The sequence below is a fragment of the Vulpes vulpes genome, chromosome 7, assembly GCF_048418805.1.
Source record: "Vulpes vulpes isolate BD-2025 chromosome 7, VulVul3, whole genome shotgun sequence".
Lineage (NCBI taxonomy): Eukaryota > Metazoa > Chordata > Mammalia > Carnivora > Canidae > Vulpes > Vulpes vulpes.
The window spans coordinates 28,460,424-28,604,602 of record NC_132786.1 but is presented as its reverse complement, the minus strand read 5'-3'; the positions used below and the strand labels follow the sequence as shown (position 1 = coordinate 28,604,602).

Genomic DNA, 144,179 nt, shown 5'->3' with positions numbered 1-144,179 from the left:
CTTGCCTCTGTGTGTGTGTGTGTGTGTGTGTGTGTGTGTGTGTGTGTGTGTGTGTCTCATGGGTAAATAAATAAATCTTTAAAAAAAAGAATGACTAATAAACTTAATCCAATGCCTTTTTGGTATTTAGCATTATGTTCAGATGGTTTTTCTCTCTTTTAATTCACTGGTGAGTTTATTTGCTGTTCTTTTTTTGTTAGTTTTCTGTTTCAATACCTCTACTTTCCTTTTTTCTAGATAGTAATTTCTTGTTAACTATCCTCTTGGATTCTGATGTTATCTAAGACTGTATTTCTTATTTACAAGTAGTTAAGACTTGTTATTCCCCTTTTTATGGTTTATTTCTAATTTCATTGGCTCATGACTAATGAATGTGTCCTATAAAAGCTCTATTGTTTTTATTTTGGTCAATATTTATGAAGACTTTTGCCACCTAGCCAGTGCTTTAACTGCGTCTTCAAAAGGCTATTATTGTTCTAACAAGCCAGCTGTTTCTGGATTGTGGGGAATATGGTAAGACCAGTGAATTCCATATGCATGAGTCTATTGCGATACTTTATTTGCTGTGAATTGAGTTCCTTGGTCAGAAGCCATGCTGTGTGGAATACTATGACAGTGGATAAGCATTCTGTAAGTCCATGAATGATAAAGTTGGCAGAAGCATTTTATGCAGGGAAGGCAGATTCATCCAGATTAAGTGACTACTCTGGTAAGAATAAAATTCTGCCCCTTTCATGATAGAAGCAGTCCAATGGAATCAACCTGCCCAGATAGCAGCTGATCACCCCAGGGAATAGTGCCATATTATGGGCTCAGTTTTGGTCTCTGCTGCTGGCAGATTGGGCACTCAGCAGTTCCATAGTCAGGTCAGCCTCAGCAAGCACAAGGCCATGTTGCTGAGTATATGCATAACTTCCATCATTGCCACCAAGGCCACTTTGTTCATGAACCCATTAGGAATGATAGGAGTGGCTGGGGAAAAGCTGGCTGATATCCACTTGATTGTTAAAACTGTCCTCCAACGAGGTCACCTTTCAGTAAGCAGTCACATGGTATACAAATATCTTCATGTTTTTGCCCATTTAGATAGGTCTATTCACATACCTATTCCCAAAATTTCCCTATCACCAATTTTCCAATCATGTTCCTTAATTACCTCAGATGAGGGTGAAGAGGCCACCTCTACTGGGAGTGGAGAAGCTGCTTCCACTGGTAAAGAAAACTTACTAGAGTTTAAGTGCTCAATATCCCCAGCTTCATCAGGGTCTTTCCATACATCTCCATTCCAAATTTTAGGATCCCATTCCTTCCCTATCAATACCATCACTTTAACAGTAAATAATCTGCAAGCCTAGCCGTTCAATTTTCCTTATAATTCAGTCAGTTGCAAGATGAGATTCTGATTTCACTTTCAGCAATTTCAGCCCTGTAGCTACAGAAGATAAATGTCTCCTTCTGGGTATACACATGGAAGCTTTCAGGTAACTTATGTGGCACATGAGCTGAGCTTCAAATTCCTGAGCTCATCCTTTTCTTTCCCCACTCTGCCCAGTGACAATAGGAGCAACTAGCCAATTTCATTATATTCATTAGTTTGGCAAAAATGTTTGAAAGTATCACATACACAATCACCCAGATTCTTATTTATTGTAAGTGAGTGATTAGGAGTAGGAGCTATTTTGTGTATTTCAATTGCCAGATCATACCATGGACTATGCTATGGTCCCTTTACTGCTAGAAATAGAATCACTAGCATCTTTAAATCTAATCATATTAGAGAGCCAATTCCATAGACCCCAGAACCAATTAAGACAACTAATTCTTAATATTCTATTCCTCTAGAACCACTTTCAGCATCAAAGTCTTAGGGCTCTTCACAGAAACAAAACCTGTGAGTGTCCATTGTAAATAATTTTTTTATTATAAAGTATCTACAGTTTATTAGCGTCTGCTCACTGCAATTCTTGTGCATTGTAGTGAAATATGCATCTCTGCCTAACAAATATCAAAATGTAGCTTCATTTATAATTATAAAAAGTCAACAATTAATAAAGAGAACAAAATTATTTGGTGGTGATTTCTTTTGTTGGATCCAAGAAACATTCTATGTTATTAAGACTGCTACAAAAAATAAAAAAAAAAAAAACTTCTATAAATGACAAGTTTAGAAAACCAAGAATTTGATGTTGGAGGAGACACTTCTGTATCTTTTAAATTGAGAACATTTTCATGTGAGTGATCTAAGGGGAAGCCTGAGATTCTGATGAACTTGTTCTTTCTGCCTTAAGTTTTTGTGTCACATACTCTTCCTTATCGTCTTTCCAACTGCTTTGCATTTCTCCATCATCTGGATTGCGTGAAAAAAGCTGATGTGTGTTTGCAATACTCACAGATAACTTGAAAATAAAGACATATTTTCTAGAATTTTTAAAAATTGAAAAATTGGACCAATCTGTTCACAAAAGCTTATTGACAAAATGAAAAATAAGCTTCAGGGAAGAGAAACTATTGATGTTGATACCTAAGAAAAGAGATATATTAGACAAAACTTGTCAAATATTAAGCTCAATAATATAGAGGAAAGATTTACAAGATAGCTTCTCTTTTTTTCAATCCCCTTTTTGAATATGAAAGCTTTCTCAATGTACTTGACATTGAGAAATGCTAAAATCCCCAAAGTATAACAACTATTTTTGCAATCTTTAGGAAAACTTTTTTTAATAGGAAACTTTATTTTAACAGGTTATTACTATTTTTATTATCAACTTCTACATTTTTTTCTCTAAGTCTTCAAAATGCAGTTTATCATTTCAAGTTTGCAAACAATAAGAAAAAATAATTTAAACAATTTTTAGTGAGTCTTTGAAAGGCATGTTATTTCAACATGGAAATAACATCAATATATCACTGTTAAATTTACATTCTTTCTTACTAAGTCTTTAAAATGCAGTCTGTTTTTATTTTGACAAGGAAACACTATTCACAAAGTAGTAATTATTTTCCATTTATCTTTTGTTACAAAGTCATTGAAATTCAGTGTTATCACTGCAACATATAAGTGACGAGAATAAACAATTTTACATTCTTTATCCTCAAAAAGTCTTTGAAATGCAATGTTTTATCATTTTGACATGTAAATATATAACAAATCCTTAACAGTTTTTCTTACCAAGTCTTTGTGGGGTTTTTTGTGTTTTGTTTGTTTGTTTGTTTGTTTTTATTGAAGTTCAATTTGCCAACATATTAACACCCAGTGCTCATCCCATCAAGTGCCCTCCTCAGTGCCCATCACCCAGTTACCCCACACCCCCACCCACCTCCCCTTCTGCAACCCTCTGTTCGTTTCCCATAGTTATAAAAAATATATATCCGTATTATTTAAAATAAAAAATAAACAAGAAAGTCCAGCTTATTTAAAGATTAGTAAACTGTAATTCCATTGGTGATAAAAATTTTAAATATTAGAAAGATGATTAACCTAAAATTTGTGACTTCTGAACAAACTGTGGTTTTGAAATTTATATAGTCACAGTGGTAATTCTGAGCATAACAACTTATACACAATACATTTTATATTTTAAACTAACAAAGTGACTTCAGAAATATGGAGGACATTTTTAAAAGAATTACTTAAAATGGGGCACCTGGGTGGCTCAGCCAGTTAGGCATCTGCCTTCACCTCAGGTCATGATCTCAGTGTCCTGGGATTGAGCCCTGCATCAGGTTCCCTGCTCAGTCGGAAGTCTGCTTCTCCCTCTTACTCTGCCCCTTCTCCTGCTCATGTTCTCTCTTTCTCTCTCTCTCAAAGAAAATATTTCTTAAAAAAGAACTACTTATATTTTAATCTTCACAAGTTTTCCATTTTGTTTCCATAGCTTCCACTTTTCCTGAAAACTTTCCCTCCTTAGAAATCACAGTAAAAAGGGATGGGGCTGGAAGTAGAGCCCCCAGTATCCTAACTCCAGTGAATTTCTCATTTCCCTACAAAGTCTTCAAGCTCCATGTAAACTAACTAACAAACTAATTTTTTATGGGATAGTTGATCTATTCCTCTGTGTGTATGTGTGTCTCAACATTTTGATTACTTAACTGTTAATAATGTCAGTTATTCACATTACAACACACTGGCCTTTGCCTTCAGAGCTTGAGTGTCCTGAGGGCTCGGCATGTCACCCAAACACAAAGCCAACTGGTACTGAAATGTAGGTAGACATCAATATCTTGAAACTATTTGTCTTTTGCTGAATCACAGCCACTCATCTGGATAAGAAATGAAAGAGATTTCTCCAGTAATTTCATAGCTTTCTTGATAAGGCAAGAGAAATAGAAGGGTTCTCTAGCTCCGACAGAATTATTCTAGGTCCATCCTCTCTTATGCATCTATCATGCTGGCTCCAGCACTGGCCATGGGCACATGACGGACAAGATGTCTCACATACCCAAGCTCTTGATGTCCCTAGAGAAACCTCTAGTTATCCAGCTTTCCCTTTACCTAGGGACCAATTCCAGGCCTGCTCTCTGGTGGGACCCCATGCTCTAGATAGAGGTTCTCAAAATTACGGATCTTACCAGTACATTTTTAAAGGATAAGTAAAAACAAAAAGACAGGCTTGGAATTGCCAAATTTCCATCTTATCATATAAAAAACTTTTTTTTAAAAAACTCTACTATTTAGTTACATCATTTTCTCTTTCAAAACAGACATGTCTATCCCAAAATAGTTAAGGATGTGATCTCAAGATGAGTGCACTTCTTTTAAATTGTTCATTTTTCACTTCACAAATAACTCACTCCATTGCCCTTATTTTTCTCATTTTCCTAGGATAAGTGAAAACATTTTCACAGTCTGGTCCCAATCTGCCCAATCATGCTTGGAAGCCACTGTTCTTGATGTATCTTGTTCTCCTTCCCTATATACTCAAACATTCCTACTGAATGTTGACTCTATTATAACCTATAGCAACCATTGTAAATCTAGTGATAGAAACTTCAGCCTTTTGAAAGTTAGGAGAAGGCCAGTGCAAAATAGTCAACATATTATCTTGCACATACAAAGAATTAAAATGAGGAAGGAGGAAAAGGAGGGACAAGGTGACAAAAAGGGCACCTCTTGTGCCCTTACAACCTCTTGACCCACTTCCATCCCCAGTCTTTCACCTTCACACATGGTTAATCCACTGAAATTCTTATCCTCATTTTCTGCCCTCACGTCTCCGAGCTATGCTTGAGATGTCTGTGGAAACCCACAGTGCATGCGTATAAACATGCAAAGGCAGGGAGATAACATCATGGAGGGCGATCCTTAACCAGCAGGGATTCAGGAGCTGGTAGGTAAGTGCTCCTCTTTCTGCTTCTTAGGAGGATAATTCTGAGGCATGTTTGCAGAGTTCATCAATGGCTGGCAGCAGTACGAGGTCCCAGTTGTCCACAGAGGTGACAGTTGACAGTATACTCTTATATTGGCTTTCTCTCCTCCTCCAAGACCCCCAATTCTACTCCCTGACATCACTTTCTAAAACAAACAACCTGAATGCAAACTCTTGTCTCAGGCTGACAGCTGATACCTAACGTGGGGCGAGTAATGCCTGGCAGACGGTAACATCACAATAACTAACACGTTCACCAGCAGTGGACTGAAAGGAAACACAGATGAGAGGGACACTTTGGCACAGGCAGAAACCATCATTTTTTAACCATATGGGGACACTGGTTGGTACTCAAAATGGTTGCAGAGTTGGCTGTTACAAACAGTTTCAGAAGTCTTGAAAAAAATGTTAGGTTCAGGTTAGCCCACTATCAACTCAAGGCGTCTTGGAAAAGTCATATAGCAGCCCTGGAAGTGTTCAAAGATATCCTCATCTTCCGTAGCTACAGGACAAACCACAAGCCCAGGTTTTCATGGGCAAGGTAACAGAGTTACACAAAAGACCAAAGCACAAACTTAACAGGTCTCCTGTATCAAAGTAGATCTCCAAAGAGGAAAAGGGTGGGACCCTGAAACCAACTAAGTATATTTAGATAGATGATCCCAGATACTCCAGAACTCTCCAGGCCAGTAGAAACAGCTCTCTCTTCCTTACTAGAAAGTAGCTTCTCTCGACCTGCTTATCCTTTTTTAGGAGACCCTTAAAAGGTTACCTCCCAGCCCTCCTGCTGACTCCCAACCCATAACCAAAGTCAAGTTGCAACACTATCCTAGTAAAGAATACAGTTCCTCCTCTGGGAAGAATAGTGTTTACACAGAAAGTTTTGCAGAACCTAAGACGTACTGGCAAAAAAGAAAACAGCACTGATGGGAATGAATCTTAAGATACTTGAACCAGGAAGAGCACGTGGGTGGCTCAATCAGTTCAAGTGTCTCACCCTTGGTTTCAGTTCAAGTCATGATCTCAGGGTTGTGGGGGGTGTCAAGCCCCACCTTGGGGAGTGTGCTTATCTCCCTCGCCCTCTCCCACTGCCCCTCCTCCTGCTTGTTCTCTCTCAAATAAATAAATAAACAAACAAACAAATAAATAAATAGATATTTTTAAAAAGGTCTTTGAACCAGGAAGGTAGAATACAAAATGTTTAAGGGAAAACATACTGACTTAGGAGAAGTCATCCATGCATAGAAGTTTAACAACCTAGTGAAGATATCTGGAGCTGGTCCTACTATGTTATCGCAATGGCTCCGTAAAGTTTAGACAAGACTGTAGTAAACACAGCAGAGGTGCTGGAACTGCCTTGACAGAATATTGAGGAAGGAGTCAGAAGGTTAATGGATATGGGCATATTAGAATGGATTTCTTATATTACACCAAAGAATTTACCACTTGCCTGTGGTCTCCAGGAAGACCTACAGGATGCTTTCTTTCAACAAAAACTTTGCATCAAACGTTTCTTCAGTTAAAAAAAAAAATCACTGGTGAGAGAACAATAGCCTTTTTTGTAAACTGTAAATAATGCCACAATGGGGCTAATAAAATAGAGATGGTAATTTTCTGGAATGACAGAGGGCACATGTTGGGCATAATGGTGGGTGGGTAAGTTTGCAGTGACAACCAAGTGGCTTAACCCACAGGAATCTATGGCAGTAGGAAATAGACAATGGTATTTTGGGGGCAAAAAAAATATGAGTAGCCAACTTGAGTGTCTCCTGACTTATAAAACAAAAAACAAACAAAATCCCTAAGAGTTACCAGCTGACACAGGGTAAAATTTCAGTCCCATACCAGTTTCCATATCTATGCCATTTAGTTGATACAGAAACCATTGAGTCAAGAAAGTACCTTGCCATGACAATTCAAGCATATATGATATACATTTCCCCAACCTTTCTCCCATAAGACCTATGGCCGCTTATCAGAGTATCTGGGAATTGAGAAAAGGAAAGTAACCAGATTTTTGGAAGGCAACTAAATATAGCATCTGAGCCAACATGAAGACCAGAGACCCAAAATACCATTATGGCCTCCCATTCAGAGTGGGAGCTTATCAAGGTCAGATATTTGTAGCCCTTACCAGTTCTCAAGGAATTTATGGTTAGTTTGGTCACTGAGTGCATAAATGTGATGAATATATTCAAAATTAACAAGTGCCCCATGTTGCTTTCCTGTCCAGTGAAGTAAGAGACACTTTGTTAAGAAGGATCAAGTAGAAGTTTCTGAAACTGCTCCCATTCTGACCAAGAATGTAAATCAGAGGCAAAACTTTATGTCAGGAGGAATTACAGAGATTGACACCACCATCAAAGACATAAAGGATGCAAAGAGGTGGTTGTCCCCATATCCTTATGTAATTTACTTATATGGCCCCTATAGAAATCAAATGGATTAAAGCAGATGACAATACATTGCTTTAAATTTAAACAACTAGTAGACTCAATTAAGCTACTGGTGATATCTTCACTGGAGCAGATTAATACAGCCTCTGGTACTTGATTTAATAAATGCAATCTTTTAGACGCTAGCAGTAAAGAAGATCAAAAGCAATTTGCTTTTATGCAAGGACAACAGCAACACACACACACTGTCATCCCCCAGAGCATCATTAGCTCTTGGGTGTTCTGTCACAGTAATATTGCAAGACAAGACAGCATGAACCTCAAAATAAGGCAATAATTTCTCTCAAGCACTTTTCCCTCAGAAAAAACGAAAGTTGCCTTCATTCAACTTCTTATGAAGTTCCTCATATTACCTGGTATTCTCTCAGTGACTTTATTTTAAATAACAAAGTACTGCTTAGAGAAGACACACAAGACAGAAAAGATCCAATTAATGCTGCTGGTTTGAGATGGCTACAAGTCAATTGATAGGATAAGCTTAAAAAGAAGTAAAAAAAAAAAAAAGTAGCACCCTTTTAATAATTATAATATATAATACTTATACACATATGTTTGGCCTGTCATTTTTCACTAGGATGTAAGCTCCAAGAAAAGAAGAACTTTGTTCACCTACATATTTCTGCACCTAGAATAGTGCCTGGCACATAGATAAGGAATATTTGATGAATGAATAAATAAATTCTTGGAGTCATGAACTCAAAATTGCAAATGTTAGAAGTTGATGACCTTCTAAAATCATTAAAAACAAAAGAAACGATGGGGCGCTGGGTGGCTCAGTCAGTTAAACATCCAACTGCTGATTTCTGCTCAGGTCATGATCTGATGGTCGTGAGATTGAGCCCTGCATCAGGCTCCACTTACACTCAGTGGAGAGTCTGCTTCTCTCTCTCCTTACCTCTCCCTCTGCTCCTCCCCTGGCACACAAGCTCTTTCTCTCCTTCTCTAAAATAAATGAATACAGCTTTTTAAAAAATAAAAATAAAAATAAAATTTGTTTTAGGGAAAACTTGTTTGTGAATGTTCATAGCAGATTTATTTGTAAAAGCTAAATTTTGGAAACAACCCAGATATCCTTCAATGGGTAAATGGTTAAATAAACTGTGATAAATCCATACTATACAATATGACTCAGCAGTAAAAAGGAATAAACAACTAATACAGACAATAATTTTGATGTATCTCAAGGGAATTTGCTGAGTGAAAAAAACCAACCACAAGAGTTATATATGTATGATTCCATTTATGTAACATTCTTTTTTTTTAATTTTTATTTATTTATAATAGTCACAGAGAGAGAGAGAGAGAGGCAGAGACACAGGCAGAGGGAGAAGCAGGCTCCATGCACCGGGAGCCCGATGTGGGATTCGATCCCAGGTCTCCAGGACCGCGCCCTGGGCCAAAGGCAGGCGCTAACATTCTTGAAGTAACAAACTTATGGAAATAGATTTTTGGTTGCAAGAGGTTAGGAATAAGGGATGGGTGATGGGAGGTGGGTGTGGCTATAAAAGAACAACCAGAAGGATTCTTGTGGTGACAGAGCTGTCCTGTAGCTTGACTATGATGGTAGACACACAAATTTATATATGAAATAAAATTATACACTGATAAATACACATATATACATGAGTACATGCAAAACTGGGGAGATCTGAATAAGCTCAATAGATTGTATCAGTGTTAATTTTCTGATTGTAATGTTATACTAGTTTTGCAAAATGGTACCATTTTCGAGGAAACTGAGTAAAAGGACATAGGATCCTTCTGTAGCATTTCTTAAAACTGTGTGCAACTGTACAATTATCTCAAAATGAAAGAGGACTTCAACTACTGCATTCTGACCTCAGTCTGTACTTTCTAACTGATTAAGTTCTTCTTTCCAGCTTATCTCTTAACTCAGCCAAAGCATCCCAGTGATGGAAACCAAACTGCTGCCTCAAGCAATAAGGACTGCCCAGAGCCAGGAGGACTCCGAGTGATTGACCCCAAGACAATGACCCATCTGACCTGCACTGCCCACCTGCACGTCCCCACCAACCTTTGCCCCACATTTTCCTTATGTAAGCCTGGAAGGATTTTCAGCACTTGGAGACAGTCTTTGAGACATCAGTCTGCTATCTTCCCAGTGTTGTCCTCACTAAAATAAATTCCTTTCTGGTTTCACCACCACTCATCTCTGCCTTTGGATTTTGTCAGACACAAGTGGCCAAACCTGGTCTGTTTGGGGCCCCCAGAACCAGGTGCTCTTACACTCTTGGGCCCTACCTACAAACATTTTTTAAAAAATTAATAGAAAACAATATAACAAGTAGTTAGATGGTGGAAATCATAAATGTGTGAAGGACCATCACCCATATCAGTATGTGAATGAGAAACTAGCCTGGATAAAATTTCCAAGGACAGCTTTACACTCAAGATTCAAAGGTACTATACCTCAAACAACATCGTGAAAATAAGATTATGTGCTCCTGAAAACTGTATTAGATAACTCAAAAAACGACTCTAGTTGATGACTAGATATGCAGCTTATAAAAACTTTGAATAAAATTATTTCTTAAAGTGTAAGATTGAATAAAATACTACTTTTGAATTAATGTATCTAACATGAGATTTAAAATGGCTAAAACTACAACTGATGAATTATTGTACTCTATATCTGAAACTACTGATATACTTTATGTTGACTAATTGAATTTAAATTAAAAATAAATAAATAAAATGTCTAAAATCAAACTATTACAGGTAGACATTTGGCTATTTCATTTACTTTCCTAAAAACATACTCATTTTTAGAAATCTTTTTATTAGTAAAATGAGAAAATCACCTTATATTCCAGATGGCCTATATAGTTAAATGTGTAGAATATTTTTATGTGAAAAATTAAAAAAAAATTGTGTGAATGTTTATTACCACAAAGTAATAAAGTGGCAGAGCCAGGATTAGAACCCAGATCAGCTTGATTCTAGACATGGAAGGTTTCTTTTTTTCTTTTTTTTTTTTTTTACATGGAAGGATTCTTATGAGCCTTTAAGTTCTCAACCTCTAAAACTTGATCATGACATTCTATAAATCATCCCTCAATGACAACCCAAGCTCACTTCCTCCTATCCATCTGTTGAGCAGCAAAGCAGCCTGATTTCAATCCCCTTAGTGTATTATGTGAGCTTTTAAGCTGCTTGTCCATAGCATTATCCATGTTTCCCATGCATACCTTGTTTTGAGCTACATAACCCTTGAATATAGGTTTAGAAGTTTTGAAATATGTGTAAATTGTACATAAAATCATTAGTGTCTGATATGATGCAAACCAAACCAAACCTAACCGAAGACCCTCCTCAATGTCTCCCTCTGGAGGGCCAATAAAGAATTTGATTTTTTGGCTTCATTAAAAGTAAAGACAATTGTGTGGTGGAGAAAAAGAGTCCACAATTTGTCTGTGTATGGCCAGATAGCAAATATTTTAGGATTTGTGGGCCATACAATCTCTGTTGCAATTACTCATCCCAGCCATTGTGACACAAAAGCTGCCATAGACAACACATAAATGAATGAGTATGGCTGTGATCAAATAAGACTTATTTAAGGATGTTGAAATTTGAATTCCATATACTTTTTTACATGTATGAAATCTTATTCTTTTAAAAAGTTTTTCAATATTTAAAAATAGAAATATCATTTTTTAGCTCACAGACCATGTAGTGAAGGATAGTCAGAAGAAAGGGAGGCAAGGGCAAGGGCTGCATTCTAAGACGAAACTACTCTCAGGAAAAAGACCCCATCCTGTTTGTTATTCTATACTACCCCGAAAGGAGCCCTCCACGCTTTCCCACATAAACAACTACCTGATAGGAAGAATGAGCATGTGGACCAAAACCTGACTGTGTGACAGGTGTGAGGAGGGTTAATCCGATTAAAGCAGTCTGCCAACAATCTCATAAAAACCCTAGATTTAAGGGCAGCCCGGGTCAGCGGTTTAGCGCCACCTTCAGCCCAGGGCCTGATCCCGGGGACCTGGGATCGAGTCCCACGTCAGGCTTCCTGCATGGAGCCTGCTTCCCCCTCTGCCTGTGTCTCTGCCTCTCTCTCTCTCTCTCTCTCTCTCTCTCTCTGTCTCTCATGAATGAATAAATAAATAAAATCTTAAAAAAAAAACCTAGACTTAGAAACTCCAATAGCAATGCTCTCCAGTCCTCTTCCCTCTGAGCACTATCACTCAATAAACTTTGCTTTACTGCCCAACATTCTTCATCTGGTCTACCTCTTCATTATTTGAAGCAGCATGACTAAGAACTATGGGCACTAAACGAAAAAAAAATCTTGAAACACATGTAAACAGGTGGCAAACCAAAATGGCTTCTAGCTATAATTTGTTAGCCCTTAATGTAGGAAAAAAGAACTTTGGGTCAGAAGCCCTGATTTAGAGAACTGCTGTTGTTATTTGTGCAACATGTGACATCAGACAAATCAAGTGAATTCAGATAAACTCTCAGGATCTTGATTTACTAATCTATAAAACAAATCATTGGATTAGATTACCCAAAGCAAAGCAATTTCAGCTTTAAAAACCCTATAGTGAACTTCTGTTTCCAGCAATATGGCAGACTAGATGTACTAAATATGCCTCATAATGCAAAAATACATTAAAATTCTGAATAAAATAAAATATTTTTTTAAAAAACTATGCCTTAGCTAGCAAGACCATAAGGGAATTTCTTAGAGGTTAGAAAGGTACAAACTTCCAGTTATAAGATAAATAAGTACTAGAGATGTCTGTACAGCATGATGACTATAACTAACTGCTATATAATATACACATAACCATGTGTGACATATATAACATATAACTGCTTATAACATATAGGAAAGTTATTAAGAGAACAAACCCTAGGATGTCTGGGTGGCTCAGTCAGTTGAGCACCTGCCTCCTGGTTTTGGCTCAGGTCATGGTTTCAGGGTCAAGAGATCAAGTTGAGCATCAGCCCCATGCTCAGCAGGGAGTCTGCTTAGAATTCTCTCCCTCTGCCCCTCCCTCTACTCTCTCTCTTTCTCTCTCTCTCTAATAAATAAGTCATTTTTTTAAAAGAGGAAATTCTATGACTTCTCATTACAAAGAGAAAATTTTCTCTTTTTACTTTTTTCTTTTCTTTTTATTGTAGAAAAAGAATTACTGAAAAATAATAAATGATTACTGTTGAACCTATTGCAGTAATCATTTCACAATAGTTGTAAATTAAATCATCATGCTGTATACCTTAAACTTACACAGTGAATTACATCAATTATTTCTCAATAAAACTGAGGAAAAAATGTTGTGTTAGGTTTGTTAACTTGTTATTAAATATTCCCAAAAGCATAATCCCCCACAACTATAAGTATTAGTGATAAAAATAACTTTATAAGATCCAATAAAACAAATGTTATATATTAATGTATATCAACCCAACAGTATTCTAATGACTTAGAATACTTAGTCATTTTATTTGATATAGAAACATTTATTTGATATTAATCATGCTTCCATCTTTGTATTATACTAATAATACCATCTTTGTTTTAGTAAACAAAAAGTGTTTGTGTAAAGTATAACTCAAAGTTTTGTTACTTAAGGAAGATTAACAAATTTTCATCCACCAAAAATATATTATTTTTTTAAAACACCAGAATTTGTTATTTAAGATCCTTTATCTTGCCTGTCTTCTCTATCCAGCAACTTGCTTTGTGTTAGTTTTCCAGAGGGCACCTTATACCTTATGAAAAGTAAAAGAATACTAGATGACATTCCTCATCCAAGTTTAGTTCCTGCCTTGATATTCTCAACACAAAACCATACTAACAATTATAAAATAATGTATAAAATGAAAGATAAACTTCAAAGAAAATTATTTGTAAAGGAAATAAATAGGCAATTCAGAGAAGTACATATTTTTAAATATGTATGTTAGCCTTTTAACTAATAAATATAAAAAATAGTCACCTGTAATACTAATTAAAAAGAAGAAAATTAAAATAACACACATTGCTATTCACCTGTTTTACTGGTAAAATTTAAAAATTCCCACCATTGTTCCAAAATATGAAGAAAATGCATTTCCACATGCTGCAAGTGGAAAAGTAAAATGGTACACAGTTTCTTTTTTTTTTAAGATTTTATTTTTTTATTCATGATAGAGAGAGAGAGAGAGAGAGAGGCAGAGACACAGACAGAGGAGAAGCAGGCTCCATGCAGGAAGCCTGATGTGGGACTCAATCCCGGGACTCCAAGATCATGCCCTGGGCTGAAGGCAGGTGCCAAACTGCTGAGCCACCCAGGGATCCCCTGGTACACAGTTTCTTAAGTATTATTTGGCCATACATAATAAAAAACATTAAAAATGTGCATATAAAAAATAAAAAAGTGTGCATATATCTTTGACTAAACAAATATTTAATGAATACTTTAAAGAAATAATAGTGAACAAAACCAGTCATAAGAATGAATTTCATTCCTGTGTTGCCCATAATACTAAAATATGTATATTTATATATACATATATATTTTTATATAAGACAAATATACATATATATTTATATATAAAATATAAATACTAGTTGCTTATAATACTAAAAAAATAATCATTTATATGTTCAGAGAAAGGGGATTCAATTTGTAAGTTATTGTTTATTCATATAGTTGAATAATATAAAGGCATTTAAGGTAATAATTTAGATCTATACTATCTTTTTTTTTTTAGATCTATACTATCTTTCAATCGAAAGATAGCTAAGGTAAATTGTTTAATGAAGAATGCATCAAAAATATGGAAATATATGCATATATATGTAAATTATATATAGTACACATACACACATTTTTTTTTTAAAGACACCCAAATTCAGAGGTTTCCTAGGGGCATTGCCAATCTCTAAAACTCTAGAAATTCAGGTGTAATAGGCCCCACATTGAGGCAGAAATCAAGGTCTGCACTAAATGACAAGTGAAACATAAAACCTTCATACAAAGCAAGAAGCCCAAAGTTCAGCTCTCAGAGGACCAATGAGTAGGAAAATAATCAAACCACTAGAAAACTAGGAATGAAATGGAACTTTCTCAAACTTATAAACAGTATACATGAAAAACCTACAGCTGACATTACACTTAATTTTTTCTCCCTAAGATCAGATATAAGAAAAGGATGCTCATTTTTGCTAACTTCATTTGACATAGTACTAGAGGTCCCAGCCAAGAGCAAATGAGCCAAGAAAGGGTAAATGTGGCAGCAGCAAGATAGTGGAAGTGAGAGTCCCAGCCCTTATCCCCCAACAGAAATACTGATTTGACAACCACATATGAAACAAAATACCTTTATAAGAAGTCCAAATCCAGTTAAGAAGTTGAAGTACATAGATGTGCAAAATATGAAAATAGGCACATTGAAATAGGTAAGAGAATTTTGCTCTACCCAAGTCAGCCCAGCTCAATGCCAAGGGAGATCTCACTCCTCCCTGTGAGAGGGGTGAGAGATTGGGGTGAACATCCAAGGTCCCCAGCCTTCCAGTGTACTCCTGACTTTCAGGACACTTTTCAAGAGCTGCTTTCTGTCTCTCTTCATGCAGAGAGCTGAAAGAACCAGCAAAGTTCAGACACCTGGGGTATCTAGGCAAAGGGCACCTTCCTGCAGCCAGATCAGTTCTATGAGGTTCAGAAAAAAGCACACAAATGCAGACTTTTTTCTAAGGGGAGAGAGATGATATAAGTTTGAATTCAACATCCCCAGCCATTCAATACAATTTCCAAAAATCTAGTTTCTGCCTCACTTCACAGAGGTCTGAAGGAAATGACATACTCAGACACTAGAGGGAGCAAGAGATCATGGGTTTTTGAAAGAAAAAGAAAAATTGGACATCTGGGGCAACTAAAAACAATAGAAGGCCAAGACTCTAGCCAGGCTGACTGGGAAAGGCCTTCTCAATCAAACCAGTCTATAAAAACTAGGAAAGGTGACTTCAAATATACAGACACCAATATATTTCTTCAAATACACAGACACCAATGCAAGACAAGAAAAACATCAAGCATCAGGAAACACAACATAATCAAAGGGACAAAATAAATCCCTAGGAAGTAATTGACCCTAAAGAATTGGAGAGCTATGCATTCCCTGAAAAAAAAAAAAATTCAAAATAATCATCTTAAAGAAGTTCAATGATTTCCCACAGAACAAAGACAATTGAACAAAATCAGGAAAATAATCCATGAACAAAATGAGAATATCAACAGAGACTTAAATAAATACTAAAAAGCACCAAACAGAAATCATAAAGCTGAAGAATACAATAACTGAATTTTAAACTTCACTAAGGAGTGAATACTTGATCAAGCAGAAGAAAGAATCTAAGAACTTGAAGGCAAATCATTTGAAAGTATGCACTAAGAAGGGAAAAAATAATTTTTTAAGAACTAAAGAAAGGCTATGAGAATTATGGGACACCATCAATAAAACTGCAATACACATTATGGGAGTCCCAGAAAGAGAAGAGAGAGATTAAAAAAAAAAAAAAAGCATAAGGCTTACTTAAAGAAATAATGGCTGCAAACTTCCCAAATCTTGGGTGGAAAATGGACATACAGATTCGTAAAAGCGTAAAAGGTCCAAAAAAGGATGAATTCAAAGTTTACATTAAGACACTTTATCATCAAATTGTTAAAGTCAAGAACAAAGAGAAGATTTTGAAACTAGTAAGAGAAAAACAACTCATTACATACAAGGGAACACCCATAAGACAATCAGTAAAATTTTCAGAAAAAACCTTCAGGCAAGAAAAGAATGGGATGATATATTATAAGTACTGAAAGAAAAACTTGCCAAGCCAGAAAATTAAATCTAGCAAAACCATCCTTCAGAAATGAAGATGAAATAAAGACTCCCAGACCAACAAAAATTGAGGGGGTTCATTACATTATACCTGCCTTATGAGAAAGGCTAAAGGGAGTTAAGGAAGTTGTTCAAATTGAAACAAAAAAATATTAAACATCAACATGAAGGCACATAAAAGGTATAAAGGTATTGAAAAAAGGAAATACAGAGACAAATACAGAATAATGTAAAACTATAATGGGATTGTATAAATCACTTAATAGTATTAAGAGTAATTATAAATACAAAATGTGTTAACAAATACACAATATAAAAAGATGTAAATTGTGACATCGTAATACAAAGTGTTAGGGGAGAGGTAAAAGTATAGAGTTTTTGTATATAATTGAAGTTAAGTTGTTTTCAGCTTAAGACAGACAGTATTAATTATAAGATACATAAGCAGATACATAAAAGAAAAAAAAAACAATCAAAGCGTATCACCATAAAAAGTCAAAGGAAATGGAAAATGGCAAAGGAGAAAAAGAGGGACAAAAGAACTAGAAGTCAAACAGAAAAGAATTAACAAAACGGTAATAAGTTCTTACCTATCAATAATTACTATAAAAATAAATAGATTAAACTCTATGATCAAAAGACATAGAGTGCCTAAAATGGATTAAAGAAAAACAAGATCCAAATATAAGCTGTTTACAAGAGATTCACTTTAGTACTAAAGAGATATAGGGATGCCTGAGTGGCTCAGTTGGTTAAGCATCTGCCTTCGGCTCAGTTCAAGATCCCAGGGTCCTGGGATTGAGCCCTGCATGGGGCTACTCCCTCAGCAAGAAGCCTGCTTCTCCCTCTCCCTCTACCTGCTCATTCTCTCTCTCTCTCTCTCTCTCTTTCTCTCTCTCTCTCCCCCTCTCTCTGCCAAATAAATAAGTGAACTCTTTTTCAAAAAAAAGGATTAAAGATATACATAAGCTAAATGTGAATATTCCATGCAAAAGACAGTCAATGCAAATGGTAACCAAAAAGCACAGGTAGTTGTACTTTTTATCAGACAAAGTAGACTTTAAATAAAAAACTATGCAAGAGAAAAAGAAGGTTATTATATAATAATTAAAAAGTAAATTCATAAGGAAAATATAAAAATTATAAATATATGTGCACTCAACAACAGAACTCCTCAATATATAAAGTATACATTGAACAGTTCTGAAGAGAGAAATAGCAATATAATAATAGCAGACTTCAGCTACATTTCCAACAATGGATAGACCATCCAGAGAGAACATCAATAAGGAAACAAAGGACTCAAACTACACAGACATAATGATCCTAAGAGACCTATACAGAACATTCCACCTTGTCAAAAAAAGCAAAAACAACAAAACCAGAATACACATTATTCTCAAATAAACATGAAATATTCTTCAGGACATATCACATGTTATGACACAAAACAATTCTCAACACATTTAAGAATGTTAAAATAATACCCAGTATCTTTTCTGACCACAGTGGAATGAAACTAGAAATCAATAACAGAGAGAAAACTGGAAAATTCACAAGTATGTGGAAATTAAACAATATAGTCTTGAGCAATCACAGAGTCAAAGAAGAAATTTAAAAATTAGAAAATAACTTGAAACAAACAAAATGAAAATACAATATACCAAAACCTACAGAATGAAGCAAAAGCAGTACTAAAAGAGAACTTTATAGCAATAAATGTCTACATTTAAAAAAGATGAAATATTTTTAAAAAACAGCCTAACTTTATCCTCCAGGAACTAGGGGAAAAAAAGACAAACTAAGTCCAAAGTTGCAGATGGAAGGGAATAAAGTTAAGAGCAGAAATAGAGACTAGAAACACAATAAAAAATATCAATGAAATTGACAGGTGGTCTTTTGGAAAGGTAAGAAAAAATTCATAAACCTTTAACTTGACTAAGAAAAAAAGTGAAAACTCAAATAAAACCAGAAATGAAAGAAGAAATATTACCACTGATATCACAGAAATAAAAAGATCATAAGAGACTACAATGAACAATTACATGCCAACAAATTCCATAACCTAGAAGAAATGGATAAATCCCTAAAAACATACAACCTACCAGAACTGAATCATGAAGAAAGAGAAAATCTGAATGCACCTATAACTAATAGGGAGATTGAATTAGTACTCAAAAATCTCCCAACAACAACAATAAAAAGCCCAGCTTCACTGGTAAATTCTATCAGATATTTAAAGGAGAATTCATGCCAATACTTCTTAAACTCTTCCAAAAGTTGAAGAAGGAACATTTCCAAATTAATTTTTGAGGTCATTATTGCCCTGTTACCAAAGCCATACAGACACTACACACACACACACACCCCTATAGTCCAATATCCCTAATAAACATAGATATAAAAAAAAACCTCAACAAAATATAGCAAACATAACTTAACTACATATTAAAGAATCATATCCCAGGACTGAGTTGGAATTGTCTCTAAAAAGCAAGGATCATTGAACATATAAAAATCAATTAATGTAATACACCACATTAACAAAATGGAGGGAAAAGTCTTCATCTCAATAGATGTTGAAAAACTATCAAAATTTGATACCAATTTATGAAAAAAACACTCGACATATTAGGTATAGAAATAATGTATCTCAATATAATAAAGACCATATATAAAAATCCCAATTTACATCATACTCAATGGTGAAAAACTGAAAGATTTTCCTCTAAAGATCAAGAACAAGATAAGAATGTCCACTCTTAACTCTTGCCACTTCTATTCAATATAGCAGTAGAAGTCCTAGCTAGAGCAATTAGGCAAGAAAAAGAAACAAAAGTCTTTGAAATTAAAAAGGAATTTAACAAAATTATGTTTCCATAAAAACTCCTAAATACTTCACACACACACACACATACACACACACACACACACACACACACAAACTGTTAGAATAAACAGATTCAGTAAAGTTGTGTAATATAAAATCAACATACAAAAAATCAGTTGCATTTCTTTTTTTTTTTTTTAATTTAGTCGGTTTATTTATTTATTTTTTTATTTTTTTATTTTTTAATTAACTTTTATTGGTGTTCAATTTACCAACATACAGAAAAACACCCAGTGCTCATCCCGTCAAGTGTCCACCTCAGTGCCCGCATTTCTATACACTAATGATGAACCATCCAAAAAGGAATTTAAGGAAGTGATCCCTTTACAATAGTATAAAAAATATTTAGGAATAAATTTAAACAAGTAGGTTGAAATACTTGTACACTGAAAACTATATTATATCAATGAAAGAAATGTAAAGAAAACAAATAAATGGAAAGACATCCCTTGTTTGTGGATTAGACTTAATATTGAAAGCAATCTACAGATTGAATACTATCCCCATCAAAACTCTAATAGGGTTTTTTACAGAAATAGAGAAAAGCAATCCTAAAGTTCATATGGGAGCACAAAAGATGCAGAATAGCCAAAGTGATCTTGGGAAGAAAGTACAAAAGAGGCATCCCACCTACTGATCTCAAAATATATTACAAAGATATAGTAATTAGAACACTATGGTACTCATATAAAAGCAGATATGTAGACCAATGGAGCAGAACAGAAAACCCAGATAAACCCACACATATATAGTCAACTGATCTTTAAGGAGGGTGCCAAGAATACACAATGGGGAAAATATAGTCCCTTCAACAAATAGGTTGTTGGGAAAATTGGATAGCTATGTGCAAAGAAAATGAATTGGACCTCTATCTTACACTATACCCAAAAATAAACCCAAAATGGATTAAAGATTTCAGTGTAAAACCTGACACTATAAGACTCCTAGAAGGAAACAGGGTGAATTTTGACATTATTAATAATTGGCAATTATTTCTTGGAAATGATACCAAAAGCACAAGCAACAAATGCAAAAATAGACAGATGGGACTACATCAAACTAAAAAGTTTCTGCATGGCAAAGGAAAAAATCAACATAGTAAAAAGGCAGCCTATTGAATGGGAGAAAATATTTTCAAACCATATAGCTGATAAATAGTTAAAATCCAAAATATATAAGAAATATCTACAACTCAATAGCAAAAAAATTTTTAATATTTTTAAATTATGCAAGATTTGAATAAGTATTTATCTAAATATGACATACAAATGGCCAGCAGGTATATGAAAAGATGTTTGACATCACTAATTATCGGGAAATGCAAATCAAAACCACAGTTATATATTACCTCACACTAGTTAGGATGGCTGTTATCAAAAAATACATAAATAAATGAATGTAGGTGAAGATGTGGAGAAATTGGAATTGCTCTACCCTGTGGGGGGGAATATAAAATGGTACAGCCACTATGGAAAAAAGTGTTGAGGTACATACTCAAGAAAATTAAAAATAGAACTATCATAGGTTCCAATAAGCTTGCTTCAGCTATAGACCCAAAAGAATTGAAATCAGAACCTTGAAGACATACGTTCACTCTTATGTTAATGACAACCCTATTCACAATAGCCAAAATATGGAAACAACTCAAATGTCCATCACCAGATGAACAGATAAAGAAAATATAGTATATCCATACAATAAAATGTTATTTAGCCTTAAAGAAATAAGGGAATACCTACCACTTACATTGATGTGGATGGAACTGGAGGGTATTATGCTGAGTGAAATAAGTCAATCGGAGAAAGACAATTATCATATGATTTCACTAATATGTAGAATATAAGAAATAGTGAAAGGGACCGTAAGGGAAGGGTGGGAGAAACTGAGTGGGAAAAATTAGAGAGGAAGACAAACCATGAGAGATTCCTAACTCTGGGAAACAAAGGGTTGCAGAAGGGGAGGAGGGTGGAGAGATGGGGTAACTGGGTGACAGGCATTAAGGAGGGCATGTGATGGGATGAGCACTGGGTGCTATACCAAATGTTGGCAAATTGAATTTTAAATAAAGAAATAAACAAACAAATAAAAATTTTTAAAAAAGAAAGAAAAAAACTCTATTTGTGACAATATGGATGAACCTGATGGCACTATGCTATGTGAAATAAGCCAATCACAGGACAAATATTTCATGATTCCACTTATATGAGGTACCTAAAATAGTCAAATTCTTAGAAGCAGAGAAAAGAAGAGTGGTTACCAGGGACTGGGGATAGGGGTAAATGGGAAATTTTTGTTCAATAGATATAAAGTTTCAGTTATTCAGCTTGAATTTTCAGTTATTTCAGTTATTCAATATGAATTAGGTCTAAAGATCCACTGTACAGATCAACAATGCTGTATTGTGCACTTAAAAATTTGATAGACTAGATCTCATGCTCTTGCCAAAGCACACATACACACACACACACACACACGCGCATGCACGCACGTGCACACACACCATGCAAAGGGACAGAAGGAAACTTTTGGAAGTGATGGAGATTTTTATTATTATAGTGATTGTGTGATGGTTTCATGGGTATAGGCTTATGTCCAAACTCATCAAATTGTATATATTAAATATATGGAATTTTTGTATATCAATTATATCTCAGTAATGCTGTTTAACAAAAACATACAGATTGGAAAGCAAAAGGTAAAATTGTCTCTATTTGTGGATTAAATGATTATTTATGTAGAAAGCCCTAAAGAATATACAAAGGAAAACTACTAGAACTAAGCAGTGAATTTAAGTGTCATTGTGTGCCTGTTATCAATTTATTGCCTCTAATCTCCAAATTCTTCTTTTCAGCCTGCTCTGTGAAAACAGATCTAGGCCTTTTAAGTACTTTTTCCTGTGACAGTGGTACTGAAGTTGTGTCAGTAGAGAGCGCTGGAAAGACATTACAGGAGAAGAAAGTTTTGCTCTCTGGTTCCAGTGTGTTTGCTGGGCATGTTCTTGTCCAGAGCACAGCTTGTCTAGCATCAGGCTCCTAAAACACACAGCTTCTCTAGTGCCTTTCTCCAGCAGCACACAGTGACCAGCCAAGCATCCCCAGCCACCAGCAGCTTCTTCTGCAACATCATTGTCACTCCTCTTCTGATAGCTTAATAGCAAAATGCCTCTAGTGTAGTGCTCACAGCTTCTCCAGAATCCTTGGAGATTTTGTAGTGAGTAGCCAGTGAAACGCCTTCTAGTGAACATCTTTCCTGGCTCCCTCAAAAGTAGATTTCCAGCATGTCCTTCCAGCATTGCACTCAGCAAATTCGCTGCCATCCAGTGAGCTGCAGCTGTGTCCCATCCTGCAAGTTCTGCATCTCTGTCCTAGAGAGAGAGGGTCTCTTCTCTGAGTGTTCTGAAGATTAGTGGCTGCTGCTTTGAGCTCTTATTTTGTTTAGAAGTCTTTGTACTTCTTACTAGTCAATCCCTCATTGTTGTAATCCCTCCTTATAGTTAATAATTCTTTATATTAAACTTTCCCTGTTCAAATTACTGTGTGGTTACTTTCTCCTGATTGGACCCAGACTTACACATTCTGGATATACTTATATACTGTTGCCTAACAATTGTATTTTTATATACTAGAATCAATCAATATGAAAATGTTTTAATTTCAAATTTCATTTACAATCACACTAAGAGACATAAAATGCTTGGGAATTAAATTAACAAAAGATGAGCAAGATCTCTTCATTGAAAACTACACACTGCTAAGGAAAATTAAAGAAGACTTGAGTAAATAAAGATATGCTAATATTTATACATTAGAAAATCCAATACTTTGAGATTGCAATTCTCCCTAAATTTATCTATGTATTTAATGCAGTTCTAATTATAATTCCAGAAAGCTTTTTTTTTAGAAATCAACAAACTAATTCTAAACTTATGTGGAAATGTAGAGGCCTAGAATAGCCAAAGTGATTGTAAAAAAGAACTGACCTCAAGACTTATTATAAAGTTACAGTAATCAAAACAGAGATGTGCTGGCTAAGAATTGACAAATAGATCAATGGGAGAGAATAAAGATCCCAGAAATAGAACCACATTTATGCAGCCATTTGATTTTCAGCAAAGGTATCAAAACAATGAAGAAAGGAAAGTCTGTTAGATAAATTGTCCTGAGATAACTGGATATTCATATGAGGAAAAAACAATAAACCTCAGTTCCTACCTCACATTATACCCAGAAATTAATTCCAAATGGACAAGACACCTAAATAGAAAAGCTAAAGCCATAAAGTTCTTTAAAAATAGAGAGAGAGAGAGAGAGAGAGAATATTTCCAAGACTGAGTAAGATGCAGGATTCCTTATAACACTGAAAGTACTGCTCAGAAAATATTGTTACTTGGACTTTATCAGAATTTATAACTTCTACTCATCAAAGATCAGGTTAAGGAAAAAATAGGCAAGTCACAGCCTGGGAGAAAATACTTACAAAATAAATACCTGACAGAGAACTGGTATCCAAGCATACTAGTCAGCTAGGGCTGCCATAACATACTATCAGCTGAGTGGCTGAAATGATAGAAATATATTTCTCACAATTCTGGAGGCTGAGAAGTCCAAGACCACAGTATTGGCTGATTCACTTCCCTGGTGAGGGCTCTCTCCCTGCCCTCCTCATTGTGTCCTCACACGAGGAAGATAGACAGACAGAGAGAGCTTTCTGGTGTCTCTTTTTCTACAGGCACTAATCTCATTATGAAGGCCCCACCTTCATAACACTATCTAAATCAAATTACCTTCAAAAGGCTTCATCTCCAAAAACCATCACATTTGAGGATAAGGATTCAATAAATGCATCTTAGGGGGGCACAACTGAGTCCATAGCACTAAATTCAACTAAAGACAAACGACCCAACCTAATATATGGGTAAAAGATCTTAATAGATTTGTTTATCTGTATATGAATACATGTATGAATGGCAATGAGCACATGAGAAAGTGCTCAGTATCATTAGTCATCAGGGAAAAACAAGTTAAAACCACAATAAGATATCACTTCATGCTAAAATTAAATATCTAAAATTTAAAAGACTGACAACAGTTATGTTGGAGTGGATGTGGAGCAACTAGAACTCTCACATCATTGGTGGGGATGTAAAAAGATAAAACCACTTTGAAAAAATGCCTGATAGTTTCTTATAAAATTAAACATATGCCTTATCCATGACCCAACAATGAGAAATGAAAATATGTTCATACAAACACTTTCTTTAGAATGTTCACAACAGATTTGTTCTTAATAATCAAACTCTGGAATTAGTTCAGGTATCCCTTAATAGGAGAGGAATGAATAGCTGGAATGAGGTATATTAAAGCAAGTGCCACAAAGTGCTTACAGTGAGATGTTGGCAGTGAGTACACAAGTTTTTGCTGTAATATTCTTTTAATTTTTCTGCATGCTTAAAATATTTCATGGTAAAATACTGAGAAAAAAACTCTGAAAAGCAAAACATAAGAAAATACGGCCTTGGTATGGTGAAAAATTTCTTAAGACAAAAATATGCATAAGACAGGTGCATTTGGTGCATTAAAAAAAATGCTGGCCTACAAATAAGACATTGTAGAGAAAGTAAAGAGTAAAAATACATGTTAAAACTGATAAAGCATATCTGCCACAAAGGATTTGTCCAGAATATGTCAGAAACTTTTACAAATCAATTTCAAAAAGGGCAAATGACTAATGCATAAATGAGCAAAAGACATAAACAGGCATTTCAAATAGTAGGAAATGTAGTAACCAAAAAATATTAGTTTGGGGGGAGAAGGAAATTAAAAATAGAATTAGATACAATTCCATAACAACTGGTTTGGTTAAAAAAAAAATCAAAAGTCATATAACACCAAGTGTTGGAAAGTACAGTGGACCTAATAATGATCCCTCAAGATGTCCATGTCCCAATCCTCAGACCCTGTGAATATATTACCTCATGTGGAAAAAAGAGACTGCAGGTGGATGTGACTCAATTAAGGATCATCAAATGGAGAGGTTACCTTACATTAATCAGGTGGGCCTGATGATGTAATCACAAGTGTCCTTACAAGAGGGAGGAAGAGGGACATAAAATGATGTGGAGCAACTAGAACTCTCACATCATTGGTGAGGATGTAAAAAGGTAAAACTATAGAAGAGGGAAATGTGATGCCATGACAATAGAAGCAGATCTTAGAATGATGCTCTTTGAAGATGAAGAAAGAGGCCACAGGCTGAGGAGTGCAGGAGACCAGTAAAGCTGATGGAATCAGAACCTCCCCTCAGAGCCTCCAGAAAGTGCAGGGGCAGGGAGACCTTCTATACCTTGACTCTAGCCCTGGGGAAACCAATTTCAGACTTCTGACCTCCAGATCTGTAAGAGTACATTTGTTGTTTTAAGACACCAAGTTTGTGGTAATTTGGAATCTAATTCAGGGAGAGTATGGGTCTAAAATGTTATCCACTGCCAGTGGAAGTATAAATGGTTTAACCATTTTCAAAAATAGTTTATAATTATCTAGGTAAGCTAAAGATGTGTATGCAAGTACTCTGGAGAAATTATTGCACATATGTACCATGATGCATGTATAATAATGTTCATAACATCATTATGCATAATAGCAAAAACAAATAAAAAGAATAAGGTAAAGAAACTATTACAATCCATTCCTTTTCCACTCCCAACTCCTCTTGAAACACTTGAAATGGTTTTTCTTATTCCTTTGCCCCTGACATCAATCTCTATACTATGGTAAAATAACTTAGTGATTTCCTACTTCCTTTTTTAAGATTTTTCTTGTGTCCTTATATTACACACTTCTAGGCAATGTATCATGTGTATGCACGTATGAGTATGTGTTTTCTCACTCCTTCCACCTTGAGATTCCCACCTGCTTCTTTATTATTTTTTCTGGAACTTCCCACAATATTTTTCTGTGATGAGGTATGTGGATGACATGCTCTATGAATTTTTGTTTATGCACAAACATCTTTTTTCCTGCAGGTGAATGATATCCTAGCTATGTGTGGGATTCTTGCTTAGAAGACCTTTATTTCAGTGGACTATGCAAGTTCTCCTACTGCCTCATTACCAAAACTTATGGGACATACAAAAAAGCTAGACATTTATAACCTTAGATACATTCATTATTCATAGAAAACTATGAAAACATGAAAGAACTCGTCAGATGTGAATTTACTATGATGCTTATGAGACTTCAGAGTTCTTCACTTACATAGACTCCAGTACTTAATTTTATATTTATAATTGTGCAATATTTTTCTTAGAAAGGGCTCCCAAAATTATGTAAGTTTCAAGCTCCACAAAACCTGGAGTGAACTTTGGACTTAACTATTCAACCAAAGAAGTCGGGAAAAGAACAACAAATAAATCAAAAGAAACTATGGAGAGAGAAATAATAAAAGTAAAAGCTTAAAATGAATGGAACAGGAAAAAAAAAATAGTACAAAGGATAAAAAAAGTTTCCCAAAAGTTGGTTATTGAAAAAGCCAGTGAAGTAGATTAATCTCTCTCAAATCAAGTCAAGAGAAAGAAGGAAAGCACCAATGGACAAAATCTGAATGGGAAATGAAGCATAATCACAGATACAAACAAGAACAAAAAAATTACGAAAACAGAGCATGTAGTTCTATAATAACAGAAGTGAAAACCTGAAGGAAATAAAAACTCAAGAACTGATGCAAGAAGAAACCAATAACTTGACTAAAGCTGCTCCTTTAAAAGACATTGCAAAAGTGTTTTATTTTTTTTTAAAGATTTTTATTTATTTATTCATGAGAGACACAGGCAGAGACACAGGCAGAGGGAGAAGCAGGCTCCCTGCAGGGAGCCTGATGCAGGACTCAGATCCCCGGACTGTGGGATCACGCCCTGAGCCCAAGGCAGACACTCAACCGCTGAGTCACCCAGGCATCCCTGGAAAAGTGTTTAAAAGATTTACTATTAAAAAGATTCCATGACCTTTTAGCTAACATTTAAAAAGCTAGATAATTCTAATATGTTTTACATTATCTATGTAAAAAAGGATAGAAAGTTCTCCAATTTATATGAAGCCAGAATACATTTATATAAATTTCTGAAAAAGAGAAAGCTATACACCAATTTCACTTGCAAATACAGACACAAGATACAGCTAGATCAGAAAATAAAATTCTAGGGGCGCCTGGGGTGGCTCAGTCCATTGAGTGACTAACTCCTGATTTAGGCTCAGGTCATGATCTCAGGGTCATGATTGAGCTCTGTGTCGTGTAGGCTCTGTGCTAGGCATGAAGCCTGCTTAAGACTCTTTCCCTCTCCCTCTGTCCCTTCTTGCTCTCTCTCTCCCGCCTTGCTCCCTCTCTAAAATTAATAAGTAAAAATAAATAAATCCATAAAAGTCTAGCAAATTATCAAAAGAATACCACACTTTGAGCAAACAGAGTTTGTTTTAAACATATATGGAGCACTCAGGAAGCATGGATTCAAATAATTCATTAGAGCAGAATTGGAAAACTTTCTTAAAGGATCAGCCAGTAGGGACACCTGGGTGGCTCAGCGGCTGAGCGGCTGCCTTTGGCTCAGGGCGTAACCCCGGGGTCCCAGGATTGAGTCCCACATCGGGCTCCCTGCAGGGAGCCTGCTTCTCCCTCTGCCTATGTCTCTGCCTCTCTCTGTGTGCTTCTCATGAATAAATAAATAGAATCTAAAAAAAAAAAAAAAAAAAAAAGACCAGAAGTTTCCCAAAAGTTGGTTATTGAATAGGATATTTTAGGCTTTGGGGCCACATGGTCTGTGTAGTAAGTGTTCAACTGCCATTGTACATAAAAGCTGCTTCAGACAATAGTAAGTGAATGGGTGTGGCTGTGTTCCAATAAAATTTTATTGACAAAACAGGCAGCTAGGCCTCAAACTGTGTTTTTTGCATTATATCAATAAGCTTATGGAGAAAATAATATGCATATAACAATTATCTTGATGTAGGCTTTACCCAAAGCATACCCTGAGATAAGGATTCAAAAAAAAGAAAAAAAAAACATTTATTATAAACATTATTAAGGATTCAAAAAAAAGAAAAAAAAACATTTATTAATATGCATATAACAATTATCTTGATGTAGGCTTTACCCAAAGCATACCCTGAGATAAGGATTAAAAAAAAAAGAAAAAAAAACATTTTTATTAAAAAAAAAAACATTTATTAACAAGATCCAGAAAACAACCAATAAGGGAATGAGTACAGACAGAAAAGGGAGGAGACAATAAGGGGATGCATTATCAGACCAGTTACAGGAAACATTGGAGAGACATGACAGTTGGGAGTTGTCTCTCTCAGGAGGCAAAGAAGCAGGGAAATGATTCACCATCACCCTCCATCTGTCATTGGTTGAGAGCTGCTCAGGGGTGTTCATTCTTGGGCCTTCAAGCTTGCCCTGCTGCTCTCATGGCCAAAAAGAAAACCATCAGGCAGAGAATCACTATTGTTCATAGCAAACAATCTTTGGTGTGGAGAGGTGAACACTGAGGGGTCATCGCAGATACTGATAGAACTTACTATATTACTATATTAGTAGAGGCTGGAAACCTACCTGGTAAAATTCAGCAGCAAATCCTAATAAAGACTGCATAGAATAGAAATGGAAGAAAATTACTTAAACAAAATAAAGTTTTTTTACTAAAACTCACCAGCAAATATTATCCTAAATGGCAAAAGACTAAAACTATCTAGATAGAAATGCCTGCTGTCATCATTAATTTTCTTAAGGTCTTAGAGATTATAGATAATATATTAAGATACATAGAAAATAATGCATATATCATTGGAAAAGAAGAAAGAAATTTTTGATTTTTTCTTTTTTTCCTGGAGATGCTATTGTAAACCCAGAAAGCCCAAGGATCTTTAACAAAGAAAAAAATAACAGTGAAGGGAGCCTAGGTGGCTCAGTCAGTTAAGCATCCAACTCTTGATCTCAGCTCGGGTCAGGATCTCAGGGTCATGAGTTCAAGACCTGTGTTTGGCTTTAAAAAAATTTTTTTTAAGTGAGAAGATTTAATATAATTTGGGAAACTGGATGTTATAGATTGAATTGTGTTCACCCAAAATTCATTGGAACCTAACCTCCAATGTGACTATTTTTGGAAATTAGGCCTTTAGGGAGGTAATAAATTAGATGAGAAGGGTGGTCCCTAATTTGACTAGTCTCCTTATAAGAAAAGGAAAAAGAGACACCAGAGACATATCTCTGTCCTCTCCAGCATAGAAAGGTCATGTGAAAACATAACAAAAGGTGGCTGTCTGCAAGCCAGAAATAGAGGTCTCACCAAAAACTGACTTTGCAGGCACCTTGATCATGGATTTCTAACTTCCAGAACTATAAGAAAACAAATATCTATTGTTTACACTACTCAGCCTATGGTATTTCATTATGGCAGCCCAAGCAGACTAATACAAGGGCAGAATAGAAAAGAAATACATTTTTTTTAAGAAATACATTTCTTATAGTTTTTCTCTACTCTAGAAATAAGCACCTAAAAAGATAAATAGAATGAAAGATTCTATTTACAATAGATATAACAATTATAAAATTATTTCAAAGTATACTTAGGAATAATAAAATACTTAGGGATAATTTTATCAGGAAAGACACAGGATTTACATTTAAAAACTATAAAACCTTATTGTAGAGCCATAAAAAGATCAAAACAAATACAAAAGCCAACCATATTTTTTAATGGGAAGGCATGATTATATAAAAATGTCAATTTTCTCTAATAATATGGGAATTTAATGTAATTTTCAGAAGAACTCAATAGGAAATTAATACTGGGTTTTCTTTGCTTGTATTTCAGAAATAAATTACCTGACCACAAAAAAAAAAAAAAAAATTAGAAGAATAAATGGCTGGGGTTCTTGGGTGGCTCAGTCAGTCATGATCTCAGGGTCATGAGATTGAGTCCTGCATTGATTTTCTCTCTCCCTCTGCCCCGATAAATGCTTCAGAGGATCTCTGAAATAAAAAGAAGGTAATATTGGAGGGAAGAGAGCCAAAGTATTGAGAGACTTACCATACCAGGCAGTAGAATACATAACCACTGGATTCAAACCAATAAGGCGTTGGTATAGGAAGAAAAATGCATATCAATAAAAATGAATAGAGAATTCAGAAACAAATCACAGTAGATTGAAATGTTCTTAATCATAACATTGAAAACCAGTGGAAAAGTATGAATTATTTGATGATTCTTGTTTGTATAACTGGATATGGGGGAGAAATGGGATCCTATCTCAAACGGTATTCCAAATTCAAAATGGATTAAAATTTTGTATTTTAAAATAAATAACTGACTTGCACGTAAAATTATTCCAATGTGTTGGAAGTTAGTAAAGCTTACCTTAGGGAGAAGGTAATGAGCAGGAGGGAGCATGAAGTGTACTTCAGGGTTATATCTTGATTCAGGTTATATGGATCTGTTTACTTTGTGAGCATTCATCTGGATGTACCCTTGCATGATTGGTACTTTATATATATGTTATAATTCAAAACATGTTTATTGAAAAGTGGAAAAATAAAAAATCTTGCAAGAAAATCTAGAATCCAAGTTAATTAGGTAAGAGAACATCTTCCTAACCCATAAGCTACAAATCTAGAATCCAAGTTAATTAGGTAAGAGAACATCTTCCTAACCCATAAGCTACAAAATAAGAATAAGTGAGTCACATTTGACTACATAAAAATTTAAAGCATTTGTGCAGCAAATGATATTACAAATAGTCAATAGACAAATGATATGTCAGCTAAAAATTCGTATAGTATATATGACAGATAAAGTTTTAATATTTTCCTTATATAAAGAGCTCTTACAAATTGACATGAGTAAGACAAATTAACTCAAATTTTTAAATTTGGCAAAGGTCCTAAATAGGCAGCTTGGAGAAAAGCAAGTCCAAGTGACCAATGAACATATTAAAAGGTGCTTGAATTCACTAGCAGTCAGGGAAGGATAAAATAACGATGAGATATTATGTTATATCTATCAAACTATGGAAAAAATTTTAAAAGATTTTGTTTATTTATTTATTCATAATAAGAATAAATAAGAGAGAAGCAGAGACATAGGCAGAGGGAGAAGCAGGCTCCTCACAGGGAGCCCAATGCGGGACTCAATCCCAGGACTCCAGGATCACGGAGGCAGACGCTCAACCACTGAGTCACCCAGGTGCCTCACTATGGAAAATTTAAAAATACTGCAACACCTACTGCTAGCAGGGGTATAGGGAAAATGATATTTTGAAGTGTGAAATGTTGTAGCCTTTTTGGAAAATAATCTGACAATTAAAATTTTTCATTTAAAAATAATTTTAGGGGAACTGGGGTGGCTCAGTGGATTGAGCATCTGACTTCAGCTCAGGTCATGATCTGGGGTCCTGGGATCCAGCCCCACATAGGGCTTCCTGCTCAGCGGAAAATCTACTTCTCCCTCTGCCTGCCACCTCCCACCCAAGCTTGTGTGCTCTCTCTCTCTCACTCTCTCTTGCTCTCTGTGTATCTCTCTCTCATAAATAAATAGAATCTTTTAAAATAATAATAATTTTAAATACTTATCCCTTCAATCCAACAGTCTTGTTCATGAGGCTCAAGTGTATGGAAGTACAATCACCAATGTGAAGGACCTGCACAAACATTTTTAGTGCATCATGTTCAGAATGCAGGAAAAACCAGAAACAAAGTGACTTCCCTTCAACACATCCTCACCAGAGAACAATACCTAACCAGGAAAAAGAATGCAGAAGTGTTTCTCAACTTCTTCTTCATTATCACTTCCACTCTAGAGACATTTGGGGTATTTTACCCTAATTTGATCTTTCATGAAATTTTAATATTGCACATATACAGTATATCTGTTTATTTACTGTGTCTGTGCTTTGTACATAAAAAGGGTATGATTTTTTTTCACCACCCTTTGTGAAACCATTTTCACGCCTTTAGGGTCACTATCGCCTCCAATAAGAATGTATGAACTACACTCATTGACTTAGATTTTCACAAGACTTTTTTTTTTTAAGATTTATTTATTCATTATTTTGGAGAAAGTGAGAGAGCATGAGAAGGAGAGGCAGAGGAAAAGAGAGAGAGAACCTCAAGCAGACTTCCCATTGAACGCAGAGCCAATGCAGGCTGGATCTCACAACCCTGAGATCATGACCTGAGCTGAAACTAAGAGTTGGAAGTTTAACCACTGTGCCACCCAGGTGCCCCTCACAAGACATTTTTAAGCGAAAAAAGTCAGATGCATAAAAGAAAAAGTTGCATACAATCCCTGTATTTGCATGTATGTATGTGTATGGTGTGATTATATGATTATATGATTGTAATTATATGATTAGGGAGAAAAATATGGAAAGATGTTGTCATTGATAAGGATTAACCAGGGGCTGGGGAGACCTGATATTATTGGGCCAAGCAAAAGAAAAAGTGAAGGAGACACTTCACTAAAAACAAAAAGTACAATAATCAAATTTATGTAAATTTACATATATATATATGTATGTGTGTGTGTGTGTATATATATATATGTGTATATATATATATATATACATATATATATATATATATATACTTTGTTTTGCTTTTAAGACAGAGGTTCCAAGCCTCTACCCTCATAGGAATGGATGGGAAAGAGGGGTCTTCCCCCTACTCAGAAGCAGGGAGCTGAGAATCCATGCTTCCTGCAGTCTTTGAGTTTTCAAGGAACAAAAAACAACAGAATTCCCTTTCAACATTTTTTTTTTTTTATTCTTCCAAATCTTTCTGATGTTTCAAATTCAGCTGTGGACATGAAAATTCTCATCCGGGAGAAACTTTCCCTGGATCATGGAGAAAGGGAGGAAGGTCACATTAGCACTTCTTGGACCACCCCCAAATGATTTGTGGCTGCAGATGGTCAAAACACAGATAACCATGCAGTTGCTTCATTGTGTGGCTCAGATGAGACATTCCTCCTCTCTACATATTTGAGGAAGTAGAAACAAACCCACCAGGCTCTCCTCTGGGGAGGATTCAGTTCTGTCTGCCCATTGCATTGCCAGCCTCAAGACTTGGCACAGGTTTTCTCCTGGGAGGCAAGCCCTCTGTCTCACCCTTACTGTCATTTAACTTTGAAAACATTCATATTATGGGTGGTATCAGTTGATTTTCACAAATATTGTTGACTTCGCAGCACTTGCTAGGAACCATTAGGAATAATTATAAGATGCTGCCTGCATACAAATGACAGTTGAGACAACAGCCTCAGAGCTCCAAGGAGGGCAAGAAGAGGACCAGAATGGAGGTAGGATAGAGCTGAAGGAGAGAATTAACCAGGATAGCGGATCTGACCTTTGCCAAGATAGGGCCTGAGTCAGAACCACCAAGTCCATGGAGCATTGTCAACTCTAGTTAGATCTGAGTTGAGTTGATACACAAAGGTTGGATCCCAGAGAGCAGGGCAGAATAATGTGGCAATATCTCCGAAGCAGCAGTGCTTCTAAGCATCAGACAAGAAGCAGAAATGTGCAAGTCAAGGCTGGAATCAAGGCAAAAGGCTAGAATGAAGACCAAGTGCAGCAAGGAGCTGGAAGAAACGAGGCGGTGGGGTGATGAGAGGCTGGTAAAATCAGCCTCTACCCCAGTGGAAGGAACCAGAAACCAGACAGACGTGGAGTTCACATGGGTTCCCAGGGCCCCCAGTGTTCCCCAAATATCAGCAGGAAGGCTGCAGCCTAGGGTTATCCTTGGACCTGGGACAGGAATTCGGAAGGAACCCTTTAGGGACAACACTGAAACAAGGAAGAACTGATACCAGGTCATTTGGGAAGACAAGACAACCGAGTATGAAACCACTAGAGAATACTCTGAAACACTGGAATTAAAGCCAAAATATGGGTGCAATCACTGCTGTCTGTTATGGGAAAAAGGAGGGACCTGTAGATACCTATTTGTCTGAGAAGGCCGCAGATCCCTCCTTCATCTCAAGGTTTCCATTTCTTGCCTCAGAGAAGAGATGTGATTATGGAATTTCTGGAGTCACTGGTGAACAATATTCTCAAAACTACATATTTGAGGATTGGTTGTGTTTTCTCAAGACCCATGTTTTGTTACTGAGCTCTGCCTCGAGGAGCCCTTGTGGTCAGGGGTTCTTTGCACAACTTCCATGGCTTCCTCCCAAAGGAATTCCTTTTCCCTATCTTAGAGAGCAGACGTGGTTGATTGGATGTGCTCATAGCCAGCTGTCTGAGGAGGGGGAAGGACTCTCCACCAGAGGTCCTGTCCCTGACCCTGTCACAGTCTGTTCCATGCCCTAGGTGGGCAGGCCCTGCAGATGAACACATAGGATGAACCATCTACTCAACTGAGGCCAGGCTTGCAACTCTGAAGCATTTTCTTCCTCCAACAACATGAATTAGAAGCCACGTTTCTATATCAGTACACACATCTATTGCAAATGCCCTTGAGATAGTTTCTGTGAGGGAATGCCCTTCCCTCTTGCTCTTAACACCATCTTCTTCTAAATTAAAACAGTTTAGGAATTTAGTTATCCTTTAGTTTAGTAATCCTTTTCCTCAGAAGGAAGAAGACTGACAAGAGAATGGGAAGCCGAAGATGAGGAAATCCAAAGATTACCCCAAAGTCAGTGAAAAACTAACCTTTTTCAATCAGGACCTTATCATGTCAGCATTTTGTGGGATGTAATGAAACTATTTCTGAGCAGACATAGGCAAATAGGCACCACCATTTTGAATTTTGAATATGTTCATTTTATGTATGTAATATATATCAGTGTACAAATATACACGTGGGGATAGATGGTGAGATAGTCATACACATATCTATTTCTTTCGCTCATAAGAGCCCTAAGCATAATTTGGGCTTAGCCTCTAGACAGTGAAGCCACAGGAACTCTAAAGTTGGCTTCTGGTCACCAGCAGGGTAGCCTTCTGACCTAACAGTGTCTGTCATTCCCTCCGCCTCTCCTTCTACCCTCCTCTGTCCACTGCTTGGAGGCCCAACAAAGCCTTTCCAAGTGATTATACTTCTTGCAGCCTGCTGGGAGAGAGCCAGACTTCAGGGGATTTCAGAAAATGCCCCAGGGATTGGACCAATACCACCCTGACCCCACTATGGACAGCAAGTGTCTGCCGTGCTTTCAAGCCTCTCTAAAGGTGATGATAGCCATTCCATGATTTCCCAATAACCTCTTCCTGTCTCCTTCCTCCCCGTCAAAGCCAGAAGGCCACAGTTTCTCCTATTTTTTTGAAAGTTCTTAGGCCTAACAGCTCTTAGCTGTCTCCCAGGGGCCACATGCACTCTCATGAAAGCCAAATTTTGGGGAGCCTGAGTTGACATCCCAGATTTCTTGAGGAGGGTGTGCAGACCTTCTCTGTGACCAACACAATGTGCATGTTTTACACACAAATGCATACATGGCATACACGTGTGCAGGTGTATTCATTCATCAAACATGCATTAAGAGCTTACTAGTGCAGAGTGTACAGTTAAAATAGGAATGCTCACACACTCATATAATAGAAATAGAGAAGGAGAGAGATCTTAACCAAGGCACCAGCAAGAAAACCAAATTTAGCCTTCCCATACATCCATAATGTAGCCAGCTCCTTGGGCTCTACATTCAGAGTAGCCTGATTAGTGTCCTTCCACCTCCTAGTTAAGCCCATTCTACCATCTGCCCGAGATGCCTACCTCTTCATTCCTTTCCCCAGAACTATGCCCAGTTAGCCCCTGTCTGTCCATCTCAACAAGGTAAGCTATTCCCCTTCTCAGGGAGAGCATTGTTTTTATGAGTCTTCAGAGAGACCCAGAGGTCTCCAGAATAAAGGAATCTCAGAGATTTCTCTCAACCGGGCAGACTGTTCTCTCTTCTCCCCAACTAAGGAACGGATTCTCTGCCTGCTTTCTCTCCTCTTACAGCTCTCCCACCCAAACCATCACTTCAAGCTATCCTTCCCACCACCTGCTTTTGAATGGCACTGTCTGTCTCCCCTGAATGTGAACATATAAGGACCACGTGCTAATCATTCCTAGGAAATAGAACAGCAGGCAGAGTTCCTTAGAGATTTCAGAACTGTATGCTGCTTTCATACCTCTAGTCCCCATCTTCATTTTTCCACCACAAAGCAGACTCACAGGCTTTTCCTGCCCTGAGGCTTCATTAGTTCGGCTTTACTCCTCTATACTAAGGATTTTGAAAGTGAGAGATTTCACATTAAAATCTGAATTTCGATCTCCTCTTGAAAAAATTGCAATCATTTCCATGCAACAATGATTGGCAGGAGAAGTGGCTCTCCCTTTTGTAAATGGACTATATCTCTCTGTGTCTCACCAGCTCTAAGTCTGTCATGGGCTACTCACCATCCATCCAGTTTCCTCCACCCAGTTAGCTCTTATCCCAGGGCTTTGGGAACATTTGAGCTCACCGTTCCCGTGCTGGAGTCTCTCACAGGAGAGCAATTTAGATTAAAAGGGGTTCTCTGGCAATTAGGCAGAGCCCAAGCCACAGGGCAAGACAGACGTCAACTAGATATCAGGAAGGACATCTTGATGATGAGTGAGGCCTGTGATGGGGTGGTCTGTCTTGGGTAAAGTGAGTTCTTTTCTCAGCAGAGCTTTCCAGGCAAAGGTGAGGTAGTAAGTCCCTCTGACTTGAAGTGTCCATTGCTATGAGACTAACGCTCAGGAAGAGCACAGGACACAGCATTATAGGCTGGAAGACCCCACAGAGTAGAGGGAACCCCCCTGAGTCTGAGGGGTTTTACTGAAATAGTAGATAATAGTTTCTATTTGATCATGGAATCCATTTTTTTTTCAAATATTTATTTATTTATTCATGAGAGACACAGACTGAGAGAGAGAGACAGAGACACAAGCAGAGGGAGAAGCAGGCTCCACGCAGAGAGCCAGATGCGGGACTTGATCCCAGGACCCCGGGATCACGACCTGAGCCAAAGGCAGAGGCTCCACCACTGAGCCCCCCAGGCATCCTTGATCATGGAATTAATTAAGGAAGAATTTTATTTAACTTAATTTTCGCAGTTGGTGTGCTCCTCTAACTCATTCTGCTGATGCCCACATCAGAGCTGCACGGTGAAGGGAGGGCCTGACACACTCAGACAGTGGAGGATAACAAGTGCTCTCACCCACCCTCAGTGTGGGGCAGTAAATCTAGAGTTAACTCCCTTCCTTCCCCAGAGAGCTGTTCCCTACTACAACTGGAGAACTGGAGGTGCCCTTTGCAAACAGCAGACTCAAAGTGGAAAAAATTACAAGGCAACTTTTCTGGTTTCAACTTGTCCCCTACAGAAAGGAAATAGATTTTAATATAAGATCTAAGAGGGAACATGTTTAATAAGTTGCAAAAAAAAATGTACTTTTGGCTGGATGCTAGCATGATGAGCTTTGGGATAAAAGGAGATTTAAAAAAAAAAAAAACAGAAAGTTAGACATAGATCCAAAAAGGGGTTGGAATCCACCTCCCACCATCCCACTAAAATGCTCTGTAAGCAGTTGGGAGCAATCACCCTAACCCCATCACAGATACCATGAGAAAGGCAAGATTAAAGGCTTTTCTTGCTCCCTTTTCACCCAAATGGAAAAGTTTATTGCAAAAATTCTTTGTGCAAGCCAAGCAGTATATAGCCTCCTTGTGATGGGACATCATTTAGACACTGACAAATCCCATTCCCCAAGTTGTGGGGCCTCTAGCTGACTGTGCAGGCAGTCAGCCCCCAAGGTCAGGAATGAGCATATTTCATTATGTCCATCCCCACCCCCAAGTAAAGAAATATTTCATTTTCTTTCTCTTTACCTCAGTTGGAATCTTCAGTCTAGACAGTTGTCAGATAACAACCATTAGAAACAACGAAGTAGAATGAATACGCCTCCCAAAGATAAGCAGATACTGGATTCTTTCGTGAGCTTTCTGAAAATCTCTCAGAAGGGCCTAGTGATGAGCAATTGAGGGAAATGTGTCTGGCAATACATTCCCAGATGCTGGGACACATTTTACTCATCCCTGGAACCCTTGCCCAGTTCTTAGAGACATGACAGAAAGAGGTCATCCTCTCCCCAAAGTTTGTTCAGGAATAAACACAAAGGCAGTCCATGGGAAAGTAGTGAGGTGTACACCAGTGTCCATTGCAATATCTCATTAATTATCCCGCTTAGCAAATAATCAAAGGTTTACTGCTCCTCAAGCATTTCACTGGACACAGAAGACATAATTGAACAAGGGCAATAAAATCCCTGTTCTCTTAAAATTGAAATTCCTGCCAGAAAGTCTGGTAAATCTTTGTTCAGAGATGGGACAATGTTTAGAGTGTGGCAACTTAGGATAAAACTTTGAGATATTGTGAATCTCACTGTACTGCTTTAACACTCAAGCAACCAAATCCTCTATCCTCTTTCAAATCCATTGTGGTCTGAGGTTCACAATACCTCAGCATCTCCAATCCAGATAGCAAAGACATTCCACTCCACTGAACCCCAGGGCTTCAGAGAACAGAGACCACAGCCTCTATTTTCCTCCAGGCTACCTTAGTACCAAGCATGGTTCTAGGCACAAAAATGGGTGCCCAGTAAATACTCGCATAGTTATTAAGCAAAGAAACTTACAAGCAATAAAAAGGGTACCTATGCCTGTTGATTCCAGGGCTGTTATAAACACAAACTTTATTTTTCTGCCTTTGAGGAGAGGAGCATTTGTGTTGGTCTAACTCTGATCCCTCTAAGACTGACCAGTTTTCACTAAGGCACTCACCATTTTTGTGTAACATCAACTCCTAAAAAACAACCAACAGTTTTGACCAGGTTAGATCAGACCCCAACGTGGCTTTTAAGATGATTAAATTGATGCCACTTTTCTCACAAGAGGAGCTGGAAACTTTCTCAAGCTTCTGATCTGATACCAGAGTCTACTTCCAAAAATTCCTTGGGTCAGCAGCCAGGGTATACATAAGCCCTGGGAAAAGGAAAGAATGGCTTATTATGACTGCATCTTTCTTCCCTGAAGCTGGAAAGAATTATGTGTCTTGATCCCAGTGCTTCTGTGCCTCTGATGAAAAGACTCAACCCTGAATCCCAGAGTGATCGCCTGGAGCAAAGGCTTAAGTAAATTTTCACCTCTTCTCTTGCCAAGATGTGGCTTTTAGAACCTGGGCTGCTGATGAAAATGTCAACAATGCTCACATCAAGAGGAAAATGCTCACTCCACTGGCAAAGAGCATCAGCATTCCATAAATCAGCGGTCGTCTGAGGCACCCTTCACTGGGTAGAGAGAAAGAATACAGTTCTCTTCTCTGACCCAGCATAGTTAGTAAGTGTGCCTCCTCCAAAGAGGTGAACAAGAAGCAGAAGTTGACATGGGCATGCCCTCTCTTCCTATAGGGCCCTTTAGAGGACACAGCTGGTCTTGTGCCATATTGCTCTCCTGCAACAATAGGAACGTGGGATACAGGCTGGGAAGCTGTCCCACTTCTAAGATCTCACCAAGCACTTGCAAATTAAATTTGGATCCAGAGGGCAAACAAGTGGACCAATCCCAAAGCCAAAGATCCAAATAGTGACAGTTAACTAGGAGGTTAATGTCCTTGTGGGTCTAGCTCACCCTAAGCCCAAGACTCACAAATTAAAATATAAGTGAATTATTTAGGGCCAATGGACCTGATTTCCAAATCTTGATTAAGAATGAGCTCATAATACGGGGATACTGAATATGCTGGAAAATCTGAGGGAAGACTGGGCTTGTTTGTCTCAACCAAGGTGGCCGCTTGTTATTAACATTACTAACAAAGGAGAAAAAAGTGTTGAAAAGTAGCAATGATACAATAACTGGCTTTACAGTGATTCTAGGAAAGGAGCAGACATTGGTATAGAATTCACTGTGTTCTTCCACAATCAGAATCATCTACTTGAGTGACTTCCAGACTGTGCCATGAAAACAAGGGGTTTCTGGAGATCTCGAGCTCCATCTCCCAGCCCTGCTTTAGCATCTCCACGTGCATGCATGAATCACAATTGGGATTCTGAGTAAGATTCCATTTGAAGAAATGGCTTTGCTGCTTATATTGATAGAACTCTTTTTAACTGCAGAAGACAGAGACCCCAATTTACACAACAGTACGTTTAAACCAAAATAGTGATGCACATAACTGAAAATGCAAAAGCTAAAGGCTTCAAACACAGCCAGATCCTATATGTTGGCAAACTGAATTTAAATGAAATTTAAATGATGCAGCAGGATGGAGGCACACTCTGTTTCGAACTCTGCTTCCTTCTGTGCTGACTTCATTCAGGACACTCTTTCCATGTGGTAGCAAGGCTCAGGTTTCCATTCTATCACCTCAAAATCCAATGACTCTTCCCCAGTAGCTCTCTCTGTTAGAACCAGGTCAATCTGCCAAGTAAAAGAAAACAGAAAATGACAATTGTTTAAACAGGAAGTTCATTCTCTCTTATAAAAAGAAATTCCAGAGATAAGCAATCCAGGGATGAAGAGTTGCTCCACAATATCAGGAATCCAGGTTTATTTTTTGTTTTTTCTTATTTGCCACAGGGGCTTACAATTCATAGTCCAGTATGGCTGCTTGAGCTCCAGCCATCTTGTCTGTACTCCAACCAGCATGAAAGAGGAAAAGAAGAGGGAGGGAAGAAAAGGGGCTTGTCCTTCTTTCCTTAAGGTCACTTTGAAGAAGTAATACATGGTACATCCTCTCATAACCCTGTGGCCAAATTTAATTATATACCCACACCTAGTTCTAAAGAAGTCTGGAAATGTAATGTTTATTGCTTGCACTTATGAGGCCTCTAAGAATTGGGAGTTCTACTACTAAAAAAGATCGACAAAATTGACACTGGAAGACCAATCGTGTCTGCCGTATTGGGATTACTAGTTCCAACAAAAGAATATGAGTCTTACAGGTTGGACCTCAGTCATGTACCCATCCCCGAATCAGATAGAGGAAATACACTGACTTACCAATTCTGAGTCTCATGGCCGTGCCTGATTCTAGAGAGGAAAAAAAGCTGGGCAGAACCCATTTTACTGCCAAAATAAGTTTTGATGACAGCAGAACTCTAGCATCCTCATACAATCTCTTAGTCTTTTCATTTGTCAAGTGTGGGATCTGAAGTCCGAGGAGGTGAAACGACTTGCACTGGGTACATAGCTGTTACTACTCAGCACAAGGAAAGGCTGTCTGTCTAGTGTCTTCCTACTTCTGCTTGATGGCTCCCTGCTGTCAGATACTTCACAGAAATGCAAAATTTGAAATGAGAGGTCTATAATTTATACCTTTCTTGCCCGAATATAATTAATTTCCAAGAAATTAATCCTTAATTTTTTAATCTTTGTGACCAAGATTGGAGAATTGCTACCCCATAGACTCAGTGACATAAATACAGAAGAAAACACATTTCCTTGCTTTCCATGCTTTCTGATCAGCTTATACCTGTGTTTTCAATGACCATGAGCAATCTGTCATCTCAATATTTTGGAACACTGTCTCCTTCCTTCATCCATTTATCCATCCTTTCGTGAAGCTGCATACCAAGCACTGGTAAGCAAAGATAAGAGAGGGTCCTTCCCCTTAGTTGGGATCACATCCTTATGGGGAAAACAAATAGGAAGACAGCAAAAAAAAAAAAAAAAAAAAAAAAAAAAAAAATGGGTTTGTATGTTTAAAGTGAGAAGGGGAACAGAGAGAGAAGGTCCTCACTGTCAAACTCCAAAGGGAGGTAGCACTTGAGAAGCCAATGAGGCAGGAAGGGTGCAGAGACCAGATGTGCAAATACACATCTGCCTACAAGGATACCATGTAGAGTTCTGTGTGGCTAGAGCTCAACTGTGAAGGCCCTGGAGGGAGATAAGGCAAGGAAGGTGACAGAGTGTTAGATCTGGAAAGTCTTGGACACCCAAGAAGGAGACAGCTGGATAGCATCAATACTTATCTAAACCTGAGGGGAGAGAATGATTTAAATTATTCAACTCAAAATTAAAATTAAAATTGAAGCAAATAAGTACTAAGTCACTGGCCAAGTTCCAAAGCAAAAGAACCCTGTCTATTCTGTGATTATCTTCCTTAAAACCCTACAAAAAGCATTTGTGTAGAGGAAAGGTGAGGTGGAAGGGAGAAGAAAAGTATAGCTGATCCTCATAATTCACAAATTCTACATTTGCAGATTTGCCTACTCTAAAATTTATTCATAACCTCCAAATCAATAGCGTGGTGCCTTTCTGATCCTTCACACATATTTGGGATGAAAATTCTGAGTCACCCAGGAGGTATGTCCCCAGAAGAGGTTACGCTGGGCAACACTCTGCCTTCTTGTTTACACTGTAAACAAATGTCTTCCTTGTGGTTTATTTAGTGCCATACTTTTGTGCTTTATGTTGGTGATTTCACAGTGGCCCCCAAAGGTGGTGCTAAAGTGCTGACTAGTGTCCACGAGCACAAGAAGGCTATGCTATGACTTTATGGAGAAAAGTAAGTGTGTTACATAAGCTCCATTCAGTATGAATTACAGTCCTGTCTGTTGTGAGTTCAATGTTAACAGATCAACAATATATATAAATAAGGTGTCTCTAAACCTAGTAAAACTAGGTTATATATTTATCAGCAGACAAAAATATTGTTACCAGAAGCTCACAGAACTAACCCCATATTTCTCCATCACCATCCCATGCAGGTCAAGTCCCAGGCCCCTGCCCTGCCCCACTCAGGTCATGTATATCTTGGTCACAAAGAGATACAATGAGTGACTGCCACCGCTCTCTTCACAGCTGACAGTGACAACACCTTGTCACCATAGTCCATCCTCTAGCCCTAGCATAAGACACTACAGGTACGTACCCCTTCATTATACCTCAGAGGGAGGCACAGAAGCAGAGACTGATGCTGTCCTCTGAGCTCACCTGGCCTCCACCACAGACCTTGCCTAGAGGTCCACATTTGGCCTTACAAAGGAGACAAGCAGAAAGCTTTGCCAATGGGTCACCCTTATTTCAGGTACCAGGTAGCATTGAACTGAAATAATAGACAGCAAAAATGAGGTTGGCAAAAGCAGAAAGGAAGGAGAGTCTTGCATTATGCCAGGCTCTATGTGGGTACTTGGTGTATCAGATGTCATTCAATCCCCACCGGGGGATAATCCTTGCTATACAGGTAAGGAAATTGAGACTTAGAAGAGTTAGTAACTTACACAAGGTCACAGCTATTAAAGTAAGAAGGAAGATTCAGACCTACATTCATTCAGCGCCAATCCCTGGGTTATTTCAACCCTCATCGTGTTGCCACAGACAAGTCAGAGCCAATGACTCTGTGAGGATTCAGTGATGAGGTCTGTGAAAGTGCTCTATGAATTACTAAGTTCAGCACAACACTAGAGGATATTATTGTAAGAAACCCAAAGGACCATCCACATTTTCCCAGCATCCTAGAATCTGGTTGTAGCTAAAGCTGCTGCTTATAAGGAGAAGACGTGACCTTGGTTTTGGTATTCAAAGATCCAACTCCTAGGTATAACTTTATCTGGAGGCAGAACACGTGGAAAATGAGCTTCACTATCCCTCCTTGCTCAGGACAGTTTCACAGGACCTTCGAAGTGAAAGCTCAGTATTACCAAGTCCCAATTTGATTCTGACCAAGACCTCCACAGGCCCCACCATGAAAAGACTGGACTAGCCTTGGTGCCTAATGCCTGGTCCTGTGGTGAGCACCAGATACCTGTGCTCCTCTGGAATGGTAGCCTTTTTCTAACCCCAGTGTGCATCCAGAACATCCAACAAAAGTTTGGCCTGCATTTCATGCTTTGGGCCTCCAAAATCCTTCCTTTAGTAAAGAAACTGAGAATTTTGCCAGGCATATAGAACAGATTTGTAGATCCACAGGTTTCTCCTCTAGGAACAACATGCCCCCTTGTGGCATTTCCCAAAGACAAACAGAGGAGCCTTGTTTGGCATGAAGAGTTACCATCAGAGTGACCAGCACAAGGTCTGAAAACCAAGACCACAGTCCTCACCTTTAGAATGCACTCATTCGAGTTAGAATTTGTCATTCACTAACTATGTGACCAGGTAGCGCTGTGTCAGTACTTCAGTGACATCCATTATCACATCTGGCTTGTATATGAGCTAACTATATAATTACATAACTGTGCAACTATCACTTGGTGAACTCCTATGTTACATATATGCACACTACTCCTCATTCTCCAGTACTTTGTTGAGGACATAGATCAGAAAAGTTAAGTATTAAGTAACTTGCTCTAAGACATAGAGCTCATAAAATGGTGGAGTTTGACTCAGAACTCAAGTATTCTGACTCCAAAGACCATGATCTTTCCCCTAGATGTGCTGTCTCTTTCCTTTCCTTTTGGAATGTGAGTTCTTTAAGGACTGGGAGTGTATCCCCTGTTGAGTGCCACAAAGCCAGTGTAAGCTTTTGAGGGAGAAGAGGAAGGAAGAAGAGAGGGAGGTCTTCCTAGGAAGCCAATACTTCCTCGGATCTTCTTACTAAGGGCCCCCAAAGAAAAGATGCACCCAGATAAAAGCAAGCAGGAACCACAAGTAACCCTCCTTCTACCAAGCTGCTCCTGCCTCCTTCTATTCTTCCCAACATCCTCCCTCTATCCCCTAAAGAATGATACCTCTGAGCATGATGCAAACCTTGAATGTTTGGAGTTGGGGGGGACAGCTCTGAGGCTAAAGTAGAATCAGTAGGTTAGGATATCCTAAATAGCACATAGTAGATTTCTATTATTATTAGACTCCTTCAGTCCCTCTCTGCTGCTGCCTACCTGCCTAGGTCTTCCCTTGTGATTAACTCCCAGCTGGATCTTACCAAGTAACACTGTAGAAACAGTGCCCCAGCTAGTCTCTGTCTTTGGGAGTAAAGTAAGATGAATCTCTGAGTTCAGATGTTTGAGTTAGCGAAAGCACCCCTGAAGGAGATGAATGGCCCCACCATGGAATGTGTCCAGAGCCCTGGATGCCGTCCAGGTGCTTGGGGAGCTAAGCCATTAGTCCCACTGTCTGACTTCCATCTCTCTGCCTGGCCCTGGTGTCAGGAGAAATTGAATGAGACCATGTCCTCAAGATGGAGCAGCAGCATGCAAGCAGGGAGGGAAGGATGTGTCAGACAAATGGGGTGTCACAAGACTGGCTGACTTGTCTTCACCAAAATGGAATTTGGTGGGGGTAGGAGCCTAAGGAGCTCTGCTCTGCTACCCCTTCCACAACAATTACTAGAGAGGTCATGATCTCTCTGATTCCTACACAATTAAACAGATATGGTTGTCGCCAGCATGCCAGAACACTTTCTTCTGCTAGTGCACTAATGTGCCCTAGCACTAATGTGGATCCCAGAATCTCAAACTGCCAGCATCTCAGGCCGCCCCAGAGAAAGAAAGGAGAATGAAGAATAAGGATATTTGGGGAAGATCTCCATTTTTCTGATATAAAATAGAAAGTAAAAACCACAGATCACAACCAAAAAGTTATCAAAGAAAACTTTGAGGTACACACAGTGCAAAATAATGCAAGTACAGGGTTGAAATACTGGTAATCAATTAATCAGTAACTACCTTATTGAGCAGTTTCTTTAGGCCTAGAGAAGAGTTGGATTAGTGGCTCTCAATTAGGAGAGTGATTTTTTTTTTTTAATTCTGGGAAGTAAAAAGTAGCTTGAAAACACTCTCTTCTTCCTCCCATACTCAACTGTCATAGACACTAACTGTTAGGTATTGAGAAGGGGAACCCGTTTAAAACATGTGTAGCATCTCTAATCTGAAGGAGCTCACACTCTTACTAGAGAGACCAGAACTTCTCGTCCTAAATCATATCCATGGAAGGTATCCATGGGGAAAAATACGAGACTCTGTTCCTTTGTTTGAAAGATAAGAGACCTATAGTCCAGAAAAGGGAGGAGACTTGCTGAAAAACCCAAATCCAGCCTTATTTATGTGAAAAAATGCAGGTTTGATATAAGACAGAAGAGAACATAATCCTAAACTGGTCACCTCTACAGGGTATGCGCATGTGTGTCTTTTATGCAACACATTGATTCTGGGTCAGTATACTGTGACATAGTAGTGTGTGGCCAACCTTCAAGCTATTGCAAGCAATTCTGAATCAACACAAAAGACATATTTTTGTGACATCAGTGCCTGTTAGGTAGATAATTGAGCTGAGAGGGTCATCCATGTGGCATGAACCAGGTACAGCTTGCAGTTGACCAAGAGTCTGAAGTATTACCTGTTGACTGAACCTTGCAAGAGCTTTATCTGATGAACAATTCCAAGGATACAGTGGAGGTAAGAAACAGTTCTATTTAAATAGCAGTACCAAAGGATAGCCAAAAAGTTCACATATGGATATGCACTAAGATATTTATATATTTATTGGACTACATGCATTTCAAGCTTATAATCTAAAGAAATAAATTTCTAATAGACACATAATAATGTAGTTTCATACTTAAATGCTAGGCCTTCCCAGATGCCTTTCCAGTCATCCCAAAGGAGGTCACTTTCCCTCCCCATGTATGAAAACAAACCCTTAGCACTAGAGGGATTATGATGTTGTGTGTTTTCCTAACTACCTCCCACACTCACTATATTGTTCACTTAACTTCTGGCCTGAGTTTCTGCTCTTACTGTCTAATCCAGAGCCATGTTCCAAGATCTGGCTCTTTGCTTCTTTTTTTAAATAACAGCTTTATTGGGATATAATTCATACAATTCACTCATTTAAAATGCATAATAGATTTTAGTATGTTTACAGAGTTGTGCAATCATCACCATAATCAATTTTGGATCATTTTCATTACTCTGAAAAGAAATCCTACAACAATTAGCAGTCATTCCCTATTTCTCCCCGAACCTCCTCCTTCCTGGGCAACCAACAATCCTTATTCTGTCTCTACGAATTGGCCTATTTTAGACATTTTATATAATGAAATCATACCATATGTGGTTTTTTGCGACTGGCTTCTTTCACTTAGCATAATGATTTCAAGATTTGTTCATGTTGAAGCGTGTATTGGTACCTCATTTCTTTTGTAGTCCAATGTTCCATTATATGGCTATGACACATTTTATTTATTCATCCATCAGTTGATAGACATTTAGATTGTTTCCACTTTTTGGTTATTATAAATAATGTTGCCATGAATATTCTTGTGTAAGTTTTGTGTGGACATATGTTTGCATTTCTCTTGGGTATAAACGTAGAGTGGAATTGCTGGGTCATGTGGAGACTCTATGTTTAACTTTTAGAGGAACAGCCAGACTGTTCCCAAGTAGCTGCATCATTTTGTATTCCTGCCAACAGCATATAGGATCTCAACTTCTCCACATTCTTACCAACACTTGTTATTATCTTTTTTTACCCTGCCTATCCTAATTGGTATGAAGTGGCATCTCACTGTGGATTTGATAATATTCATTTCCCTAATTATGTTGAGATCTTTTCATGTGCTTATTTGTCATTTATGCATCTTGGGAGAAAAGTCTATTCAAATCCTTTGGATATGGCTTTCTTTTTAAAGAAAATTTAGAAGTAGCAGGCAGTATGTTTCTGGTTTGAATACATTTTACATGGCATGAAAATTAAGAGATGCTTCTGGGGATTGATAATAAACTTATTGGCTTATGTAGTTGCATTCCACAAACCCCCATTGAGCTCCCATAATGTACAGTCTTTTAGACCCTCTAGAGACAAAGAAGGAATAAGTCATAGATCTTCACTGAGAAAGCTTAGACGTTTATGAGACAACCATTTGTTTTCCTGATTTGAATTAAAATTTAACTATTTTCAGTATCTACATTTCAGACATGTCACTAGTTCAGATGAGCCACCTCTGAATTAACGTAGTCAGTAGGATTTCTTTCTATTCAATATTTCCTTGAAGCCCTTCTTTTCCCCCTGTACTCATTTTTTAATTTTTTCCTAAATTATCATTTAAGATGGTAATGACTCATGTAGAAAATACATCTCCCAGGGCACCTGAGTGGCTCAGTGATTGAGCGTCTGCTTTTGTTTGGTTCAGGTTGTGATCCCGGGGTCCTGGGATCGAGTCCCGCATTAGACTCCCTGCGAGGAACCTGCCTCTCCCTCTGCCTATGTGTCTGCCTCTCTCTCTGTGTCTCTCATGAATGAATAAATAAATAATATTTTTTTAAAAAAGAAATACATCTCCTTTAAGATAATTCTCTAACATGATAAGGAATATATCAAGCCAAGAGTTAACATCATAACAGCAAAATACCAGAAACATTGTAATTGAATTAGAATCAAACCCTATCCTCTTCAATTGTTAATTCACATCCATACTTGGTTTCTCTGTATCTATCCACAAGCAACAAATACTTAAATGTATGATCTTGCAGGGAAATTTTTGGTTTATTTGTTTATAAAAGTATTGAGAATCAGATTAAGACAATCGACATCAAAGAACCGGAGGTTTGGGTTTTAGAGATATTTATAAAACTTTACAAGCCAGGTAGGACACATGCCAGAATTGCCCAACTGAATTACATCTCTCCTGTCATTTATGCAGTGCCTGGAATCCTCACCAGTTAAATCCAAGATCAGGATCTGGAGTTACAAAACACAGTGTTTCTGACCTAAAACAGTTCTTCTTGCAGATGAATGTGATTTCAACTCAAGACTTGTCCAAATGACAGGTGGACTGTCAATGTGGCTGGACTTAGGGATTTGGTTCCCAAGAATAAAGGATGAAAGAGAACAAAAGTAACTTTACTGGGTAGAAAACTCCCCCTTGGCCAACACTTCCTTGGCCAGGTGACCAAGTTGCACATTGCCAGTCATAAGTCATGTTGATTGCATGACAGCATATTGATAGCATGAAACAAAAAATAAAGATAGAGGTCTGCCTTATAACCTATCCAAAACTCCAAGTATATTAAAAAGTTACATGTAAAAATGACTGGAAGAAAATGGATTTACATAGTCTGTTATAAAATAATATACTAATATTTAAAATAGATGTGTATGGTCTTAACATCAAGGAAGCTTTTCTAAGCTTAACACAAAAAGCAAAAGCACAAAGGAGAAGACCACTAGACATAACTAAATAAAATGTTTGCAGTTCCTTTAAAAAAAAAGAGGCAAAATTGAAAAATAAATGCAATTAATGTTGGCAATATGTATAATGATAAAGGGAACTTAGAAATGAGAAAATAAGCAAAGGATATAAGCTGGCAATCCACAAAACACTTTCAAGGGTCAATGAACATATGATTAAATTTTCATCTTCCATGGTAAGAATAAAACGCAAATTAGAACTCTAATAGAACAGTGTTTTATATCTGTCCTGTTGTAGAAAAAATTTGAAGATAATACCCAGTGTTACCTGGGTGCAAAGAAAGGAGAACTGTCATATATTTCAGGTGGGTATTTTGGCAATTTGTATGAAAAGCCTTTAAATATGCTTAATCATTGGCTCAAGAAGACAATTCCTAAAAAAGTACTAAGAAAGGATATGTGTAAGTATTTACATACAAAATATTTTTCAAACCATGATTCAGGAAAATATCCAAAAATTGGGACTAGACTTAAAAATCATAGGACAATTTTATTCCATAGTGTATATGGAGATAAAAGGACCTAGAATAGTCTTTAAAAAATAGCAGCTGTATTAGCTATGTTTAGAATTCCCTTTTTTTATTGACAACAGTGTTATATTAGTTTCAGATGTACAATATAATGATTCAACATTTCTATACATAACTCAGTGCTCATCATTGAGCATTTCTTTTTTTAAAGAGATCTCTAAAAAAATAAAAATAAAAAAAAATAAAGAGATCTCTATAACAAATATAACAGAATATTAACACTAGTAAATACGTGTGGTAGGAATGTGGGTGTCACGTAACCTGCATTCTTGTATGTTTGGAATATTTCATAGTTTTCTAAATTGTTGTGGAAAGTAGACTTGCTTTCAGTGTTGCAACGTGAAGGACCAAAAAAGGAATCAGCTGCCTCAGAAGGTGATGGACACCAACCATTTGACCATCACTAGTTCGTTCCTGCAGATGAAGTGATGGGCCTGATGATCTCTGAGGTCCCTTTCAATGCTAAAAATCCTAAAGTCTGTGACTAATGTCTGGAATTCTTGATGTTGGAAAAATATTTAAGATAACTTAAATCTAACAATTGAGTAATGGCGAACCTGTGTTTATATGTCTTACAAATATTTTGAGACCCAAGCTTGATCTATATGAATAAGAAGATTTGACTGAGGAGGGGCAGGACAAGGGGAAGTAGGCCCAGAAAAACATGTATAACACCAACTTAGACCCTCAAGACCCAAAGTAGATATGGGAAAGAAGTGAATTAACAAAGGGGGGAAGGTAGGTCCAGGTTATGAAGAGGTCCCATCGTGAAATACTTCATTTCATTTGTTGTTTTGCTTTGATTTTTAAATATTTTCAGCAACCAAATGCTGCAGATCAACTGGCCTTCTTAAAAAAATTTTTTTTAATTTTTATTTATTTATTTATGATAGTCACACAGAAAGAGAGAGAGGCAGAGAGAGAAGCAGGCTCCATGCACCGGGAGCCCGATGTGGGATTTGATCCTGGGTCTCCAGGATTGCACCCTGGGCCAAAGGCAGGCGCTAAACTGCTGCGCCACCCAGGGATCCCCCAACTGGCCTTCTTAATTGAAATGTTTTCCCCTAGGCAATCTCATACTTTGCTGATGAGAATTTAAATCTGTTCAGTCAGTCTAAAAGGCAATTTAGCAATATGTATAAGAAACTTTTAATCTGTACATAGCTTTTGACCCAGTAATTTCACCCATAAATGTTTCTTCTTAAATGATCAAAAATATCCTCAGATTTATGTAGAAGAATACTCATTGCAGAGAGCAATAAACATTTAGAAAACTCAGGGGAAACAGATATCCAGTAACACAAGATTGACTGGCTTACTGCATCTCCAAGTAACAGAATATCTAGCAATCATTTTAAAAATTCTGTTCTTGAAGAATATGGAAGAATGTGAATAAAATCCTGAGAATTGTGTCACACGAATAAGGTGGATTATAAATAGTGTATATACTCTAATTCCATTTTGTAAAAAAAGAAAAGTGAGAAAAAAGAAGCAAAAAGGAAAAGGGGAAGGAAAGAGAAAGAGAAGGAAGGAGAGACAGAGGGAGGGACAGAGGGAGAGAAAGAGTCCCTGTCCACCTCAGACCTTGGACAAGTACCAGAACATCTCTAAAGCTAAGTTCTCTCTTTTGTGAACAATGATTTAATCTTAGGCCTTGTAAAAATTAAATGAATAATATCCAATTGAGGTCCCTTTGTAAACTTTGGGGATAGTACCAATTAAAGGTGATGAAAGGGACACTTGGGGGGTATAACGGTTGAGCATCTGCCTTAGGCTCAGAGTGTGATCCTGGGGTCCGGAACAAGTCCCATATTGGGCTCCCTGCATGGAGCCTGCTTCTCCCTCTACCTGTGTCTCTGCCTCTCCCTCTGTGTCTCTCATGAATAAATAAATAAAATACTTTTAAAAATAAAAAATAAAGGTGATGGAAGATGATGAAGAAAGCAAAAAGATTAAAGACAAACTTAGAAGACACAAGTGCTCTGTCCGAAGGAGTTTTCATGGTAAAGAAGGAACATAAAACCTTTGGAAGACGCTTATGCATTTATCAACCAGTAAACACCAAATCCTCACCTGGCCTCCAAGGGCCCTGGCCCTCCCTGCTCACGTGGCTGGCTCTTCCCTCCTCCTGAACTGCACCTCCCTACCCTCAGTTCCATCTATCCCTGGTGCTCCTCCTTTTTCCAGACTTTGGCACATGCTGCTCTCTTGACCCAGAACATCCATGCCCTCCCCCCATTTTCTTTTACTAAAAGATTTCTACTCATCTTCTGGAACTCTGTTCAAATGTCACCTCTTCAAGGATACCTTCTCAGATTGAGTTGGTTACCATAAAATGTTCTTATACTGTCCAACTTCACCTTCATAGCTCTCGATTACAACTGAAATTTATCAGTCCCATATTTGTTGCTTTCCATCTGCCTTCCAGGCCAGAATAGAAGCTATCTTCTCTCAGGCACATCCCCCAAACTGAGTACAGTGCCTTACATACTGTGAGAACTATAAATATGCACCCAATAAATTGTGCAGGCTCCTACAACTTGGCTCTCCAAAGAACCTAGGAAGTATCTCTGATACACATTGAAATCATCTGAAGAGATTTAAAATATACATTCGCCCAGCCCTTGCCCCCAGAAAACCTGGTATTAAATGGCCTGGTGAGATGTCGGCATGGGTAGCACCCGAATTTTCCAAGGTGAGCCTAATATGCTACCATAAGTGAGTCCAGTCTCAGCACAGGTGAGCATCTCTCAGGTCTAGTCAAGTGGACTCAGTGCAAAGAAGAAAGTCTTGGACCTCACCTCCCCTCCTTTCCCCACTTGCCCCGTGTGACATGTGTAAATTAACACAACCCAGGCCCCAAAACCAGGCTAAGGAGAGGTTTGGTTTTACAGTACTATCACTTGACAGATTAAAATCTAAAGTTGGAGACTGTTTACATCCTTCCTACCACTTTTCTGGCATTTAGTTTGCTGAAAGGGCACTGTCCTTTCAGAGGTCTTAGGGAGGCCATATTGACATCGGTTATACTAAGCAGGAGCATTCTGGACACAGGATGGATCACATACAGGGTTAGTTGCTTACCTTCATTTAGTTAAACTGTTTCTAAATAATGTCATTAGATTCAGAGTCCACTTATCTGTAGCATATGGATTTTCTCAATATATAAACCACCTCCAAACTGAACTGTCTCTCCACGAAAGCTATTTCCTATTACAGATGTTGTCTTCCACCTCACTCCACAACAGACTGGAAACGTACCACAGCGGAAGAGCTGATCAGGTAATGGAAGGGCTTGGGAGGATGTCGGGAGGTCATGTAGGTCCTTAACACACTGTGTGATCCTTGGACCAGCAGCAAGATCACCTGGAAGCTCATTAGAAATGCAGAGTCACAGGCCCTGCCCCAGACCTGCTAAAACCAATCCACATCTTCACAAAATCCTTCTCAGTGTCATTCGTCTCATGCACCTTTATAGCTGAGAAGCACTGGTCTCAAACTCACTGCATTAGAATCACCTGAAGAGTTTGTTGTTGTTCTTTAACTCATGCCTAAGCCCCACTTCAAGATATTCTGTTTAATATGGGATATGACCTGAACAAGATTTTAAAATTCTAATGTGAAGCAAAATGTGAGAAATTAGGCTAACCACCCCTTTTTCTGCTGAACAAATTAAGGCAGGGGGAGTTAAGTGAGTTGTCCAAGGCCTAGCAGTCAAGACTCAAGACTGGGTATGAGTGTGTGGCAGCAAGAGATCTTGGTCCATGGTAAAAACACAAGTGCTAAATTGTACAGTATTTTTTGCTAGTGCCTGTAGAGAGAGAGCTGGATAGTGTCCCCCCAAAAGATAATGTTCAAGTGCTGATCTACTGGCACAAGTGAATATAACCTATTTTGCAGATCTGTAAATGAGATTATCCTGGATTTCAGGAGGGCCCCAAATCCAGTGACAAATGTTCTTATGAGAAGGGAAGAGGACACAGAGAGGAAGGCAAGATGAAGTTGGAGACAGAGGTTGGAGTGATATGCCTACAAGCCAAGGACCACCAAGAATTATCAACAACCATGGGAAGCTAGGGGATAAGCAGGGTTTGGTTTCTTCCTCAGAGCCGCCAGAAGAACCCTAGGCATTTTGGTTTCAGGCCTCTTGAACTGTGAGTATATAAAGTTCTGTTGTTTTAAGCCACTCAGTTAGTGGTGGTTTGTTCCAGCTGCCCTATGAAACCAATATAGCCCTACATTAAGCTTGCCAACTCCTCTGATGCCCATCTGGGCATTCCAAAAAATTATATCTGCATCCAGCCCTGAACCAAACAGTTTTCGCCAAGCATGGCAGCCCAGAGAACACCCCACTGCTCAAAAACATTCAAAGACTCCTCATTTATAGTGACATTAATAAAGCCTGAACTTCCTATGCATTCTTTTTCTTAGGGTGAGACCTCCAAATTTCATAAGCTGTGAAAACCACAAAACCTGAATCTGCCCCTGCCCTTAGGGTAAAGTGTAAAGTTCTTAGCTGGATAGTGAAGAATTCCGCCAGCCAGCCTCAGCTCACTTCTCAAAACTCATCTTCCACGTGTCGCCTACCCAAGCCCTCCCTCCGGCTCAGTGAGAACTTCTCCACACCCCATGAGCATGCTGCACGCCTACCATCTTCCAATGCAGCTCAGGCCAGCCCTGTGTTTTCTCCAAGTCTGTGCTATCCACAAGACCTAGTTCAAGTCCCATTCCACTCGAATAATGTTTCCAGTCCTCTCTAGCCAGTGGTAGTCAGCTGTCTCCTGCAGTACTCTCTACCTTGTATTGCTATTACCTTTTTAACATATACATTTCCCTCATAATTAGCCAGCTTGCTTCTCTGAACCTCCTAGCATTTAAGGAAAGGAAGAGGCCAGAGAAACAGACCTAATGCACACGTCCTACCCTGCACCTCCCTTTCCTTCTTTTTGCTGGCTCTCTCAGATCTACAGATTCCATATTCCAAAATGTCATCCCAAATGGCAATCCTAAGGTTCCCACATTAAGTGAGGCCGGTCACTTTTTTATTCTCTTTACTATTGCTCTCTTGGTGAAGTTTACACTCTAGGTTGCAGAAACCTTGGTATTTATCTGTATGTCCCAGGAATACTAGAACCTCCCTTAAGGTGGGCATCCCAAATGGGAGCTCACACAGAGTCTAAATCTATCCCATATATAAGAGATGCCTGGGTGGCTCAATGGTTGAGTGCCTGCCTGTGGCTCAGCATGTGATCCCGGGGTCCTGGGATCAAGTCCAGCACTGGGCTCCCCGCAGGGAGCCTGCTTCTCTCTTTGCCTGTGTCTCTGTCTCTCTCTCTGTGTCTCATGAATAAATAAATAAATATTTAAAATTAATTAATTAATTAATAAGCTATTGCACATATGAGCTAAGAGATGGGCCTCAGCATGGCCAGCTCCATGTCTCCAAACCAGATGAAGGACCCCCAGATCCTGTAATGGACACGTCATCTCTGAATCACTACAAAAAGAAAGCCCAGAAAACTTCTCAAAAGACATTTGCTTAATTTAGCACCTTAGTTCTTATAGAAGTCTGTAAATTTCTTATTGGCCACATCACTTTATTTAAATACTAAAGGAAAAAAAGACCCTGGAAAGCCAGACTAACTACGGACATTTGGGAGGACTCAGGCAAAGATTCATTTGCATTCACCTGTGAGCTAGACTATAAAGGAATAAAAAATAAGATAGAGATAGCTAACTTACATTTTGTATTTCCTGTGGTTCTATAGTATTCCTTTAATGATTTGGATTAGAATGCTTTCTTTGGCACATGTTTATCAAGATGACAGTTAGCTTTTTACCTCCACATCAATTTCCTCATAGATATCCAGATTGGATTCGGACTGAGCATCCTCTTCTCTGTTGGAGGGGTCCTGAAATGTTACAGATCACTGAATGGATGAGTATGAATGCCACAGGAGGAATAACTATAAGGTACTATCAACCATTCATTTGTGCCCCCATACTGTGACAGCACAAACATGCAGACTTTAGTCTCAAGGCACCCTCAAAAAGCTCACAGACTAATGGGGAAATCTCACATTGCATTGCCATCATTTTGTGTTCACATGTCTAAGTGCTATAAAAGAGAAATGAATCATAAGTACAAAACACTATGGAAGCACAGAGAAGACAGCAACTCACTTGTTCCCCATGGATGAATCAATCACATTCTTCCCCAAACCAAATGTTCAGAGAGAGAAGGAAAGTGGTAGATATAAGAAAAAACTATAGAAGAATTATATGATTTAGAAATTGGATCAGGAATATGGCAGGAATAGAGGGAAGCCCGGGTGGCTCAGTGGTTTAACACCGCCTTGAGTTCAGGGCCTGATCCTGGAGACCCAGGATCGAGTCCCATGTCAGGCTCCCTACATGGAGCCTGCTTCTCCTTCTGCCTAAGTCTCTGTCTCTGTTTCTCTCTGTCTCTCTTTCTCTCTGTGTGTGTGTCTCTCATGAATAAATAAATAAAATATTTTTTATAAAAGGAATATGGCATAGAGTTAAAGTATATTTCAGAATGTAAGAGTTGTGTTACAGTTCATTAGTCTCTAACCTTGGTCTCAGTTAAGATAATGAATATTATTGATATACATGAGTACAGGGATTATAGACTATCAATTCATATCTAAGCAGAGGGATTTTAATTACTAAGAGGTCAAGGAGTTAGCATGAGGATGTGATTGAATGCCTGAGCAATGATCCTGGACAGCAGAGGAGTGGCCCAAGTTAGTAAAAATTCATATTTTGTTCAGTGGAACTACGCCTGCCTTAAATTTTGGCACGATAAATAAAACTTCAAAAAAATAATGAAATCCAGTTTCTATGACATGGTCAGAGTTTATGAACACAGAATAGCAAAGACTCAAGCACTGGAGAGGACATAAGTGGAAAGGACATAAGGGAGAGGACATGAGCCAAAAAAAGAGGACATGATTTGAAGTACCACTGGACCATAATTCCTATGGGTAGCCCAACCCCTCAGATAATTTTAAGTACAAACTACAAGGTCTACAAATGATTATGGAGGATAGTTTGTATTCTCCTGCAGGTTTTAACATTAAAAATTCTTTGTTCAGTTACTGTGTTCCGTGATAATTATCCAAAACCTCCATCCTTATATCCCATACGACTTCTCACTTTGATTTTGACACACTAAGCACTTAAAGAAAAGTCAAGCCTCTTAGGAATCTATCCTGAAGAAACAGTTCAACAAATACATATATGAAATTTGTATACATGTACTCACTGTGAGATGGCAGGAGATTGGAAGCAATCCAAATGTCCATCAAAAGAAGACCAGTTAGATAAACTATGGTACATCTACTCACTGTGGTTTTACATAACCTTAAAGAAATGAAGACTTCTAATGAATAAATACGAAATGATTTCTAAGACCTTTATTAAAGAAAAAGTGGATAATAGTATTAATGGTATACTTAGTACATAAAGTATTCTTTTTATGAAAGAAAAACACGGAGGAAAGTATTCACTTTTTTTGCATGACAGAAAGAGGATAATATATACATTTTTGTTGTTATCATTGTTGTTTCAAAAAGAAATACAGGTCATGAACAGACATTTCTCCAAAAAAGACATACAAATGGCCAACAGACATATGAGAAAATCCTCAACATCACTTGGCATCAGGGAAACACAAATCAAAACCATAGTGAGATACCACCTCACACCAGGTAGAATGGCTAAAATTAACAAGCCAGGAAACAACAGATGTTGGTGAGGATATGGAGGAAAGGGAGCCCTCTTACATTGTTGATGGGAATGTAAATTGATGCAGCCACTCTGGAAAAGAGTATGGAGGTTCTTCAGAAAGTTAAAAATATGACTCAGCAATCACACTACTAGATATTTATCCAAAGGATACAAACATAGTGATTTGAAGGAACACCCGCACCCCAATGTTTATAGCAGCGATGTCTACAATAGCCAACCTATGAAAAGAGCCCAGATGTCCATCGACAGATGAATGAATAAAGATGTGGTCTATATATACAATGGGATATTACTCAGCCATCAAAAAGAATTAAATCTTGCCATTTGCAACAATGTGGTTGGAACTAGAAGGTATTATACTAAGCAAAATAAGTCAATCAGAGAAAGACAAATACCATATGATTTTACTCATGTGGAATTTAAGAGACAAAACAGATGAATATAGGGGAAGGAAAGGAAAAATAAAACGAGACAAAATCAGAGAGGGAGACAAACCATAAGAGACTCTTAACAGGTAGGTTGGGGGGATGGAAAACTAGGTGACAGGCATTAAAGAGGGCACTTGATGTAATGAGCACTGGGTGTTATATGCAACTGATGAATCACTAAATTCTACCCCTGAAACTAATAATACAGTATATGTTAACTAACTTGAATTTAAATTAAAGAAAGAAAAAGAAATACAGGAAGTATAAACTAAAACAAATGAAAAAGGCTGTAGGGGGTGCAGAATGTAGGATTTTCCAAATAAAATTTTGATATTATTTTGACCTTTAAACTTTATAAATATTTTACATATCAAAAACTAAAATCAAAAATGGGGAAAAGGGATGCCTGGATGGCTCAGCGGTTGAATGCTGGCTCAGGGTGTGGTCCTGGAGTCCCACGATCAAGTCCCACATTGGGCTCCCTGCATGGAGCCTGCTTCTCCCTCTGCCTATGTCTCCACTTCATTCTCTCTCTATCACTCATGAATAAATGAATAAATAAATAAATAAATAAATAATCTTTAAAAATAGGGAAAATCTAAAACCTTAAATGGAACAGAAGCAGAAATAAATTAGCTCAACTGGTTATCAAATGAACAATGTGGCAATATTATTTTGAGTAATTTTTGAATGCTATACTCTGTACATCTTCAATGGCTCTATTCTTTCTGTATGACTATATTCTAAGGACAAAAACCTGTGTAAGGAAATATTAAACTTTATTAGGTAAATTTGTTGGGAATAGTAATATTGGGATTATAATCATGAAATTATTTTATGTATATAACAAGATAAAGAGAATAAGTTAAAATAAGTTCTTCTCAAACCAATATTTTCAGAACAAGAGAGCAGAGATACCCATATAAAATAAGTAAGGGAAACTGTTAGATTAGATTTGGAAATACCAACATAAACTCATTTTTTAAAACATTCTTTCCTAGATCCATTCACTGAAAGGATCTAGAAACTGTGACAGTAAGTTAATAAACATACCTACCGGGTACCAAAGTCTTGGTTGTTTTGTTTTTTGTTTTTAGGTTGTGGTAAAATACACAGTATAACATTCACCAATAACCCTTTTTAAGCATACAGTTCAGTATTGTTAAGTCAGACCTTGGGGTTTCTTTTGAAGATTTTATTTATTTCGCAGAGAAGGAGAGAAAGAGAAAATGAGAGAGCACAATCAGGGGGAGGGGCAAAGGGAGAGGGCGAGGCAGACGCCCCATTAAGCAGTGAGCCTGATGTGGGGCTTGATCCCAGGACTCTGGGATGTTGGCCTGAGCTGAAGGCAGATACTTAACCAACTGAGCCACCCAGGTGCCCCCAGACCTTGGTTTTTAATGCTCTTCCCCATTGAGAAATCAGGGATCTCTGAGAAATGGCTAATTTCAGCCCAGAGGTGAGAAAAGAGTAAAGGAGACAGGGATATCATGATGTGTCTAAAAGCAAGGACAGCACTCTAAGACTACTGAGGTCAGATCAGAAGGACACAGGAGCCAACTTGAAGGCACTTTCACTGTCTAAGTTTGGGGAAATGTAAGCATCAAAAGTCACTGTAGAGGCACCTGGGTAGCTCAGTTGGTTAAGTATTTGACTCAATTTTGGCTCAGGTTGTGATCTCATGGTCCTGAGATAGACCCTTGTGTGGGGCTCGGCACCTAGCATGGAGCCTGCTTGAGATTCTCTCTGTCTCTCTCCCCATGTCCCCTCCTTTCTCTCTCTCTCTCAAAAAAAAAAAAAAAAAAAGTAAGTGTAATGTATTATAACAAATTAAATATATAAAACACGGAAATCTGCAGGGATACTCAAAAAAAGGAGAGAGAAATGGAGGGAGGGTGGCCATGGAGGAAACCTCTCCTTTACAAAAGGCCAGAGAATATTGGAGAAATGATGTACTTAGAAATCCCCACTTTAGGGCCGCTGGGTTAAGCACCTGACTCTTGATTTCAGCTCAGGTCATGATCTCAGGGTCATGAGACTGGGCTCTGCGCTGGGTGTGCAGCCTGCTTAAGATTCTCTCTCTCTCCCTCTTTCTAAGAAAGAAAGAAAGAAAGAAAGAAAGAAAGAAAGAAAGAAAGAAAGAAATCCCTACTTTGTAACTTCTGAAGTCCTCAATGAGTCAAGGTGAGGAGCATTAAAAAGTGCTAAAACCACTCAGTGAGACATTGGGAGCAGGAGATTCCCAGCATGCCAAAGCATCATCTCACAGAGTGCAAGGGTAGAAATGGACCCCACAATCACAAGATGTCAGTTATCACCTTTAACCAATCACACATCACTGCCTGGGAACAATCTGCTACCGTGTGCTTCCTGATGTGGTGTGATATGAGGGACACAGCTTCACCTAGAATTATTCCTGCAAAAATATTTAACCTGAATCTAATCAAGCCTGGGTCCTAATTTTCATTTTACAGGAAATGCAGGGGATAGACAAGCAGGTTTAAAACACCATGAAAAACAGACAATACAGAATGTTGAATATTCTACAAAACATCTAAACTGAGGGCAGCCCGGGTGGCTCAGTGGTTTAGCACTGACTTGAGCCCAGGGCCTGATTCTGGAGACCCAGTATCGAGTTCCACATCAGGCTCCCTGCATGGAGCCTGCTTCTCCTTCTACCTGTGTCTCTGCCTCTCTGTCTCTGTGTCTCTCATGAATAAATAAATAAAATCTTTTAAAAATAATCTTGGTTGAAACTAAACAAAATACATCATTAGGACAAGTGAGAGAAAATATACATTTGTATAAAAGTTTTATTTATTGGGCACCTGGGTGGTTCAGTCAGTTAAATGTCTGACTCTTGATTTCAGCTCAGGTTGTGATCTCAGGTTTGTGGGTTTGAGCCTCACATCAGGCTCTGTACTTGTCCCTCTCTATCTGCCCCTACTCCACCTCAAACAAATAAATAAAATGTTTTTAAATGAAAAATTGTATTTATATATGTAAATATGTATATACATATACACATGCATAGAGAAAGAATAAAATAAAATGGAGAAACCACCTACTTCAACTGATCTCTCTAACTGATCCAAAGCCACTTGAGAGATAACTAAAGGACTAAATAATATGCCAGGTGAGTTTGTATCGTCTGCGCTAGAGTAATCAGTTTTCTAGACTTGCGCTTTCCTATTAACAGGAGCTTCGAGAAAATCCCATTGTTTACCAGCTACCCTTTTCACAAAACTGAAATTAGAACTGCCAGCCTCAGGCAGCCTGGGTGGCTCAGCAGTTTAGCGCCGCCTTCAGCCCAGGGTGTGATCCTGGAGTCCCGGGATGGAGTCCCATGTCGGGCTCCCTGCATGGAGCCTGCCTCTCCCTCTGCCTGTGTCTCTGCCTCTCTCTCTCTCTCTCTCTCTCTCTCTCTCTGTGTGTGTGTGTGTGTCTCTCATGAATGAATAAATAAAATTAAAAAAAAAAAAAAAAAGAACTGCCAGCCTCACAGAGGGACTCTCTGAGAACTCACTAGTTAACACATGTAAATATTGTAAGGTTGAAAACAATTATGAAAATCAGATGTGTAAAAATATCAATGTGCCTGAGGTGTGTAGAGAAACCAGGACAGGCCTTCCACAAACCAGAGTTTGAATGTGAAGGGGATTCAATAAAAGTGGCAGCTTTTGCCAGATTCTCTTTGAACTTGTACTTCACAGGGTATGATTGTGGAATGAAATCCCCACCAATGGTACAACACTTACACTCAGGAAAAAATGAAGTGACATAAGGAAGGAAGACTTTGATGTATATTCTAACTCTGCCATATTTTTGGCCAGTATCTGGTATAGAATTTTCCATTTTCCCTGTGTTGGATTCAGAGTTGTTTTATTTTACTATAAGCCTTGGCTAGGTGTTAACCAAAGATGCACAGTTTAATTAGACTATATCAGAAAGTGTGTATCAGAAACTAGCCAGTTCATCTTGCTAGCTTTCCAAAGACCTGTGCTGTGGCCCAGCCACATTGCTGGCTTTGGCCACATCCAGCCATGGCTCATTCTTATTCTATCCCAACAACAGAATTGGAGACTGGTAGAAAGGATTTCTATTTTCAAGGCACTTTGATAACCATCATCATAGTTGATCATTCCAATAGTCCCACGAGACAGGCAGAGCAGGAAATAAATGAATTTTGCAAGTGAGTAAACTGAGGCCCAGACTATCCTGGCCAAAGGCACATAACTAGTACATTACAAAGCTGGGAACAGGATTCAACCCACCCAACCTTGTGCCACGGTGGCCCCGGGATTCACAGGGCCTTCTTTCCACACCAAGCCTAGAGCTGATCCCTTTCCTGGAACCCCAAACCAACTTCTGCAGGCCAGCAGTTCCACAGCCAGCCGCCATGGCCCAACCTCTCTTCCCATGAGATCCCCTCACAACACAGGGCGGGGTGGGGGTGGGGGGCCCTATGAAGCTTCAAAACTTCTGAGACTGGTAAAGAAGTATGCAAACAGTAAAATGGGATCATAATTGAGGTAGGTTAGAGACAAGATTTTCTTCCAGTTTCTTCCATTTTCTTCCAGTTTCCAGTTTCTTTGTTGGAGATCAGGAATCAAAACTTCTTGCGCAAAAGCACAGAATCCTAGACATAACAGAGAAAGTTTGGGAAGATCTAATCCAGTGATTCCCAAACTAGACTTCCTGTCAGAATATGCTGGAGAGTTTGTTAAAAATAAAGATTCCTGTGCACCACTTGCAGCGATTTTGATTCAGTAAGTCTGTAGGTGGGCCTGAGAATTTTTATTCTTATCAAGCTCCCTTGGGGTCCCAGCTAGAGAGGATGGTGAGCAGCAATGTGCAGCCTCTGTCAGAATATCAAGGGTCTTTCCAGGACAGGACAAGGGTCTTTCCAGAGACTGACTCCCCGGCAGAGGATGCTTGCCCAACGTCACCCAGCTAGACAGGGATTTATAGTTTTCTAACCAAATTCACACACATTATCACATGGGTACACTTATCAGCCCTAGAAGGAAAGTGAGAGCCAGGTGTCCTAATCCTTCTGGGGAAGAACAAAGGGCCTTTTGTGCTTCTGAGCACCTTCTTCATAGAAGTCTTCTCAGTCTGCCATAACAAGTGCCACATTCTGGACAGCTTAAACAAAGACATTGGTTGTCTCACAGTCCCAGAGACTAGAAGTCTGCCGTCAACTTGTTAGCAGGCTGGTTTCTTCGGAGGCCTCTCTCCTTGGCTTGTAGATGGCCACCTCTCACTGTCCTCACATGGTCCTTCCTCTGTGTGTGACTGTGTCCTAATCTCCTCTTCTTATAAGGACACCAGTTGTATTGGATTAGGGCTTGCAGAAAATGTCTTCTCCTTGTGTCTTCACATGGTCTCCCATATGTCTGTGTTCAAAGTTCCTTCTTTGTAAGGACACCAGTCATTGGATTAGAGCCCACCTAATAACCTCATTTTAACTTAATTACCTCTTTAAAGACTTTGTCTCTAAATACAGTCACATCTAAGGTACTAGAGTTTAGGACTTCAACATATGAATTTGGTTCGGGCCAGGGGACCAACCAAATTCATCAGCATACAATTCATCCCATAACACTCTCCCTACCCCCAAAGTGCTGAAATTGCCACTCAATTTAGAATAAAATCAAGGTAATCAGGAAATAAAAACTAAGCTTTCACGTTAAGCATTAATTGAGCATTTTTAATGCTTTCGAAGGTCCAAAATATCTTGTGGGTCATTAATGCAGAAAAAGTTTCTAAGAAATGCTATTTGTAAGCCCAAGGGCTTAAAATCTGTGTTCAAGTTTATTATCAAAGAATGCTATAATTCACAAATAATTAATACTGCCTCTCTTCATAAAAAATCTGATGAGTTTTGATTTTAAAAAGGAAAACTCTAAAAATAGATACAAGAAGGGGAATGAAACACCACATTTTGGAGCAGCTGAGTTGGTGGAATAACAACCCATCTTGATGTTTCATTGAACAAAATAACCTTTCATCTTGCTCACGTCTTATAAAGGCAGGATTCTGGAGGTCAAAGGTTAACTGGTTTGGAAATGATTATATGTTTACGAGCAAAATAAACTGAGAAATAACATGTGAGTCAAAGCCGATCTGTTCTCACTGTCTCAAATTCCTAGAAACACAATGAAATTGACAATCCATGCAGTCTTTGCACAAAAAAAGGACATTTTTCCTTTTTTGTGCACTAAAGAGGACTGTGCCAATACAAACTTCTGCTTTCCATCTTCTGAGCAGTCCAGCTCAACAGTGCTATCTCTGACCCAGGGCAATGTTTTTAGAAGCATTGGCTCCTCTTCACACAAAACTAATTAATTGTATATTTTCAAATGTTTCCTAAGTGCCTCCTCCCTGTTGCTTCCAACCCTCTTCCCACCCATTGCTTGCTTAAAAAAAAAAAAAAAAAGAAAGAAAGAAAGAAAAGAAAAGAAAAGAAAAGAAAAGAAAAGAAAAGAAAAGAAAAGAAAGAAAAAGCAGTTCTGCAAGATCAGGCTGCTCTAGGACACTGTAGATGGGCACTCCATTAGAAGTCTGTGAAGCTGGGTTCTCATTTCTGAATTCCCACCTTCTGTGTGATCTGAGGCAAGCTAACTCTCTGAGCCTCCATTTTCTCATCTGTAAAACTAACAGGATTAGATTCAAAGCCCTCTTAAGTCTTTGCAATAACCTTTATATTCTTATTTTTTAAAACGAAAAGATGTGAGATCTTGAGAAGTGCATTTATTAAGGGGTGCCTGGATGCTCAGTCCGTTAAGTACTCAATTCTTGATTTTGGCTCAGTTTATGACCTCAGGGTTGTGAGATCAAGCCCCTTGTGGGGTTCCCTGCTCAGCAGGGAGTCTTCCTGAGATTTTTCTCCCTCCCTCTCCTTCTGTCCCTCCCCCAGCTCTCTCACTCGCGCTCTCTCTCTCTCTCTCAAATAAATAAAATCTTAAAAAAAAAAAACAGAAAAATGCATTTAAGACTTACTTATCTGACAAAAGAAGAAAGAAGAGGTGAACAAGGAGGAAGAAGGAGAAGAAAGAAAGAAAGAAAGAAAGAAAGAAAGAAAGAAAGAAAGAAAGAAAGAAAGAAAGAAATGAATTTTCTTACATGCAAGCATCACTGCCCCAACCATGGCTAGAGCACCCCACGAGGGATCATTTGACAGTGGGGGCCCTGCAAACACACATCACAAGTGGGGAGCAGCCTCCACTGATAGAAACCAGGACTGGAGCTCAGGTCTCCTGACTCAAAGCACAGTGTTGTCACTATTTAGCTGTGTGACCTTTGGAAAGTCACATAAACATCTCTGGTCTCTAGTTTCTTCATCTATAAAAGGAGGGAGTTAGATTAGATGGTTTTTCTCTCTTCTAGGATTGCATTAGTGAGACAGCTGGTATTGTTAATTGATAAGGAAGCCATTCAAAGAGGATCCATCTGTTTTTAATTAAATTCCATTTGAGACATCTTTATAAATGCTCTGGGTCTAGGAGATAACATTTTAGGAGATACTGACAACATACATATTGAAGCCATATGGCAATGCATAAAGAATAGACTCAATTAAATAGAATGAAACCAGTGAATGGTGAAACTGGAAAGCCTAATGCTTTGAGAGATTTGGAGAGGGAGTTAAAGTTTATTGAGCATGAGAAAAGTAAGAGAGTATTTTCAATGGAAATTGGACATTAACAGAAACATCATGATAGGAAGTTGACATTCCATGGACTCTGACAGAGTAAAAAGAAGTAAAAAAAATAAGAAAACAGAAGCCAGAGGTAAAATAGGAGAAATGGTTAGGAATGTTGTCCATGGGGATGTGGCCAGAGAAGAAGAGGAACAAGATCTGAAGCAGATGATAATTGCTATCCACAACTCATATTTACCCATGAGTTTTGATTTTAGTTTTTTTTTAAATCAATGAACTTTATTTGTTAGAGCAGTTTTAGGTTCACAGAAAATGGAGTTCCCATCTGCTCCCTGTCCTCACATATGTACAACCTCTTCCACTGTCAATATCCTGCACCACAATAGTTCATTTGCTACAACTAGTGAACCTCCACTGACACATCCTCATCGCCCACACTTCATAGGCTGCATTAGGATTCACTCCCAGTGGTGTACAGTCTATGGGTTTTTGACAAATGTATATGGACATGTATCCACCATTGTAGCATTATGCAGACTAGTTTCACTGGCCTAAAAATCCTCTCTGCTCTGCCTATTCAGCCCTCCCTGCCCCCTAACTCCTGGCAACAACTTAATCTTTCTACTGTCTCCATAGTTTTCCCTTTTCCAGAATGTCATATACTTGGAATCATACAGAATCCAGTCTTTTCAGACTGGCTTCTTTCACTTAATAATATGTATCTTAGGTTTCTCAGTGCTGCCATGGATAGCTTGATAGTTCGTTTCTTTTTAGCTTGGACTAAAATTCCATCATCTGGATGTATCACAGTTTATTTAACAATTCACCTACTGAAGGATATCTGTCATGATTCCAAGTTTTGGCAATTAAAAATAAAGCTGCTATGAATACCCATGTGCAGGTTTTTATATGTACATAAATTCTCAGTTCATTTGGGTAAATAAATACCAAGGAGTATGATTGCTGGATCAAGTAGTAGGAATATGATTAGTTTTGTGAGAAACTTCTGTCTTCCAAAGTGGCAGTACCATTTTGTCTCCCCACCAGCAATGAATGAGAGTTCCTGTTCCTCCAAACATCACCAGCATTCAGTGTTGTCAGTATTTTAGGTTATAGGCATTTTACTAGTTTTGCAGTAGAATCTTGTTTTAATTTGCAATTCTCTAATGACATATCATGTTGAATATCTTTTCATATGCTTAGTTACCATCTGTGTATCTTCTTTGGTGAGATATCTGTTCAGGTATTTTGTCCATTTTTTTTAATTGGGCTGTTTGTTTTCTTATTGTTAAGTTTTAAGAGTTCTTTGCATATTTTGGATAAAAGTCCTTTAACAAATGTGTCTTTTGCAAATATTTTCTTTCATTCTGTGGCTTGTCTTCTTTTGATCATGTTTTTGAAATAGTTAAAATGGTTAAAATGAACACAATCAGCTTTGAAGACGGAAATAAATCACAGATCAAATCATATCTCTTGAAGAGACATAATAGAAGTGTGGCCAGTAGAGGAGAAGGGGAGGGTAGTGTTGGCACAGTTCTGTCTCAGTATATATGTTCTACTATATATGCCCAAGGCATGGGTAAAAGTACTAAAACAAATCATCCACACCATATGGGAAAACTCATTTCAGACAGTATGTGGAAGTCTTAGAGGGATGGCTGGGATAGTTAATACCATTTGCCTTGGTTTTTCTCTCCTCTTCCCTTTCTTTTCATGGTTCACCTAAAACAGGGGCATCTGGCTGGCTCAGTTGGTAGAGCATGTGCCTCTTGATCTTGGAGTCATGAGCTCAAGCCCCATATTGGGTGTAGAGCTTACTTTTTAAAAACATCTTTAGCCATAGTTTACCTCAAACATTTCACAGAGGAAGTGGATTTATTGTACCATGCTTAGATGTTGCTTCCTTCAGGAAACTGTCTCTAACCCCCCAAGAAATGATTTAATGCCCTGCTTTTGTGCATTCTGTACTGTACTGGAGACTTCTTACACTACAATCTGATGGCCTGGGCACTTGTCATAGGCTTCCCTTGAGCATAAGTTCCATGAGGCCAGAGTCACCTGCCTTATTTCCAGCTGTATCACAAAATATAACACAGTAATTATAATATTATCACCTCTTAACAAACTTTTGTTGCATAAATAAATTAAATAAGTACTAGAAAGTACTAGGTAAGAAAGAGACTCATCCTATTTGCTCAGGCTGCTGTAACAAAGTACCACAAAGTGGATGTGACTGGAATAACAGAAATGTATTGTCTTACAGTTCTGGAGGCTAGTGATCAAGATGTCAGCAAAACTATGCTCCCTTTGAAGGTGCTAGGGAAGGATGATCCAGGCCTCTTACCCAGCTTCTGGTAGTTCCTTGGCTTGTGGCAGCCTAACTGCAATCTTCTTTCTATGTACCTGCCTGTCTCTGTGTCCAATTTCCCCCTTTATAAAGACACCAGTTATATTGGATTAGGGCCTACCCTAATGACTTTGTTTTAATTTGATTACCTCCATAAAACTCCATTTCCAAATAATGTCACATTCTGAAGTACTGGGGATTAGAACTCTAACATTTTGGAGGGCAAAGGGAGTGCAGTTCAACCCATAACACTCACCTAGGGACTTTGAAATGTATCTTATAGACAGATAAGCTCTTTAAACAAGAGTATGAAAGAATTAAATTTGCATTTTAGAGAAATCATTCCAGTAGCAGGGTTGAAGGTAGAATGGAAGCATGTTTGACTGATGAAAAAACTGAGGTGAGTCCAGGTAAGAGGTCAGGAGCCTCCAAACAAAGGTAGTAACAGTGGGAATGAAAAGAGAATCATTTCAGAGATATTTTGGAGGTAGGGAGGTAAAGATGCAATGACTAATTGCTGTTGACTAATTCAAGAGCGGATGCCAGTTAATAATTTAGAGAACTATAGAAAGGAGAACAGATAAAAGAAGATTAGCTCAATTTGGGGCTTACATAGGTCAAGTTGCCTTCTGCCCCAATGTCTCTCTCCAAGGATTTCTACCCAGTGAGATCCTGGATAATTTACAATATCCTCATATAGCACCATTTAATGACAAAGAGATAAGTGTATACACATTGCTACTTACCAGGGTCCCTAATATTTTAGAATTTTTTTACTTTTCCATTTTGAAAGAATTACATAAAAAGTTGTAAAAAAAAAAAAAAGAAAGAAAGAAAGTCGGATAGCCTGGGTGGCTTAGTGGTTTAGCACCTGCCTTCGGCCCAGGGCATGATCCTGAAGACCTGGAATCAAATCCCACATTGGGTTCCCTGCATGGAGCCTGCTTCTCCCTCTGCCTATGTCTCTGCCTCTCTCTGTGTCTCTTATTAATAAATAAATTTTTTTAAAGTCTTAATATATCTTTCACCTAGCTCCTGCTAACATCACCTTCTCACAGAACTACAGTGTAATTATCAATAGTACTATTAATTGCATGATTATCAATTGTGCTATTAATTACCCTGATTAATAATTATATTAATTGGTTGTATGATTAATATTGACACATAATATCAACTAATCTACAAGTAATCTAGTACTTTAGGTTTTTTTCATGGCAATAATTATTTAAAGGAATTCAAAACAGTGCCTGACACATAGGCTCCCAACAGATACTTGTGAAAGAAGCAATGAAAAGTAATGTTGGAAGAGGAGCCAAACTAATACTCCAGTGACTTACCAGAGCTGAGTTAAGAACTTTACCTGAATTATCTCATTTCATCCTCATTACAACCTGTGAGACCAGTAATTAATTGTCTCTGACTTCACATAAGAAAATTAAAGGTATAGAGTTTTTGCCTATTAAAATATGCTGGATGGATTGGAAGGAAGGAATAAAAGAAAGAAGGAAGGAAGAGAAAAAGAAAAGGAGGAAGAAAAAGAAAGAAAGAAGAAAAAAGAAAGAAAGAAAGAAAGAAAGAAAGAAAGAAAGAAAGAAAGAAAGGAAGGAAGGAAGAAAGAAAGAAAGAAGAGAGGAAGGGGCAGCCCAGGTGGCTCAGTGGTTTAGCACCGCCTTCAGCCAAGGACCTGATCCTGGAGGCCTGGGATCGAGTCCCTCCTCCCACTCCCTGCATGGAGCCTGCTTCTCCTTCTGCCTGTGTCTCTTCCTCTCTCTCTCTCTCTCTCTCTCTATCTGGGTCTCTCATTAATAAATAAATAAAAATCTTTAAAAAAAAAAAAAAAAGAAAGAGAGTAAGGAAGGAAGGAAGGAATCTCAAGCAATGGTATTGCTTAGAGATGGACCATGGGAAAGGGCTCTCCTCATCCTCAAAAGTGTGAGATGAAGAGCCCATTTTTCTCTGGGACAGGAGAAATGTATGTCCCACCTGGCTAGACATACAACATATCAAAGATTACCTGGTTTTTAGTACCATCAACCTTTTTTTTTAAAGATTTATTTTTATTTTATGATAGAGAGAGAGAGAGAGAGAGACAGGCAGAGGGAGAAGCAGGCTCCATGCCAGGAGCCCGACGTGGGACTTGATCCTGGGACTCCAGAACCGCACCCTGGGCCAAAGGCAGGCGCGAAACCGCTGAGCCACCCAGGGATCCCCTAATACCAACAATCTTGATCACCCTTTCTCAATTCCATTTAATCTTGAAGCAGTTGATTCTGACGGTCTGCTCACCTTTGAAAGGATCCTATCACTTATAGCTGAACAACGCCAGCAAAGATAAGAAAAATTTATCTTGAGGGTTCCTACCTGCCATTTTATCTTCCCAAGTCCTCCCCTCCCTACCTGTTAGGGATCATCACACAGAAGCCCACCTACTTCCTCTGCCTAGTCCAGGCTCACCTGACCTTTGTCCTATCCTCCATGGACCTACCGGGTCACTGACTAAACCGACAGCTACTAAGGGAGAAAGGTAATTTCTCTGCCATTTCAACAGATTACAGGGCAAATGTCTTGTCCTGGACTAGCTTTTGGAAAAATTGTGACTGGGTGCTGACATCCCAGATAAAGACCCATGGTCACTTGTTCACGCCTTTTTCCATGCACCCTACACCTTCCACACCCTGCTGGTGAAGAGAGTCAAACTCCAAAACCTCTGCCACAGCCGGCCACTGTAAACACAAGAGGGCTGCAGTATTAGCCCAAACAGGAAAGGCAAAGGACCCCTATAAATGATGTAGCTCAATCCACTCTTCTCTCTCTCATTGAAAGAAACAAAAATGCAGGCAAGAGAGCTCTTTTATGAGAAAAGCATTCAGTACAACAGTTAGGCATCTGTTCAGCCTTTTCCCAAAATTGGGACACATGTTGCTCTGGATGATGGGATTTAAATAGGAAGGAACAGAGGTTAACTCAGGTATGCTAACAGTGTTATCTCAAAATTCAGTGAAGACATACAAGCTGAAACAGTAACTGACTAGAAATTACCAACAAATGTGTGAAAACAAAGAGAAAATGATCCTTGGGGCTCTGTCCGTTGTGTAAGTGTGCCCCAGAAACAAGAAATTTCATTCCCAGCTCTTATGAGTAAGCCCTCCATAAATATTGTTGAATGAATTCATTTTCAAATCATTGCTTTAAAATCTAACATGAACAGAGTAATGTAATAAATATGTAGGGCTCAAAAAAAAAAAAACTATACACAAAGGACTTGAATTTCAAAAAGGAGGAGAGAATGAATTTTTAAGAGTATAGACCACAAGCTCTGTAACCAAACCAATAGGAGTTGGCTCCTTGGTAAGTCAGAAACTGCACCAGGTTGAGTTGTCCCTCAAGGAAAACTTTATTTGCAGCAAATAAGGAGATCGCAGGGAATAACTTCCAAAGTTGTGATTCTCTGAGCACTGGTGGATGGGCTCCTTTAATTTAGCACTACAATGACCAATTAGGTAGGAAAACCCCACTATGGCATGTAGAGGCGGGCCTCAGGTCACCCATGCGCCTATTGACACATGCCTATACATGTATTGTATGTTATGTAAACGAGGCTGAGGCTCCTCCTTGAGTGGAAATTTTAGTACTATAAGGAGATAAAGATAGTCATTGGTCATTTTAGGAGTCACTCCATGGTCAGCTGGAGGTCTTGTCAGGGCAGTTGCTATCTTGAGGGACAGTTTTGCTTTCCATTTGCCTGAGTTAAGACATAAGCTGGGAAGGGGCACCTGGGTGGCTCAGTTGGTTAAGAATCTGACTCTTGGTTTCAACTCAGGTCATGATCTCAGGGTCATGGGATTGAGTTCCACATGGGGCTCTTTGCTCAGCACAGAATCTGCTTGAGATTCTCTCTCCCTCTCCCTCTGCCCCTGCTCCCCACACACCTGTGCTCACTCACTATCTCCAATCTTTAAAAAGAGAGAGAGAATCTGGGAAGAAGGACTTAAGGAAAAATGTGGGATAAAAGTGGGAGAGTAAAACTAGGTGGGCAGTAAAGCTCAGTTCTTGGGATCTAGCTGGTGACAGCCTAACTTCACCTTAAAATATTAAAAGGTTTTTTAAAACATTAAAGGGACACCTGGGTGGCTCAATGGTTTTAGCGCCTGCCTTTGGCCCAGGGTAAGATCCTGAAGTCCCAGGAACAAGTCCTACATTGGGCTCCCCGCATGGAGCCTGCTTCTCCCTTTGCCTATGTCTCTGCCTTTTTCTCTCTGTGTCTTTCATGAATAAATTAACAAAATCTTTAAAGAAAAACATATTAAAGAATAAGGTGATCACTTGGAGCTAGCATATATTCATGGATCACAGACAGTGTCTGATTCATATTATTATCATTGTTTGGCCAGGATTAATAGATTCATAGACTTAGTAAAGATTATATGAGGTAAGGCATATAGACTATTCAGCCTAGTTCCTGACTCTAAAAACTCAATAAGTCATAGCTATTAGTATTATTATGTTGATTTTAGCAAGATATTTGATTATATCTAATCATAAACAGTAATACTAATGAAAACAATGGCTACCATTTATTATTTCTTATGTGGCAAACACATCCTAAGTGTTTTACATACGATATCACATTGAAACCCTGCAATTAGACATACTGGCATGGACAGTGTCCCTAAATATTCATGTCCATTAAGAACCTCAGAATGTGACCTTATGTGAAAATAGGGTCTTTGCAAATGTAATCAAGTTTAAACAAGGCCACATTGGATTAAGGTGGGCCCTAAATCCAATGATTGGTGTCCTAGCAGGAGAGAGATTTGAAGACTGGGAGGAAACAGAGGGGAGAAGTCTGTATAAAGGGATTGGAGTTATGCTGCCACAAACCAAGAGATTCCATGGATTCTAAGCAGAAGGAGTTAGGGGTCTCCAGAAAAAGACATTTTTTGAGAAAGAGCACACACATATGGGGGTGGAGTGGGAGGGCAGAGGGAGAGTTAGAATCTTAAGCAGTCTCCATCCCTTGCAAGAGCCCAACTCAGGGCTCGATCTCATAACCCTGAAATCATTACCTGAGCCAAAACCAAGAGTCAGACAGTTAATCAAGAATTGCTCACTTAGGGGATCCCTGGGTGGCGCAGTGGTTTAGTGCCTGCCTTTGGCCCAGGGCGCGATCCTGGAGACCCGGGATTGAATCCCACGTCGGGCTCCCGGTGCATGGAGCCTGCTTCTCCCTCTGCCTATGTCTCTGCCTCTCTCTCTCTCTCTGTGTGACTATCATAAATAAATAAAAATTAAAAAAAAAAAAGAATTGCTCACTTAACTGACTAAGCCACCCAGACACTGGGAGACATAAGCTTTTTTGTCACAAGAAATTCATTTCAGGCCCCCAGTCATTTTGTAATCTATGCCTTACTGGCACTACTCGCCCAAAGCACATGTCTTACAGAACTTCCCAAGATATGTTGAAACTGCAGAAGACCTCATCAATTAATTATGGTAAGGAACTTAAGAGTGTAGAACAAACTACCACTATCAAGCCAGGAGCCTAATTATACCAGAGACAATATATCAGTGGTAGAACTCCCAGTGCTGATTCAAAAGTAAAGATTAACCTGAATACATTCCTGAGTTATCTCTGCAAGATCTAAACTCCCTTGATCACTCAGATACCAGAGCAACTGGACCAGAAATTGATACTGACCTTCGCCAGCCCTCAGGTCTCTGACCAACTAAGACCTGGACTCGTCACCTTAAGATAACTTTTGGGCTGCCTGGGTGGCTCAGTCAGTTGAGCAGCTGACTCTTAGTTTTGACTCAGGTCATGATGTCAGGGTGATGAGATCAAGCCCCACATTGGTCTCCACGCTCAGGGGGAGTCTGCTTGAGATTCTTTCCCTCCACCTACCTCCCTGCTCTCTCTCTCTCCCTCTCTCTCTCTCAAATAAATTATTTTTAAAAAATAGGGACACCTGGATGTTTCAGTAAGTTAAATGTCTGCCTTCAGCTCAGGTCATGATCCCAGGGTCCTGGGATCAAGCCTCTCATCGGACTACCTGCTAAGCTCCTTAACCTCTCCCTCTGCTCCTTTCCCCCCATATTCTCTCTTCCGTGCCCTTTCTCAAGTAAATAATAAAATTTTTAAAAATTAAAATAAAGTAAATCTTTTTTTAAAAATATGACTTTTACCCCACTTCCATCCCGAATGCCTCATTACACAAGCTCCTCCATGAGTCTGTTTGCACTCTTAGCTTGAAGTTTTGTTGTTCAAGGAAACAGTATTTTAGGAAATATCTCCAGTGTTCTCCTTTTCCCGTTGCAAATATAATTCTTCCTTTTCCTATTCTTTGGCTTGGTTGTGTCTTCTGGCTCGACACCCACCAAGAGGTGCACCCAGTTTCAGTTAACAGGCTTGTCAGAAATCACCAGAAGCTAGAAGAGGCAAGGGAGGATCCTTCCTTAGAGCTTTCAAATAGAGCAAGTTCCTGCTAATACCTTGTTTGAACTCAGCCTCCAGATTATAAGAAAATAAATTTTTTTAAGCTACCTAATGTTATGGTGACTGTAGGAAACTAATACAGTGATTAATTATTATATTCATTCACAGTAAGGAAACTCAGATGTAGAGAGGTAATAATACATCTTGTCCAAGGACATAGAGTTAGGAAAGTGCAGAACTCACATCCCAGCACAGGCCTATCTGACTCCAAAGCCCATGCTCTTCAACTTAGAAACTGGTCCATAGATTTATATCTGGCTTATCTTTTGCCATCCAGGAATGCTAATTAGTACATTGATGTCAACCTGAAAAGTTCTCTAGTGATAGTCACCCATTCCTTCATTCATCCAACTTTTTAGAGGGAAGGTAGGGGTCTATCCTAGACCGCTTGTCCATTAGTGAATATTATCAATAATAATGAATATTTCTCTGTAGCTAATATAAGCTCGGTGACTTACTATGTACCAAATACAATTTAAGCACCTTATATGTATTAACACATTTATTTCTCAAATTCATATAAAGCAATGGGAAAACTGATTACAAAAATAGGCCAATTCACAGTGGGATAGGTAAAAGAGATGAAGGGGATTAAGAGTATACTTATCACAGGGCGCTTGGGTGACTCGGTCCATCAAGCATCCAATTCTTGATTTCAACTCAAATCTTGATCTCAGGATGGTAAAATGGAGCCCCATGTGAGGTTCAGGGCTGGACATGGAGCCTGCTTAAGATTCTCTCTCTCCCTCTCACTCTGTGCCTCCTGCCCCCCCACACACACCCTTGCACATACATGTGTATATATGCTTTCTCTCTAAAAAAAAATACGCTTATCATGATGAGCACTGAGAAATGTATAGCATTACTGAATCACTATATGGCACACCTGAAACTAATACAACACTGAAACATTTAAAAGAAAGAAGGAAAGAAGGAAGAAAGGAAGGAAAAAAGAAGGAATTTATTTGTAGCTACTCCTTCCCCAAAAATAGCCCCAAGTCTTCACTTCTCCCTGTAGCATGCCCCTGCAATGTGACTTTGCAGCCCCTCTCATAAAGAAGTGATGGAACATCTTTCCCCACCCCTACATCTGGCATGGCTCTGTGACTTGCTTTGGTCAATAGAGTAGTAGAAGTGACTATGCCAGATGCAAGCCTCAGTTTCAAAAGGCCTCAATATTGTTCTTGAATCCTCTCTAATGTCATTTGATAGGAAATGCCACAGCACTCTAGTAATCCTTCAACAAAGAAGTTTCTCAAGGCTAACAAAGAGAGATGGGTGATGGGATAATGCAGATAGGATAGGTTTTTCAATTTCCTAAATAGGTCCATTTAGATATCAAGCACCCGGCTTAAGCTACTGTTCTCAGCATCTGCTTTGTGGAATTCTAAGAAGTTTCATTATGATATACCATTTCAGAAGTTACAGAAAAGTGGATTTCCAGCCAGTAAAAGATTATCTTTCTAATGAAGCAAATGTACCCAGCTCATACAGCTATAGTAAACGAGCCTCTAAAACCAGTACTCAAGCAAAGGTTGTATAAAGAATTTCTGCAAAGAGTGGGAGATGCTGGGCAGGTAACATTTAACATCTTTCTCACTCTTGAATTCTATTATTTCTATAAGAGTGTCCATTCCTATAACTTAAATATATATATATATATATGTATATATATATATATATGAAGAAAGCAATCTCAAGGGGTCATCACAGTGAGTGATAATTACAAGCACACATGGTATTCAGAAGTGCTTGAGGGAATTTAAAGGAAAGAAAGCTCTTGGTAGGATATACAGTTGAGTTACAGAGGATTTGTCTTCTATTATATTACTTACCCCATACCCCATACTTTGAAAGAAATTTTTTCTGCTGTTTTTCATTGCTAGGCTGTGAGCAGCTCAAGGATATGTCTTAGCCATAATTGTATCCCAAGGTCTGACAGAGTACCTGCTATGCAATAGTGTCAACGTAAATCTGTAGAGTGAGACCAACTGGACCACTGAAACTGAGTTGTCTATTCCTGTACCAGAAATAGCAACCGAAGGCCACATGCACAAGCAATGACAACTAGGACATGATACAGTGATTGCAAGATACTGTTGATTACAATCTGTGCCCCAGTTTTAGAAAGGACATTGTAATTTCCAGCTGGAAACTCTCTTAGAAAAGAAAAAAATAATCAAAGAAATCCTTACTCCCTCTACATGCCCATTTTTCTGACCAGAGCAAATTCCAACAAGGCATGATCACTTGTCATTGGAAGCATCACCAACCCTTCACTCTTGTAGAAGTCTTAGGTGGCTCCATGTGACACACTATGGCACCATGTGACACACTATGGCCAAGTAGGTGAGGCTTCTAACCTTCACCCAGCCCTCAGGAACTGCAGAAATCTACTGTAAGATTTTTTTTTAAGATTTTATTTATGTATGAGAGAAAGAGAATGAGTGGGAGAGAGGGACAGAGGGAGAGGCAGAAGCAGACTCCCCACTGAACAGGGAAACCTACATAGGACTCAATCCCAGGACCCCAGGACCATGACCTGAGCCGAAAGCAGACACTTAACTGACTGAGCCACCCAGGTGCCCAACTGTAAGATTTTAAATTTAGAGGTTACAGAGCCTAGGCAATAACCACAGCGGTGCCTTAAGCTGCTCTGCCAGCTGAGTTTTGAGTCATTCTAAAATACCTACAGAAATGGAGTGACATCTGCAAAATAGAAAAATAGGGGTTTTCTACTCTCTTCTCCCCAAAGAACAACAATTTTTACAATCACCCATGGACAAGAGTGTCTTTGGTTAAGTCTGGCTGATCAGTGGAGAAGTTCCAGCATATTTTTAAAGAAAAAAAAAATCCAAGATCGGACATATTGAAGAGGATAAAAGGAACAGCTTCATTTTGCCTGCATCACCTCTCCCCTAAAATGCCACAGCTAAGTGCAAGAGGGACACTCTCAGCCTGTGATTTCTCCCATAGGGAAAGTGAGATCCTGTGAATGAGTGCCTAGCTTCCCCAGCTGCATGGAATGCCACCAAAGAAAAAAAAGACCTGAAACCATAAAGCTCTTAGAAGAAAACATTGGGGGAAAGCTCCTTAATATGGGTCTTAGCAATGATTTCTTGACTATGACAACAAAAGCACAGGCAAGAAGAGCAAAAATAAACAAGTGGGACTACATCAAAGTAAGGGCTTCTGCACAACAAAAGAAAACAATAAATTTTTAAAAACAACCTACAGAATAAGAGAAAATACTTGCAAACCATATATCTGATAAAGGTTTAATATTTAAAATATGTAAAGAACTCATACAGCTCAATAGCAAAATATAAATAATCCAATTATAAAATGGGCAAAAGAAAAAAAAAATAAAATAAAATGGGCAAAAGACCTGAATAGGCATTTTCCCAAGGAAGACACATAATGGCCAATCAGAAAAAAACAATTATCATATGGTTTCACTCATATGTGGAATATAGGAGACAACACAGAGGATCATAGGGGAAGAGAGGGAAAACTGAATGTGAAGCCATCAGAGAGGGGAAAACCATGAGAGACTCTTAACTATAGGAAACAAATTGAGTGTCACTGGAGGGGAGGGGACCAGGGGGACGGGGAAACTAGGTGAGGGGCTTTAAGGAAGGCATGTGATGTGATGAGCACTGAGTGTTGTACACAACTGATAAATTGTTAAACACTACATCTGAGACTAATGATGTATTATATGTTGGCTAAAACAATTTAAATTTTTTTAAAAAGACATAATGGCCAACAGGTACATGAAAAGGTGTTCAACATAATTAATCACCTCCGATATGCAAATCAAAACCAAAATGAGATAACACCTCACACCTGTTAACATAGCTTTTAGCAAAAGACAACAGATAAAAAGTGTCGGCAAGGATGTAGACAAAAGGAAACCCTTGCACACTGTTGGTGAGAATGTAAATTGGTATAACCACTAGGAAAAGCAGTATGAAGTTTTGTCAGAAAATTAAAAACAGAGGAGCACCTGGGTGGTTCAGTGGTTGAGTGTCTGCCTTTGACTCAGGTCATGATCCTAGGGTCCTGGGATGGAGTCCTGCATTGGGCTCCCAGTAGGGAGCCTGCTTCTTCCCCACCTGCCTGTGTCTCTGCCTCTCTCTGTGTCTCTCATGAGTAAACAAAATCTTTTAAAAAAAACTAAAAATAGAACTACTGTATGATCCAGCAATCCCTTCTTCTGTGTATATATCCAAAGGAAATGAAATCAGTATCTCAAAGAGATAACTGTGCTCTTATGTTAATTGCAGCATTAGTCACAATAGCCATGATATGGAAACAACGTATATGTATATAGTCAGATGAAAGGATAAAGAAAACTTTTTATGTACATATATAATACCAATATTATTCAGTTGTGATAAAATCCTGCCATTTGCAACAATCTAAATGAATTTAAAGGACATTATACTAAGTGCCATCAGTAAAATAGACAAATAATGTATGATCTCACCCATATGTGGAATCTCAAAAAAATAAAGATAAGTCTAACTCACAGACATAGAAAAATGGTGATTACCAGGGGCTAGAGGCCAAGGAGATGGGAAGATGCTGATCAAAGTGTACAACAAAGGGTTGTAAGATAAATAAGCTCCAGTAATGCAATGTATAGCATGGTGACTATAGTTAATTCTTACACATTGTGTACTTAAAACTTGCTTAAGAGAATAGATGTTAAGTATTCTCAACACACACACACACACACACACACACACACAGGGTTACTATGTGAGGAAATAAATATATTGACCCAATTGTGGTAATCATTTCACAAGGTACGCTTATGTCAAATCATCACATTGTACACTTTAAGTACATGCAAATAGGGTGCCTGGGTCAGTTAAGTATCTGCTTCCACTCAGGTCGTAATCCCAGAGTCCTGGGATCCCCACATCCGGCTCCCTGCTCACAGGGAGGCTACGTCTCCCTCTGCCCCTTCTCCTGCTCCTTCTCTCTAGCTCACTCTTTCTCTCTCTCAAATAAATAAATAAAATATTTTTAAAATAATTATATGCGGGATCCCTGGGTGGCGCAGCGGTTTGGCGCCTGCCTTTGGCCCAGGGCGCGATCCTGGAGACCCGGGATCGAATCCCACGTCGGGCTCCCGGTGCATGGAGCCTGCTTCTCCCTCTGCCTGTGTCTCTGCCTCTCTCTCTCTCTCTGTGACTATCATAAATAAATAAAAATTTAAAAAAAAATAAAATAAAATAAAATAATTATATGCAAATAAATACATACAAAGTATATACAATTACATCTCAGTAAAGCTCCAATAAAAAGGGGGGAAATCTGGTAAGTGAATGAGTTAATGAATGAATGAACAATATAATGAATGTGAAGTGAGTATGGAAAGAATAAGTTAGTTTAGGCCAAGAAAATGTCAAAGTTCACTCCAGGAGACAGAGCAGAGAAGATACGGCAGTGGGAATAGGAGAGGATCTCAGCAAGTTAGTAAACACAGAAGCCTGACTAGAAATGAGGGGGCTGTGTAAGAGAAAGAGAGCCATGTGACTATTAAGTAAAATCAGTTGATTTAACACCAGAGTTAGATTCGGTAGATGTTAGGAAGATGTTCTAGTTTTCCAAGCAGAGGAGCAAGTCTATGACTGCAGTGTAGAAGGACTAATCTTCAGAGTTAAACAACTGAAGCTCCCAGCTAAAGTAGGGTCAAGGGAAATGGTTTAAACCAGAGAAGGAAAACTAGATTTGGTATTAAAAGGTCAGTTATGGGGATCCCTGGGTGGCGCAGCGGTTTAGCGCCTGCCTTTGGCCCAGGGCGCGATCCTGGAGACCCGGGATCGAATCCCACGTCGGGCTCCTGGTGCATGGAGCCTGGAGCCTGCTTCTCCCTCTGCCTATGTCTCTGCCTCTCTATCTCTCTCTGTGACTATCATAAGTAAATAAATAAAAAAGAAAAAAAGAAAAAAAGATTTAAAAAAATAAATAAATAAATAAATAAATAAAAGGTCAGTTATGGGGGAGGTGGGCGGGGAGATAGGGTGACTGGGTGATGGGCACTGAAGGGGGCACTTGACGGGATGAGCACTGGGTGTTATGCTATATGTCGGCAAATCGAACTCCAATAAAAAATATACAAAAATATAAATAAATAATAAATAAATAAAAAGTCAATTATGTGAGAAGTTTATGAAATCTTTCACAGAGTTATGAAATCCTTGAAATCTATCAATGAAGCTTCTGCTATGAGGCAAGGGAATATTCAGATACTTTTTTCGACAGCAGTTTCACGCCGTGGTTATAGGTTTCTCTGATAATGAAAACTGAATATGCTAACTAAATTTGAATTACTAGTACAGAATTCCAAAATGTGTTCAACTGCATTAAACAGGTTGGAACCCCTCTAGGCCTTTCAATCAACTGAAGAGAGGGACGAAAGGAAGATGGAGGAGAAGAAGGAGGAAAATGAAGACTAATAGAAATGGAAATATTTTATCTATCCCATGATCCTTCATCTAAGCATACCTAAGAAAGTGTTTTATCAATGTGATTGGCATCTATCAGGTGTGTCAGGCAGAAAAGCAGTTTGGGGGCCACTAGGTAAAAGTGTATCACTGATCTAACCTTAACCAATTTTGATTGAAGGAAAACACGCTTCTACCACCCTCGGTGATTAGGTAGGATAGAACCTCAATCCCAATCACCAGCCCAAGACGAACATAAGTCAGTAGAGAACCCACCTTATCCAGCTAACACCTATTTATATTGAAGATCAGATTTCACATCTTTGGGGGATAGCTTTCCAGGTGTGGGTTGTAAGACATGAAATTTATAGGCTGGGACAGGTGGGCTAAAAAAATAGAACTTTATTTTCTCTTTATTTTCTTTATTCCTATTTTGTAGCAAGAGGGGCCCAAAAAAACCTCTTAAATTTGTCCATTCAAAAAAAAAAAAAAAAAGACTTCCAAGCATTTTAAAAATCTGGGTTAGGTTCTAAGCAGAAATCCAAGTCTTGGAAGAGTTTGTATAGCATTTGATTTATGTGAAGGAGAACTGGGTTCCTATCTGGCATCCTCCTGGGTCTAGCTTGGGCTGCCTAGTCTCTGGGCATCTTCTGCTGCTATTCAGTGAGGTGTGGCAAGACCCACCTGGTCCTTTTGGACACCATGGTGGCAACAAAGTAGAAGTCTGCATGCCCAGCCATAGGTCCTTCCATTCTGCAGCCTCATCACTCCCACCCCAGGCTCCTTCCATGTCACTGGATATCTTGGCACTCCCACATAGGGTGCTCTGGCTTCCTAAGTCACAGGTGTAGACTGCAGAACAGGATATTTGGAGGCACCATCCATGGCCCAACAGCCTTGGCTCTCTCATCTGCCACCTGCATGGCATCTCTGTTGCTCTGGTTCCCAGTTCTATGCTAAAAGAGGGACTTGTGGTCTCTATCTTGAGAAGCATTGAGCAAACTACCCTGCCCTAGCATTCTGGATGTGTTCACTATCCCTCACTCCCAGGTTCTTCCCGAAAGAATATCGACATATGGATGTGTAAGGAGGGGGGAGTAGACATATATGCAATGACATTAATATGGCTTATTGTCTTTAAATTCCTATTTTACCCAGGTTCTTCTTCTCAAGTATCAACAGTTACTTGTACTTCCCCTCCTGTTTCCCAGGGCAAAAATGAATGAATGAATGAATGAATGAATGAATGAATGAATGAACTGTTTCACCACCTAGCCTTACTGGTCAAGGACTACAGGGAAAACCTCAAGTTAAAGACAAAGTACAGGGATGCCTGGGTGGCTCGGTGGTTGAGCATCTGCCTTCGGCCCACGGCATGATCCCGGGTCCTGGGATCGAGTCCCGCATTGGGCTCCCCACAGGGAGCCTTCTTCTTCCTCTGCCTGTGTCTCTGCCTCTCTCTCTGTCTCATGAAAAAATAAATAAAATCTAAAAAAAATAATAATAATAACGACAAAGTACGGAGAGAAATATTTCCTAAGCACTTCCCTTTTACACAATGTATGAAAACTGTTTAATTTGTCTACTTCCCTAGACTAATAGTTCAGAGGTTGACACTGTTTTACCATTTGAGAATGTTCCCAACTGTAAATACTGAATATTTAGGAAAACAACTCTTAGGAGGTCTTATGAATCAGTAAAGAAGCATCAACTGCAGAGATAAACACTAGTAGACATTTAATGCAAAACAGGATCAGATGATGGAACAGGATAGAAAATCCTAGAAATAGCCATACATACACATAGAAACAACTGATTTTTGACACAGCTACAAAGGCAATAACGTGGAGAGAATCTTCTCAACAAATTGTGCTGGAATAACTGGATAATCATATGAAGAGAAAAAACGAACTTAAATCCATACGTGTGGTAGGCAGAATAATGTTCTTCCCAAGATGTCCTTACCCTAATGCCCCCAAACCCAAGGATATGTTAAGAGAGTGAAAAGGCAAGCCACAGAATATGGGGGAAAAAAGAGTGTAAATCGTTTATGACATAGGACTTTTCCCTAGAATACATTAAAAAAAAAAAAACTCTCAAAACTCAATGATAGGAAAACAAACACAAACACATTGCAAAAGACTTAAACAGATACTTCATCAAAGAAGATATAGGAATGGCAAATAAGTATATGAAAAGATGTTCTAATTTTCTAGTCATAGAAAAATGAAATTTATAACCACAAATAAGATACCTCTATACAAGTGTTGGCAAAGATGTGGAGCATCCCTCGTATGCTACTGGTGGGAACGTAAAATGGTACAACCACTTTGGGAAACAGTTTGGCAGTTTCCTAAAAAGTTAAACACTAGATATTTACCCAAGAGAAATGAAATCATATGTCCATACAAAGACTTGTAGATGAATGTCCAAGAGCCGTTTAATCTGTAATAGCCCCAAACTGGAAAGCAGTCCTAAATCTGTCCACAGAATAAACGAACTACAGGATACTCATTCAATGGAATACTACCCAGCAACAAAAATGAATGAATTCTTGATAGAACAACAACAGATGAATCTCAAAATGATGCCTATGTGAAAGAAGCCAAACAAACAAGCAGGAAGTACACACTGTGATTCATTTTATAGAACATTCAGAGAAGTACAAACTAACATATAATAGCAGAAAGCAGGTCAGCGCCTGGAGAAAAGGAGCTGGGTAAGGGCAGGAGAGAGGGATTACAGAGGAGCATGTAGGACATGCTGAGATGATCAATGTTCACAGTCTTGATTGAGATGATTTCATGGCTGCACACGTATGTCAGAACTTATTACATTGTTCAAGTATGCTCCGCTCATTGTATGCTGTTTATATTTCCATAAAACTTTTTAAAATACAGTAGTAAGAGAAATTTTTAAAAATATATAAAAGGCAGGGTAAGGCATCGGTGCCAACAGGTTGTATCAGGCAGGCTCCAGCAGATGAGCGCAAGGCGGAGTTCCTTTGGCTGCTCTGCAAAAGTGTGTGCTGAGTCAGGTGGAGCCCCAGAGGTCACGGAGGGGAACCAGTCCTCCCAGCCGCCCGAGGGATGCACAGACTGGGCGCTGGATGGACATCTCTGCGGGAGGAGGAACGGTGACCCCGCAGAGACCGGAGGACGGATGCTCGGTGATAAAGCCCAAGCAGGCTCTCCGTCCCCTCCTTCTCCCGCCCCCTTGCCAAGAGGATCCCCAGGCGTCTGCTTTCTGCTTCCAATTTTGTGTGAGCAGTTCGTTTTGTCCCGAGTCGGGCGGCACCCACAGGTAAGCCAGGACGTCAAGAACTACGTCGATCACTAGGGAAATGACACGACACGGATATGACACAACAGGGAAATCCCGAGTATTGGACCGGGGCAAACGAGGGGAGCGCGCAGCGGCCATAGCTTCCCCGACCTCGCCCCGCCCCGGCCCGGCCTCTTCCTTCCGTATTGACGCCCCCGGGCGGGGCGGGGCGGGGGCGGGGCGAGAGGCGGAGTCGGCCCGGACCCCGCCCACTGCGCGCCTCCCCGCCGCAGCGCGCAGCCTCACCAGAGTCGCTTTACGGCCAGGGCGAAGGTGGGTCCTCTCCTTGCGATAGAGGCTGAGCGGAGGGGCGGGGAAACAAGCTCTTTTTCGGCAGGACGTAAGTGACGCTGTGGGCGGTGCGACTGCAGCTGGAGGGCAGAGGAGGCGGGTTCGTGTTTCCCGGGCCGAACCGGGCTGCGGGGGGTGCGGGGCCTGGCCCCGGGCTATAGCTCAAGTCCCGCGGTGCCAGTATGGGTGAGGGGGAGTGGGGCGGGGCACGCCTCGCGCCACCTGGGCCCGTGGGGAGGGGCTGGGGGGCGGGCGGGCTGGAGTCTTGGGTCCAGGCCGGGGATCTGACCCGAGGCTGTTGTCCCCCCGAACCCGCAGCGCGCCGGTCCTGTCCTCGCCATGAGGCCGCAGCAGGCGCCGGTGTCCGGGAAGGTGTTCATTCAGCGAGACTACAGCAGCGGCACACGGTGCCAGTTCCAGACCAAGTTCCCCGCGGAGCTGGAGAACCGGGTACGCACCCTGTCCCCGCACCTGCTCTGGGGCATGGGGGCGGGCCTCCTCAGGGCAGACACCGGGCCCGCAGTGTGCCCGGCGGCGAGGGGAGGGGAGGGGAGGCGAGGGGAGGCGAGGCCCGGACGCGGCGTTTGGAGGAGGACGAATAAGACCGACCCCCGGGTGTGATGACCTTACAGAACTCTGTGGTGCCGAGCCAACCAGCCGCCTTCTTCCCCCCGCGCCTCCGCCCCGCCCCACCCCCACCCCGGGTTATTGACAACAGTGATGAGGAACTAATTCCTGAGGTTCCAGCCACCTAGCTCAGCACGTTGTAAACTATATCCTCCCACCTCGTCAGGAGAGTAATCATCATCGTTCTCGTGATTGGGGTTCCTGGCCATGGTGCTGGTCGCCCTGCTCGGCAGAAGGGGTTTATTAAATTGCTGTACCAGGCAGTACGGACAGGCCTGCTGGGAACCTGAGCAACGTGGAGCATTAGATCGGCCTGGACAGGGAGGGATCTCAGAACAAGGCCTGACACCTGGATTCCCGGTTATGATCCCCAGGAGCCACCTGTGTTTTGTTGGCTTACATATCAGAATTGGCGTCAGGATATAGGTCCCATAGGCAGCCCTGCACCTAGAAATGGAAGATTGAGCTGTTTCCTCTTTCTTCAGACTCGGGGAGAAATTCTTTGTATTTTATTTTAAAAATACAACGAAGTGAGCATGTGTGAGTTTGTTTTCTCTTGTATCTGAATGTGCTCACCCACCCAAAGAAAGAGCTTTTGGTCTTGAGCCATGTTATCTTCCATTCTGTTTTCTTTTTAGAGATCAGTTTCTGGTTAAAGGGGAGCAGGTTTTCTGCTCTTTTCTGCTTGATGGGGAGGGTGAGGGACTGAGGTGATTAGGTGTGTTGTGGGTGTGGGAGTAAGAAATACTGGTCATGGGATGAGTGGGTATAGATGAGTCTGTACAAGAGAAATGTGTAGCAGTCCTTTAAAATCAGCTGTAACAGGTAGATTGCTCTACCTGAATGCCAAGTTTGGAAAATCAATGTGAATCAATCCTAGTGTCCTTCGACTTAATTTATAATTGTGGTCAGGTTAGTGACCCAAGTATGTTTCTTTAAGTGCAAATGAAAGATCAGGTATGCTTTACAGGGATGGTGTGTGGATGAGCTTGTCTGTGAGATGCTGTATTAAATGCTGCACTTTGCCGTCTAGATGTTGAGTTAACTCAGCTTGACACTGGGTGGACATTTCCATCATGGTTTCAAGAGAGAGAAATTGAGCAAGTTGCCTGTTGTCTACCGCTACTGAACGTTATTTTTAAAATAACTTAACATCCTAGTTAACATGTTTTACGTGTTAGGACTTGTATGAAATGGATCAAATGTTTTATTTGTAAGCCTGTTAGGGAAACTCTGACTTATACTATTTATGTACTTTCAAATCAGAGTGTAAACTCTTCTTTCTACCACACTTACTTGGATGTTATAAGATTCCTTTGTTTTTTTTGTTTGTTTTTTGTTGTTTTTTTTTTGTTTTTTTTTATTTATGATAGTCTCAGAGAGAGAGAGAGAGGCATAGAGACATTGGCAGAGGGAGAAGCAGGCTCCATGCACCAGGAGCCCGATGTGGGATTCGATCCCGGGTCTCCAGGATCATGCCCTGGGCCAAAGGCAGGCGCCAAACCGCTGCGCCACCCAGGGATCCCAATTCCTTTGTTTAAAGGTTTTATTTATTGTTTGTTTGTTTGTTTGTTTAAAGGTTTTAAAGTCAAACTTCCAACTCATAACTGAACCAAATATATATATGCAGGACCAGACATTAGCCTTCTACTCCATGTGTGTGGTAGAGCCTTTACTTTATAGTCTGGATACAGAAACACAAGGCAGTCGCAGTCCTCCACGGATTCTTACAGGAAATTGATGTTTCTAAATTCTGGAGTCCTTTTACTTCTTTGACTTCAGATTATAGCCTAGAACTGCTAGGCTGTAATGTGACTCTGAGTACTAACTATAGGGAGTGTTACTTGGTGCTATTCAATTGTGTCTTTGAGGGTTTTTTTTTTTTCTTCCTTTTTTTTTTCAGTGTTTGGGTTAAAACACTAGTTTATGCTTTAAACTGCTTGGGAGAACTTTGATTTTTCTTTTAATGTATTGAAATCAAATTTAAATTACAGGTTTAAATTTTCCTTGCTTTGTTTGATGGAAAATTAAAAGGTTTCTGTCTTTGTTTCTATACTACTTACCCTAGAAATTGTACTGATTGCTCTGCCACTGGGCTGATTTTCCTTTGAGGAGAACATCACACTTGGTAATTTAATAGAGGAAGAAACTAATATACAAATGTTTTGTATTACTTTAAAGTATTAAATACACTTACATTTGTACCCTTTAATCTGGAAGGGAGGACAAGTTCTGCCTGTTAACAAGTTTACTTCTGCTGCTGCCTGGTAAATGTAATACTTTGATGCTTAACTTTGTTGTCAGGACACTTCTTAAAGAGACCTTTATTCTCACTTTCGCCAAACTACAGGCATGTTAGGTACCCTTGGTCTGGGTGGGAGAGAAATAAGTGAACTATATAGTTTGAAGCATTTGTTCCCCTACATACCTTTAAAAATTTGTGTCTACATCCAGTTGGTAGAAATTACCTTTGACTTGTGAGCTTTGATTTGTGATCACTTTAAGCTTCAGCACCATGCTTTCTACCACATAGTTCAACAGGAAACAAAAATTCTGGGAAAACGAGTCAGATTCCTATTTCCATTCTGATTTTCAGTGTTTTTTACTCCAAATTTGTATTTGGCTCCCACTTCACAAATCTCCCAATTTTGAAATAGCTTCAGTATCAGTCTTCAAGTACCCAGGGGAGAACACTGACAGGTGGTCTTCATAGTGAAGGGAGTGACAGAAAAATGCCCACATTTGTTCTCGTGAGCCCTTGTATGTTAGGTCCTTTGCCTTTACTGCTGACTACCACGCTTTTTACCTTTCCTCCCTTTTTTAAAATAACCTTTCAAAGAAATGCTTGACTTTTTACATTTATTTTTTATTAAACTTTTTTTTTAATCCTTCACCTTGGATTTTTTTTTAAAATGATCTATGATTTATCTCCATTATAAAGCATTACAGTATTGGAATAACTTTTTTAAGAACTCATGATTCTGGTATGATCAGTAATTCTGATATGAAAGAAATAAAATGTTTATGGGTTGGATCCCATAGTTTCAAATCACACTATATCCAAAGATATGTAAATAATTCAGAGAACTTTCCTTATCAGATCATGACATTTTAGATAGGTCAGACGTGAGAGTTTGAAATTATTTAGACTTTTATGGATTTGCTGATGTGACAGATGGAAGTTGTTAACTTAGGCATAGTTAGTGAAGATAACAATTTATTATAAATATTTTTTTCACAGAGTGAACAGAGTCCGTTTTCGGGGAATGAGAACTCTGACATAGATTCCCTAGATGACCATTCAAGTGGTGGCTCAGTGCAGGAATGCTGCCCTGGCTCTCAGCATCATCTCCACCCACCCAACCCCTGTCAGAAACTCTGAATATTCTGGAAATTAAAAGTAGCTCCTTTGGAAAAAACAGGAGAGCCGCCACCACTTAAAGTTCACATTAAAGTTTTTTGTGCCATTGGCTCATTGAGTCCTCATAGTTTTTCCACACAAAGGACAAAACAATGATCGCAACTGCTTCTAACCTAAAGGATTTTAATTGTTTAAAAGTGATGATCATAAATTGTTTTACATTTTAAAAAATTATGTTCTTGGGACTATTTTGTCTCCAACAGTATTTTGAAGTTCTTTGACTTTCTTTTGAGTCTTTGTATAAGACTTCACAAAAGTGGGGCACCTGGGTGCTTCAGTCAGTTAAGCCTCCTGATTTCAGTTCAGGTCATGATCTCAGGGTCAGGAGATTGAACTCTGTGTCAGGCTCTGTGTTGGGCAGAGAGAGGCTTAAGATTCTCTCTCAAAAAAGGACTTTATAAAGGAGGGAATTCGTATGTAGTTACTCTTTTCAGGAATAAGGTAGATGTGTGAGAGGAGGCATAGAGTAAGGACAGATAAACTGTCCTTTGTTGCCAAGAACGATAGTTTTGCGTGAAAAGCTCTACTAATTGAGTGAAAGTCCTAGGGTAGAGCACTGAGATTTGAAATCTACAAAGTACTGTTAGGAGAAAAATGTGAAAGCAGGAGAGGAGGTTAGAGTGAAAATGGATGACAGTGGTAGTATTAGTGTAAATGTGAGATAATGGTGTCACTGAATAGAAGGGTAATAGGAATGATTTGATACAAAGAGTTGTGTGATAGTTTGAGATTTTGCCTTGTTTAGTGTGAGCTTTCAGTAGATTCCAGTGTTTAGGGACTCAATTTAAGATTACCTGCTCTTAAAAGCAAGAGAGGCAAACCAAGAAACAGATGCTTAACTGTGGAGAACAAACTGATAGTTACCAGAGGGGAGGTTGTTGGGGGGCGGGGGCAGTGAGAGAAATAGGTGATGGGGATTAAGAAGTGCACTTCTGGACAGCCTGGGTGGCTCAGCAGTTTAGCACCGCTTTCAGCCCAGGGCGCAATCCCAGAGACCCTGATGGAGTCCCATGTCAGGCTCCCTGCATGGCGCTTGCTTCTCCCTCTGCCTGTGTCTCTGCCTCTCTCTCTGAGTCTCTCATGAGTAAATAAATAAAATCTTTAGGAAAAAAAAAAAAAGAAGTGCACTTCTTGTGATGAGCACCAGGTGTGGCATGAAAGTGTTGAATAACACTTTTATATACCCAAAACTAATTATTACGCTGCTAGCTAACTGGAATTTAGATAAAAACTTTAAAAAGTAATGAGATTACCTGCTCTTTCCAGTTAAAGAGAATGTCTCCTTCCTTTCATACCCCTGCCATACTTTAAATATGCCTTGTCAATTTATTACTTATTTATATTTACATACATGTTCTATTTGCATGACTGTCAACTCCTAGAGGACTAGACAATGTCTTATTCATCTTTCTCTAAGGCCTGTCCTAACATCTGATGATAGATGCTCAATAAATGTGAATATAAGTGGAAGCAAAGATGGAAGGATTGTATAATTTTTTTAAAGATTTATTTATTTTAGAGAGAGAGAGCACATGCCAGCAGGGGAGAAGGAGAGAGACAGAGAGTATCAAGCAGACTCAGTGCTGAGCACAGAGCCCAGCATGGGACTTAATCCCATAACCTATGAGATCATAACCTAAGCCACAACCAAGAGTCGGATGCTCTACCAGCTGAGCTACCCAGATGCCCCAGGATTGTATAATTTTATTGTCACTTGGTACTCAGTATAAAGAATAGAGACAAGATATTGAATCTTGAAGATATCCAGTGTCCATAAGAAGGATAAGATGAAACAAAGACTAAGCAGTTTCAGTAACATAGGTCCCATTTTAATCACTTAAAATGTTTGCCAACTATTGGATAAGAATATTGATGAAATAGCAGAATGAATTAATGATAGCAGGCATAACTGAGTGATTGATCTTTTTTTCCAAAACTTACTTTTAACTTCTTTTTTCAACACAGATTGATAGGCAGCAGTTTGAAGAAACAGTTCGAACTCTAAATAACCTTTATGCAGAAGCAGAGAAGCTTGGAGGCCAGTCGTATCTTGAAGGCTGTTTGGCTTGTTTAACAGCTTATACCATCTTCCTATGCATGGAGACTCATTACGAGAAGGTAAGGTACCTTTGTTCTCACAAAATCTCTTAAAATCATATTAATTGACATTTATGTTTACTGGTGACAGTTGCCATAAAACTTAAAGGGGAAAAAAAAAAAACTTAAAGGGGCATGTATAATAATAATAATTCAGGGATCCCTGGGTGGCGCAGCGGTTTGGCGCCTGCCTTTGGCCCAGGGCGCGATCCTGGAGACCCGGGATCGAGTCCCACGACAGGCTCCCGGTGCATGGACCCTGCTTCTCCCTCTGCCTGTGTCTCTGCCTCTCTCTCTATCTCTCTGTGACTATCATAAATAAATAAAAATTTTAAAAAATAATAATAATAATAATAATTCAAATTCTGCTGTTGCTTCTGTGTCTGGAGCACATAGTAAAGAGTCTGGAGTTTTTCAGAAACTGGTCAAAACTGATGTGTCAACATGGAGTTAACATACCAGTGTTCAAATTGGCTTACACTTAAGAAAACTGTGGAAAATCTATATTTTCAGTCTGTCTAGCTTTCTCAAAATCCTTTTTACTTATCCTGCCACTTGCGTTTTTTTCTTCTCTTTCTAACCTGCTAGACATGGAGTTGCCAGTTTCTCAACTTAGATGTCCAAAAGGCAAACTTCCCAGCTCCCCATTTTGTTTAATAGTACCCTGCCTTTCGCAGTACCATCTTAAGGTATGGAGGATGAAAAAGAAGGGAAATATTTTCAGTTGTCAAAGACTGAAATATATTCCATTTTCTCATTATTAACTTTTCATGATTTCCTCTGCCACCGTTCTAATATATTCCCTGATTACCTGTCTCTTAGACTATTGAAATAGTCTGATGAGTTTTATTTCTTTCATTCTTTTATTTTTCTAAACCATTTGCTTCTGCCTTCATAAAACACTGCATTACTGGGGCTCCTGGATGGCTCAGTCAGTTGAGCTTCCAACTCTTCAGCTCAGGTCATGATCCTGTAGTCCACTTGAGATTTTCTCCCTCCTCTGCCCCTCTCCACACTCACCTGTTCTCTCTCTCTCTCTCTCTCTCTCTCTCTCTCTCTGTCGCTAGAATAAATAAAATAAAATCTTAACAAACACTGCGTTACTTTCTCTAGCACTCTTACAAAGTCAGAGGCCTTCCCTGGCTTCCATTTATTGCCAGTGAGTGATGTTCAAGCCCTTTCTCCAACGGACCTCCAGCTTACGTTTCCAGCTCTGTCTCCCAGCCTTTCCTCACTTTGTCTTTCAGCCAAACTCATTCACTCACCAAACACCAAGCACACCCTCTGAGATTTTCCTTTACCTACAGTTCCATTCCTTCTGTGTTCAAATCTCACCAGCCCTTTATGTCCTGCTGCCATCTAACTTTTCCTTATGCTTCTAATTGGAATTTTTTCTTGCCTTTGTATCCCCACAATAGTGTATTTATGTCTCTTTTCCTGGCACTTAACCTCTCTTGACTTTGGAGTGAAGCAGTTTGCATTTTTATTTGCCCTTCAAGTATGTATTTTTCTTGAGGTCAAGGACATTGCCTTAACCATTTTATGTCCCTCTTCATGCCAAATACCAAGCCCAGGGTGTGTTAGGCACTCACTGAATGTGTGTTGAATGAATTTAAGTTAATCACAGTACACTCCTAATATATCATTTAATTTTGAGCATTTTTAGCAGCTGAAATGCTATAAAGATATCTCTATAATACTCCATCTAATACAAGTGTGCCTGTGATGTCCTAGACTCTGTAGTGGAGAGCAGATACAGTTGCAGCTAAAGTATTTTTGGAGTTATTGGCTGAAAATGCTGCTGCTGCCAGATGCTTCATTAGCATCCTGACATGAATTGTCTTAGTTTTACTAAAAGAATGTATTTAATAACTAAATTAGTAGTTTATATTTTTTCTATACCTTATAGAGAAGTAGCTAACTTTCATTCCTCTTTTAACATTCAAAATCAGAAGTTTTAAAGGATCAGTATTTGTCTTAGCAGTTTCTCTTTAATAGTACATTTGCTGAGTGAAGAGACAAGAGATTCGTTCATTTCATAAATATTTATTGAAAACCTACTATGGGGCAGCCCAGGGGGTGGCTCAGCGGTTTAGCGCCGCCTTCAGCCCTGGGTGTGATCCTGGAGACCCAGGATCAAGTCCCGCGTCCGGCTCCCTGCATAGAACCTGCTTCTCCCTCTGCCTGTGTCTCTGCCTCTCTCTCTCTCATGAATAAATAAATAAAATCTTACAAAAAAAAAAAAAAAAAAAGAACACCTACTATGTACTAAACAGTGTGCAGGGGATATAACAGGGCAAATATGATTGCTGACATTGTGGTGTTTATAATTTAGTAGTAACAACAGATGCAAAAGAAACAAGACCAACTCAATTATAAATGGTGGTAAGTGTCTTAAGGAAACAAACTTTCCTGTTTGTTTCCTATTAAATATAATAGGAGAGACCTAATTTAGATTGTATGGCCAGAAAAGGCCTCTGAAGTAGTAACATTTGAGCTGCTATGGGAAGGATGCAAATCCAGGACCATTCAGATAGAGAGATGAGTGTGTGCAAAGGCCCAGAGAGCATAATGGGTTCTGGGAACTATAAGAAGGCCAGTGTGGAAGGAGAGAAGTGGAGAGAGGGGCCAGAGATGAATTTGGAGAGGTAAGGAGGAGCTGTATCATGTGTGTAGTCCATGAAAAGATGTTTAGATTTTATTTTCAGTGCCAAGGGGAAGCTACTGAAAGGTTTTAAGCAGGAGAGTGATACAATTAGGTTTTCATTTTATTTTATTTTTTATTTTTATTTTTTTAAAGATTTATTTATTTATAATAGACATCGATCCCGGGACTCCAGGACCATGCTCTGGGCCAAAGGCAGGCGCTAAACCGCTGAGCCACCCAGGGATCCCCATAGATTTTCATTTTAAAGCAATCTCTTTAACCTAAGGGGAAAAAAGATAAAAGTGGAAGTAGAAACCAGGTAGCATGCTCCATAGAAATCCAAGCAAGAGATGATTATAGCTTGAGCAGGGACTGGAGCAATAGAGATGGAAGGAGGTGAACAAATTCAAGGAATATGTTGATAGTGAAATACAGATTTGAACCGGAGGCCATGTAGGAGAGGAGGGTAAGGCTGAATCCAAATGGATAGAAACTAGGCCATCCAGGCGTGGTCATTTACAGAAGCACATGGTACTGCCAATTTGAGGTGTAATTATGTCCTCTAGAGTATTTTGTTCATGCTTAGTGGAGTAGTAGATAATTGAGTTGTCATCACACTATAGTTTTACATTTGTTGATAAGATTTTAACTAACTTTTAATCAATGTGCATTTGCTGAAATAGATAGCCCCTTCTAATGTCAGTTGTAAAAAAAAAATTGGTAATTGGGTGCCAGCCAAGTCAACTGCATTAATCATGGGATCATGGACAAATTAATCTCTGAGTTCTCACACCTATAAAATGGGTGCTAGGGCAGCCCCGGTGGCACAGCGGTTTAGCGCCGCCTGCAGCGCAGGGCGTGATCCTGGAGACCCTGGATCGAGTCCCACGGCAGGCTCCCTGCATGGAGCCTGCTTCTCTCTCTGCCTGTGCCTCTGCCTCTCTCTCTCTGTGTCTCTATGAATAAATAAATAAAATATTTAAAAGAATAAAAAATTAAGAAAAATAAAATGGGTGCTAGAATTTAATGCATTTCCTCACATATGGTAGATGCTTAATAGTATTCTCTTAAGATAAATTTAAAAATTAAATTAGGGTATATACATATATACACATGCTAACTTATGTGTTTATATATATATACACACACATACATGTTTTAATTAGATATTTGTGAATAGTTTTTTTTTTCAGATATAAGTAATCTTTTTTAGCAGCTGCTAGCTTATTTAACTGCTTAAAACATGTAGCAGCTTTTAATTAAAATCCCTTTGACTATTGGGGTGCCTGGCTGGCTCAGTAGAGCATGGGACTCCTGATCTCAGGGTTATAAGTTCAAGCCCCACATTGGGTGTGGGTATCTACTAAAAATAAATAAATAAAAATCCCTTTGATTATTAATCTTGACAGGCAGTTCTCTGTATCAGAAATAGAGTGGAAATTGATCCTAATATATGTTTTAACTTGGGATCATAGGCACATGGAAGGTATTACTTTATAAGTCTAATCAAGGTTTCTTTTTATGGAGTATTATAAAGCAAGTAAAGACCAAATAAAATTAGGGGCGCCTGGGTGGCTCGGGTGATTAAGTGTCCACCTTTGGCTCAGGTCATAATCCCAGGGTCCAGGGGTTGAGTCCTGCATCCGCTCCCTGCTCAATGAGAAGTCTGTTTCACGCCTCCCTCCCCACTCATGCTTTCTCTCTCTCTCTCTCTCTCTCTCTCTCTTTGCTCTCCTCTCTCTCTCTCTCTCAAATAAATAAAAAATAAAATATTTTGTTAAAAAACAAATAAGATTAGTTTTAAGAAACCAAAATTTAGGGATCCCTGGGTGGCGCAGCGGTTTGGCGCCTGCCTTTGGCCCAGGGCGCGATCCTGGAGACCCAGGATCGAATCCCACGTCGGGCTCCCGGTGCATGGAGCCTGCTTCTCCCTCTGCCTGTGTCTCTGCCTCTCTCTCTCTCCGTGACTATCATGAATAAATAAAAATTTAAAAAAAAAAAAAAAGAAACCAAAATTTAGGGCAGCCCTGGTGGCTCAGCAGTTTAGCGCCACCTTCAGCCCAGGGTGTGATCCTGAAGACTCGGGATTGAGTCCCACATCAGGCTCCCTTCATGAAGCCTACTTCTCCCTCTGCCTGTGTCTCTGCCTCTATCTCTCTCTGTTTCTCTTGTGAATATATAAGTAAAATCTTAAAAAAAAAAAAAAAAAAAATTTAAGGCATGTCCATATTTTTAAATAGGTAATTTTATTTTAGAAACTGGACATGAATAACTAGATCGTGCAAAGTGATTAACTGGAATGATCATAATTAAGATGTGTACTTATACTTTTAAAAGAAAATTTTAAATATATATTTGTAGTTTTGATAAAAATCATACAAGAACAGCTGCCCTCTCCATCTATCAATTTGTACATTAGGAATTTCTAGGCTATTATTTACTACTTTATGAAAGGACAGGATTGAGTCATTTAATCTGTATTGTTTTAAACACTAAAATTTTAGTCTACAAACAGTAAGCCAAATATAATAGTGCTTATACTTTGTCATGTGGGTTAAATTTTTTGAAATTGTAAATAAGCCTTTTAAAACTCCCTAGAACAATCATGCTTTTTTTTTCCTATAATGTGCTATTTATTGATTTAAAATGAAGATAAAGACTTCAGTGTTATTTCTCTATTGTTGCTGCCCATTATAATTAGGGAACAAATGGGCTTGTAGAAGCTTCTCCTCTCAGTAGCTATCTGCCTTGTTCATAACATCCCTTCTGCCTGTGTGCTATATCGTCTATAAAAGGAACAAATTAGAAGGAACTTAGATATTTTCTGAAAATACTGTTCTCACTTAGCTTCGCTTAGGATATTTTTTCTTGGACATCTGTATTTTTTCTTCAGGATTTCTCCAGTTTAATATTCTCAAGGAGGATAATAGTCTTTATTGAGGTTTGATCGTGTTTAGCTTTGTAAATATTAAAACACAGATTGAGGTTTTGTTAGGTATGAGGATAACAGAGATAATTTTGTTAAATATTGTAGATTGTTTTGACTCTGATTTACCAAAAATAATAAGCTGACTAAAATTTCAACAGTTTTCTTTCTGAACTTATACCTAAGTGCACATGAATGTTATTAAAGTTTAAGTAAAAACCTTGCACAACAGAGTTATGCTTCAGTCAAATAAAAGCATGCTCTTTCTTTGCTGGTAACCTGTACCCAAGGAGAGAGGGAAGAAAGCTGTTCTGACGGAATCCTTTCTTTGACTTTTCTGACTGCCCCCTCTGGTGGAAATGGACTTGAGTAAGGGTAGACCGATTCTCCAATTTCCAGTTCTGGCAGGTGAGCCGAGAAAGGAATTGGAGAGAAGATTGAGGGTCCTGAGTTGGGCACCTTCTTCATGGGCTTCTTCCTTCTGTTTGTCATTTTAGCATGACTGACAAACTGATAGAAAGCTAGAGCCTAAGATGGCTTTTTTTTGCCCATAAAGACCAAGCATCATTCAAGTTCTTTCAGAGTTGAAAATAGGAGAATGATACTTGTATTACTTCAGGTAATTAGGTAAAAAAAGAATGTTTTCTTTAGAAGATGTATTCTTAATTCACTCCCTAAAGAACCCTACAGACGGCTCTCTTAATAACATTGTGCTCTTTTAGAACATGAAATTATAGTATTCCCAAAGATGTAACATGAATAAACATAAATTTTGTTTTCCTTAAATTAGATAAGTCATTAGACAAACTACCTAGTGGTTTAAATTCTAAATCATCTTATCCCATGGCACCTAAATTGCAGCATCCTCATTTTGTTAGTTTGCCCTGGTTCATTGTAGACACACACTTAAATGGTTTCTTAATCTCTAACTGTATTCTCAGACAGTTCTTTTTCACTTATGTGATCAAATTTATCCGGGTCTTTAGCATATGCTGGTAGTATGAATTTAAGAAAACACATAGTAATTAGAGAACTGGAATAGAGCCTTTTTGAACATTAGAGCCAAAAGAGGGTTATGATGACTTTGAATCTGAAAAAAAAAACATGTAACTCTTTGATTTTGTATGTAGCTATTAAGATTTATTTTCTTCTAGCTTATCTGCCTCAAAACTGCCCTTATTAAAGCTGGAGATTTGGCAATTTCCAGAAGTTCCTCTGTATCCTATCTGGTTTTTGTCTGCATTTGCTTTGACTTTTACAACCTTAATGCTAAACTTATAAACCTAAGTTCCCATCAAGGACACAAGGGCAGACTGCGGAGTAGCATTATATGCAATGGTGAAATTGATACAAGACACTTGTCATCAGAACCTCCATGGCTGCTGTCACATGCTTTTCAAAGGAAGGAAACTTTTCAGTTTTAATCGAACTAGGCAATCTCTTGTTACTGGCCAACTTTGTATCATTACTTAAAGTTGACAAAAACATACAAAGGAGAGAGGCCGGTTCTTAAGTGTTAATGGGAAAGGCTAAGAACTACCCTTGGTATGAGGAGGTGTCTCATTGACCACACTTGATGCGTGGGAAGGAGCAAAGTACAACCAACTTTTGTGTCTATAATCAGCTACTTATTTCTCTCTCTCCAGGGCTGAAAGGACAGCAGGTAAGGAGCAGGGGCTGGAGCTCTTGCTTTTGTGTGCATCAGTGCTCATACCACACTGAAGAGCCTGACATGCAGAGTCCATTAGGCTGTGCCATGTGTCACATACAGCCAGTGTGTGCCAGATACTCAAAGTGTGTCCCTTCATACAAATATCCATTTCTTGTTTTAAAAACTAATTCCACTGCCTGAGTATTTTGGGATCCAGCTGATAGTTAATGGGAAATCCGATGACATTTGTAAAAAGCTATGGTGTTTCTTTCCCTCAGGTTCTGAAGAAAGTGTCCAAATACATTCAAGAGCAGAATGAGAAGATCTATGCTCCCCAAGGCCTCCTCCTGACAGATCCCATTGAGAGAGGACTTCGAGTTGTATCTTTTTTGCCCAGATCATAAGGTCTAAATATCTATAAAAGTTTGATGGTACTATTTGGCATCTACTAGATAGAGAAAATTTAACTCCCTTCTCTTGTATTTGCCCTAAGAATCTTATGTGTGAATCACATACCTACCACAAGTCTCCTGTCTCCAACATTTTTCCTAAAGCATGTCTCCTTCCTTTGCATTATGCAGGTCTCTGGATTGTTTGATATTCTGGTTACCCTCTTTCTTGGTGGTTCTGAGGGCATCTTGTAGTAATAATGGGGGTGGCATGAGTAATGCATTTCAGCTGCAAAAACTCGGACCCTAAAGCCTCTTTGAAATGCATAAACTCATAATGTGTGGTGAGACTTGTCATCTAAATGAATTGCAGTTCTGTGGGTTCATCTGACTAGTTGAAATCAGTTACAGCTGCCAGATGTATAATTTCATTACCTTTGACATACTGTGCATATTTTTAGAGGCAGTAAGCTTTGAAACTCACCAAGTAAATTTGGTAAATAAAATTGCAAAAAAAAAAAAAACTAATTTAGCTTGATAACTAGAGTAATGAGTAAAATAAATTTTTTTTAAAACCTAGGTCAGATTACCCCAGGCCTTCCAGCTGATAATAATTTCAGCAGTTTTATTTTACTCTGCAGCAGTGATGCTTAAACTTTCAGAGGTCATGAATACTCTCCCAAGAAAAGGTTCGCAAATAATTTCAGGACATTTTGAACCGCTGAATTCATTACCTTCTTCAATTCTCAGCTAAAAACCCTCTAGTTCTCCAGCATAGCATCTTTTTTCAGAATTTTTTTTTCCAAAAAATAAATAATGCTTTGGGGAGAATTATATTTCTCAAAGTTTTCTCTAAGGTGGAGAAAGCATCGTGTTTAACTTAAGTAGGAGAGAGCAAAGGAAATTGAAAGCAAAGTCTATGTAGATCATATACTTGCTCTTGCCATCGTCCCCTTTATATGTTCCATCCTACAGTGTGTTTTCTTAACAGCCATGCTGTTAGATTGAAATCACCATTTATGAAGACAGAGGCATGAGCAGTGGAAGATAAACCGTAGAATTAAAGGTAAAAAAAATTATGTGACTTATATGCAGTTTATATAATTTGTAGCATGCATGAATTTTCTTCCCTGAATGGTAAATAAATCATTAGATAATGGCATATTCTCTGTTTTGGCTTGATATTTAAAATGTGTCTATAACCTAAATTCTATTTGGTGATTTAGAGTTTAAGCCTGATTTTTCCTCTTTGTATTGTTTTCAGACTGGTTTTGTTGTTACTTTGCTTTAGTGGTGATTTTTTTTTTTTTTTTTTTTTTTTTGGTGGGGGAGGTGTTGCTTTAATATTTCAAAGCAATCCTAGACATTTAAATAGTTGGATTTTGCATATAAAAATTGTTTAAGCGATTGCCCTGCCTATATGATGAATGGCTTTAATAACCAAAGAAACATTTCAGAGTTGGAGGGGGAGATTCTGAATATTTCATCCATTTAAGTGGTTTCATTGCCCTGTAGAAGAAAACTTACCTCTGGTGGTTAAAACCATAAATCTGATTCTTTTGTTTAGAATATTTATGTTCTTAGATATCCATATAATGACCTTGAAGAAGTGAGAAACAAGTTAGCTAATACTGATAGGAGGGTAGAAGAATCATGTGGAAGCCTTATTAATACAGGAGCACAGTCTTCTAAGTAACAGAAAATCATACTTCACTATTTCTGCTGATTTCATATGCTTTCTACAGAGTGTTCTGCTGCTGTATTTTCCTAATTGTGTGCAGGTGTTTGTCACTAACAGGCAGCACAGAAACAGATCTGCCAAAGCAGACATCCTTCTCCTTCCCAGGGCAACAGAAATAATAACTGCCATTTCAAGGGCACCTGCACTGTGCCAAGTATCGTACAAATGGTATTTCTCATCCTTACAAGAAGTGTGCAGAGCATTTCCTCCATGTTACAGATGAGCAAACCGAGGTACAAATAGAGTAAATGGTGTTCTCAAAATTATACAGTTTAACACACTGTGGGATATGAACCCAAGTTCGGCTGACCATAAAACCCCTGTTTTTTACACCATACGTCCTATAAGTACTTGCAGCAGCAGAAACAGGGAGAGGGAAGAGTTCATCAGATTATTCTAAGTGCTTATCCTCCCCTTTTCTTTTTCAAGACTTTCTTTAAAAATACATTTTGTCTGCCCTGTACAACTTATCAAATCCTATAAACCAACCAAATTCCAAAGCTGCCTTCTCTTAGCACTAGTGAAAGTGTCACCTGAATTCTTTGACTTTGAAAGCCAAAAATCTAAATAATGATATCCTCTGCCATGTGTTTTATTTCTTTAAAAAGGCCTTATTTGGGAACACTTAGTGTTACTTGTTCAAAGAATTGCTCGCGTACAATTTCCAAACTGACACTTCTCAGTTGTGCAACCAGGAACCTTAATGTGTGGTTTTTGTTATGTGCCATTGGAGTAAGTTTGTTTTATCAATCGCAGCTGCGTTGGCTTGGCACAACGCATTTGTCATGACTCACTTTGCAGCTATTACTGCTAGATGTAATGTTTTTCTGAGGTGGCATGGGGTTTTGAGCAATTACACACCAGAGACTAATCTATCAATAGTCAGGCAACTGTGAAATTTTGAAATGTGAAAGATTTATATTAGGAACTCCTGGATAGTTTCATGAATGCAAATATTTCTGTTCAATTTAGAGCTGTGTGTTTTTCAGGCCCAGGATCTAGTGTGGGTGGAGGTCTTGGAGGAGGGGGAGAAACTGTAAGAATACTCAATTCAGTTCTGTGGTTTTTCTTAAGTCTCCATGTTTTCTGCAAATGGAAGTATTAACATGAGAGTTAATGATTTAACCAAAAAATACACAAATCATGGAGATGGCCTTTATTAAGTGTTTAAAATATCTCTATTAAAGACTGATGGTGGTTTTTTTGGTGGGGGGGTGAATGGGTGACGGGCACTGAGGGGGGCACTTGATGGGATGAGCACTGGGTTGTTATTCTGTAAGTTGGCAAATAAATAAAAATAAATAAATGAATAAATTAGATTAAATTTAAAAATAAATTTATTATAAAATTATAAAAAAATAAAAATAAAAATCGGAACATATCAATACCGGGTCACAGTAAATGAGCACTGACGAAAATAGCTACCTTTTGTGGGTGCTCATTATGTGCCTGCACTGTTCTAAATGCTTACTCCTGATTATCACAGCAGCCCTACAAGGTACGTACTGTTACCCCAGTTTTCTCAGATGAGGAAAATCAAGTGCAGAGAACCTAAGTTATTTGTCTAAGGCTGAAGACTAATAGGTAGTAGTAGTCCAGGCAGCCTGGTCCCAGATTTGCCACTTCAGCCTGTGTTCTGCTATATCTCTTGTGACATTGTCCAGAGACTGAAACAGGCAGGGCTTGCATTTCTAGACTATTGAGCTATGTCCTTAGTCAGTACAGGTCCAAGTATTCTATTAGCTAGAACTAGCCCACTTATTAGGAGCTCCTGTAAGTTGGTGTAGGAGCGATGTTTTAGAGGTTATTTTAGCATCCCTTTCTAAAACTTCTACTTTTTGTATCTAACTGCAGATCCCACCTCCAGCTGGGACCCTCATCTATCCACTGGCCAATCGCAGAGTGTCCCCTACCTCCTCTCCAGAGCATCATTCCTTTGTATCTGCTGCCAGAGCCACGGTGCCATATACTCCAAGGACTAACTTTCTAAAATTCCACACGTGGAGTGACCTCTAGTCGCTCAGCATCCACTTTGTGTCTCCAAATTGTTTAGGACTCTGTAATCTTTTGATTCATTTCTGAGAAAACACAATGAACTGTGTCACTTTTTTTATTCAAAGCCATTAATAAAAGATGCCGTTGGTTAGCCCAACACAAAGTTTATTTCTTATCTGCCAACCAGTACCAGTGGTTCTCTTCATTCCTTGGGCCAGCTTCCCAGGTAGCTCTAGACTTCAACAAGTCATATCTTAGCCAGTGTTCACTCTTCTTTCCCCCAAATTAATAAAATGCTTTCCTCCCAGATTTTGGCAAAAGGTAGGCTGTGTCTATGGTTTTGCTAATGCATCTCCCACATTTCAAAGAACTACCAGTTTTGCCATGGCTAAACTCTTAAAGATCTGTTTCTACTGTTCAGTTTCTCAAACTGAAACTCATTGGAAAAATAATGTATAATGTTATTTGTTTTATTATAGCAATTATTCCTAATTAAAGCAGTATTTAATGCAATTTCCAGTTATTTTTCTTTGGAGAACTTTATTATTGCATTACCTTGAATGTTGGGAAGATGTAGTATGTGTTGCGTGTTCCTTACAAAAAATAAGTAAGCACAATAAAGTGGATGCTAAACCATCAAACATAAATGTCCCTGCTGTGTCCCTGAATGTGTAATAAGCAAGTATAATAAATATTTTAATTATAGTTTTGTTATAAATATAACTTATGAGAAAAAAAATTTGATAGGAATAATACTGTATATTGCTAATTTTTAACTATCCCTACTGGCAAACCTTATGATTCATAGACTTTCCTCATATACAGTATTCAGTGCACAGAAATCTTATGATTGGTTCAAGTACAGTAAGGTCAGTGATTTCCAACTAAAATTCTCACATCTGAGTCAGTGTTTCTAGTTCTTTTGGCTGTATGTTCTTAGTATCAGGGTTTCTTATGCCCTTCATTCATCTTTGGGGTTTGAGAGCACTGTTTTTGGGAAAAAGTTCAGAAATATATTAGGAAAGAATGAAACCGTTAAAAGTTTTACTTGCAGAGATACTGTAGGTGCTAATACTGGATTTAAATCTTTCAGATTTAGTTTCTTTTATGGATCTGTTATTCAGTAAATCCCATCGGTCTGTGTAATATTTTAATTGTATAAAACTCCTTTGTTACTTTATAGCCTGTAATAATGTGTCTGTCTGCCTTTTAAACCTGTTGCAATAACTTTGCTGAAATAACTCATTAGTAAAACTTTTCTTAAACAAATTGTCTGTGTCATATTTGGTGTGGTTTGGTAAAGAGATACGTAATTAAATTTTTCAGATAAACAATACAGCTAGAATCACTGCAACTTAATATTTCTCAACAAACATCTTAACACTCATCACACTTTCCAGTATTTTATAAAAGGGGCAGATATGTTAGCCAAATAGATAAAAACCAAAAAATATTTCCTAATAAACCAAAAAATATTTCCTGATAGTAAAAAATGTATTCAACTAAAGTTAAGGATTAGGATGTTTCATTAGGAAAAAAAAATCAGTTATTGTTACTATATTGGATCATCTGATGACTCTTTTTTAAGATGAAGTGCATTTGAAGAGAAAACCAATATAAAAATATAGTCCAAAAATATATATATAGTCCATATTCTGACTTTTGTGAGAATTTTGTTTTTTTACTCATTCATGGGAGAGAGAGAGAGAGGCAGAGACACAGGCAAAGGGAGAAGCAAGCTCCCCACAAGAAGCCTGACATGGCACTCCCTGTGGGACCCCAGGATCATGCCCTGAGCCAAAGGCAGACACTCAACCACTGAGCCACCCAGGCGTCCCGAGATTATTTTCTTTATAAAATTTTCAGCTTTTCTTCTCTACCCAATTATACTAGTAGTAAATGGTACTTATAAAGAACATCATAAGACTTGAATTAATAAGTTCCTTCCATATTCCACTGGACCCTGGCTCTTAGCATAAAACCATCATTTCTCAAGAATAGCATGCTTTTTTATTTTGTTAAGTCCATATACAGGAGGTCAGAGTATTAGTGCTATATTTGATGTATATATTGATCTCCCTTCCCCTTGCTGTGTGTCTCCTACCCTACCTAATCTTTCTAGTTCCACGAGGGCAGGAGTTTCTAGTTACCTTGCATCTACCCCTAACTCTGAAGCACCATTATTCAGGGTGATACATATACTTAATACTCATATTTGTTAAGTGAATAAGATATAGGTTGATCAGTCATTAGCAGAGTTACTTGACTACATCTAAGGTGTTTGACTTCATAAGATAGTGTCTTGTATACTCCCCTTGTAAAGTTCTAAGACTGGAAAGGTATCTGTGGCTTAAAGTCCATTAGAATACACTTTTGCACAGAGATAACTACTCTTGAGGATTCCAGTGATCTTTCCCCTGCAGATAGGAATTCTCAGGGAAAGTAATTGCATTAAAAAAAATCTGAAATATGTATATATGTAAATAATGAGTAAGCCTCCAACTCTGTCGTTTTTTTATTCTGTGTATCCCTGACATTGCCAATAAGTGATCCCCATCCTCATCTGTGCTTGGCTAGAGGATAGACCAATACATAGAATCATTACACAGTGACCAACTTTAACCTGCATATGTGTAAGGTTGAAAGATGTTATTCCTCCCACCAAAGCTGTAGGGAGTAGTTTACAGCAGTACTCCACAGTACTCAAAACTTGGAAATGTGTATAAGATAGCAAATAAGGACAGCGACCCGTGAATGCCAAAATGATTCTGTACCACCTAAATTCTAGAATAGTTTGCTTCAAAATGAGTAAATACAGAATTTTATGACTGTTATAAAGGTTTTAGGTCTTCTGTCTTATATCCTAAGTTCTTCCCGTATATCTCAAATGGTGCAGATACAAGGTTCCTTGAAATACTGCCTACAAACAGGAAGCCCTGTACAAACTGAATGCCTACTTAAAAAATAAAAAATTAAGCCTCCGTTTCACAAAAAAGATAATTTTATAAATCAGCACAAAGATTTTGGTTGAGAGTCATTGTCAAAACGAGTTTATGCCAGCAGAACTGTCACTTTTTTATGTGAAATCTTTAATCTTGAGAATCATAAATCACCTTGTCTTTGGAGAATTTTTTTTTTGTTTTTGTTTCAGTTACACAGAGCTTTTTTTGAAAAAAAAAAAAAAAGGTGGGGGGGCTGCTGCCTGGTTTAACATCCGTTAAATATCCACTCTTGGTTTAGGCTTGGGTCGTAATCTCAGGGTTGTGAGATCAAGCCCTCATGTTGGGCTTCACGCTCAGGGGGAGTCTGCTTGAGACTCTCCTTCCTCTGCCCCTTCCACTCATGTGCTCTCTCGCACTGTCTCTAAAATAAGTCTTTTTAAAAAGGGGAGGGGCTAAAAATCAGTCTGTTGGCTGCCAGGTCTGTTGCTCTCGATTTTAGTGTTTCTGTTCATGTATATATTTTCTTACATCATATTTTCATAGGCCAATTTTTTTTCACAGACCAATTTATTGCCAGGAAATAAACATAATAATTTGTACTCAAAATGTTTTGGCAACTAGTCTTCTGGAAACAACTAAATGCCAAACAACATAACCACAGAAGCTTAGATGCTGTGATATACAAGGACTCAAATGTAATGTGACCCTTTTCCTCCCAGTTAAAGGATTGGTGTGCACATTTGCATATTTTTGTGTATCTCATACAACATACAAATGTTTTATTTAGTCCAGTTCCTAATTTCTTAGACGTTTGAAGGACGGTTTGCTTGAAAAACCGACATTATTGTAGATGTGACTGTCTATTTTTACAATGAGTGATGCTTCAGTTAATTAGGACAGAAAAAGCCTAGCAGCATATTGTGGGCATTTTTAATATTGCAGAAGAAGATCTTCACTTCACGTCTAATGATATGAAGGAACCACATCAAGATGGGATAAAAATCACCTTTTTAAGTAACCAGAATTCCCAACAGAAACCATATTGACAGAAATGTTACCAACCCCTGCCGGCAAGAGCTACATTTTAAAAATAATCAGATCCGGATCCCTGGGTGGCGCAGTGGTTTGGCGCCTGCCTTTGGCCCAGGGCGCGATCCTGGAGACCCGGGATCGAATCCCACGTCGGGCTCCCGGTGCATGGAGCCTGCTTCTCTCTCTCTCTCTGTGACTATCATAAATAAATAAAGAAAAAAATATTTTAAAAAAAGATTTAAAAAAAAAAAATAAAAATAAAAATAAAAATAATCAGATCCTTGATAGAGACTCTGTGAGAAAACTCTGAGGAGGAAAGAAAGTTGCTTGTGTACATTGATTTCTATTCTCAAATACTATGTAGATTTTGAAGTGACCACAATTTTTCTATTTAACAAGGTAATGTGTAGTGTCAGGATAATACTGCAGCTGCATACTAACTATATGTAACAGTTAAAGGCAGAAATTAAAAATGCCTCTGGGACTGGAGGAAGCATTTAGGGTAAAATTTAGTCTAATCAATTTATTCTACAGACAGGCTTATTAAGAACTTAAAAAATTATTTGCCTGACAAAGTCCTAATAAGGTTTTTTTATGGAACTTGACATGCTGACTCTAGAAAAAGTGAAGAGACCTGCCCTATAACTAGATATATTGAGTTGTAGTGCTTAACGTGTGGTACTGATACAAGGACAAACTCACAGAATAACAGAACAGAATAGAGACCCAAATGCAGACTCAAGCTTGTACAGGGGGCTGGATAGTCTCCTTTTGCCCCTCCAGATCCTTTCTCCTCTGTGTGATCCTTTAGGTTCTAGAAAACTGATCCCTGTGGACGGCATCAACCATGTTACCGTGGCCCAAGGTTTCCAGTAGGATTGAGCTGATGAGAGAAATGAATGAGCAGGAAATCTGAGCATGGTACACAGATTCATGGGAGTGGCTAGCTGGCCCACTGCTTAGGAACCAGGGAGGACAAAAGTGGAAGGCTGAAGAGTAGAGGAACACTCCGTGGAAGAACCCCTGGGAATGGTCTCAGCATGCGAAGCAATCCATATACCATGTAAATACCCACCAGATAGCCCCCCTGGCAGAGAGGCTCTCAGTGTGGAAGTGGAAAGTCCTTTGATGTCAGTCAGATTCCCCCCTGGTGCTTGCTCATTGGGACCATGTAACATGGTCATGGCAGCAGGGATGGTGGCTACATGTGACTCAACAGCATAGCCTTCCTCTCATTATGACCCATCTGGCTACTGCCACTGCTGAGGCCCAAATGGCACACAGAGGCCAATGCTAAGCCCCCAAGGTGGTACTATTCTCCAGAGGGGGTTTTGACTATAACAAACTGGACATTTTCATTCCTGAATTGGGACTGTGTTTTGTGACTTATAAAGATCAAAAAGGGACTTTTTTTTTCAACAGAAGAGTGACAAGAGTAATAATAATAGACCTTCCTCAGTTTTCATGCAGGGACAGGGGAAGAGCTATACCCACTGAACACATCAATGTAAAGGAACAAAAATAATATTAGAGACAAAAATAAAGTTGCTTTACAATTACGTTCCATGAGTTATCCTAATTGATAAACATACACACAAAATTTATATATTATTACCATATTATTTTTGGACACTAAAATACATCCATTTACCTGGAAACAATAAACAGTAAGTTGGCTGAAGCTGCTGGTTACCTGTAGAGAGGGAGGAAAGAGAACGGGGTCAGAAAGAGGGGCACAGGGCTTACACTAAATTTGTAATGTTAAACAGCTGATTATTTTCTGTATGTTTTCAAATTTTAAAAAATTTTATTACAAAAACAACCACCTGAATATGTCAATACTATATCTAAGTATTATACATCCAGTTTAGCACCTTCAGTGTCATCATGGGCTTTGATAATTTGGGCACAATACCTGCACCCCCTGGGATTTTACTCAGGTCTCTGTTTTCAACTTCCTCCAAGCGTCCAGGCCTATTTGTCTTGTTGGTCTCATTGTCAGGAAGCACTAGCCTCTGAATCCTGCTACTTCTAATTATATCCAAAAAAAGTAAAAAATATGGAGAAATGACTTTTTCCTGCTTACAGATATGTGAGTAGCACTTTAAAATAAATGAATTAAACTTCCCAGCCTCGAAGCAGCATATAGCCAAGGGTAAAGTTCAGGGTCAAGCTAAATTTCTCCTGTAAACATGTCTAAGATGAAAGAAAGAAGTTGACTAGGAAAGTTATTATCTCACTTCCCCATAAACAGGGACAAGTTCAAAGTCATCTCAGCCTTCCCAGAGCCCAATGGGTCACGTCCAAAGCTTACTGACCCTAACAAGTTGGCAATGTGTAGCATGACAATGTTCACAGCAAGACCAGCTATGAAAGGCCAAGCGACCCAAAGCTTCTGGTTCTTGTCTCTAAATATCAACAGTTAACACAATTTCATGACCAGGTTTCAGTATTTTCAGCTGAAAATATTTTCATAATTGAACTGGACATAACAGAAAATGAAAACTTCAATGGTTTTTTTTACTCTAAAGTTTGAATTATTACATTATCTGCTCTAGCTAATTTAGTAGTAAAATACCCAAATAATGTTCTGTAACATGGAACCCACCTAATCATCCATTTTCCAGCTTTCTGATAGAGGATGAATACTGAACTCCATTAAAATGTTTAGTTCACCAACAAGAAACGTGTAAGAAGTGTTTAAATGGGGACGTCTGGGTGACTCAGTGGTTCAGCGTCTGCTCAGATAATGATCCCGGGGTCCTGGGATCGAGTTCTGCATTAGGCTCCCCAGAGGGAGACTACTTCCCCTTCTGCCTATGTCTCTACCTCTCTCTGTCTCTCATGAATAAATAAATAAAATCTTTTTTAAAAAAAAGTGTTTAAATGAACAAACCTAGAAATAATGCCAGAATTTTTAAAGATATCACAAATTTTTTAATTTTCACATTTTTATATTAATTCAGTCCTCTTATTCCTTATTATTTCAGCACTGACATCTTGAGAGATATAAAATTTATATATGTTCCGTGTAAAAATAAAAGGGAATGGTAATAATGGCAATATAATTCCATCTCTGTAACTCAAACTAGAATATTTGGGACTTAAAAAAAAAGTTTTAAAATAAATCTTCATGTATCTTGTCAGTTCAGGGAAACCCTTACCCATATACAGATGAGTCTCAATTGTATCATAAGAGTTGTTCCTACACAGAAAAATTATTTCAATAAAATTCACTCTAAAGTGGAATGACCCATTTCATTAGTTATATCAAGTTCTCGACATGGTGCCATATCTATGATCCATTAACACAAAAACAGGTAAAGCATTAAAATGAAAACGAATGAATGGAATTTCAATACAGGGTGGACTCGAGCAAGGCTATGCTCTCTGCCTCTTCCTATGACCATAATCAAACCTGTACCTGTGGCTACATACTTAAAAAAGAGCATTGCTCTAAACTGTAAGTGCTTAGAACTATTGAGTTTAGCCTGCTTTTCACTTAGACCAAAAGACAATTCCCTAAATTACATGGACCCTAATAAACATGAAGACCTGCCAGCACTTAAGACAGATGCCCCCTACATAAAGTCATGTGAATTTCTTGATGGAAAAAAACATATTTCTCTTTGCTGACTCTTATCCAGAAAATCATTAAGAAAATAGTTTTCTGTAACCTGCTAAATGCTATATTGGCCATAGTTTTTCAGAAGATAAACTGCATTTTTTTTAAAGGAAAAGGTGTGGTTATTGTGTAGTCCACAATGACAAAATGACAATACAGTTTTTGTATCTCATCACAGAGTTTCTTGTTTATCTCTCCTGGAATTTTATTCATCCTTCTTGCAAACTATGTCACCTCCTATAGCAGGGAAAGCTGCTATAGGCTTAAGGATTGTCCCCTCAAAATTCATATTTTAAAATCCTGGCCCCCTAACCTCTGATTCAGAGCCCTCATGAATGAGATTAGTGCCCTTATTAAAGCAGCCCAGAAAGCTCCTTTGCCCCTTTCATGAGCCTACATGAAAAGACCCTCCCCAGACACTGACTCTGCTGGCACCATGACCTGGGAGATGCCAGCCTTCATAACTGTGAAATATAAATTTCTGCTTTATAAGCCACATACTCTATGGTATGTTATCACAGCAGCCAGATACTGTTCCAACCTTCAAAAATGTCCCCGCCTGCGACGTTCTGTCACCCATCTTTATTATATACCACCTGACAAATAATTATTTGTTTATTGTCTATCTCTCATCACAGAATCTGTTTTCTATTTGCTGCTTTCTTTTTTTTTTTTTTTTTGCTGCTTTTTCTTTAGCGCTGACACAGAGCCTGGCAGTAGTAACTAAATATCACTAGGTGCTCAAGAAATATTTGTTGAAAGAAGAAATGAATGCGAGCATCAACGATGGGCGCTGTGCTAGATATGAGGGCTACCTTCGGGGAATTCACAACCTCCTAGAAGAAACAGACATACAAAATCAGCAATACAGCATGCTAAGTGTTAGAATATTATAAGGAATACTGGTAACCTACAGAAGAGGTAGATAGATTAGGAATGCCATCACAGAGAAAGAATTACTTCAGCTGAGTCTTGAAGGATGCAGAGAGTTCATCAGGAAAAGTTAAATGAAGGGAAGCCTAGAAAGAGGGAACAGCATGTGCAAAGAAAAGAGACAAAATCCCTTGTGTCCTTGAGTAGTTCAACAGGACTAGAGCAAAGAGGGTGCAAGGGAGGAAGACCTATACAACAAGAAAGTCACCAGCACTCTTCTCCAGGAGTGTAACTGAAATCACACCAGCGCCTGCTGGCCACCCTACTTCACTCAAGGGAATCGACTTTGTCCTCCAGCAGCCCCAGTGCAGGTGTCTAGGCCTAAGAGCAATGAGCTGCTAGCCTACAGGTGTTCTGTTCACTCTCATCTATGGAAAATGCTGAGTGCAAAATAGCTGAATAGAAACCCCAGAAATAAACCCACAACTCTATGGTCAATTAATCTTCGACAAAGCAGGAAAGAACATCCACTGGGGAAAAGACAGGCTCTTCAACAAATGCTGTTGGGAAAACTGGACAGCTATGTGCAAAAGAATGAAATTGGACCACTTTCTTACATCATATACAAAAATACATTTAAAATGAATGAAAGATCTAAATGTGAGGAAACCATCAAAATCCTAGAAAAGATCACAGGCAATAACTTCTTTGATATTGGCCAGAGCAACTTCTTTCAAGATATGCCTTCTCCTGGGACAAAGGAAGCAAAAGCAAAAATCAATTATTGGGACAACATCAAAATAGAAAGCTTCTTCAAAGTGAAGGAAACAGTCAACAAAACTAAAAGGAAACCTACAGAATGAGAGAAGATATTTGCAAATGACATCTGATAAAGTGCCAGTATCCAAATATATAGAGAACTGAGACAATTCCACACACACACACACAAACAAAACCACCAACTAATCCAATTTAAAAATGGGCAAATGTGAACATTTTTCCAAAAAAGATATGCAGAGTCCAACAGACACTTGAAAAGATGTCCATCATCACTGATCATCAGGGCAATACAAATCAAAACTACAATGAAATATCTACCACCACACCTGTCAGAATGGCTAAAATCAACAGCACAAGAAACAACAGGTGTTGACAAAGATGTGGGGGGGGGGGGGGGAAGGGACTCTGTGCACTGTTAGAGGGAATGCAAACTGGTGCGGCCACAGTCGAAAACAGCATGGAGTTTCCTCAAAAATTTGGAAATAGAGCTACCCTACAGTCCAACAATCACACTACTGGGGGTTTACCCATAGGCTATAAGAACACTAATTCAAAGGGATACATGCACCCCTATGTGTATTGCAGTATTAGCTACAATAGCCAAGATATGGAAGCAGCCCAAGTATCCTTCAATTGATGAATGGGGGACACCTGGTGGCTCATTCATGCTCTCAGGGTTCTGGGATAAAGTCCCACATCAGTCTTCCCACAGGGAACCTACTTCTCTGCCTGTGTCTCTCCCTCTCTCTGTGTCTCTCATGAATAAATAAATCTTAAAACAAAAATTGATGAGGGTGCCTGGGTGGCTCATTTGGCTAAGCGTCTGCCTTCCGCTCAGGTCATGATCTGAGGGTCCTGGGATTGAGCCCTGTGACGGGCTTCTCGCTCAGCAGGGAGTCTGTTTCTCCATCTCCCTCTGCCTGCTGCTCCCCTTGCTTATGCTCTCTCTCTTTCTGTCAGATGGATGAATAAAATCTTTTTTTAAAAAAACTAAGGGAGGGACGCCTGGGTGGCTCAGCAGTTGAGTGTCTGCCTTTGGCTCAGGGCGTGATCTCAGGGTCCAGGGATTGAGTCTCACATGGGGCTCCCCACAGGGAATCTGCTTCTCCCTCTGCCTGTGTCTGCCTCCCTCTGTGTGTCTCTCATTAGTAAATAAATAAAATCATAAAAAATTAAAAATTGACTAGTGGATCAAAAAGATATGATATATATATAATGGAATACTATTCAGCCATAAAAAAGAATGGAATATTGCCATTTATATGACATGGATAGAGCTAGAGAATATAATGCTAAGTGAAATAAATCAGTCAGGGAAGGACAAATACCATATGATTTCAGTCATAAGTGGAATTTAAGAAACAAAACAAATGAACAAAGGGAAAATAGAGACAAACCAAGAAAGACTTAACTGTAGAGAACACACTGATAGTTGCTAGAGGGGAGGTGGTGAGAGGATGGGAGAACAGGTGATGGGGATTATGGAGGGTGCTTGGCGTGCTGAGCACAGGATGATGTGCGGAGGTGCTGAATCACTATACTGTACACCTGAAACTAATATCACACCGTATCTTAACTAACTGGAATTTAATGAAAACTGTAAAAAGTGTAAACTAGGAATACTAAAATGAAAGGTCATCATCTTATGCTCTGCTGGAGGAGGCAGCGGCCTCTGACCAGCATCAACGCCTCTGCCACCTTAGTGACAAAGTCGAGGCAGGGAGCATAGAAGGGAGGTGGCATTTTCAGGTCTTTGACCAGGCTTGGGAAGCCTTTGTTCAAGCTGAAATTTGGAGCCACATGATCTCTTTCCTGGGCCAATTCTCCCTCCAGAACATGAGTACCCCCTCCATAGCAAACAGACTCTTCTTTGATATTCTAAGGCTTATTCTATCCAACATCATGGAAAAAGCATTCTCCCATCAACCATGAGAAAACAAAGCACAGAGGTGAAGGTAGGAGTTATGTGTCTGTGCCAGAAACTAGGAATACATTAGGGACCAACTAAAGGAAGAGAGTCACACCAGGTTGCTACAAGGGAGGGCACAAAAAGGACAGAGAATGTAGCACTGAAGGTTGGGCATGCTTCAATAATACTACAAATCGTTTATTACAAATCCTATAATTTGCCTTTACCTGTTAAGACTCTTGAAACCATGATCTCAAAACTTAGAAAAAGAAGAACTCAGAAGAGATCTGTAAAGTTTCTATCTTTGTTGGGGATAATTTAATGTGCTGGGTTAATTTAATGTGCTTGAAATTAAGATGAATTTGGGATGAGGAAATAAGTCTGAGGGGAAAAAGGAATTCAGATTACTATGAACTGCCCAGATTTTGCATTTGTCAGGGAGATCCAACCAGACCTTGGTCTCCTCAGTTTTCCAGCTCCTCCCCATACAAGCACATACAGGGTTATACCATTGGCCAGAAAAATACTTGCAAGTTCACTGGTCAATAGCTTTCCTTGGGAGGCTAAGGAAACATCCTACGAGCACTTTTCTATCCTCTTCCTTGATAATGCAAATTGCCTAAAAATGCCTAGTCTATCCTTGGTCCAAATTATCATTCACTCCGAACAACTGGGAATTGAACTTTGCTTAATATGCTCCCACAAAATGTAATGTTTTGCTTCTCAGGGTAATGAGAACAAGAATGTGATGGAATTTAAAGGAAGGAAACGGTGAGGAACAGCTGTTTTCTGTAACATCGGTTAGCTTTTCCATTCTTTTGCCATGTTTGTGGCTGTGTTGTACTTGTCTGAGTCCAGGTTAGCATGTTCATCTCGCCCTTTCAATCATCAGAACTTGCCTACAAACTCTGCCCCGCCGTTCCTTTTACCACCATCAAACTGGACCCTCCTGCTATCATAACATCTGTGATTCTTCCTTACGTGACTATTTTAATGAAGGCATTCCATCTACATGGCTATGTTATCTTTTTTTAAATTTCTTGACAATAGGTGCACATCAACGTAATTTTATTCTTCATTCTCCATAATGTAACTTAAGTCACATCTTCTCTCCCACCTTCCTAAACTTGACAGTGTCATGTGACCAACAGTTCCATCATAGGTTTCTCCCCAGATAGTTCTATATATTATTTTTGGACATCGCCTTAAGTCCTCCTTTTTTTACATAACAGAAAACTTTCTCTAAAAACTCATTTTACTCTGTGGTTTTGTCTGATGCATACTAGTTGGAATCAAAGATCTTAGAAGTTAATCTATCGTTCTCCATTCAGGAAGACACATATTATTCTCACTGAACAGGTGGCACCACCTAAGTCCAGAGAAGAGACTTGTTTATGGCCACGTCTCTACTAAGTAAAAGAGCAGAAGCTGGGCAGCCTGGGTGGCTCAGCGGTTTAGCACTGCCTTCAGCCCAGGGTGTGATCCTGGAGTCCTGGGATCGAGTCCCAGATCAGGCTCCCTGCATGGAGCCTGCTTCTCCCTCTGCCTGTGTCTCTGTCTGTGTCTCTCTCGCTCTCTCTCTCTCTGTGTCTCTCATAAATAAAACCTTTTAAAGAAATTTTTTTAAAAAAAGGAAAGCAGAAGCTGGGTGCCCACTCTCCAGTTGAGGAGCAGTGGGCAATTGGAAAAGGCAGCTGGTGCTGGAGAAGGGAAGTCTCTGAATCAGTAAATTAATCAACTGGTACGTGGGTGGAAAAATTACCAGTGCTTGGACTCAAATCTGTAACACTTAAGGAATATTAATAGAAACCACTGAAAAGCTATGTAGGAATGAAGATTATGGAAGAATGGGATTGTGCTCAACAACTGATGCTCCAATCATCTGATGTTCTGATCATCTATTACTGCACAACGCCGGTAAACTTAGGGGCTTTTTTTTTTTTAAGACTTTATTTATTTATTCATGAGAGAGAAGCAGAGACACAGGCAGAGGGAGAAGCAGGCTCCCCACAGGGAGTCCTTGATCCAGGACCCCAGGATCACGCCCTGAGCCAAAGGCAGACGCTCAGCCACTGATCCACCCAGACATCCCAAAATTTAGGGGTTTAAAACAGTATTTTGCTCACAAATCTGCAATCCAGGCAGAGTTCTGCAGGGACAGCTCATTTCTGCTCTCTCCATGTTAGCAGGGATTGCTCACAGCCTGAGAGCTTGAATCATCTGAAGGCTCACTCAACTCAGACATCTGGAGGAGAGAATATGGGGCTGCTGGGGCTCCTAAGGCATGACCCTCTATCTCCACTTGACCTTTCCATATGGACCTTTCAGCATGGCAGCTGCAGGATAGCCAAACTTCTTACATAGCAGCTCACTGCTCCCAAGGGACATAGCTCAAGAGAGTTAGGTGGAAGCTGCACCACTTTTTATGACTTAACTCCAGGAATTATATAAAATCACTTCTGCTACATTCTCCTGATCAAGGCGATTACAAAGTGCTATTGAAAACCAACCTCTGGGATCCCTGGGTGGCTCAGCGGTTTAGCTCCTGCCTGCAGCCCAGGGCATGACCTTGGACACCCGGGATCGAGTCCCAGACCAGGCTCCCTGCATGGAGCTTGCCTCTCTCTCTGCCTCTCTCTCTCTCTCTCTGTGTGTATGTTTCTCTCATGAATAAATAAATAAAATCTTAAAAAGAAAACCAACCTCTGTGTTCTCCAGACAAAGTACGTAACACGAAGATAGTCTGGGCATAAAGAAGGAAGATAGTTTATTACTTTGCCAGGCAAAGGAGGCAGGCTAATGCCTCCAGGACTGCCCACCCACTCCCAGGAAAAGGCTGAGGAGTTTTATAAGAAAATACAGGATCTGGGGTGCCTGGGTGGCTCTGTTGGTTAAGCATCTTCCTTTCGCTCAGGTCATGATCTCAGGGTCCTGGGATCGAGCTCTGCATCCAGCTCCCTGTTTCTCGGGGAGTCTGCTTCTCCCTCTTCCTCTGCCTGCTGTACTCTCTTGCTAGCTCTCTGTCAAATAAATAAATAAAATCCTTAAAAAAAAGATATATAGAAAAAGAAAATACACGATCTGGATGGTTTCAGCAGGAATCTGGTACTTGCTGCCGGTCGCGTTCCATTCTGTCTTCAAGCTGTCTCAAGACTAGTGCTGGCACTGGCCATCCCAGTCCTGTTACTAAGTGTACATTGAGATCAACAAGATGTCAATATTGACATGGAACAAAGGATTGTACAGAAAAACAAGTGAAAGGGAGGAGGGGGCTTTGAGAATTAGGAAGAGAAAAATGTCTTCAAGTCAAGCCTTGCTGAGGCACTGGTGTGACCATCTTGATTTCCAGCCATCTTTACGCTTCTATAGCAGTGTCGGGAGGTCTTCCCAGAGGCAACAACACAGACCACCCCCCTTGATGGAGGAGTGTCAGCATCATATTGCAAGAAGAGTCTGTGGGATGAGATCTATGCCAGAGCAGCTGTCTTTGGAAAACACAATCTGCCACAAGTGTGAAAACCTTGGGATTACAAAACCACTGAAACACAGAATTGAAACGGTCCTTGAAAGGGCCATCCATTTGTCACCAGAAACTCACTCTGCAAGTTGAGCTCAAACGAAATTGTCCCTTTTGGAATCCCTCCTCGATGTCCCACAGCTTCCACGGCCCTTTTGTGAACGTGCCTATGCTACCACTCAGGATATTCTATTTTCAAAACATGACTGCAATCAGGCAGGTACTATCAACCTGTCAATTAGCCAAACTTCCTATTCAAATCACTGAGTATCGCATAGGAAACATCACAAGGAGAAGAGTCTGCAGACTGATGGGGAAGAGACACTTTAGGGAAGCCACATGTGGTACTTTGCACAGAAAACAGAGAAAGCACCCACAATTCTGAGAAAAAAAACTGGTATCAGACAATATGCTAAGCATTTTACATATATTATCTCATTTAATCCTTGCAATGACTCTGTGAAAGAACCGTTAGGGCAGCCCGGGTGGCTCAGAGGTTCAGCGCCGCCTTCGGCCCACGACGTGATCCTGGAGACCCGGGATCGAGTCCTACGTCGGGCTCCCGGCGTGGACCCTGCTTCTCTCTCTGCCTGTCTCTGTATCTCTCATGAATAAGTAAATAAAATCTTTTTTTAAAAAACCGTTATTACTAATGCTTACCTGTTCAGGCTTTCAATGAGCTCTGCAGGAGTTAGGATAGATAGATAGATAGATAGATAGATAGATAGATAGATAGATAGATAGATGATAGATAGATAGATAACGTGCTTGTCCTACATTAAGGGGAGAAGGCCCAGCAGCACGGTCAAGGTCTAGTCTGCAACGTGAAGCAGCCGGGGTGGAAGCACAGCCTAAAGCGGTGCTCTGCAAGCTCACCCGCATCAGAATCACCAGGGGAGAGCCCGCCCCAACGCCCCCAGATTGCTGACTAAGCGGGTCTGGGTGGGGCCTGAGAATCTGCATTTCTCGCGGGTTCGGGGCACCGATGCAGCTGGGCTGGAACCACGCTTGCAGAACCGCTAGCCTAAGGTGCTCAGACCCGCACACAGCTGCCACAGCAGAAGCACCGGCGAGGACGCAGGGACCCGCAGGCCCACAAGAGCGGCGGACGCAGAAGAGGACCCGCGAGGCGGAACTGGCCAGCTCTGCGGGCCGCTCCCCGCAGCCGCGGTGCCGAGGCGCCCCCTCCCGGCCGTCCCGGCTGCTGTCCGCCGTGCCCGCCTTCTCCCGCAGCCGGCCCAGGGGGCGGGGCCAACTCCCTGCGTGAGGCCGCGGGGTGATCGGGCCGCGGCGAGCCGAGTCCCCGCCCCCGCGCTGTGATTGGTCAACGCCGCCCGAGCGCGGTGACGTATGGGGGGGCGGAAACCTTGTGAGAAGAGCGCGGGAGCAGAGCAGTCGAGGGTCGGCGCATCCGGGAGAGCCCTGGAGGAGGTTGTTCCGCGGCCGGGTGCTGCTCCCAAAGCTGAGGCGCTTCCTCACCCTTCCCAGACTAGCCGCCTGCCCCTTGGAGTGCGCCTCTGCCGCCCTCGTGCCCAGGTGAGCGTCCGAGCGGGACGTCTGGCGGCGTGTGTGTCTGTGTGTTGGGGGGGGCTGCCTGTGCCCGGGGCGCCCAGGCGGGAGAGGAGCTGGAGGAGTCTGCTCAGCTTCCCCGATACTCCGAGGACGTCCTCCGGTCCCTGCCACCTACCGTCTTAGCATCTGGGATGATCTGTGGTCTGGTGGTGCTGGGCCCTGTGCCTCCGGGTTGATGAGTTCTTGCAACGAGTGTAAGTGCCTGCTCAGCGCTGTGCTAAAGCCCGGGGAGTGCGCAGGTGATTAGGTCCTAGGACTTGGGATCCCTGGGTGGCGCAGCGGTTTGGCGCCTGCCTTTGGTCCAGGGCGCGATCCTGGAGACCTGGGATCGAATCCCACGTCAGGCTCCCGGTGCATGGAGCCTGCTTCTCCCTCTGCCTGTGTCTCTGCCTCTCTCTCTCTGTGACTATCATAAATAAATAAAAAATAAAAAATAAAAAAAAAATAGGTCCTAGGACTTACGGTGCTGGAACAAAGCAGATGCTGATGCATATTTGAACTGAAGTGATCACGGTCCCTAAGGAAAGCACTTCTACCAGGAACACAGTTACTACGTGGTGTGACAGACGCTCCGTTCCAGGCATATGTGGAAATACTTTGAAGAGGTGACCTCTTGGAGAAACTGATCCCTGACCTAAGGTAGGAAGGAAGAGTTGAAAAGAATCAAAGCCTGTGAACTGACTGGCGCTACTGCCAGTGAGCCTCTGCAACACCAATTTTAGATATACAGTTGCCTATTCTTGCAAATAAATAGAAACTACACTGCAAGGTATTGGTTCTTATTTTCATTAGGTACCTGGTTTCAGAGAAGATGACAGAGGAACTGGACCACACAGGACAGGACTCTGATGCAGATAGTGAAGAGGTGGTCCTAACTCCTGCAGAGCTCATTGAAAAGCTGGAGCAGGTAAGCATTAATAATAGCAGTTCTTTCACAGAGCCGTTCTGAGGATTAAATGAGATAATATATGTGAAATGCTTAGCATATTGTTTGACACATGATGAGTACTCAGTTAGCTGTGAGCAGTGATAATCCATACAACTACCCACCCAGTGAGGCAACTATTACTGCCTAATATGAACCAAGTCTCTTTGACTCCAGAATATGTGCTCTTAATCTACTACACCTGTTGTCTTCTCTCTTTAACAGTCCCTTCCTGGAATTATTTTAATATTCTTGACTATTTTCTACCATGTGTTGTAATCATGGATGACAAAAGGAAGATAATCCTTACTGTATGAGAGTAATTCTTCATTTATTTTTATATCACAGACCTTTTTGAAAATCTGGTGAAAACTGGCCCTGTTTCGCAGAATAATATATGGATACACACACATCCAGAAATTATGCATATAATTTCAGGAGATTCACAGACACCTTTAAAATCTGCCCGCCTAGTGTAAGAGCCCCTGCCTTATTATTAAAGGATTAATGAAACAAAAATCCAAAAACACAAAGTTCTACAGTAAAATTGAGAACTTTTGTTTTTACACTTTCATAACAATAAAAAGACATGCTGCAAAACAGGGAGAAAATATGTGCAGTATTAGTATCCACAATATATAAACAAACTTCACAAACTATCCAATAGAAAAAATGAAGGCATCTTTCTTTTTTTTTTTTTTTAAGATTTTATTTATTTATTCATGAGAGACACAGAGAGAGAGAGGCAGAGACACAGGCAGAGGGAGAAGCAGGCTCCATGCAGGGAGCCCGACGTGGGACTCAATCCCAGGTCTCCAGGATCAGGCCCTGGGCTGAACCACCCGGGCTGCCCCTGAAGGCATCTTTCAGAAGTGGAAACCAAGGTGGTCAGTAGTCATATGGAAAAGATGTTTGATCTTTTTAGTAATCAGTAACATAAAAATTTAAATCCTTAAGAGATGCCACTTCATACCCATCAGATTAGAAATGAAGAAGATGAACAATATAATGCAACATGTAAATAAAACAGTATAAAGGTTTGTGGAGTATTTGCATACTTGTTTACTGTGGTGAATTGGCGCACTTTGGAAAATAACTTGTTATTGTCTTGTCAAGTTGAAGGCACACATATCTTGTGTCCCAGTCATTCTACTCCCAGGTACTTACCCTAGAGAAAACTTCCAGGAGACATCACAAAATGTTCATAGTATTGCTTGCAATGATTAAAAACTGAAAATAACCTAAATATCCATCAACAATAGAATGAATAAAAGTTATCTATATGCACAATGGGAGAAAAAAAGCAGCAATAAAATAAGTGAAAGATAGCTCCTGCAACAACATGGTTGACTCAAGAACATAGTGTGGAACAATAAAAAATAAGTTTTTGAAGAAACCATTTATGTTAAGCTCAGACACTTGCAAAATTGTTTGAGGCAGAGTTCATGGCACACACCGGTATGCTATACTGTATCACAGTGTTGACCATCTACCCTCTGGGACAGCCAGAGCCCCCAGGCTGGTTCCCTCTTGTGGGTATGAGGGGCTCCTTGGACGGCAGCACAGCCTCAGCTTTAGCGGTGGGTGAGCATGAGTTACATCTCTGGCCCAAAGCTCCATTGCAGTGCCCTGAGTGCAGCCAAAGAGTTGGTCCACCACCTGGACAGCTGCTGTAGCTAGACACAGACTTGTAGGCTGCATAGCATGGCCTACAGAGAAACCTCACCAGGCCACTGAAAAACACAGCTCCAGGAACATATATAAGATATTCATGAATGCCTGTTGGAAAAAAAAACTATATATATATATATATATATATATATATATATTATATATATATATATTTAAAAGTTATTACAGTGCAAAGTTTCTCATTTTAATGATTATATTAATTTGCTAAGGCTGTAAAACAAAGCATCACAGACTGGGTAAATTAAACAACAGACGTGTATTTTCTCAATGCTGGAGGCCAGGAGTCTGAAATCAAGGTGCTGGCACCAGAGATTTCTTCTCAGGATTCTCTCCTGGGCTTATAGATGGCCATCTTCTCCATATGTCTTCACATGGTCTTCCATATGTGTCTGTGTTCAAATTTCCTCCTCTTAGATTCTCTTAGTCACAGAATTAAAGCCCACCTAATTCATTTTAACTTCATTACCTCTTTAAAGACCCTGTTTCCAAATGCAGGCACATTCTGAGATGTTAGGAGTTAGGACTTAAACACATGAATTGAGAGTGGAGAGGAACACAGTTTAGCCCATAATGAACAGATTGTCATTAAAATTTTGATCAGGAATCAAATGTAGCTATTTCAAACATAGAACCTGATTATTTAAAAAAAAGACCATGGATTTAAATGCAAGTTTCTCACTAAATATTTTGAAATCATTTTATTTGACAATTTTATACTAATATAAAATTTCTGTAATGTTTTAAATATTTTTATAAAAATAATTTCATAATGTCAGTAAGAAATCCCCTTCAAATCTACCCCCATTTTACCCCTATTGTACCCAACAAGTGTTATCATTTTTCTTGAAATCATTGGGAATCATTATGTAGAGATACAAACAAATGTAGTGAAACTACAGAAAATTAAATACTAAGGTCAGGCTAATGATTACCTTTGAAGAGGGAGGAAGACACAGGGACTTAAAATAATAATACTTGTTAATGAAGTTATGTGCACATAGTTGTTTATATCTCTATTCATGTTATATTTCATAATTTCTGTACCAATGCAGTATTTAATAAAATCAGTTAAAAAGAAAATCTCCTGCTTTTATAAGTCCTCTGTGACAATTCGGTCTTTTCTCATTCATAATGTTCCTTGAAAATACAGACTCTTTCTGGTTAACTTTTATTTTTTTTATTTTTTTTTAAAGATTTTATTTATTCATTCATGATAGACAGAGAGAGAGAGAGAGAGAGAGGCAGAGACACAGGCAGAGGGAGAAGCAGGCTCCATGCCAGGAGCCCGATGTGGGACTCGATCCTGGGACTCCAGGATCGCGCCCTGGGCCAAAGGCAGGCGCCAAACCGCTGAGCCACCCAGGGATCCCTCTGGTTAACTTTTATAGCACTATTACAGGAGCTTGAGCATGTGAAAAAAAAAAAATTGTATGGTAGCAGGAGTACCCAGTGTTTAGTAATGTGTCTTCATGATGAGAATTGGATATGCAGAAAGAAAGGAATAAAGTGAGTCTGATTAGCATATAATTCTGAACTATGCTGAAACTAAATTTCCTGTAATTGAAAGATAGGATTAGTTTTCCTCAATCACCTGTGGATATTTCAGTTCTCTAAGCCGTGGTAATTGCTGAAATGTACCAAACATCTGGGGCAGAGTCATAAACTAAGGATTTAACCTTTTGTTCCAAAATTGTTTAATAGATGAATATCCTTTTATATTGTGATCCTTTGTACTCTTAGGTGGTTAGTAAATAACGTGTTTTCTCATTAATAATTAAGATAAGGATAACTGTATCCATTTCCTCTCAGATATTATAATGATGAATGAAAGAATTTTTGTAAAGTACTCTAAGCTTCCCCAATGAGATGTGTAGAGTTAGGTCACCTGGTCCCTCAAAATAGAAGGATGCTGGCTGGCGCCCCCTGGTGGGAAGTAGCGCAGGAAGGAGGAGGAAAGTGTTGATGCTATTTGGTTAAATGTACTGTTTGAACACCAGATGGTGTTGCTCTTACTGGTGGGCATCATACCGACATTTTTTTTTTTAATAAATGATATTAGGGAACTTCAGAGTCAAATGACATTTTTGACATGAACAGTGATTTTTTGCAACGTTGGTTAGATATAAGATTGTAAGCACAGCCTTCCCACTAAAATAAATAGAAAAGCCATGAAAAACATAGCTTGTTTACAAAGCATTTCGATTACTTCCAATTCATAGGCAGACAATTGTCTTTGCCAGAAATAGCTGTGATTTTCTTGGAATATATAGGACTCACATGGTTATTTTGCTCCATTGTGAGTGATACTGATATGTATATTTGGCGGCGGGGGCATTGTTTTTTAGGCCTGGATGAATGAAAAGTTTGCCCCTGAGCTGCTGGAAAGCAAGTCTGAAATTGTAGAATGCGTCATGGAACAGCTCGATCACATGGTAAGAGTTGCTTATCTCAGAGTTACAAAGAGAACTTTAAAAGGGTTTGTCAGCATAGCGAGAGGTTGAAGTCTGATGCTAAATCTGTCTTATTTGGCCCAGCCTAATGGGTTTTTCTAATATTGAATTAGTTACCTACATTTATAAAGCACAAACGTTCTTGTGAATATCTGGATGTCAGCTTCCCCTGAAACGTCTAAAACCCTGTCAATACTGGGCCCACGTTTATGTATGAGAACAGCTGCCCAGAGCAGGGTCAGGGCCACCCGCTTTCATATGCTGTCCATTCCCCATGGTCCTTGCCTACCCACCCTTCTCAGATCACTTGCCTGCCTGGCCTCCAGAGACACTTGGCTTAGATGAGCGGGTCTTAAGGCATTATCAGCTTCAGACTAGCTTTAAAGCATTGGTATTTTGCAGTCTCAACTGGTGATTTAACACTGCCTTTAGACATTTCTTTTGTCTGCTATATTATCTCCTTTACAATTGGGTTTGAGTGCTACGCCTTTCTCACTGACCATATTCAGATTCTATTCAGATGATTGTTTTCTAAAAGTAAATGAGTATTGTTTGAACTTTTTATGAGACTGTAGTCTTATATTATTTGTGTAAGAAAATCAGAACCCTTAGGAGTTGTTTGGTTCTCCTTTGACCTAAATGTAGTCTTTGAGTCCTCAAACTTGCCAGTGATTATAGTCCCTGTGCAGTTCTGCAGATTAAATGAAAAAGGTTCTCAGTCTGAATATACTTCATTTTCTCTTTTAATAGGAAGAAAATCTCAGGAGAGCCAAGAAGGGGGATCTGAAAGTCAGTATCCATCGAATGGAGATGGAGAGGATCCGCTATGTCCTTAGCAGCTACTTGCGGTGTCGGCTTATGAAGGTTTGACATGGAGATATCTGTAGGCATTAAGGCAATGTGTTTGTCATATAGATGGAGCATCCTGGGGAGAAGTTGGGCTGGAGCCTGCCTAGGAGAATCCAGGGCATGAAGATGCCATGAAGCTCAGTATTAGGGTAGCTAAAGAGTAAGGAGGGCAAGAGATTATTCTGGAGAAGCCTAGCTGGAACATGTGTTGCACATGTCTGGGGAAACATTTGTAGTCTATTAATCTGCTTTGTGAAAGGTGCCCCCTGGAATTACAGCATGGCAGTGCTGTATGGCAGAGTCCTTTGCATGGTTGACTAGGGAATACTGACCAGCAGAGAATTAGCTTCAGAAATTACTTTGCAGGTAAACCCATCATATAGCAGGTGTCAAATTGACCATGATGACTTAATATTCAGGTAGAGTTCTGAGGCTATCTAACTTACAAAAATGAAATCACAAAACATTCTTTCTCTGTATGATGTCTATTTTAACCTTGGGAAGTTCTTACCTCCTTGTAGCCTCTTCTCATTTGGTTCCACTTGTTCCCTTAGTTACTACAAAATGAATACATCCTTTCTCCTACATGAGAGTGCTCTCAGCCAAACATTTCATTTATGTATTTCCATTTACTCACTGGTTCTGGTTCTGACAAAGGTTCCAGTTCCTGGGTATCCTTAAATCATACCACCTACGACTGAGTATGATATTCCAGTTGTAGTTTGGTCACTTGTGAAAAATAGGAGGATTACTTCCATATTACACAGATACATCACACCATTCATTCTGCACTTGCCATGAAGTCTAACCTCTTTGAAGTTTCTGAGTTACTATTTTCCCATCCTGTGACTAGCCTGTATTTGAATGGTTTGATTTTTCAACCCCTAAGTATATCGCTTAGTACTTACCCTTCTTGTACTTTATCTTATTAAATTGGGTCATTTCCCTGTTCTCTGCATCCTGATCTTGTCATTTAATATATTAGCTATCTCAACATTCTATGTCTTCACTTTATGTCAAGTTTGGTAAGTATGTCGTTAAAGATCTTACCTGATTCATTAACGAGACTGGGCCAGCAATAGAGTATTCCACCAGAGACTTCCCTACAGGTTGACATCTGTGTGTTGAATCGGTGTTGTTTGTTACAATTGCTTCTTGCTCTCCCTTTCTATGCTGTCACAGTCCCGGCTTTACAGCTTGCCCCCAAGGATGTCATAACAATGGTGTCGTGTGTTTTGAAAAAATAGAGATGTAAAAAATATGCCTTTCCCCATCCTCAACTACCAGGGCACTCACTTTTTTTCTTCTTAAGTTGAATAAATCCTCTTTGTGTTAACCGCTGAATTTTCTTTGAGTTCACAAACCATCCCTTAAGTGATCTGTTCCACATAATGCCACATACCAATGTGGAGGACACTAATCTGTATTTTAAGGTTCCCCCACCTTCTTTGTATTTTTGAAAATTGGGAAATTGGCCCATCTCCAGTATTTCTTACCTCATCTGACCACGTGATTCTAAGATCATGAGACCACCCGTGTCTGCAGAGCACTAAGTGATGGAGGGCCACAGCCATTTACAGACTCTAGCACAGAAGGCCTTATGCACTGAAACTCCGTATATGAGCAGAATATAACTGATCCAAGGCAAGAGACTTAAAACTCCTTTAAACAGATAAGTGGTCCTTTGTCCTGGCCTCAGATCCTCCTTCCCATTGTCATTTCTCTGCTTGCACTTCCCTCCACAGAGAAGCCTAACAGTACTGATTTGAGCAGTGGGCTAATCCATATGCAGTTCCTGACCATATGTCTTTAACTTTTAGCTTTTTTGTTTTGTTTTGTTTTGTGTTTTCCTAGTAGTTCTTACCATTTTTTTCCAAGCCTCCCCTCACTGTGGGCTTCGTCCTTGCTGGTTATATTCTTATAGTTAAGAGTCACTCTTCCCTCTATTTGTGTCTTTCCAGCTTCTGTACATGGTTCGTCTCATAGAAGAACAACCAATGCAGTTGACTAGAAATGTTAGATGATATGCCCTTTTCTCCCTCATACATACCATTTACAGGTGTATATTCAGATTTTCTTTTATGAAAGCTTTTCATCCTTTTTAAATGGTCTTCCTTTTTATAGCTCTCATGTTTGCTCTGAATTCCTTGAAACCTGCCTTCTTGAAATCTTGAAAGTCTAGAAAAGGTCTTGACTGTGAAGACTTGCCATTTTTGAAATCAATTCTAGTTTAACCTCAACCTATTTCAGAAAACTAGTATATTTAATTCTCAAATCCTGACACATTTACACGATGATTTGTATTTATCTTCAGATAGAGAAGTTTTTCCCTCATATCCTTGAAAAGGAGAAAACATCCGGTGAGGGGGAGCTGTCTAGTCTTTCTCCAGAGGAGCTGGTCTTTGCCAAACAGTGAGTAAGCAGGATGCATAGAGATGGCTTTCTTTCCCTGGCTCGTGAGTATGGGTGTTGGTGGTTGTCTCTGTGAAACTGATGGCTGGGCCACCGTCATGTGTCTGACAACCTGGTGGCTCCTGCCAGTTGTGTGGTTGTAGTAATTTGAATTCCTCTCTTTCAGATACATGGCTAACACAGAGACCTACCTCAAGAATGTTGCCTTAAAGCATATGCCTCCTAATTTACAGGTGGTGGACCTCCTGAGGTCAGGTGAGCGGAGCACTCCCTTTTCAGACATATCTTCGGGTGCCTTAGAATAAGGTCTTCCTCTTTACTCTCAAGCCTGAAAAAATAAGTATGTAGATGAGCAGAAAAAAGAAGAGAGGGAGTGTTGTGGTTTGAAAACAAACAAACAAAAAAGTCATTGAGGCACCTGGGTGGTTCACTCCATTAAGTGTCTGCCTTGGGCTCACGTCATGATCCTGGGGTCCTGGGATCGAGCCCCACATTGGGCTCCCTGCTCAGCGGGGAGTTAACTTCTCCCTCTGCCCCCGCCCCAACTCCCTGCCACTCATGCTCTTTCTCTCTCAAATAAATAAAGTCTTTTAAAAAAAATCATTAAGAGAAGATATAAGGGTAGCCTTTCAGCATTATTTTTGTGGTCTTTAGGTTGAAATTCTTATGACTAGGATTAAAAATGCAGATTCGTTCACATCTGCAGACGTTCATTCCTTCAGCTGGTATGTTCTGGCATCCACACTGGGCTAGGCCCTTTTGAGCATTGAGGAGGCAAAGGTCTCTGTTCTCCAGGGGCTAGCATGCTTTTCCTCATGGATTCCAGCCCATGCAGGGACTGCCTGCCTATCCAGAAGGGGTTAAATAGGAGGCTAAGAAACCTTCAGTGATTTTCAGTCACTTCCCAGCTTCCTAGAGGAAGAGTTCCCAATATTTTTACTGTCCAGGGTGCCTCACGGGAAAGGGGTTCAGGCTGAGCAGGAGGAGGAAGGGAAAGTGGGGGAGGGGGCACCGCCAAAACCACCTTTGTGCTCACCTGGCAATGCCCCCTTACCACTCTGCTGAGCTGAGGAAAGGGAGTCCTGGATGGTAGTCACTCTCAACCTTGGATGGACCAGTGGGGGACCATTGACGCACAGGTTAAAGTCCATGCCCCTCAGGCCTTCACAGCTTGCCGGATCCCAGCAGGATCTCATCAGGCAAAGTTGCCAGACCAAATCAAACAGTTCTGGGGACTGGGTCCCACCTTGTTCACAACCTAAATGTAATGTGCTGAGGCCACAAGTCCAGTACAACTGAGCCCTGGGAATTCATCTCCCACCTGGCCTGTGCTGGGGACTGCACTGTGACCCCTGTGGCCAGTAGAAGCATTAGAACAGGACAAGTGGAAACATAGCTCCCTGGGTGTGTCAGTCAGTTCAGGCTGCTGTAATGAAGTACTGCAGAGCATACATTGATTTTTCTGGAGGCCAGAAATCTGACCAGAGTGCTGGCAGGGTTGGCTTCCTCTGGGGCCTCTCCTGTGGTTGCCCCTCTGCATGTGTACTTTTCTTTATAAGGACACCAGTCAGATTGGACCATGCCCTACCCTAATAGTCTCATTTCAACTTAGTTACTTCCTTAAAGGCCCTATTTTCAAGTACATCTCCATTCTGAAGTACTGCAGGTGAGCACATCAACATATACATTGTGGGGAGGGGGACACAGTGCAGTCTACAACACCAGGGGCAAGGCAAACCCCTAGCAGACTTGTGGAACTCTGAACTGGTCGTTTTGGTGAACCTGCCTGAGGGAAACAAAAGGCCTGGCCCTGGTCTGCCACTGTTGTCTACACCTTGGAAAAATAGGAATGAAGCAAGGACCGCATCCCCTAAACATGGCCCAGTGCTAGTGCATCTGGCTGATTGAAGCAGCCATGGACATCAGGAATCTAAATTCCTGAAACTGAATCTAACTGGATTCTAGTTGGTGCTGGTAGACACCTCCTAAAACATGTCACTTGTCTCAAATCCCTTCCAAGGACTGGTGCCAGGCCCCTGGAATTGGAAGATTGCAGAGGCCATCAGCCTGCCCCAGTGAAATCAGTCTTGCTTAATTAGACCAGGTGCCCTGCATCCCCTTCAGGCCTCTGAAGCAGTGTAGACCCCGCTGGTGGAATGGGGGAAGGCATGTTGAAATCTCAGCTGGGTTTCCTAAAATCAGTAACTGCCCAGCCGGGTCAGCAGATCCTGTGAAGTTGGTGTCTCTGTGGCAGGCCCCAAACCCTGAACCCCTTAGACCTTTGGAGCCTATTACCCTGAATTCCACCCCCTCCCCACCCCCGACCTGGGGATGAGGGAATAAAGGGCAATATGAATGAGCTAGGCTCTTAGAACTGAGAGTTATCCAGTAGCTTCTCAGAATCTACGGTTGATGGAGTCCTCTGGGTACACAGGGCTCCAAGAAATGAAGAGCTGTAGAGCAGCCCAGCTCTGGGCACCTCCTCACATGCAGTGTTGGCTAGTGATAGAAGAGGAGCAGCCTCTCACCCTGGAATCAACCAGTGAAGGATCATTTACAGGGAAAACCTATATTCAGTTGTCTGACTCTCAAGACTATCCCTATGTGACCCAGTCTTTCTCATGCTCTCCTACTACTGCTTTATATAAAAATATTTTCTCACTAGATTTATGCACTTTTGTCCTCCCAGAACGTCATGCATATTTCTGCTTGGCCCTTCCTGTTACTCCCTGGCTCACTCCCTCATTAAGTCTGCATTGACTTCTTTCTCCCCACTTCGCAGAGTGACTGTGCCACCAGTGTGACACTTTCTCAGATGCTGCCGGTAGCCCCACAGAGTGACTACGGTCATGCTTGCTTGTATCTTACATAATGTGCACATTTTATGTACTCGGCATCCGTTGGATGAGCTGTTGCTGTGTGAGACCCTGAATAGGAAGTGTGCTGTTTCTATAAGGACCCAGATCTCTCCTCAAGTCACCCTCCCCACAAAATGCTGTCACATCAGGGGTCCCTTAGTGCTCAGTACAGTGAGCCCCAGCAACTTCCCCATGTTGATCTTGTTGGCTAAGTATTTTCTGACTGCATTATCATCTTTCTAGCAGTTCCCAAACCAGATCTGGATTCATACGTGTTTTTGAGAGTGAAAGAACGACAGGAAAACATACTGGTAGAACCAGAAACAGATGAGCAAAGGTGAGTGACTTGTGACCTTGATGGTGGGAAATGTTCATCCACTGGGGGCACCAGCTCAGCTCTGCATACATTTTTTCCTCCTTTTTCAGGGACTATGTGATTGACTTGGAAGAAGGCTCGCAGCACTTGATCCGATACAAAACCATTGCACCCCTGGTCGCTTCTGGAGCAGTTCAGCTGATTTAAAATAAAAAGATAGGGGGAATCCCTGGGTGGCTCAGCGGTTTAGCGCCTGCCTTTGGCCCAGGGTGCAATCCTGTAGTCCCGGGATGGAGTCCCGTGTCGGGCTCCCGGCATGGAGCCTGCTTCTCCCTCTGCCTGTGTCTGCCTCCTTTCTCTCTATGTCTATCATAAATAAATAAAATTTTTAAAAAAATAAAAAATAAAATAAAAAGATAAATTCATAGTGACAGCACAGAACCTTAAAATGTTTAGGAACTTCTGACCACTTTGTGCCTAAGGACGACAGACTCTCAGCAGTGCCGTGAATCACTGGGGCGTTGAGAAGGAGCTCCAGGCATGATTGCTAACTTGTCACCCATCCTGACTGCTGTGTTAGCCACAGTCGGCAGATGGAGCTATTGCTCTGTTGATTCCACATGCTGGGCAAGCCCTTGGAGACTCCCTCTGTGCCTTTTCCCTTTGTGGTATTTCTTGAGCTAAGGAAAGTGAAGCAACCACAGTTCATAAAAAAGCATTGCTGCCTATGATGAGGGGACAGTAGTTAGCCCTGCCCTGAGAGTGACTGGACAGTCCTTTCACTTCCCTAATAGAAATGCATAAATATGCATTAGAAAAACAGAAGATGAAATATTTTCTAGGTTATCTCCCTGGGTTGTGTGAACTAACCTGAGGCTAGTATCGGACTTTAAACCAATTTGCCCTGATTAACTGAGAATCACAACTAAACCAAGAAACCATTGCTGAGTTTCAGTTTTGTGCCAGAAGGACCCTCTGGCCACTTCTCAGTTTGTAACCTAATGAAGTATGTGCTTCCTGCTGCTAACCTGCAACCTTCCCTGAATCCCAGGCAGCTTTGCCAACCCAGCCTCCAGACCATCTGGCCGTTCTTGGCCAGGGATCTGCTAACAGCAACATCACCTATCCTATCTTGTGACCTCAGTAGCAGCGTTTCTGTTTTTAGCTCTCCTTTCTCAGAGGAAGTGAATGAAATTAACATGGGCAGAGAGCATCACAGTGATAACTGGAGGAAGGATGTAGAGACAGTAAATGAATCATCTTCCTTTCCTGATAAAAAGGAATCTGCATTCCAATCTTTCTTGCTAATGAGAGGGCAGCAGATTTTCACTTGTATTATTCAGGCTGTTAGAGTAATCAATATGGTTCTCCTGTCCAAGAGAAATCACTAAGTGAAAACCAGGAGGGTTTTATTTGTTAATAAAAGCATTTTATATTTCATGCAGTGCTTTATTTTATCCATGGTGTTTTTAACCTCTTCAGCCACTTATAAAACAAACATGCATTGAGCATATAGGGTGCCAGGCACAGTTCAAGACTGAGGCCCAACCCAGAATAAGACCATCACTGTCCCTATTCACATGGGATATGTGCTCTGCCGAGAATTGGAACAGGGTGACTCACTGAAGAGTAACTAGATTGGGGGATTGAGAGGTTCTCACCTAACTCAGTGAATTGGACCAAGATCTTAATACCAAGTAGCCAGACACACAGATCAAAAGGAAGGTTGTTCCAGACAGAGAAGACAGCTTATACAAAGGCCCTGAAGCAGAAACCAGCTCTGCCTGCAGTCATGAAACAGTGGGCAAAACAAAGTGTTGCATGGTAGGGTCTGAGAGGCAGTCGGCCCAGATCATGTAGGGTTTGGTCCTCCTAACAGTCTTGAGAAGAGGGCAGGGCTAGGAGTAATAAGTGAGAAGTGGAGGTTTAGTGGGAAGTCTGGGACTAGAACCCACAACTCCCTCCTATTCACACATAACGTGATCTCCCTCCTGTTCTCCCCCCTTGTGAGCCGCCTGGAGAGGGATGTGAGTTATTATGCTGCTACCAGAACAGTGCCTCAAGAGCCTTGATAATGAACACTGACTTCCCAGAGATCTGTTAGGAGGCCGATTCTGATTCAGGAATACTGGGATGGGGCCTAGCAACCTATGTTTCTGAGGAGCTCCCAGGCTGTTCAGTTGGTCCTTACCCTGGAACCACACTGTGAGTGGTGGAGCTTTACGTTGCCACCAGCTCCTGTTGTGTACATGCCAGCGCACACAGAAGAGTTAAAGTTCTCTGCAAAGGTCACAGAGTGAATGCTCCATTTCCTGGGCCACCTCTTTAAAAGAAGACTGGATCAGTCATTTTAGGATAAAGGGGAAGTTCAATTTCAAAACCAAGTAGTAAAAGAAATGAAGTAGCTTAGTGTGACATTGACTTCAGCTCTTCCAGTTTGTGGTATTTTGTTCTATTGATAAATACTCATTGTGGAAGCATGATGGATGTTTGTTATTTTCAGATAATTGCATCATATTTCATCATAAGCTTGTTGCTGGCAAAATGGCTATTCCTGAGAAGCGCTGCAGCTCTGTTTCTGGGTTTTTCCAGTCACAGCAATCATGATTCAGCTGTGACCTTACAACAAGGTCAGCTGTATTTATTCTGTGCTCAGGCTCCGGCAGACAATGTGACTTTAGTGTCATCCTCGTATGCATCAAACTTCTTTCTGTGATGTACAGGGGCCAACCATAGAGCTTTCAGAGCAAATTGTCAAGCAAACACATTAGATATCAATTCTTAATGTTCTTTAATTTTTCATGGGAAGCTAAAATTCCAAACATTTCAAATTCTTCAAGAATTGATTTTTTTATATACTGTGACAAAGTACACATAAAGTTAACCATCTTAACCATTTCTAAGTGTACCTTTCAGTGTATTAAAGACATTGACATTGTGCACCATCCATCTCCATAACTTCTCATCTTGTAAAACTGGAACTCTAGACCTACTTAACAGTCTCTCCCCTTTAACTGCCCCCCAAAGCTCCCGAAAACCACCATTCTCCTTCCATCTTTATGGTTTTGACTACTCTTAAGTACTTAATATAAGTAGAATCAGACAGTATTTCTCTTATTGTGACCAGCTTATTTCACTTATCATAGTATCCTTGAGGTTTGTCCATGTTGAACTATGTATCAGGATTTCTTTCCTTTTTAAGGCAAAAAATATCCCATTGTATATGTATAGACCACATTTGTTTATTCATCCATCATTGAACATAATTGCCTCCGCATTTCAGCTATTAAGAATAATACTATCAATGTGGATGTACAAATATCTCTTTGAGACCCTTTCAATTCTGTACACCCATAAGTGGAATCGCCAGATCCTATGCTAATTCTGTTTAACATTTTGGAACTGTCTACTGTTGTCCACAGCAACTGTACCATTTTACGTTCCCACCAACAGTGCATAAGAGTACCAGTTTCCAGTTTCTCTACATCCTCACACTATTTTCTACTTTTGTTTTATAATGGCCATTCAAATATGTGTGAGGTGGTATCTCCTAGTTTTGATTTGCATTTCCCTAATTATTGGTGATGTAGAGCATCTTTTCATGTGCTTTCTGACCATTCCTGTATTTTTTTTTTTTTTTGGAAAAATGTCTATTCAAGTTCTTTACCTATTTTTTAATTGAGTTGTTGGGGTTTTTTGTTGTTGAGTGAGTGCTCTATACATTCTAGATATGAACCCATTATCAGATATATAATTTGAAAACATTTTCTCCCATTCTGTGGGTTGCCTTTTTACTCTGTAAATAGTGTCTTTTTTTTTTTTTTGTAAATAGTGTCTTTTGATGCATACAATTTTTACATTTTCATGAAGTCCAATTTATAAATTTTTTTTCTTTTGTTACTTGTGCCTTTGGTGTCATAACCAACAAAATATCATGAAACCCAATGTCATGAAGACTTTGTTGTATGTTTTCTTCTCAAAGCTTTATTGTTTTAGGTCTTTCATTCAGGTCTTTTATTTTGAGTTAATTTTTATATATGGTGTTAGGTAAGGGTTCAACCTTTTTTTTTTTTTTTTTTTTTGCATATGGATATCCATTTTTTCCCCACCCCATTCCACACACACATCATTTGTTGAAAGGATTGTCCTTTTCCCATTGTATGGTCTTGGCAACCTAGCCATCACAGTATTTTGAATACTGTAACTTCATAGTAAGTTTAACATCAAGAAATGTGAATCCTTCAGTTTTGGCTAGTGAAAACAGACTAGTTCTGGCTAGTCCGTTTCAAGACTGTTTTGGTTATTCAGGGTTTTCTTGAGATTAGATATGGGTTTTAGGATTTTTTTTTCTATTTTTGTAAAAAATGTTGACATCTTGATAGAGGTTGCACTGAATCGTTAGATCACTTTAGGTAGTATTGACATTTTAACAATATTGTCTTCTAGTCCATGAACATGGATTATGTTTTCATTTACTTATGGTTTTAATTTCTTACAGCAATACTATGTAGTTTTCATTGTACAAAGCTTTCACCTCCTTGGTAATTCCTAAGTATTTTCTTCTTTCTGATGCTGTTGTAATTGGAACCATCTTTATAACTTCTCATTGTTTGTGTATAGAAATGGAACTGGTTTTTGGGTGTTTGACTTTGCATCTTGCTACTTCACTACATTTATGTATTAGTTCTAACAGCTGTCTTGTGAAGTCTAAAGTTTTCTATGTATAAGATTATATCATGTGCAAGCAGAGATAATTTGACTTCTTCCTTTCCAATTTGGCCACCTTTTCTTTCTTTTTCTTGCTCAATTCCTCTGACCAGAACTTCCGTACTGTGTTAAATACAAGTGGTAGGAGCAGATGTCCTTGTCTAACTCCTGATCTTAGAGGAAAAGTTTCCAGCCTTTTACCATTAAGTATGGTGTTTGCTGTGGCTCTTATTATGTGGAGGTGGTTTACTTCTCTTCCTATTTTACTGAGTGTTTTTATCGTGAAAGGGTGTTGAATTTTGTCAGATGCTTTCTCTACAGGGATCCCTGGGTGGCGCAGCGGTTTAGTACCTGCCTTTGGCCCAGGGCGCGATCCTGGAGACCCGGGATCGAATCCCACGTCGGGCTCCCGGTGCATGGGGCCTGTTTCTCCCTCTGCCTGTGTCTCTGCCTCTCTCTCTCTGTGTGTGACTATCATAAATAAATAAATAAATAAATAAATTTTTAAAAAATGCTTTTTCTACATCAACTGAAATGATCTTGTGGGAGTTTTTTTCCTTCATTTTGTTGATGTGGCATATTAAATTAATCAAGTTTGTATATTGACCCATCCTTGCATCCCAGGAATAAATCCCACTTGGGCATTGTGTATAATCCTTTTCTGCATTAGTGTTCATAAGGGGTATTGGTCTGTATTTTTCTTGTAGTGTCTTTGTCTGGCTTTGGTATCAGAGTTATACTGGCCTTTTTGAATTAGTAAGGAAGTGTTCTCTCCCTTTCTATATTTTGAAAAACTTTGATAAGGATTGGTATCACTTCTTTAATTGTTTGGTAGGATTCACCAGTGACGCCATCAAGTTCAGGGCTTTTTAGGGGTAGAACATTTTTTTATTACATATTCAGTCACCTTACTAGTTATAAGTCTGTTCAGATTTTCCATTTTTTTTGTGATTTAGTCTTGATAGGTTCTGTGTTTCTAAGTGCATATCCATTTCATCTGGGCTATCCAATTTTGATGTACAACTGTTTATGTGCTTTTTTATAATCCTTTTATTTATCTAGAATCAGTAATAATGTCCCCACTTTTATTTATGATTTTAGTAATCTGAGTCTTCTTTTTTTTTTTTAAGTCTAGGCAAAGGTTTGTCAGTTTTGTTTTGTTTTTTTTTTTTTGAAGAACCAGCTTTTGGCTTTATTGATTTCCTCTGTTGTTTTTCTACTCTATATTTCATTTATCTCTTCTCCAATCCTTACTATTTCCTTCCTTTTACTAGTTTTGGGTTTAGTTTGTTCTTCTTTTCCTAGTCTCCAAAGTTGTAAAGTTAGGTTGTTGATTTGAGATTTTTCTTATTTTTTAATATAAAACATGGCTATAAATTTTCCCATCAGCACTACTCGTGCTACATCTCACAAGTTTTGGTATGTTGTGTTTTCATTTTCATTTGTATCTGTTCTCTAATTTCCTTTGTGATTTCTTTTTTGAGCCATTGGTTGTAAACAAACAAACAAACTTACACAGTTTTATGACTTTTCAGCTTTTTTATGGATTTCTAACTTTATCCTATTGTGGTCAGAGAAAATGCCTTGTATTATATCTATCTTTTTAAATCTATTGAGACTTCCTTTGTGGCCTAAAATGTAGTCTATCCTGGAAAATGATCCATGTGCAATTGAGAGGGTGTATGCTGCTGTTGGGTAGAGTGTTCTCTATATGTCTGTTAATCCAGTTGCTTTATTGTGTTGTTTCAGTCTTCTGTTTCCTTACTTAACTTCTATTTGTTCCATTCATTGTTGTGAGGAGTGGATATTAAAGTCTTCAGTCACTGTAAAATAGTCTGTTTCTCCCTTCAATTCTATCCGTTTTTGCTTCATATGTTTTTGATGGTGAATATTTATAATTACTGTATGTTCTTGCTGTGTTAAACCTTTTGCTAATATATAATGTTCTTTCTCTCTTCTAAACTTTTTTGATTTAAAGTCTATTTTGTATGATACTAGCATAGCCACTCATGCTTTCCTTTGGTTACTATTTACATGGAATATTGTTTCCCATTCTTATCCTTTCAACCTGTTTGTGTCCTTGGACCCCAAGTGAGCTTCCTGTAGACAGCAGATAGTCAGATCATGTGTTTTTATCCACTCTGCCAATCTTTTGTTTGAATAATTTAATCTATGTATAAACTTAAAGTACTTACTAATTAGGAGAGACTTAATTCTGTCATTGTGCTCTCTGTTTTCCATATGCCCTATAGCCATTTTGTCCTTTATTTCCTGCATTTCTGTTCTTACTTTGTATTGAGTTTATTTTTTTTTGCAGTGAAATGTTTAAACTCTTTTATTATTTCCTTTTCTGTATACTCTATAGCTACTTTGTGATCACCATGTGGATTACATTTAATATCCTAAAGTTATCACACTCTAATTTTAATTCATAGCAGCTTAACTTCAGTAACATAAAAAGTTTGCTTATTTGCAACTCCATCCCACCTCTTTCAGTTGTTGATGTGTTCCTAAAAGCATAAACTCATTATTCATCTAAGTTCATTTTGTTTCTTAAATTATGTAGAAAGCAAGATTTGTAGTTACAAACCAAAGTTATAGTAAGTTATAGCTTTGACACTATAAAATTGAGGTTTTTTTCCTTAAAATACATGTCTCTCAAATCATGTAGAAAACAAAAGACACAGTTGCAATAATACTAGCTTTTATAATTGCCCATAAATCTATCTTTATTAGATTTTTATCTCTCCATATGGTTTTGATTTACTGCCTAGTGTCTTTTCATTTTACCTTGCTGGACTCCCTTGAGCATTTCTTGCAGAGCAGATTACAGTCACAGACTCCTTTAGCTTTTATTTATCTGGGAGTGTCATAATTTCTTTCTCACTTCTGAAAAACAATTTTGTTGGGTATAGGATTCTTGGTTGACAGGTTTTTTTTTTCCTTTTAGCACTTTGAATATATTGACCCACTGTCTTCTGGCCTCCAAAGTTGTAATGAGAAATCTACTCATAATCTTATGGAAAATCCCTTGTTATGTGATAATTCACTTCTCTTTTGCAGTTCTCAAGATTCTCTGTCTTTGGCTTTTAAAAATTTTTGAAATTTGAATAGAATTCATCTCACTTGAAGTTTGTTGACCTCCTTGGATATTTATATTCATGTCTTTTATCAAATTTGGGAAGTTTTCAGCCATTATTTCTTCAAATGTTCTCTCTGTCCATTTCTGTCTCTCTTTTCTTTCTGGGACTCCCATGATGCATACATTGGTCCTCTTGATGGTGTCATGTCCCATAGGTCACTTAGGTTTTGATCGATTTTCAATTTTTTTTTCTGTTCTTCAGCCTCAGTAATTTACATTGACCTATCTTCAGTTCATAGAATCTTTCTTCTGCTGTTCAAATCTGCCTTTGAATTGGCCAGTGAATTTTTCATTTTGGTTATTGAATTTTTCAGCTCGAGTTTCTTTTTGGTTTCTTTTTAAGTTTTTGTATCTTTGATATTTCCATGCTGTTCACAGATCATTTTCTTGACTTTCTGCACACCCTCTTTTAGTTCTTTGAGCACCTTTAAGACAGTTTTAAAATCCAGATTACTACTATGTCTTTTTCAGTAATTTCTATTGATTTATTTTTTCTTTTGAATAGATCATACTTGGGGCACCTGGGTGGCTCAGTTGGTTAAGCATCTTGCCTTTGGCTCAGGTTATGATCCCAGGGTCCTGGGATCAAGTCCTGCTTCTCCCTCTCCCTCTACCTGCCACTCTCCCCACTTGTGTGCGCTCTCTCTCTCTCTCTCTCTCTCTTTCTTTCTCTAACAAATACATAAATAAAATCTTTAAAGAAAAAAAGAATAGGTCATACTTTCCTGTTTCCTTATATATCTTGTGACTTTCTGTTGAACACTGGATCTTTGAAACTAATAATTTAGTAACTGTGTAAATCAGACATTCCATTTTCCCCAGTATTTGCTGGTTTTTTGTTATTTGTGTGTATTGGTTCTGGCTTTTTGTTTGTTGTAGGCTGTCTAAGTGCCAAGGAGCAGCCTGAGGTATAAACTTAATGTCATCTCAGGTCTTTTCTGAGCTTTTCCCAGGGGCATGCACAGTCACTTTCTAATTTTCCCTGCATATGCAATTATTTTTTTAATGTTCTAGTCTTTATTTTTTTTTCTTTCTTTTTTTTTTAATTTTTTTAAATTAATTTTTATTGGTGTTCAATTTACCAACATACAGAAAAACACCCAGTGCTCATCCCGTCAAGTGTCCACCTCAGTGCCCGTCACCCATTCCCCTCCAACACCCGCCCTCCTCCCCTTCCACCACCCCTAGTTCGTTTCCCCGAGTTAGGAGTCTTTATGTTCTGTCTCCCTTCCTGATATTTCCCAACATTTCTTTTCCCTTCCTTTATATTCCCTTTCACTATTATTCATATTCCCCAAATGAATGAGAACATACACTGTTTGTCCTTCTCCGATTGACTTATTTCACTCAGCATAATACCCTCCAGTTCCATCCACGTAGAAGCAAATGGTGGGTATTTGTCGTTTCTAATTGCTGAGTAATATTCCATTGTATATGGGGAATTTAAAAAAAAAGAAAACCATAGCTGGGGGCATCACAATGCCAGATTTCAGGTTGTACTACAAAGCTGTGGTCATCAAGACAGTGTGGTACTGGCACAAAAACAGACACATAGATCAATGGAACAGAATAGAGAACCCAGAAGTGGACCCTGAAATGTATGGTCATCTAATATTCGATAAAGGAGGAAAGACTATCCATTGGAAGAAAGACAGTCTCTTCAATAAATGGTGCTGGGAAAATTGGACATCCACATGCAGAAGAATGAAACTGGACCACTCTCTTTCACCATACACAAAGATAAACTCAAAATGGATGAGAGATCTAAATGTGAGACAAGATTCCATCAAAATCCTAGAGGAGAACACAGGCAACACCCTTTTTGAACTTGGCCACAGTAACTTCTTGCAAGATACATCCACAAAGGCAAAAGAAACAAAAGCAAAAATGAACTATTGGGACTTCATCAAGATAAGAAGCTTTTGCACAGCAAAGGATACAGTCAACAAAACTAAAAGACAACCTACAGAATGGGAGAAGATATTTGCAAATGACGTATCAGATAAAGGGCTAGTTTCCAAAATCTATAAAGAACTTATTAAACTCAACACCAAAGAAACAAACAATCCAATCATGAAATGGGCAAAAGACATGAAGAGAAATCTCACAGAGGAAGACATGGACATGGCCAACATGCACATGAGAAAATGCTCTGCATCACTTGCCATCAGGGAAATACAAATCAAAACCACAATGAGATACCACCTCACACCAGTGAGAATGGGGAAAATTAACAAGGCAGGAAACAACAAATGTTGGAGAGGATGCGGAGAAAAGGGAACCCTCTTACAATGTTCTAGTCTTTAATTAGGCTCCTGAATAGGGAAAAAAAAATAAAAAATAAAAGCAGAAAGAAAAGGTACCAGCCTTTTAAATCCCTTGGAAGTCACCTCAACCAGAGGGAAAGGGGCTTGCAACAATGAGGGAGGTTCAATAACGGCTACCTGCCCCTTTGCTCCTCTGGGATCAGAAGCACCAAGCAGCAATAAGAGCACAGAACCCCTATATTTAGAGGACAGGGTCCTTTTTACCCACCCTAGCTCCCATAAGCTAAGTGCAAGCTGCTCCAGAAACACTTGTACAGCTGCCTACCACATGACTAGGAGTGAAGGATGAGTAGCTGCTATTTAGATAAGAGCTGAAACTGACCAAAACTAACTTTAATTTAACATCCTAGTCTTCCCCCTAGAAGTTGTAAGCCTTCAACAGACTCCAGAGTTACAAAATAGTTACAAAAGACAGAGTCTGTCAGTGTAATTATTGTCTAGGCAGAGAGACAAATTCCTGGTGCTTCCTATTCTACCATCTTCCCAGAATCCTCTGAGAATTGATTTTTTTAATGTATCTAATAAACTAGCTCTGAAAAACTCTCACTTGTCAAAACACCTTTATTTTTTAAAAAGCAAAATCAGTATCCTTTATTTACAGCTTGGCTTCAAATACTGTAGCTGTTTCTAAAAACTTGAACATCCTTTCCCTGGCTGAAAAACAATTCCTGAGTGTTGCAAAAATTAATAAAGTAAGACCTCCCTGGAGTTGGGAAGCCAGAAGAGTGAGCAGTACCATGCAACATCAAATACAGACACCAACAAAAGAGTCCCCAACAGGAAAGAATCATCGACTCCAAGTCCCAATAGGGAAAGTTGTACATTGCATCTACTACAAGAACTCTTCTACCTCTGCAACTCAGCAAATGAGAAACTGTCATCACTCTAAATTCTTACTTTTCTTTATTTTTTTTTAATTTTTATTTATTTATGATAGTCACAGAGAGAGAGAGAGAGAGAGGTAGAGACATAGGCAGAGGGAGGAGCAGGCTCCATGCACTGGGAGCCCGACTGGGATTCGATCCTGGGTTTCCAGGATCGCGCCCTGGGCCAAAGGCAGGCGCTAAACCGCTGCGCCACCCAGGGATCCCCTTACTTTTCTTTAATAGACTTTTTTTCAAAACAACCACTCCCAGCTTTCTCCCTCTCCATAATATAAGATTCCTCTCCTTTCTTTGTTGGATATGCCTATGGTTTTACCATAGCTTGAATGTTCCCAAATTGCAATTCTCAGTTATTCCTGAGTAAGCCCATTTTTGCTGGTAAAATAACTGTTTTCATTTTTTAAGGTTAAAAGAGTATTCAAAGGAATGTACTACAGATTCTGAAAGCAGTAATGTTGATCAAGTATTTACTATGAGTCAATCTATTCTATGCCTTAAGTAGAATAAACTTGTAAATCTTCACAGCAACTTTATGAAATGAAAAACTTGAGATTTTTTGGAATGAGCAAAAGGCATTACTGGATATTCTGTCAATGAGACGTTTGATGTATGTAGGACGTGCACCCATGTCTTTCAATGGACTATTGTACAACTCTATAGAGGTAGAAGCTAATTTACAAAAAACTGATGTTAATGTGAATTTTCCTGACTGTGGTATGCAAATAATTCCTGTCCATGGCAATACAGGTGAATTTTGTCCTAGAGAGTATAAAGTCAAATCCTCACTTGAACTGATTTTAACATTTTCCTGCTTCTTTCATTACATAGTGAGTTAAGGGGTGCCTGTGTGGCTCAGTCAGTTAAGCATCTGCCTTTGGCTCAGGTCATGGTGCCAGGATGGCACCCCATGAGGATTGAGCCCCATGTCAGGCTCCATGCTCTGCAGGGGAGCTACTTCCCCCCTCCCTCTGCCTGCTGCTCTCCCTGCTTGTGCATGAGTCCTTGCTCTCTATATATCAAATAAATAAATAAAATCTTAAAAAATAAATAGTTAAATAAAATCTTTGACACATATTCATTTTATATCTGTCTGAGAGGCAAGACTTGTAGATGTTAACAAATTTTAATTTTTTTTAAGTAGGTTCCACACCCACTGTGGAGCCCAATGTAGGGCTTGAACTCGTGACCCTGAAATCAAGACCTGAGCTGAGATCAAGAGTCACATGCTTACCTGACTGAACCACCCAGGTGCCCCCAAATTTTGAATTTTTAAATGTATTTATAAGGTAGGTACCATTTATATTCCCAATTGATAGATAAGAAAACAGACTAATCTGTGAAGACCACATGACTACCAGAGAAGATGGATTCAAACCCAGTGAACCTAGAGCACCAAAGTCCAGCCTCTTAATTACCTTACCTTTTGGAGTCCTCTCTCCAAAAAATGAAAACATATCCAAAAATGTTTTTCGTAATGATAGCTGCACTGAAGTTGACATCTTCCAAAAAGACTCCCTTGAGGGAATAATCATTACCATTTACATTATTTTAAAGGAAATGTCATTTTTCTTAACATAGGAGTACTCTCTGCTTTAAGCAGATCTTGTTCTACATACCACAATGCTTATAAATTCTTCTAGCTTGTTAAGGAAAACTACTCAGAATAAATTCACACAATTACCTTGCTTTTTGTCCCAGTTCTATGGGAATAAAAGTAATGACAATTTCAGCCCCCAAGAAGTTTATAATGAATCCTAAGAGAACTCCCAAGTGTAAATCTGAAAATATGAGGTCATTTGACTCAGGAAAAAAAAATTGTCTCAACATGAAGAGAAATCTCACAGAGGAAGACATGGACATGGCCAACATGCACATGAGAAAATGCTCTGCATCACTTGCCATCAGGGAAATACAAATCAAAACCACAATGAGATACCACCTCACACCAGTGAGAATGGGGAAAATTAACAAGGCAGGAAACAACAAATGTTGGAGAGGATGCGGAGAAAAGGGAACCCTCTTACACTGTTGGTGGGAATGTGAACTGGTGCAGCCACTCTGGAAAACTGTGTGGAGGTTCCTCAAAGAGTTAAAAATAGACCTGCCCTACGACCCAGCAATTGCACTGTTGGGGATTTACCCCAAAGATTCAGATGCAACGAAACGTCGGGACACCTGCACCCCGATGTTTCTATCAGCAATGGCCACAATAGCCAAACTGTGGAAGGAGCCTCGGTGTCCATCGAAAGATGAATGGATAAAGAAGATGTGGTTTATGTATACAATGGAATATTACTCAGCGATTAGAAACGACAAATACCCACCATTTGCTTCAACGTGGATGGAACTGGAGGGTATTATGCTGAGTGAAATAAGTCAATCGGAGAAGGACAAGCAGTGTATGTTCTCATTCATTTGGGGAATATAAATAATAGTGAAAGGGAATATAAAGGAAGGGAGAAGAAATGTTGGGAAATATCAGGAAGGGAGACAGAACATAAAGACTCCTAACTCGGGGAAACGAACTAGGGGTGGTGGAAGGGGGGAGGAGGGCGGGTGTTGGAGGGGAATGGGTGACGGGCACTGAGGTGGACACTTGACGGGATGAGCACTGGGTGTTTTTCTGTATGTTGGTAAATTGAACACCAATAAAAATTAATTAAAAAAAAATTGTCTCAAAAGCCAGGACTACAGTGTTTGAAAAGAAATGATTTGCTTGGGTTCAAAGCTTTGTATATGAGAGGCTATATGTATAGGCTTATATTAAGCCTATTAAGTGGGGTATTCCTTGGGACACAAAAGTATTCCCAGCTCAAATGTAATTTT

The 144,179-nt window shown here is 39.4% G+C and overlaps 2 protein-coding genes across 7 annotated transcripts; both read left to right on the top strand.

Moving 5' to 3' along the window:
* Positions 1 to 84,992: 84,992 nt before the first annotated feature.
* Positions 84,993 to 103,810, top strand: GOLGA7 (golgin A7). Of its 4 annotated transcripts, none has more exons than XM_025993645.2 (6): positions 84,993 to 85,096; positions 85,366 to 85,497; positions 91,061 to 91,213; positions 98,695 to 98,796; positions 99,809 to 99,871; positions 102,401 to 103,810. In XM_025993645.2, the coding sequence occupies exons 2-5, from the start codon at positions 85,387 to 85,389 to the stop codon at positions 99,854 to 99,856; spliced, it is 414 nt and encodes a 137-aa protein (XP_025849430.1). In that variant the 5' UTR covers positions 84,993 to 85,096; positions 85,366 to 85,386; the 3' UTR covers positions 99,857 to 99,871; positions 102,401 to 103,810. The 4 variants fall into 4 exon arrangements, with proteins under 4 accessions (XP_025849430.1, XP_025849428.1, XP_025849429.1 ...); XM_025993643.2 differs by having other exon boundaries at positions 85,071 to 85,147; XM_025993644.2 differs by lacking the exon at positions 84,993 to 85,096 and adding an exon at positions 85,117 to 85,233.
* A 14,507-nt stretch (positions 103,811 to 118,317) lies between these two features.
* GINS4 (GINS complex subunit 4) lies at positions 118,318 to 131,733 on the top strand. 3 transcript variants are annotated; one of them, XM_072763468.1, is made up of 9 exons: positions 118,505 to 118,755; positions 119,240 to 119,430; positions 119,584 to 119,698; positions 123,754 to 123,840; positions 124,609 to 124,722; positions 127,022 to 127,119; positions 127,286 to 127,374; positions 130,221 to 130,314; positions 130,404 to 131,733. In XM_072763468.1, exons 3-9 carry the CDS (start codon positions 119,603 to 119,605, stop codon positions 130,498 to 130,500), a joined length of 675 nt encoding a protein of 224 aa, XP_072619569.1. In that variant the 5' UTR covers positions 118,505 to 118,755; positions 119,240 to 119,430; positions 119,584 to 119,602; the 3' UTR covers positions 130,501 to 131,733. The 3 variants fall into 3 exon arrangements, with proteins under 3 accessions (XP_025849432.1, XP_025849431.1, XP_072619569.1); XM_025993647.2 differs by lacking the exon at positions 119,240 to 119,430 and having other exon boundaries at positions 118,318 to 118,755; positions 130,224 to 130,314; XM_025993646.2 differs by lacking the exon at positions 119,240 to 119,430 and having other exon boundaries at positions 118,318 to 118,755.
* The last annotated feature ends 12,446 nt before the right edge of the window (positions 131,734 to 144,179 follow it).

Bases quoted from the DNA above. Each gene is read 5' to 3' on its own strand.
- GOLGA7 (XM_025993645.2), top strand. From the start codon at position 85,387: ATGAGGCCGCAGCAGGCGCCGGTGTCCGGGAAGGTGTTCATTCAGCGA. The intron at 85,498-91,060 runs GTACGCACCCTG...TTTTCAACACAG, and splicing joins CCGCGGAGCTGGAGAACCGG to ATTGATAGGCAGCAGTTTGA. The intron at 98,797-99,808 runs GTATCTTTTTTG...CCATGCTGTTAG, and splicing joins TTGAGAGAGGACTTCGAGTT to ATTGAAATCACCATTTATGA.
- GINS4 (XM_025993646.2), top strand. From the start codon at position 119,603: ATGACAGAGGAACTGGACCACACAGGACAGGACTCTGATGCAGATAGT. The intron at 123,841-124,608 runs GTAAGAGTTGCT...CTCTTTTAATAG, and splicing joins TGGAACAGCTCGATCACATG to GAAGAAAATCTCAGGAGAGC. The intron at 130,315-130,403 runs GTGAGTGACTTG...CTCCTTTTTCAG, and splicing joins CCAGAAACAGATGAGCAAAG to GGACTATGTGATTGACTTGG.